Source organism: Piliocolobus tephrosceles, chromosome 1 (assembly GCF_002776525.5).
Source record: "Piliocolobus tephrosceles isolate RC106 chromosome 1, ASM277652v3, whole genome shotgun sequence".
Classification (NCBI taxonomy): Eukaryota; Metazoa; Chordata; class Mammalia; order Primates; family Cercopithecidae; genus Piliocolobus; species Piliocolobus tephrosceles.
The window spans coordinates 62,531,492-62,669,078 of NC_045434.1; the positions used below are offsets into that span (position 1 = coordinate 62,531,492).

At 44.1% G+C, this 137,587-nt stretch overlaps 4 protein-coding genes and 1 non-coding gene across 14 annotated transcripts in view; all 5 read right to left on the reverse strand.

The window, feature by feature from the left end:
• Positions 1–19,905: 19,905 nt before the first annotated feature.
• On the reverse strand, positions 19,906–57,270 carry NUCKS1 (nuclear casein kinase and cyclin dependent kinase substrate 1). 2 transcript variants are annotated; one of them, XM_023187020.1, is made up of 7 exons: positions 57,196–57,270; positions 36,861–36,910; positions 35,012–35,117; positions 30,959–31,014; positions 27,482–27,634; positions 26,221–26,367; positions 19,906–25,184 (listed from the first exon to the last, which is right to left on the reverse strand). In XM_023187020.1, the coding sequence occupies exons 1-7, from the start codon at positions 57,210–57,212 to the stop codon at positions 24,985–24,987; spliced, it is 729 nt and encodes a 242-aa protein (XP_023042788.1). In that variant the 5' UTR covers positions 57,213–57,270; the 3' UTR covers positions 19,906–24,984. The 2 variants fall into 2 exon arrangements, with proteins under 2 accessions (XP_023042788.1, XP_023042787.1); XM_023187019.1 differs by having other exon boundaries at positions 26,221–26,370.
• Positions 38,507–38,638, reverse strand: LOC111522838. Its single transcript, XR_002725350.1, has one exon. It is a non-coding gene; the product is annotated as a small nucleolar RNA SNORA72 (small nucleolar RNA).
• Positions 57,271–75,455: 18,185 nt separating the features above from the next.
• On the reverse strand, positions 75,456–83,657 carry RAB29 (RAB29, member RAS oncogene family). Of its 8 annotated transcripts, none has more exons than XM_023186900.1 (6): positions 83,533–83,657; positions 83,004–83,251; positions 80,620–80,691; positions 79,560–79,741; positions 78,184–78,305; positions 75,456–77,901 (listed from the first exon to the last, which is right to left on the reverse strand). In XM_023186900.1, the coding sequence occupies exons 2-6, from the start codon at positions 83,125–83,127 to the stop codon at positions 77,790–77,792; spliced, it is 612 nt and encodes a 203-aa protein (XP_023042668.1). In that variant the 5' UTR covers positions 83,128–83,251; positions 83,533–83,657; the 3' UTR covers positions 75,456–77,789. The 8 variants fall into 8 exon arrangements, with proteins under 8 accessions (XP_023042668.1, XP_023042670.1, XP_023042671.1 ...); XM_023186902.1 differs by having other exon boundaries at positions 83,004–83,246; positions 83,533–83,641; XM_023186903.1 differs by having other exon boundaries at positions 83,561–83,626.
• Positions 83,658–95,853: 12,196 nt separating this feature from the next.
• On the reverse strand, positions 95,854–120,503 carry SLC41A1 (solute carrier family 41 member 1). Of its 2 annotated transcripts, none has more exons than XM_023186899.2 (11): positions 120,410–120,503; positions 116,789–117,806; positions 107,735–107,842; positions 106,543–106,614; positions 105,741–105,885; positions 105,451–105,597; positions 104,688–104,835; positions 103,708–103,787; positions 102,156–102,290; positions 101,683–101,831; positions 95,854–98,458 (listed from the first exon to the last, which is right to left on the reverse strand). In XM_023186899.2, exons 2-11 carry the CDS (start codon positions 117,158–117,160, stop codon positions 98,273–98,275), a joined length of 1,542 nt encoding a protein of 513 aa, XP_023042667.1. In that variant the 5' UTR covers positions 117,161–117,806; positions 120,410–120,503; the 3' UTR covers positions 95,854–98,272. The 2 variants fall into 2 exon arrangements, with proteins under 2 accessions (XP_023042667.1, XP_023042666.1); XM_023186898.2 differs by lacking the exon at positions 120,410–120,503 and adding an exon at positions 119,525–119,916.
• Positions 120,504–134,690: 14,187 nt separating this feature from the next.
• PM20D1 (peptidase M20 domain containing 1) overlaps positions 134,691–137,587 on the reverse strand; it is an 18,445-nt gene continuing 15,548 nt past the window's right edge. Inside the window, exons 11-12 of the mRNA XM_023186854.1 lie at positions 137,266–137,365; positions 134,691–135,413 (exon numbers count right to left, since the gene is read on the reverse strand). Coding sequence (XP_023042622.1) covers positions 135,290–135,413; positions 137,266–137,365 — 224 coding nt within the window. The 3' untranslated portion in view covers positions 134,691–135,289. The remainder of the gene's footprint in view (positions 135,414–137,265; positions 137,366–137,587) is intronic.

Genomic DNA, 137,587 nt, shown 5'->3' on the forward strand with positions numbered 1-137,587 from the left:
TCAAGCTCTCTCTGGGCTCCAGGAGGCTGGCAGTGCCTCTGCAGCGAGAGGTAAAACAGAATCTTCTGAAGCATGCGGCAGAGAGCCCCAAGAGAAACAGTCCCCTGAGATTGGCCTGTCCTCTCCTTGTCACCACGCGGTCTCTTAGACAAGCTCCTTATTAGAATCTGTAAAGAGTCAGATGGGAAATATTGCAGGGACTATACAGTCTCCGTCACAACTACTCACCTTTGTGCTTGTAGCACAGAGCAGCCATAGATAACACAGAAATGAATGGGTGTTGCTATATTCTAATGAAATTTTATTTATGCACACTGAAATTTGAATTTCATACAATTTTCATGTGTCATGAAATCTTCTTCTTCTTTTGATTTTTTTCAACTACTTAAAAATGTAAAACCATTGATCGCTCAGGGATCATACAAAACCCAGTGGTGTGGCTGGGTACGGTGGCTCATGCCTATAATCCCGGCACTTTGGGAGGCCAAGGCGGGCGGATCATGAGGTCAAGAGATCGAGACCATCCTGGCTAACACGGTGAAACCCTGTCTCTACTAAAAATACAAAAAAATTAGCTGGGTGTGGTGGCGAGCGCTTGTAGTCCTGGCTACTTGGGAGGTTGAGGCAGGAGAATGGCGTGAACCCGGGAGGCGGAGCTTGCAGTGAGCCGAGATTGTGCCACTGCACTCCAGCCTGGGCGACAGAGCGAGATTCTGTCTCAAAAAAAACAAAAAAAATTAGCTGGGCATGGTGGCATGTGCCTGTAGTCCCAGCTACTCAGGAGGCTGAGGCAGGAGAATTGCTGGAACCCAGGAGGCAGAGGTCACAATGAGCCAAGATCATGCCACTGCACTCCAGCAAGACTCCGTCTAAAACAAAACAAAACAAAACAAACAAACAAAAAACAAACAAAACAAAACCCAGCGGTGGTCTGGATTTGGTCTGTGGATGATGGCATTCTGTTTATCCCTCCGTCAGGGTTGCCTAGTCTTGCAGCCTCCTTAAATGAAGAGCATGATACAGTTAATTAAAGGAGTGGAGGTGAGATTAGTGTGTAACGGCAGCCAGACTCTATTTTACTATCTCTGGATAACCACGTGGATTATTTTTAATCCATATCTATTTTGCACTTTCATGTAATTCTCTCATCCTCACTGCAATCTTAGAAGCCAAGCAATAGCATTTCTGTTTTACAGATGGGGAAAATTAAATTCAAAGAAGTAAAGTAACTTGTCTGGGATTACACAGCTAATATATGGCAAACCTAGGATGCAAACCTACACTTATTTGGTTTATTTTGTTCCGATACTTGGTTTTCTAGTCTCTGAGGTCAGCGTTCTGCCCACAAATGGGCCTTCTCCAGTCTCACTGCAACATCAGAGGGATTCATTTATCATCCAATGAAGTATTTGGCTGGGCGCAGTGGCTCACGCCTGTAATCCCAGCACTTTGGGAGGCTGAGGCGGGCAGATCACAAGGTCAGGAGTTCAAGACAAGCCTGACCAACATGGAAAAACCCTGCCTCTACTAAAATACAAAACAAATTAGCCGGGCATGGTGGTGTGCGCCTGTAATCCCAGCTACTCGGGAGGCTGAGGCAGAAGAGTTGCTTGAACCTGGGAGGTGGAGATTATAGTGAGCTGAGATTGTGCCACTGTACTCCAGCCTGGGCGACAGAGTGAGACTGTGTCTCAAAAATAAATAAATAAATAAATAAATAAAAATAAAAATAAGTAAATAAAAGAAAGCCAGAGTAAGAGAGGCAGAAATGGGGTGAGATAAGTGGGCAGAAACCAGACCACATGAATTTCATTCTCACGCAACAGGAAGACATTAAAAGGAGTCAAGCAGAGGAATGACATGATGTAATTGACTTAAAAAATTTTGTTTTTTGAGACAGTGGCTTGCTCTGTTGTCCAGGCTGGAGTGCAGTGGCGCCATCATGGCTTACTGCAGCCTCAACCTCCTGGCTCAAGTAAGTCTCCTGCCTTAGCCTCCCTAAGTGCTGGGACTTATAGGTGGGAGCCACTGCAACTGGCCATAATGTACATTTTTATTTTTATGTTTTATTTATTTATTTTTTGGGACAGAGTCTCTCTCTGTTGCCCAAGCAACAGAGAGAGACTCTGTTGTGCAGGGGCATGATCTCGGCTCACTGCAACCTCTGCCTCCTGGGTTCAAGCAATTCTCCTGCCTCAGCCTCCCGAGTAGCTGGGACTACAGACGCATGCCAACATGCCCGGCTAATCTTTTGTATTTTTAGTAGAAACAGGGTTTCACCATGCTGGCCAGGCTGGTCTCGAACTCCTGACCTCATGACCTGCCTGCCTCAGCCTCCCAAAGTGCTGGGATTACAGGCATGAGCCACCGTGCCCAGTCTACCCATAATGTACTCTTTTTTTTTTTTGAGAGGGAGTCTCACTTTGTCGCCCATCGCCCAGGCTGGAGTGCAGTGGCACGATCTAGGCTCACTGCAGCCTCTGCCTCCTGGGTTCAAGAGATTATCCTGCCTCAGCCTCTCGAGCAGCTGGGATTACAGGCATGCATCACCATACCCAGCTAATTTTTGTTGTTGTTGTATTTTGTTGTTGAGACGGGGTTTTGTCCTGTTGGCCAGGCTGGTCTCGAACTCCTGACCTCAGGGGAATCTGCCCGCCTTGGCCTCCCAAAGTGCAAGGATTACAAGCATGAGCCACCATGCCCAGCCCCATAATGTACATTTTTAAAGGTCATTTGGGAGGTATAAATTTGGCAGGGATCAATAAAACCAGTGAAAAAAGTAATGATTGCCACAAAGAAGTTTGGAATAGAACAGAAAATGTGCTGTGACCACTAGAGTGGGTGGGGGGGAGGGTCTTGAATGAGGTGGGAGGGCTCTTTTAACCTGGCCATATACAAAGCAAACTCTATCTCCATCCTCCTCCTTCTATCTCCCCTACCCCCTGCCCACTTTGGAGGAGGCAAGACCAGAGGCCTAAAGGATGATGGGCGAGAGAATTGGCAGACCATGCATTCAGGAGTACAGTGGCCTGTTGTCCCTGGTCACCACCACCATTGGCTTCAAAGGCCAGGGGCTCTTCCCACCCACATCTCTGGCTCCAGGGGAAAGCAGGAGGAAGTCAGGAGCTGGGAGGTACCAGAGGCGGGAAGAGTAGATGAGAGCAGGAAACAGAGACTCGAGAGCCTGTGATCCCCTTCTCTTCCAAAAGACCCGAAGGGAGGTAACCCATGTTCAAAAGAAACAAGAGTGGGAACAAGGAAAGGAGGGTTCTATTTCCCCCCCATTCCAGTGGCCTAGGGCTGGGGAACAGTCCCACGATGGGATCAAAAGGTCAAGTGTCTTCATGAGATCAAAGGTAGCCCTGGGAGGAGGGCTGGCAGGGCCAGGCACTTTCTGGAAGGCGTTGGAGGGATCAAGGACTTTGGCTGCTTGGGGTTTGGAATCTGAAGAAGGGGTGGTTTAGTGGGTGGTTTGCATGTGCCAGGCTGGAGGAGAGGGGCAGGCGAGCATCTTGTCCAACACACCCTAGTAGCTGCTCCAAAGAGGGATGCCCACTGTCTGTGTCAGGCCTTTAATAAAGCAAGGAGAAGCTCACCTTGAAAGCAGAAAAAACAGAGTGTGGAGTACCCAGCCAAGCAGTAACTGAACTAGTGACTCCTTGGGCCAAACCGTATTTGGGAATCCCTGCTCTGCTTTGAGGCAAACCCTATGCTCCAGAGAGGGGGCCTGTATCTAATTGAGTCTACTGCTGAGTCCGGTCTCCCTACCTGAGTTCAATCTGTCCTCTGTCTTACTCATATGCCCCCTACAAGCTTTCTTTAAACCAAACTCCTTTTCAAAGGTCTTTCCTGACTAGCCAGCCCCAATATCTTTTTCTTTTTCTTTTTCTTTTTTTTGAGATGGAGTCTTGCTCTGTTGCCCAGGCAGGAGTGCAGTGGTGCAATCTTGGCTCACTGCAACCTCTGCCTCCTAAGTTCAAGTGATTCTCCTGCCTCAGCCTCCCCAGTAGCTGGACTACAGGTGCCTGCCACCATGTCTGGCTAATTTTTGTATTTTTAGTAGAAACAGGGTTTCACCATGTTGGCCAGGCTGGTCTCGAACTCCTGACCTCAGGTGATCCGCCCGCTTCGGCCTCCCAAAGTGCTAGGATTACAGGCGTGAGACACCAAGCCTTACTTTTTTTGTTTGTTTGTTTGAGACAGCATCTTGCTCTGTCACCCAGGCTGGAGTGCAGTGGCACAATCAACTCACTGCAGCCTTGAACTCCCAGGCTCAAGTGATCCTCCTGCCTCAGCCTCCTAAACTGCTGGGACTACAGGCATGAGTCACTGCACCCCTAATATCTATTATTTCTTTACTTCCCATTAGGGAGGGGAGGCAGAAAGGAAACTAATATTCATTCAGGGACTACTGTGAGTCAAGAACTTTACGTATCCTATTTTACTCATTCCTCAGGACTCTTATGAGAAAGTTACTATTATATTTTCATTTTACAGATTAGAAAATGTAGTCTCAGAGAGATTAAGTACCTTGCCCAGAACACACAGCTAAAAAGTGGGGGAGGCAGGGTTTAATAAGGTGTTCCCAAAGCCCCTGCTGTCATCACTGTTAGAGCTACTTCGGGATTCCTGTGACCTGCATGTATATCATTTCACTCACTGTCCCATGCCATGTCCACTGTCACTCTCACCCATATATCACCATTTGTTCCCTATATGTAATTTGGCCTCCTGTAGTCCCAACTGCTTAATACTAATGATGACCATGCATCCTTTGATCAATCCTTTCATCAGACTGAGCCTTGATTTTTGGCTCATTGTTCGTGGAAACGACCACCCCCCACCATCATTCTTGCTTTCTTCCCTACTCCCACCTGGACTGCAGTGCTACAGCAGATTGTCCTGAGTCATTTCCAAGGAACGCTGACTGAGGATCTGATGTGTGCCCGGCACGATACTGTCACTGGATAGACAAACACCTAAAAACTTGATGTTCACATAAAAATGAACTGTCACATGAATGTCCATAGCAGCCTTATTTGTATAGCCCCAAATGGAAAACAACTTAAATGTCCTTCGACAGGTGAATGTTCAAACAAACTCTGGTACTAACATACCACAGATTACTGCTAAGCAATAAAAAGGAATGAACTATCTTTTTTTTTTTTTTTTTTTTTTTTTGGGACAGAGTCTCTCTCTGTCGCCTAGGCTGGAGTGCAGTGGTACGATCTCGGCTCACTGCAACCTTTGCCTTCTGGGTTTAAGCAATTCTCATGCCTCAGCCTCCCGAGTGGCTGGGACTACAGGCACACACCACCACGCCCAGCTAATTTTTGTATATTTTGTAGAGATGAGGTTTTGCCGTGTTGCCCAGGCTGGTCTTGAACCCCTGAGCTCAAGCAATCTGCCCACCTGGCCTCCCAAAGTGCTGGGATTACAGGAGTGAACCACCGTGCCCAGCCAGGAATAAACTTTTGATGTATGCAATGACTTAGATGGATCTGTAGGGAATTATGCCAAGAGAAAAGCCAATCCCTAAAAGTCACATGCCATATGATTCCCTTTACAGAACGTTTTCAAAAGACAATTTAGAAATGGAGGACAGAATAGTCGTTGCCAGGAATTAGGTACAGAAAGGAGAATGGGAAGGGAGGAAGTGTGGTTATAAGAGGGCAACATGAGGGACCCCTTCGTGTAGTAACTGTTCAGAATCTGGACTGAGGTGGTGGATACTCACATATGGGTGATGAAATTGTAAAAAACTCAACACACACACGCACACACACAGGTACAAATAAAACAGGAAATCTGAATAAGGTTGTTGGATTATATCAGTGTCAATATGCTGGTTGTGATATTTTACTGTAGTTTTGCAAAGTATCATCAATGGGGGAAACCGGGCAAGTATACAAGGGATTTCTCAGTATTGTTTCTTATAACTGCATGTGAATCTACAATGATCTCAATAAAATGTTTAATTCAAAAAAAGACTTGATGGCCGGGCGCGGTGGCTCAAGCCTGTAATCCCAGCACTTTGGGAGGCCGAGACGGGCGGATCACGAGGTCAGGAGATGGAGACCATCCTGGCTAACACGGTGAAACCCCGTCTCTACTAAAAAATACAAAAAACTAGCCGGGCGAGGTGGCAGCGCCTGTAGTCCCAGCTACTCGGGAGGCTGAGGCAGGAGAATGGTGTGAATCTGGGAGGCGGAGCTTGCAGTGAGCTGAGATCCGGCCACAGCACTCCAGCCTGGGTGACAGAGCAAGACTCTGTCACCAAAAAAAAAAAAAAAACAAAAAAAAGACTTGAGGCCAGGCGCAGTGGCTCATGTCTGTAATCCTAGCACTTTGAGAGGCCGAGGTGGATGGATCACTTAAAGTCAAGAGTTTGAGATCAGCCTGGCCAACATGGTGAAACCCTGTCTCTACTAAAAATAAAAAAATTAGTCTGGTGTGGTGGTGCACACTTGTAATCCCAGCTACTCAGGAGGCTGAGGCAGAATTGCTTGAACTTGGGAGGCAGAGGTTGCAGTGAGCAGAGATCACGCCACTGCACTCCAGCCTGGGCGACAGAGCGAGGCTCCATCTCAAAAACAAAACAAAACAAAAAACAACCAAACACAAAAGACGAAAGGTCTCCTGCCCTCAAAGGGCTTGTACTCTCAACTGTGTTCCTGGTTTCTTTCCTCTGCCTGTTTCTCTTATCTAGCTGAATGCCATCAATGCACAACAAGTGACTGTCCTGATTTTCTTCCGGGAAGACATAGCTAAATGATCGGTGAAGGACCATATATTCAGGTTACTCCTCTTCCCAATTTCCCCAATTCCAGTCTCTTCAACTTTGACATTTTATTTTTTTAAAGGAGAATTGGGAGGTGGAAAGCTCTTAGAAACTTCAGGATAGCCCTGTGTTTCTTGTTTGTGTTTGGCCTGTTCATGTGTATGATAGAGAAATAGAGGCGGAGTATGACATTTTTGCGTATTTGGGAGGGTTGGGGGCTGAAGGAGAAGAGGCCAGAGATTTTCTCTTGTGTAATCCCACATTGCCAGGCTCCCAGCTGACCAGCTTCCATCTCACTGTAGGTATTGAAGAGACCATGGAACTGCTGTGGGTCTCTCTTTCTCTCTCTTTCTCTCCAGTAGTGGAAAGAGGAAAGGTGCCCAGAACCCTCACATCCTGGAATCTGCTCCATGAGTAACCTCTCTAGGGAAACAGCAGCCCAGCTGTTTCCTGGACTGGTAACTTCTCTCCCCAGCCCTCCTCACCTATAGTCCCCAACTGACTGTTTTCTGAAACCACCTCCCAGAGACTGTGCTGACTGAGGGAGGCTCTGGAGGGAGAGGAAGATCTCGCAGCCTCGTCCTGGGACTTCAGCCAATCTCCCCTGCCTCCCCACTGTGTCCCTGCCCCCAACCCCAGCCAAGCTTGGAGCAGCCGGCTCTGTCCCCAGCAGCTGTACACAGCAGGGGTGGGGTACAGTCACACTCCCTCACTCCCAGGCTGCAGCTAAGGGGCTGTGAATAATGAATAAAAAACTTGACTTCCTCAGGGGTCTGGTTGACATCCAGCCTGTATCCACCACCTAATCCCATCCTTTGCTTGGGTTTTCTCAACGTATCCATGTCCTGGCCATGCCCAGTGGCAGGTCTGGAGGCTCCTGCTGGCAGAAGGAAATGGTTCCTGTCTCCAGGTGGGGCCGGGCACCCCTCGAGAGGGTGGGGAAGGCAAGGAGTAGGAGCAGCTGCTTCCTTTCTTGTCCTTCCCAGATACCCATGACGAGGGGGCACCAGGGACTTGGGTTTCCCAGCTCAGCTAAGAAACTATTTCCTTTCATTAAAGAGGCATGTAATTAGCCCGGGGAAATGGGAGGACCCTGGAGAGTGAACACATCCTTTGCTGCATTGACAAGACAGGGGCTCCAGAGAGATGAGAAGCCCCTGTTCCAGTCCCCCACCCTCCCAAACACACAAAAATTCCACACTCTGCCCCTCTATTTCTCTATCATACACATGAAGAGGCTAAACACAAACAAGAAACACTAAGTGTGCCCTAGGGTACATAGAAGCCCCTTAAAATCTTGCTGCATTAGGAGCACTGTGCACAGGAGGCAGGCAGATGCAAGCCTGGCCCCAGCTATAAGTCCTAGTTGTGCGTTCTTAGAGGTGCTGTGCCTCCTTGTGATCCTTTTCTCTCTGCTTCTAGTCCAGGTCTGGGTTGCCAGATGGATTGCAGTGGTCAAGGTGAAAAAGCAGAGCTTTCTTGGGGCTCCTTAAGCCAGGCAGGGCAAGTGGGGCCAAGGGTTGGGCTTCTTCCCCTGAAGCCAGCTTTGATCCTTGCTCTTTGATAAGACCCATAGAATGAAAAACTCAAGACCAAATCACTAGGGAAAAAAAAATGTAGGAAACATTTAGATCAGTAGTTCTCAGTTGGAGGCAATTTTGTTCCCCAGCGGACATGTGGCAGTGTCTGAACACTTTTCTTTTTATTTTTTTAATAACGACTAGGGAGGCCGGGTGCGATGGCTCATGGCTGTAATCCCAGCACTTTGGGAGGCCAAGGCAGGCAGATCACGAGGTCAGGAGTTCGAGACGAGCCTGGCCAACATGGTGAAACCCCATCTCTACTAAAATTACAAAAATTAGTGGGGTGCGGTAGCATGTGCCTGTAATCTCAGCTACTCCAGAGGCTGAGGCAGGAGAATTGCTTGAAACCAGAAGGCAGAGGTTGCAGTGAGCCAAGATCATGCCACTGCACTCCAGCCTGGGCAAAAGAGTGAGACTCCATCTCAAAAAACAAACAGGCCGGGCGCGGTGGCTCAAGCCTGTAATCCCAGCACTTTGGGAGGCCGAGACAGGCGGATCACGAGGTCAGGAGATGGAGACCATCCTGGCTAACACGGTGAAACCCCGTCTCTACTAAAAAAATACAAAAAACTAGCCGGGCGAGGTGGCGGGCGCCTGTAGTCCCAGCTACTCGGGAGGCTGAGGCAGGAGAATGGCATAAACCCTGGAGGCGGAGCTTGCAGTGAGCTGAGATCCGGCCACTGCACTCCAGCCTGGGCGACAGAGCGAGACTCCGTCTCAAAAAAAAAAAACAAAAAAAACAAAAAAAACAAAAAAATGACTAGGGAAGAGAATGCTATTGGCATCTGACAGGTAGAGGCCAAGGTTGCTGCTAAACATCCTACAATGCACAGGACAGCTCCCCAAAACAAAGACTTATCTGTCAATTTGTGCTAAGGTTAGGAAATCCTGATTTAGGCTAGGGGTGGTGGCTCACTCCATTGCACTCCAGCCTTGGTGACAAGAGTGAAATTCCGTCTCAAAAAAAAAAAGGAAATCCTGATTTAGATAATCCAACATTTCTCTGACTCCTTAGGATAAAAATTTCTCCTTCCTCCCCATCCCACAGGAAAAAAAAAAAAAAAAAAACCCACAAAACTGTCCACTTAACAAGGTATCACTTCCTGATCACTTCAGGTCGATTTTTCTTCTCTCAAGAAAAAAAAAAAAAGAAAATGAAAGCAAAGCTCCCCACTAACAAAAAATTTGTCCTCCATTTAGCTGGCAGATCAGTTTTCATCCCCTTCCACAGTGGCACATTTATAAAAAAAATAAAAAAGGAGAACCACAGCCAAATAATAAAACAATATCTCCGTAAGTAAAGAGTACAGCCTTGTTTACCTAGTCGCCACTGTTTATTCTGAAAGCCTACACTAAGCAAATAGTGAGGCTGACAGCTAGGTTGGAGGGAAGAGGTCTCTAGGCCACGAAGGTGCAAAGCCCTCTTTCAGATCACAGCCTCCACCATTTCCCTTCAGCATGGTGGGTGCAAGACCACCCCCAGCCATGAGCAACTTGAGTTCCTAGAGGGAGGTGGTCCTTTTCTTCATGCTTCACACTTCTTGTTCACCTTCTATTCATCATCAGCTGTTCTCTACCTCCCAGCAAGACCAAGAACCCGTAGTTCTACAAAGCTGACAATGAGAGTCTATCCACCTATGTGTGGATGTGAATTCCAGGCCTCTCCACCACACTCTGACTCTGCTAAGCCCCTGTAGGGAGGCGGAGGCGAGCCAAAAGCTGACTGATGGGAAATACCCAGTGTGGCCTGTCTTCCTCTCCAAGGCTCAAATAAACTCAAGTCATGTGCACCAAGGGAGCAAGCGAAAAGGAACAACAGAGCTGTGTGGGGTTCTTCTGCATCTCAACAGCCCACCACCAGCCCCTCCCTCCTTTTTAGGAATCCACTGCAGCACTTGAGAGAGAGGCAAGAGTGAGCTCACAGTACTCCCACCCCACCCCACTGCCCAGCTCTTATTATTATGGTCCCATTTCCTAGGGTGGAGCTTTCACATTCATTGTCTCACAGGGGGTACTAGTTACCTATCATTTCCATCATGCCTTCCACCCATCACCTAACCAGGGAGATCTGACCAGCCAAGAGAATGTTATGAGGCCAGCCTGGTTGGTGCCCTTCTGAAAGTTAGGGCGTTTCAACAGAGACCTCTGTCTGGCTCCATCCGCAAGTATCAGAATGTACATAAGAAGCGTGTTGTTTGCCAGATAGTTAGCAGAACAAGTATAAATAAACAGATAGCGTCTGCAGCAAGGCAGCCAGGGAGGCACAGAGGGAGTCAGGAGCGCTGAGACATGGTGGACCGTAGGATTCCAACCCACCCTCCCTTCCCCTTATTTACCCAGTTTGCACCATCATCCCATCCTTGAGAGAAAACATGGAAAAAGGGAACTTCCCTCGGCAGCAAGAATGAAAGGTACTGTGGCTCAGCAACCAAGGCTCCTCCTTGTTTCTGCTACTGATGTCCATTTAACTTCTTATCTCCCAGGGTGAAGATATTACAGCAAGGCCTTTTGCCGGGCAGTTTCATGTTTGATCCTTATGACAATCCTGAAAAGTAGATGTTACTGACCTGGTTAACAGTCTCAGAAACTGAGACTCAGAGAGATTGTGTTCCCAAAGACCTAGCTGGTTAGTGGAGAGCCAGAACTCAGACCTAGGTCCCTAACTTTCTGTCTAGAGTTTTTCCCACTCTATCTCTCTTTTCATCTATTTTTGGTCAATTCACTGCTCCCTGATGCTTCTGCTGGAGGCTCGATATTCTGGGAAGCAAGTGAAGGGAAGCAAAATACAGCTGATCAGTGCTGACCTTAGTCAACAAAAAGCTTGCAGAGAGTTGTGGTTGTCAGGCTTTGCTGCTTACCCATCTCTAGACCTCTGTTTCTTCCTCTGTAGATTGAGGACAGTAATATTACCTGTAACTCATGGGTCAGTGGTAAAGATTCAATGATAAAAGGCAGGATAAGTGCTCAAGATGATGCCTTGAACATAGTAAGCCCTCAATAAAGGGGAGCTGCGGTTATTACTAAGACAGTGTTGGAGAAAGTACAAGAGCCACAGTTTCTCCAGGGTAAGACGTAGATTATTAAAGGCTGATACTGTATATGTTCTCTTGGCTCCTCTCTTGAACATGAACATCTGTGGTTTCTCAAAGACATTTTCAGGATCCAGTTTTCTTTTCAAAAAAAGGAAGGAAAAAATCCCCAAGGCCTGAATCTATAGGAAGTCCAAATGCACCCAGGATTCTTAAGTCACAAGATAAAAAGTGGAGATGCTTGAAGAGGCATCTGACAGTGGAATCCACCGAAGAGGAAAAGGTCAGCTCTATCTCTGGTGACTCCAACAGAGGAATGAAACCATCCAAGAATGAAGAAATTTTTTTTTTTTTTTTTTTTTTTGAGACGGAGTCTTGCTCTGTCGCTCGGGCTGGAGTGCAGTGGCCGGATCTCAGCTCGCTGCAAGCTCCACCTCCCGGGTTTACGCCATTCTCCTGCCTCAGCCTCCGGAGTAGCTGGGACTACAGGCGCCCGCCACCTCGCCCGGCTAGTTTTTTGTATTTTTAGTAGAGACGGGGTTTCACCGTGTTAGCCAGGATGGTCTCGATCTCCTGACCTTGTGATCCGCCCGTCTCAGCCTCCCAAAGTGCTGGGATTACAGGCTTGAGCCACCGCGCCCGGCCGAATGAAGAAAAGTATTTCCAGGAATGGCAAATGAGGATGGAACCATAGGATTTAGTTATTGTTGTTAAACCAAACCCAGAGGGTGCAATAATGGGTCTGTCTCAATAACATCACTCCGGCCAAGTTACTTTTTCCAAGAAGGAAAGAATAAGGATTTAGTCCAGCTGATCCTTCGGCATGATTTAAACCAGCAGTGGTTGTCAAACCTTAGTGTGCCTCAGAATCAACTGGAGGGCTTGTTAAATCCACCTGCGAAGTCTCATCCCGAGTTTCTGATTTAATGGATTGGGGGTGGGACCCAGGATTTTGCATTTTGAACAAGCTACCAGCTGATGCGGAGACTGCTGGTCCATCCAGGGACCATATTTCGAGAACCACTGATTTAAAGCACGTTTCGATGGGCAATCAAAGAATATCAAGTCGCAGAAATCTTTTTTTTTTTTTTTTTTTTTTTTTTTGAGACAGAGTCTGGCTCTGTCACCCAGGCTGGAGTGCAGTGGTGAGATCTCAGCTGTGTGCTAGCTCCGCCTCCTGGGTTCACGCTATTTTCCCACCTCATCCTCCCGAGTAACTGGGACTACAGGCGCCCGCCACCACGCCTGGCTAATTTTGTTTTTGTGTTTTTAGTAGAGACGGGGTTTCACTGTGTTAGCCAGGATGGTCTCGATCTCCCGACCTCATGATCTGCCCACCTCAGCCTCCCAAAGTGCTAGGATTACAGACGTGAGCCACTGCGCCCAGCCTCAAATTGTAGAATTGTTAATACCTTGATACTCAATATGTATAACAGTTGCATTTACTTATTAGCCTCTCTCCTCTCTTCATTCACATTGATTTGAAAATGTATATGTGTGTTCTTAATTAAGAATCTTACGGTAAAACAGGAAAAATCAAGAGCAAAAAACCCAAAACAAGAAACTTCCTTTGCAAGTCTGATTGACATAACAAGAACTAACTTGGCTTGTCAAGTAGGTAGACACGGGGGCTCCAGAAGCAGAGCTGCTTATTTCTCACTCTACTCCTTCACCACTGAGCGCCTTCAGACTGAGAATCGGCCTTGCGTATGTTTATCTCCAACTAAGTTAGTATTCTGACTCCACAAGAATGTTGTGAAAGCGAAGCCTCGGGAAAAAATGCTATCCCAGTTTTCAGTGAAGTTTTCTTAATACCATACTCTTAAGAGGGAACAAAATCCAGTTCTCACGACCTTAAATGCTGACACTTGTCCAAAAGGCCTAATGTGGGGGAAGCATGCGTCATGCACATTAACAGAACTCAGTGATAGAAATTGTGTTGAGACAAGTGAAAATTTTACCAAAGCCAAATGACTAGTTCTATCTCCTTCAGCAAGATAATACGACAAGAGGAACTTCAGACTTCTGAGAGTTATCTTATCTATCCAAGAAGCACACATGATGATCTTAGCAATCTGGAGGAAGTGGGTATTAAAAGATAACAGGCTCCTGACCCAAATTTCAGTATTTATACAGTCTCTTACTCAACTTACATAAATCAAACATTTAAAAAAGGCCTCTTCACTATGTTGAAATTAGGTCTTCCCCAGAGATTGAAGAGAATTTGCAGGGGATGAGGGCGGTGTCTATCTTATAGCTTGTCCCTGGGGTTCCATTGCCAAAATGTTATCAGTCTATGTAAGGGTGTCATGATAGGGGCCATCCACAAAAAACATTCTAGTGAGGCTTCAGTATTGTGAGAACACAGGATGTCACATTTCATCAGTAAAACAGCCCAGCTGAGCCCCAGGGTTCTGTCCCCAATCATGGCTCCTAGAAGTTTTGTGGCTTCCTTTCTGGTATTGAACTTGAAAGATCAAGGACACAAAAATAGGATGATTTCGTAGACTGAAAATATGCTATTGATAAGTATTTCTAATCAGGTTTCCAGTCCAAAATGAATGTTCTCTCACTTGTAATATATACCCCATAACTAGAAATACAGTTTGAAACCACTGGATAAAATTCTTTTTTTCCTATGAGAAGCTAAAGAAGCATTCAAGATCCAGTCAATAATTCTGTGTATGCACACTGGGAAGAAACAAAACAAAACTTTTACTAGTGCAGGTGACTTGGAAGCTCCTGTCACTCTTCCCTCCCCTCTAAAACCATCCTATACTGTGAGTTGGTTAAAGTTTACCTTTCTGCAAGAGTGTTCTTACTAATAAATAACTCATTTATACTTCACAGACAAAGCTAAAAGGATTTCAGTTCTGCAGGAATGAGGTTTTCAGCCCCCATAAACCTTGCCTGGAGGTACATCGCTGCTTTTGTTTGAGGCTAGTTGGTCTACAATGCCAACAGCAACACATGTGCATAGACAGCCTGTGTTCCAGGCAGTGAGTACCTATGGTCTTACTCATTCTCATAATGTCCCTTTGTTTTTTTTTTTTTTTTTTTTAGACGGAGTCTTGCTCTGTCACCCAGGCTGGAGTGCAATGGCGCAATCTTGGCTCACTGCAAATTCCACCTCCTAGGTTCAAGCAATTCTCATGCCTCAGCCTCCCGAGTAGTTGGGATTACAGGCGCCTGCCACCATGTCCAGCTTTTTTGTATTTTTAGTAGAGACGGGGTTTTACCATCTTGGCCAGGCTGGTCTCGAACTCCTGATCTCAGGTGGTCTGCCCGCCTTAGTCTCCCAAAGTGCTGCAATTACAGGCATGAGCCACAGTGCCCTGCCCCATAATGTCCCTTTGAAGCAGAGGAGAATCAGTCCCTTATAATCCTCATAAAAAGAAGCAGCGAGCAGAGTGGGAGGTAGGCGGGTAAGTTGACTTGCCCAAGATCACCCTGTCGATTGATCTGACTTCATCTGCAACCAGCCACATAGCTTCTCCAAAGCAGGTCATCAGACAAGGAAAAGTGATTGGGGATTCAAATAAAACAAATGACTACTCATGCTATAGTTAGCACTATGTGCTGTTCTGCACTCTGTTGTGGAACACCTGTTGTACTTTTCATACTATTCACATGCATTACCTGGAATACTCCAGTTTTCAACATTGCCTGCTTCAGTTCCTTAAACCTTAGAAATATCCAGACATGCCAATATTATGAGACCAAACTATATCTTAAACTGTTTTTCCTGTTGAGGAGTATGAAAGAACTCTTCACTGTAGCACAGGTCCCAGTTTTTGGTTGGAATATAGTCACCATAATTTTCATTGCCAATAAATACTGCTGGCTAATTCAGAGGTGACCTGTGGATGCAACACGTGCTCTAAGAACTCCTGTTTCCACTGTCTGGCATTATTAGTGTGTCCTTACTTAGACTTAGCTCTTCCAGAGAGAGAGCCATCTGCTTCTCAGTGACTGCGCAATGGTGTTGACTTCTAGAGAAGAGTAGCCCAAGAGCCAAATATTAGAGGTCTTACTGCTTCCCTTAAGTGCATGGCAAGAGAAAGAGGGAAAGCAAGGTGATAAAAGGACTGACTTGCTTTGCCAATGGCCCAGCACTGGTTCATTTTATAAAGTCTAGCACAAAAACCACTCTTTTGAATTAGATACTGTGTATATCCTGTGTACTTCAAGTCATACCAGCATTCCCTACAGTAGAGCTTAGGAATGCTATTTATCTTGTACTCAGGCCAACTGTGTGGCTGTCTACCAAACAGCTGGTTCCCCATCCACCTCTAGGGCTACCTAGTTCATGTATAAACAATATTTTTGCATCAACAACACTAACCCCATGGAAACTAATTGTTCATCTACACACACACACACGCACGCGCACACGCACACATACACACACTCAAGAAGGAAAAGATGGGGCAAATTAGGTCAGAGGCAGGAGGAAAAGACAAAACAGTGGGAGCTTGGGGTTTGTAACTGAGATGTGGCATGCATTAGATTTGAAGTCAGGTTACTGAAGCCCCAGGTTATGTTCCTAGGTCTAAACAGAACGTCCATTGAGTCTTTGATTCCTAAAGACATTTAATGCCTTATAAAAGAGCTTTGCTATATCATTATTCCTAGATACCTCAGAAGTAAAACAATATTTTTAAAGTGTTTAGTATCTGTATACCTCTAGGCTGAATTAGTAAACTACAAGAGACCCAATTTATAGCCACAAAATGAGGATCTAGTGTGGGTCACCGTCTACACACTTTTTAGTAAACACCAGTGTTTCACAATCTATTTTTTGTTAATTATTATTTTGTTAATCTTTTAAGAGACAGGGTCTCATTCTGTCACCCAGGCTGGAGTGCAGTGGTGCGATCATAGCTCACTGCAGCCTTGAGCTCCTGGGTTCAGGTGATTCTTCCTCCTAAGCCTCCCCAGTAGCTGGGATTACAGGTGCATGCCACTATACCCAGCTAATTTGTTTATTTTGTTTTTGTAGAGATGGGATCTCACTGTTTTCCAGGCTGGTCTGAACTCCTGGCCTCAAGCGATCCTCCTGCCTCAGCTTCTGAAAATGTTGGGATTACAGGTGTGAGCCATTGCACCTTATTTTTTGTTAATTATATTACTACATATGTTCAGTTCATTATAGATGAGACACTTCTTACCGGATATCCAACCAGGTAGGGTTACCAAATTGGTAGTTATCATATCCTAAAATTTAGGCCATCATTTTTCTTGGATCAATGACTTTCTATCTCCTTCAGAGCCTTACTTTATCCATCTACCCAATCTCTTATAATCAGGAGAGCTCTGACTACATATAGACTATGTATTTGTGTTTCTACCCAAGATGGAAAAAGTGTAACTATTAGACACATTGCATTGTACATCAGCCAAGGAGGTATAGTCTTACACATTCTAATAAAAGGGTTTGTGTAGTCAACTTAATAGTGAAAACATTACCAATAATAATATATATGTGTACTCTTCCTTGATCAACCTATTCCTTAATGTTAGATTTTTAAACAAATCCCTTCTGGGTGCCAGCTTACTGCTAAATCAAGGCAAACAATTATTTCCAACATTTTGTTATCATGTTTTAAAGCAATTATTTGCTTTATTAGGATGGGAACTCTGGCTGTACCCTCTCACTCCCTGACCCCAGAATTAACACAGCATTTATTTCACAATATTTGTGCAGGGCTTTATTGAACCAGGGGACACACCCATGAGTAACACTGATTTCTCGTGGTGGCGACCCAGCCGGAGCATGTCAAAATGAGTACCTATCTATTCTATTAAGATAATGGAGGAAAAGAGAAGCATGCCATCAAGATAAAGGAACACAAACTACCACATTACCTTGAAAACAAATCTGAGTATTTGTTATGTGTGAACACATATCAGTGCTGCTTGTGCAAGAAACAAGGCTTTTGAGCTGGAAGGCAATTTCAAAAGACAACACCTGTTTCAAAATAGGGCAAAGAGTTCACAGCTGCATTTTGAAATTTCAGTGTTCACTTTTATTTTGGGATGTTATCCACATAGGCTTAGGAGATGTAAAGACGGAAGAACACAAGAGGACAGATGTGCGTGAATCAAGAAATTCTATTTCCTATTTAAAATTCAGAAAAGATTGCTGCTACATACACTAGGTTGTTAACTGGGTACACTGATCACAGAGCTTCGATAACCCAAGTAAGTGGCAAGGTGTTGATACACTTGCAGAGTATCAACTGAGCCTAGCCGACAGTATCTAAATATGTCCTGAGCCTAGCCCATAGTACCTAAAATTGAGATGGGAAGAGCAGGCATTCCACTATCTATGGAGGACAAACACTGCCCTCTACTGGCAGACTGTAACTGCTATATAGTCAATATGATGAACATTTTCCTCAAGTCACTATCATGAGACATAATCAGAAAACAAAAGCTTTTAAATAATTTGAGGTTTTGTATCTAGGGGTTACCAGGATTTTCAAGCAAACTGAAATATTCAATGAGAAATCTCCTTACTCAATGGTTTCCGATTTTTCCCATTAAATCTTTGATGTAACTCATTGGACTGGTTCAAGTATCACTGTTACTGGGAGATGTGAGAGAACAGCAAAATGCTCAAAAGCTCAATACCAGGAAGAAGTTTTAACGGACCCATTCATACCAAATGGACTGGCTTTAGAACAAACAACTGTGATAACTTAAAGCACACAGAACTGATTCAAACCCTTGTTGTACTACATACTAGCTACATCAGGTGCCACATCAAACCTCAAACTGAACCAGATTATTTTTTACAATATTGGAAGAACAAACACTTGCTGATCTCACACTGTTGGAAAAACTAAATGTAATATGTGTTGCACAACTACAGTGTAGTACTCTATACCAATGTTCGTGGATAGGAGTCTAGGTAGCTCCCAAGTTGTGTTTTACCTCTCTTTATCTGTTTATCCACTTGTTGATTTTTGAAATCCTTTAAATCAGACTGCATTTCTTCAGCACTGTCCTGAAACAGAAAATTGTCTATGTCATCCATAAAATACCTAAGGATTATGAGGAAAAGTAGATGGTTAATGTTCATCCAAAGTCAACTTTAACCTCAGACAACTCATTATATTAAGAAACAAATGTATGTGGGTAGGGTGCTTGCATCTGTAATCTCAGCTACTCATAATCTGAGCTATTGGGGAAGCTGAAGCAGGAGGATACCTTGAGCCCAGGAATTTGAGACCAGCCCAGACAACATAGCAAGACTCTCATATCTCTAAAAAAGAAAAAAATGGCTGGGAGGGGTGGCTAACGCCTATAATCCTAGAACTTTGGGAGGCTGAGGTAGGCAGATCACTTGAGGTCAGGAGTTCGAGAGCAGCCTGGCCAACATAGTGAAACCCCGTCTCTACCAAAAGTACAAAAATTAGCCAGGTGTGGTGGTATATGCCTGTAATCCCAGCTACTTGGGAGGCTGAGGCAGGAAAATTGCTTGAACGTGGGAGGTAGAGTGCGCAGTGAGCTGAGATTGCGCCATTGCACTCTAGCCTGGGTGACAGAGTGAGACTCCATTTCAAAAAAATATAAAAAATGAAAAATAAGGCCAGGTGCAGTGGCTCACATCTGTAATCCCAGCACTTTGGGAGGCCAGGAGTTAGAGACCAGCCTGGCCAACATGGTGAAATCCCATCTCTACTAAACATACAAGAATTAGCCAGGTGTGGTGGCGGGTGCCTGATCTCAGATACTCGGGAGGCTGAGGCAGAAGAATCGCTTGAACCCGGGAGGCAGAGGTTGCAGTGAGCTGAGATCATGCCATTGCACTCCAGCCTGGGCGACAAGAGCAAGACTCCGTCTCAAAAAAAAAAAAAAAAAAAAAAAGTAAAGTTAGCTAGTCACTGATGGGTAACAGGATGCACAAAGCATTTAATTTCAAAGCCAAATTTCCATTTAAATTACAGTATCTAGCTGAAAGGCAAGTATGTAAACAAGAGGAAAAGTTGAAAAGAAAAAAGCCCTAATAGCTACAATATCAGCCCAGTTCTAAAGAGGGATCTTGTACCACATTCTCCACCTAAGGAATAATCTTTAATTCAAAATTCAGTGTAGTTCTTATGGGTATTTGGAATTGAATCCAAGTGTGTTTTTGAGTATAAACATTATCTTTTATTATACATGATTGTGAAACTTTGCTTTCCACAACACTTCATAACCTTGAATGTAAACATGAGAAAAAACGCTAATTAAGAATCCTTATGCACCCAGTCCAGTACTCCCTTAATCAATCAGAAACTGGTAAGTCCACTGCTTCTTGATTCCATCCTGAGGTATTGACTTTTGAACCAAGACATGCTTATCTTTTACCAACAACAGGGATGGTCACTGTTAAAGTTTCTAAATAATTTATTAGGGAAATAAGTTCCCCCAAAGTCAGGCTGGACTGGGAGCTGATTATCAAAGCTGTGTAAGTTAGTGTGTTTACTTTAAAGTATTACAAGAAGTACACAGAGCACACATCTGGGTTATAAAAGCCCTTTTATAAAGCCATTTTTAAACAAAACAAAAAAAAAAGTTTACAAAAGAAAAAAGATACAGAAAAAGAATAACTTGCTTCGTATGTCCCAAAAAGAGAAAAAAATAAAGGGGACTATGCCAACATGCTCAACAATAAAGGGTTCTTTTTCTTATTTTTTTAATACAAAATACAAGCAAAGGATACACATACTTAAAACAGAGCTCAGGAGCAGACACGCAGTCCTGGAAACCCTTCAATAAAAGCAAAGCAGGAGTTTGTTTTTTCTTTGTCTATGCAGATACATACAGAGACTGGGATATGTAAAAATTAAGGATCACAAAAGACCATCACACGATTCTACCAATGCATGTTGCATCTATAATTCACGAACATGGTCAACAAAATCATGTTCACTTCAACCTCATTTCATTTAAATTAAAGAAAAAAACCCTTTAAATAAAGTGGTTACATTCAAACTTTAACTTCCTTAGTACCATGCTGCAGATTTCAGCACTGTTAAGGTATTGCAAGAACGCCCAACCCTCTGGTATCTGATCATGTATCCAGCAACATTGCAGTATGAAGAAAAGAGATGCCCCGGTCTCAGCCCATGGACTAGTTAAAACAGTGAAGCAGGTTCCTGTCTTTTACCCTTCCTGCTCAGAACATAAAAGATTAAGGACTAAAATCAAGCAACTGGGAGTTTTAGAGCTGGCAAAATGAAGTCTAAAAGATAAATCAAGGCAAACAATTACTGAGAACTTGGCTGTTCCTTAACCTGGCAAGTCTAAAAGTCTTTCTTTAATCTTGTAGGAATTAGATGCATAAGGTTTGCTGCAACATGTTCATGGTAAACAAACTAAGTAGAGCTCTTATTTACAAATCTTGTAACAAATACTTCTGGAGGAAAAAGAGAAAAGAATTCACTAAGTTCCAGAAGACAAAGCTTTAATTGCCAGACGTATACAAACACACACTCACACATACACACCCACACAATACTTCAGGGGTTTTTATACATGTTATTTTAGGGCATAAGCTGAGTACTATACCCCCACACCCCATCAAAAAAGGAACAACAAAAAATCCCAATTTTACCCTCCCCCAATAATCTAGAAAACCCTCCCTTCACCCCTGATGTACAAAGTGTATGCACAACGGTGGCATTCTACCAGCCACACAAAGCATGCTCAAACAGATGTCACCAGTTCAGTCACTCCATTGGCATGGCAACAGGCAGGTTTACGGGATTTTTCCCAATAGTGGTTATTACACAGTCAGCACCACTGTGAATTCTGTGAATTTGAAGAAAAAAAAAGAAAAGTATAATTTACGAATTCAGGATTCAAAAAGAATAATTTGTATCAAATTTATCTCAGACAAAGGGAAAACTGGTTGCAACTGAAACTTGGCTATAGCTTGATGTCCCAATATTCAAACAATAAACCAACTCTCCATTTTCAAGTAAATCCAGCTTCATCCACAGAGAAACAGACAATTTTCTAACCTCAAGAGCAACCAGCTTGTTACATTTTCCCTACCCTGTGGCAGGAAATGCGTATTACTTCTGTTCTGTTTAAGTATCTCATTCTAAATGCCATGAAGACCAGAGCCCAGGTTTCTTCCCTTTCAAATTCTTAAGGTGAAAGTTTTTTCTTTTCAGTGCAGCTACCAATGATGCAGGCAAAGATCTGTTCAAATCAGCACAAAGCCGCAACAATGGCCACCATGATCTTTTATAAAGCTTTCCCCGTTGCTCCTGATATTTATTTCTGCTTTTGCCTAACACTCAAAGCATCTCGTAAAAGTTTAAAGAAAAGCACGACTGCCTTCCCCAACCAGTACTTGGAAATCCACTTATTTGAATGTTCACAGATAAAAAAACCATTAAAAAAAAAAGTCAAGTTTAGTCTAGCTGACCATATTCACAAGTGTTAAAAACTTTACTGGTGTATAACCTCAAATTTCACTCTTGATTTGTTATCTACAAGAAAATGCTATTTGAGCCAGTACCAAATTAAGTATTAAACTGAGGATTGAACTGGGGCAAACAGGTTATTGTGAAAACAGTTAGTATGTAAGCTCCTTCAAGAGAAATCAACTACTATTCCTCAAGATTAAAAGATGTCCACACTCATTACATTACCTCCCTACAGGAGGAAACACCCTTTAATTTTCCCGTATGGAATCAACATGGAGTGGAAATATGAAATGGGGAGATGTTTTAGAAAGCAGGACAAATCTACCTACCATTACTGGAATTAAAATGTATCCTCTGGGCCCACTCTATTGATTCCGATCTGAGGTGAGGAGGACGAAAAGCAGCAGCAGGTTACAGAAAGATTGAATAAGGTGTAAGTATGCTACGTATGTCTAGCTGGGGAAGGGGGGATCTGGAAAAAAAATCTTAAGAACTAGAATGTAGTGTCAGTCAGCATAGCTGCCGAAATCTACGTTGTAGAGGTAAACCTAGCAGAGCTAATACAAACAAGCACCTTCAAAGTTAACGTCCCACTTCCTGAGCACTGCAAAATACGACAGTGAATGCTATTGCCATTTCACCATAGGCACACTAGAGAAAAAGAGGAAGGTTAGTCAAGGGTGGTGCCAATGGCCAGTCAGTATCGGCTTACAGCTTGTAATGCATTCTGACATCACTATCAAGCCTGACTATTGAGCACCTGTATCCAGTTGAGTCACCACCACTGTCCTCCTATTTGCATGCATGATTTGAGGGGAAGACTTTTAAAGTGTTTTAAATCATCAATAAAAAGTGGAGAAAACAAAGGTTATTCAGAGCCTGTCTCACTTGGGGACACCGATCCTTCTGTCCAGTCTATCAGAAATATAGAGTACATTTTTTAATCTAATGAATTAATTTTAAAAGGGACTCTAAACAAGAAGCACAATCAAATGCACAAAAGTAACCTAGAAGACATGATTACCTCTAAAATATGTGCATATATCACAGAGATGTTAGTGCAGATTAATATATTAAACAGACTGTTACACAAACAATTGAGGCTGAAGTTTTAAAAGCGCCCTCCCCCCGAATCTTCACGAAACATAACCTAAGAAAAGCCCACATGTTACTAGGAATGTAAGACTTAAAATTATAAACTCCTAAAAAATAGAAGTGCATGGTGGAAACACTGATCGGTCTTTTACTATATGAACATAAACCTCTTTGTTAAAAATGGATACCTGAACAAACCCATTTAGGCAAATAGATTAATCTTTAACACCCTCATTACAAAGTTCACAACTCTGAATTTAACCATCATGAAAGAGAATGATCCAACTGCTATTTATGTTCAAGTCCTGTATTTTTGGCCATGTACTGAAAACTCCTTATTCATTCTTTAACACACAGTGCAATAGCAAAATGACTTTGCCACTGTGTGTTTTTTAAAAAAAAATCAGAGTAAGCATGTTCCTAGTAAACCACAAAGCAGGATATTGAGGAAGCAAATCTAGATTAAAAGGCAGGAAAAAAAAAAGGCAGAAGTTAAATTTCACTAATTTTTCAATTTATTAGCATACCAGGACCCTTTAAACCTTGTTCCCATTAGCGCCTGGTATCAGATGTGAAGGATCAAACCTATGGATCTATGTCCTGACTGCTTTTATAAGGCATGCAAAAAGTCTGTTATCAACTGCACACAGGCCTGCTAAAATGCCTGGTTTATCTAGTCCCTCCGCTTTAAGCAGCATAAGCAGTAAAGCAGGGGTTGGACCAACTAAAAAGACAAGAGCTAACTGAATTGTATGGGAGCAGCATTTAACATATTCCTAGTCAAGGACAGGATGGGAAGTAAGTGAAGAATAGGGCCAGGAAAATAGTGTCCTATAGCAGAGGTGGTCGGCACTCAGGGCAGAGTGTGCAGTGGTGCCCTACGAAGCAGCAAGATCACAGGGATGTACTTCTTATCACATTTCTATGAAGAAATGGGAAGATCGGGGTATGAAAAAGAAAATGTTCTAGCCCCAAATAAAAGCAGAACATGGTGAATGGGACCTGAATGCACATTTATAGCACAAAAGAATGTCAATTCTATCTCATAAAGGAAAAATCTCAACTCTTTGTGACTGAGTTTCACATTAACTGGAACTTTATTTGCTTAAAACCCATTGTCAGTTTGAAAAGAAATCCACTGTGACGTGTAGACTGATCTTGTTGATTAAATTCTAGAGTGTTTTTTTTTTTTTTTGATTCTTGGTAAAATTTTATCCAAAAAACAGGATACATATATATTTAGAGAAGGAAATATGAAATCAAGAGTGATTTCAGTTTTGGCGGCCCTTGCTTATTTATTTATTTATTTAGCTCCCTAAAGACTGTAGCAGGATAAAAGGATCACTGGCTCCAAGTCTCTTTGAGATAACAAGTGATGAAATAAAAAAGAAAGCCCACACCCTCAAATAAAGTCAGGTAACCCCATTGCCCACCCTCCCCACAAGGTAAAAAAATGAGTACTTTTAGTAACAGTTCAGAATTCATCTTTATCTCCTACCTGCCTCATCAGTGGAAGTTTAAGGTCATGATTTTTTTTAGATATTGATACCTGTGTCTATAGACAAATAAACTCTATTAGATGACAATTGATTTTTTAAAAGTCCAGGCAGAGAAAGGAGCAATCATTTTGAACTAAAATCTATGTTTTTTGATTACTATTCAACTTGCTATTTTTTAGCAAAAAGCAAAGTTTCAATAATGTTCATCTCAAATCTTATTGCTTTACAACTGTGGTACACCTTTCATTAAAAACAAAAAAATGAAGCAGTCAATTCAGTGATTAATTTGACATGGCTTTCATTGGGAAAGGGGAGGGCTGGCAAAGAGACCAATAGACAAAAAGGTGACTTAAACACTTAAACATACAATGGTTTGCTTTAAAAAAAAAAAAAAGAGAGAGAGAGAAATGTTACTTTCAACAAATGGAAAAAAGCACTGAAAGCCCATGAGTCAAGCCATAGCCAAAACCATGTTCTATCTTAAGTAGGTTCTTTTTTTTCCTCCCTCTTTTTTCTTTTTTTTTTTTCTTTTTTTTAATAAAATCTCTCCCCAGACCATCATCACTTCTAATCCTCCCCAGACGGGGCTTCATCTTCAGACCCTTCATCCCCAGATTTCTCGGGTGGGGGGCTTGTAGATGTTTTCTTTTCTGGCGGGCTTTCTGGTTCCTCATCTTCTTCTTTGGGAGAAGGAGTCTTTTCCTTTGATGCCTTTGAAGCTGTGGGGCGACCCACTTTCCCTTTGCCTTTCACTGGACTTGGCGTCACTGAAAATAGAAAAATAATTTGCGGAAGGGAAGAGAAAAAAATGTCTTTAATACAAGTCAGCTACAAAATAAAACAATCTGTAAGAATAAAATCTATAAAGACAATACGCAACTTACTAAAAATCAAGGTGGGCACGAGGGAGTGCATATATCCCTAAGTAAATCTAGCTCAATTTCTAAACTGTTCATAAGTTACTATACTATGTTGCAGTATTTCCCATCAGTTTTTACCAACACTCTATGATGTTAACAGTAATCCCTGTAATGAAGAAGCACGTGCACAACATCCTTAATTCCTTGGTAAACTAACAGTTGTTTATGCTAAAAGTTGTTTATAAAAAGCAGGTCAAAAAGAGGGAAGGAAAAGAATTAATCTGATCAGAAACTAAAGCTATCAAATAACGCTTGATAGTTCCATCATTCTTAACAGTAGGAAGTGATAAACAGAAGTTTAACAATGAGTAGTTCTACCTAACAGAATAAAACCACCTACACAAAAAGCAAATTGATTTCTGATTTAGTTAACAAATTAGTTCCAACTAGGAGAACCCATTAGGGCGCAGAAAAAAATTAACTAATGTCATCAAGTGTGGTTTTATTCTGATAGCACAGAGGATGGGGTAGAGTTCAGAACATGGAACTTAAATGTATTACTCTAGATTTGTGCATTTTCATAATTAAGTCTTTGCTGGCTGCTGAGACTGTGATACCAGTGAGGAAAAAAGAGCAGTAACAGGTATGATGATACAGCATTTCTACCACTGTGTCTGAAACAAATAGATCATTCTCTGAAATCTCGCTCAAGTACTGGCAATAGTTGAAGAACATGGCTAAGCCCACTAGACTCTTAAACAGGCTAGTGTCTTTATTAATAAGAGATACTTCCAGTTGCAGAATACAAGACCCTTTTAGATTTCTTGTATTCCTGCTAAACATCAGGTCAATGCCAAATCCTAATGAAGAATTTCTGTATTGAAAATAATGTTTCTCAAAATTTTTAAAGCAGTACATTTAATTTCACTTCTGCAGAACTTACCTGTAGCCTTTAGCCTGGGTTTGGGCATTTTCTTTTCTTTTCTTTCAGGTTTGGACTTCTTAACCATCTTTTTGTTTTTCTTTTTTGAACTGCCATAGTCACTATCATCATCATCTTCCATTAGGAAATCTTCATCGCTGCCGGAATCTTCTGAGAAGAAAGAAGAATTTCAACGTCTAACTTAATGTACGTATCCTTCCAAGTGAAAAAGGAAGAGAGTATAAGAATGACTAGAGGATGGGATGGGAGTCAAACACCCTTGTATTCTATTTGGAGCTGTAGCACCAATTTGACTGGAGTCATCACTGGCCTCAGTTGTCAAATGGATTTTGCATGCACCTTACATGAGAGAGTTACATGAGTGATGTGTTTGAATAGACTGAAAACAGGAAGAGTAAGAGCTAATCTGAATCAAAACTGAAACTATCAAATAACTTTTGGTAGTTCCATCACTTTCATGTAGTACTGGTTGAGACCAGGGAAACAAAACTGAAATAACAGGGCCTTTTTGGTCCAATTATGAATAAGTGAAACAAAAAAACCAAACATGAAACAAAAATACACAGAATTAATTAATCTGGGCTGGGCGCCGTGGCTCATGCCTGTAATCCCAGCACTTTGGGAGGCCGAGGCAGGCGGATCACGAGGTCAGGAGACCACAATGAAATCCCTCTCTACTAAAAATACAAAAAAATTAGCCAGCGTGGTGGCGGGCACCTGTAGTCCCAGCTACTCGGGAGGCTGAGGCAGGAGAATGGCGTGAACCTGGGAGGCGGAGCTTGCAGTGAGCCAAGATAGCACCACTGCACTCCAGCCTGGGCGACAGAGCGAGACTCTGTCTCAAAAGAAAAAAAAAAAAAATGAACTAATATGACTAACCTGTGAAACACCTAACTTTTGTTATGAACATTTTTTTTTTTCTGTGAAAAGAGGTCTACAACCTCCTCCACCAGGGCAAAATACAAATCTCTATCACAGTGCCTAATGTGACTGTTACTTAAGCAACTGTACATTCAGTGTTTGAACACAAACATCATTAAATAAAGAGTGCAACCATTACAAATGGTGGGCAATCATGAGAATCTCTGAACCTTTAAAATATTAACAGGAACCAACACAGTCATCTCTTTTAACAGGGAGTAGCTATCCAATTTAAGGGACTGGTTATAACATTTAGCATCCTAGAAAATGCCAAAGTAACCAAGGTCACAAACTACAATTATGACCAAACGACCAAAGTACACAAAACAACTTCACATACTCTCTTGGAACGGTGCCTCATCCTCCTCTTCTTGTTCTTCCTCACTGCCCACATCTTCCATGAGCATCTCCCTCTGTTTAGAAGCTGCTTTAGACGCCGCCTGCCGTTGCTGGCGCACATTTTTATGATCTTCTTTTTCATCTTCACTATCCTCTGCAATATCAGAATTACCATGACATAATGATTAAAGAATTTTGTATTTGACAAGATAGTGCAAAAGATTAATAATTGACTGAAAATTTAACTGACTGAAAAAGCCAACATAGAGGCCAATATAGGATATAATCTGCAGCTTTATTTCATTGTAAAAGGGCAAATTCTATCCTTCAACATTTCTGCAAAATGATGGAATCAACTCAAATGCCCATCAATGATAGACTGGATAAATAAAATGTGGTACATACACACCATGGAATACTATGCAGTCATAAAAAGGGAAGGAGATCATGTCCTTTGCAGGGACATGGATGGAGCTGGAGGCCATCATCCTCAGCAAACTAATGCAGGCACAAAAGACCAAACACTGCATGTTCTCACTTATAAGTGAGAGCTGAACAATGAGAACATATGGACACAGGGAGGGGAACAACACACACTGGAGCCTGTGGCGAGGGAGGGGGCAGGGTAGGGGGATGGAGAGGGAGAGCACTAAAAAATAGCTACTGCATGCTGGGCTTAATACCTAGGTGATGGGTTGATGGGTGCAGCAAATCACCATTGCACACATTTACCTATATAACAAACCTGCACATCCTGCACATATATCCCAGAACATGAAATAAAAATTAAAAAAAAATTCTACAAAATGTATAAAGGAGGACCTAAATTCACAAAGAATGAGCTTGGACAAGACTATGTACCCACTATTACATATAAAGTAACAAAGACATGTAATTTTAAGCAGTAGCTAAGCTGAATTAAAGCGTGAACACATAACTCCTATACTTTAAAGTTACATCATTGCTTTGCTCTAAAATTCTCAATTACATTCAAATCTACGTTCACTGTTTTTAAAAGCTAAAGTTAGAAAAATATCTTAACATAGTATGAGAGGGAAAGAATGTCTTCCAATAATCTTTATTCTAAGACATAAAACATGAAAACCCTAAAATAATGTCAAACTGTTATCCTTTATAATGAATGGCTTGTGACCATTTCAATTTAGAGGGGACTGAGGAAAATCTTTTTTTTTTTGAGACAGAGTTTTGCTCTTGTTGCCAAGGCTGGAGCGCAATGGCGCAATCTTGCCTCACCGCAACCTCCACCTCCTGGGTTCAAGCGATTCTCCTGCCTCAGCCTTCCGAGTAACTGGGATTACAGGTGCGTGCCACCATGCTCGGCTGATTTTGTATTTTTAGTAGAGACGGGGTTTCACCATGTTGGTCAGGCTGGTCTCAAACTCCTGACCTCAGGTAATCCATGCTCCTTGGCCTCCCAAAGAGCTAGGATTACAGGCGTGAGCTACTGTACCCGGCTGGAAAATCTTTAAAATACATATTTAGATCAATTAGTGAAAGATGTTTGGAGAAGCCTATAAAAAATTTACTTTCACATATTCTTAGAGTCTATTAATTAAAAATAATTTTTTAAAAAAATTTGGAGTCACTCTGTCGCCCAGATTGGAGTGCAGTGGCACAATCTTGGCTCACTGCAGCCTGTGCCTCCTGGGTTCAAGCTATTCTCCTGTCTCAGCCTCCCGAGTAGCTGGGACTACAGGCACCTGCTGCCATGCCCGGCTAATTTCTTGCTGTTATTGTTGTTTGTTTGTTTGTTTAAGATGGAGTTTCGCTCTTCTTGCTTAGGCTGGAGTGCAATGGCGGGATCTTGGCTCACTGTAACCTCTGCCTCCCAGGTTCAAGTGATTCTCCTGCCTCAGCCTCCTGAGTAACTGGGATTACAGGCACCCGCCACCACGCCTGGCTAATTTAAAAAATTTTTAGTATAGAAGGAGTTTTGCCATGTTGGCCAGGCTGGTCTCGAACTCCTGACCTCAGGTGACCCACCAGCCTTGGCCTCCCAAAGTGCTGGGATTACAGACACGAGCCACTGGACTCAGCCATATTTTTGTATTTTTGATAGAGACAAGAGTTTTGCCATGTTGGCCAGGCTGGTCTTGAACCCTTGACCTCAGGTGATCCACCCGCCTTGGCCTCCCAAAATGCTGGGATGGCGAGCATGAGTCACCATGCTCAGCCTAAAAAAAACTTTTTTAACACACAGTTGTGTTTGTGAATAAATTTGGTTAAAGGGTAGGCTGCCAGCCTATTGCCTCTAGAGTAAACCATATTTGCATTAGTCTCTACCTACAGCCCTTCTCCTCAAGTTTTAGGCTCCCTTATTCTGTCAAGGTTAAGTGGTCACTCTTTTGAAAACACTTCTAGTCCTATGAGCCTTGCCATGGTCAGTGTTCAAGTCATCTCTTTCACTTTTAAAAATCTCATCTAGAGACAAACAGAATAAAGCTGACACGGCAGACCCAAAACTAAACCCACTTGGTAGAAGCTTAGCTTAATACTAGTACAGAGTTATTTATCCAGAAGTGCTCAATGAACTAGCAAGTGTAAGAGATTCAAATTAGGATTTACAAGGCAGATGAGTGAAAGCATGTACTGTATTATCACAGGATCACCAGATAATGCAAAATTGATTAATACAGTTTCTTTTCAACTTAGGTAGCCAGATAGCATACTTGAACAGACAGGAAAGCAAAATAGCTAAGCAGAGTGAATTTAGCCGAACTTTGTCTCTCCCCTTTGTATTAGTTAAACAGCAGTCTCATTTAAAGGGAGATCCAGGGAGACAATAGCAAGGGAATGTAAGTCAAAACTAACATGGATGGAAGTAATATGGATTAAAAATCTCAATTCTTACAAGATTAAATTTAAAAATAAATACCAACAGCAAGTAGAATCATCAGGACTGAACATTTTATTTGGCCATGGAAACTCCCTATTAATTCATATTAATTCTTTTAAGTTAAAATTTTTACAAAAAAAGCTTTCTCTATGGCTACTGTTTCAAAAGACTATGTCTCCACTAAAAACAGTGGAATGAAACTTTCATTTGCTTTTCCACCCAGAGTCCACCACTCCCCCTTTTTAATGCCTCTATTTTACCAAGTTTTATATTTATATATTATTGTATTTAACTTGATGTCTTTTGTTTATGTAAATGATTTCTAATATTGACCATGCATAATAATGTGTAGATACTTAAAGAAAACCAAGCCCCAACATCCCGAGATCTATTGAATTGGAAATTTTGGGACAGGACCCAGAATATGCACTTTTAAAAAGATTCACAGATGACTGTAATAAGCCACCAGGACTGAGAATCATTAGGAGCTCTTGGAAGATGGAAACGTCTTTGTAATCCCAGATTTGCAACAGTACCTGGCATACAAATCGCTTATTAAAACATCTAATAAAATAATATATAAATAGAATTATACCTCTTACATTTAAAATAGTTTACTACCTGCTGAGTGAGAATCATCCTTCTTGGTCTTCACATCTTTGTCTTCTGAGTCCTCACTATAAAGGGAGGCAAAAAAGCAAATGCATGTAAGTCTTAGCTCAAAATCTAAGTGAACACAGATCTCTGATTTCTGACTTGAGAAGAAGTGAAAAATACCTCTTCTATATAAAATGTTCAAACAAATGCTAAGGAGTACTTTATTTCCTTACTTTACAGGGATGCTGGTGAATAAGCACAATTTTATCTACATTACAAAATACTGCTTCCAAAGACTCAAAGGAAAAAAAGAAGGTGTCTCAACACAGGCTGGAATTTTTTCACCTACGGACAAAGCTTGGTTCACAAGAATATTTAATAAGAAAAATATTCTTGAATAGAGGCAGAGTATAAAATAGTAAAATACTAAAAGATCACTAACTATACATGTGAAAAACTGCTAAAACATCTACAATTATTAAAAGGAATTGTAGTCCGGGCGTGGTGGCTCATGCCTGTAATCTCAGCAGTTTGGGTGGCTGAGGTAGGCAGATCGCTTGAGGCCACGAGTTCAAGACCAGCCTGGGCAACATGGTGAAACCTTGTCTCTACTAAAAATACAAATATTAGCTGGGTGTGGTGGTACATGGTTGTAATCTCAGCTACTCAGGAGGCTGAGGGAGGAGAATCACTTGAACTCGGAAGGTGGAGGTTGCAGTGAGCTGAGATCACACCATTGCACTCCAGTCTGGGCAACAGAGCAAGACTCCATCTCAAAAAAAAAACAAAAAAACAAAAAACAGGAATTGTAGTTCAGTTATCTAACTTACAATAAGCCTAAAAATTTACCTAAAACAAAATGGAAAATAAATTGATTGAATTATCCCTTATTAATATTTCCTTCCAATATTTCTTTGTATCAGAAATATCAACATATAGTCCTGCCTGGTGGTACCATAGAGAAAATAAAAGTGAGCTCAAAATCACTCTGCAAAGTAAAATAAGATGTTAAGGAGCTTCAAAGCTCAATGGGAAGTTTTTAAAAACAATTTTTAGTCACAACCAACACATTATGTCTTCATAAGTCTTAACTCCAGAATCTGGATTCTAGTATCCTATCTCTCTTTGTTAATTTACATATTTTTAAAAATAGAGATGGGGTTTCACCATGTTGCCCAGGCTGGTGTCAAACTGCTGAGCTCAAGTGATCCACCTGTCCTGGCCTCCCAAAGTGCTGGGATTATAAGCGTGAGCCACCATACCCAGCCCCTAGTAGTCTATCTCTTTGTCATTAGTTAGTTGTATGATCTTAGGCAAATCACTTGGTATTCTTCAATGCTACAATTTTACGATTCCATGCAAAATTTTGAAGAACAAAAACCAAAAACTCGCACATAAAAACTGCCTTCAAAGTTTTCCTTTCTCAAATAGCAGGTCTTATAAATCACTTTTGGTATTCCCCATAATCTAGACCACACTCAAATGAGAAAATACTGAATCCATGATTCCTAAGCAAAGAGAATGACCAAACATATTCTTTTACTAAGCAACTTGAATCCAAGACACTTTATAATTCTGAAATCTGTGACTGTTCTGTATAAATGTTTTTTATGCAAAATAAGCACCAAATTCATAATTCTAACACAATGATGAATTATATTATTTTTTCTACCTCTTTGACTGACTTTATAGACTACATTAATCTTTGAGCACCACTACAGCAAAGTTAAGTGAAGGCTGAACTTTGAAAACAAAAATCAACAGAGCACTGGTCTGAGAATAAATACACAAGGCATACAGATAGGAATAAAACCTATATTTATTTCAATCCTTCCAGCACTTAGAATAATAAAATCAAATGACTGCAACAAGAAAAACTGTAAACTAGAAGTTAATTATGTAAATGAGACATTATAACATGCCACAAAGCAGGTCTTTCCTAGGAGAAATAAGATAATGAACATAATGAAAAATAGTTGTGAGTTGGGCTGCCATATAAAACTGTTTGGCCAGGTGAGGTGGCTCATGCCTGGAATCCAGCACTTTGGGAGGCTGAGGTGGGCACATCATGAGGTCCGGAGTTCAAGACCAGCCTGGCCAACACTGTGAAACCTCGTCTCTACTAAAAATACAAAAATTAGCTGGGTGTGGTGGCAGACGCCTGTAATCCCAGCTACTCAGGAGGCTGAGGCAGGAGAATCACTTGAACCCGGGAGGCGGTGGTTGCAGTGAGCCGAGACCATACCACTGCACTCCAGCCTGGGTGACAGAGTGAGACTGTCTCAAAAAACAAACAAACAAAAAACTGTTCTAGGCTAGGCATGGTGGCTCACACTTGTAATCCTTGCACTTTGGGACGCTGAGATGGGAGCATCGCTTGAGCCCAGGAGTTTGAGACCAGCCTGGGCAACATGGCCAGAGCCTATCTCTATTAAAAACAAACAACAACTATGTTAGACATATACCAAGAAGCTCTAGATGGCTTGTTCCCCAACAGTATAATTCTGTATTATTTTTCCTTAAAAGCACATTTCTGAAAAGTTCCAGCAAAAAAAAATATTAGAGGTTGTCAACATAAATAAAACTACTAAGTAAATATATGAATTTAATAATGATTTTGGTGCTCCAAGATTCTTAGGAGAACTAGTGAGAAATATTTCATTTATTTGAACTGCTCATTTGTAATAGTATTATTTGGAAGCGGTATAGAGCTCTAATGGTTAAAAAATGTACTTTGGAGTCCAACAGACATGGTTTCAAAACCTGTTTGTCCATTTGCTGGATAACTTTGGTTAAATCACAGAACCCCTCTAAGTTAATATTTACCCAAATAGAGATGTTGTGAGAATTAAATGATAGTGTATGTAAAACACATAATAGAGACTGTCACATAATAATCATAAACAGTAGCCATCATCATCACTATAATCACCATTATCACCAAGAAGGTCTTAAAGTTACGTTATACTGAGTGTGACAGTGTGTATACCTTTAATAAGAGGGCAGAAATTACAATATCCTGTTTTTTTTTTTTTCCCCCAAGACAGTCTTGGCTCTGTCACCTGGGCTGGAGTGCAGTGGTGCAATCATAGCTCACTGCAGCCTTGAACTCCTGGGCTCAAAGGATCCTCCTGCCTCAGACTCCTGAGTAGCTGGGGCTACAGGCAAATGCCACCATTCCCGGCCAAATTTTATATTTTTGTGTAGAGACGTGGTCTCCTTATATTGCCCAGGCTAGTCTCAAACTCCTGGCCTCAAGTGATCCTGCTACCTAGGCCTTCCAAAGTCCTGGGATTACAAGCATGAGCCACCGTGTCCTCCTAATATCCTGGTCTTATGAGGCAAACTTATTGTTAAAATCACAACTCATTTGTAAAACGAAGGGAAAAGAAACTCTCCAAAATGGTTAAATTATTTAAACAAAGGAGAATTGATTATGAGACAGCAAAATGCAGCAGGCTATACAACTTAAGATTCTACAAGCTGGCCGGGCGCGGTGGCTCAAGCCTGTAATCCCAGCACTTTGGGAGGCCGGCGCAGGTGGATCAAGAGGTCAGGAGATCGAGACCATCCTGGCTAACACGGTGAAACCCCGTCTCTACTAAAAAATACAAAAAACTAGCCGGGTGATGTGGCGGGTGCCTGTAGTCCCAGCTACATGGGAGGCTGAGGCAGGAGAATGGCGTAAAACCCGGGAGGCAGAGTTTGTAGTGAGCTGAGATCCGGCCACTGCACTCCAGGCTGGGCGGCAGAGCGAGACTCCGTCTCAAAAAAAAAAAAAAAAAAAGAAAAAAAAGATTCTACAAGCTTTAGTTATAATTGTGCCAGTGATTTGTGATTGAACAGGATATATCACTTATTTTTTGTTATCACTACAATGAAAGTGTCAATATTAACCTTAGATAACAAATTATATACTCAAGCACAGCCTGAGATAATATGAAATATGCAAAATATTAAGTGGACAGTAAGTACTTTTCAAAAGTATATGAGATTCCAACAATTTAGAGATCAGAGACTACTCTCATCTCAGAGTGGTGACAATGTAAGTGGGAACAGAAAAACAATGCCTCTTACCTATCTTCCTGTGAATTCTTTCCAGATCGCCTCTTATTTTTAGCTTCTCGGGGAGATGATCGAATTTTCTTAGTGGGAGGGCCCGAATCTCTTCCATAATCTTCATCTAAACAGTGTTTTTCAAACTTAATTAACTATGATTTTTGCATGTTAAAATCACCACTATATTTACTGACATAATTATCTCTCATGCTGTTTAAATGGTGAGAAGAGCAGGATTTCCCAAATAGTTTCTTTCAGTTTTAAAAAACTAAATTATTTCCAAACCCAGTCCTATCACCTTAACTTCATTTTTGCATATTACCCTCTAGTCCTTATGATATATATTTCATCTATTTTTAGCTAAGCCTCTCTTATCATTTGATACCCTCCCCTTTTGAGTTCAACACGTTCACACTTATTTGAAAATTATCGTAATATGGTTATATTACCAACATTTCAGGAAGTAAACACAATTATTATTAATAAGCAAATTACTTTTAAACTAAAGTATTAAATACAACATAATCTTGCATTTGAAGAAAATATTTCCAATTTCAAAAGCCCTATAAAACTAACGAAAATGACTCTACCTTAAAAGGAAATTATTTCCAAAACCGTTTACTGCACCATTTACACTCACACACACACGATGGCGAGATGCTGGAAGTAGTCCGGAGCATCAGCAATTATTAAGTGGTCAGAAACATTATAAATTCCATTATGGGATATTATATAACCATTGATAGGAATTTTCCAAATACCTTTTAATAACATAAAATACTCAAAATAAAAATAATAGTATATCACATATTAACAGGATTATTCTAAGTAAATATGAAATACAAACATTTGAAACAATTCCTGACATGTAGCAAGCATTTAATAAATATTAGTGCTACACATTACATTTTTTACTCTTCTTTGTATCTTTCAGTATTTTCGAAGTCTTCCCAAAGGGCACATATTATCTTTATAAATAAAATTTAGAATAAGAAGAAAGAAAAAAGAATAGTAAACATATCTGGAAAGTAGTGAGATTAAGGAGACAACTCTGAAAAAACCTCTTACGGCTAAGACTTAGTTACAACACTCATTCTGTGATGAATTAGTTCACAAATCAAAGCTGTTTCACAAAACAGACTCTCATCTTAGTTGCTTTATTATGGAAAAACATAATACAAAGGCACAAGTTTTATTGTAATAACAGCAGGAGCTTTTTTCCCCCCTGCAAAGTACTGGGATTATAGGCGTGAGTCACTGTGCCTGGCTTGTAGAATAATTTTTTTTTTTTCCCAGACTGGGTCTCTCTGTTGCCCAGGCTTGAGTGCAGTGGTGCCATCTCCTCTCACTGCAACCTCTGCCTCCTGAGTTCAAGCGATTCTCCTGCCTCAGCCTCCAGAGTAGCTGGGATTACAGGCGCATGCCACCACTCCCGGCTAATTTCTATATTTTTAGCAGAGATGGAGTTTCACCATGTTGGCCAGGATGGTCTGGAACTCCTGACCTCAACTGGTCCGCCCACCTTGGCCTCCCAAAGTGCTGGGATTACAGGCGTGAGCCATGGCGCCTGGCTGACAGCAGGAGATATTTTAAGTAATGAACACTATATCAGAATTACTGGACATTTAAACTTTGGACTCCAAAACCAAGAAAAAAATTGTTTAATGTTTATTATAAATGATTTACCATGGAAAAGTTAAAATCCATGTAAGTTCAACTTTTGCTTTGGTTGACACAGATCATGACATAGTTTCGGTAAATACTTTAAAATAAAAAAGTAAAATTTATTTCAAAAGCATAATAAAAGTATATAAGCTGGTAACCTCCACTGGTCCAACTTACAATTTGTTGAAACCATAAAACTTACCTGCATCATCAGATTCCTGAAACTGTGAGTAATCAACAACCTTCCTATTTCTGTAGAAAGAAGAGACTCCAATTAAAATCATAAAACTGTAGGATTTTTCTAAGACATCAGAACACACATTTCTCTTTCATAAACAGAACTGAAGTAGCTCTTTGAAAACTATTTAATTGCCAGGCATGGTGGCTCACACCTGTAATCCCAGCACTTTGGGAGGCCAAGGTGGGCGAATCACCTGAGGTCGGGAGTTCGAAATGAGCCTGATGAACACAGAGAAACCTCGTCTCTACTAAAAACACAAAATTAGCCAAGCGTGGTGGCACATGCCTGTAATGCCAGCTACTTGGGAGGCTGAGGCAGGAGAATCGCTTGAACCCAGGGGACGGAGGTTGTGGTGAGCTGAGATAGCTCCACTGCACTCCAGCCTGAGCAACAAGAGTGAAACTCCGTCTCAAAAAAAAAAAAAAAAGAAAAGAAAAGAAAATTATTTAATTAATTTTTTGAGACAGGGTGTCACTCTGTTGCCTAGGCTGGAGAGCAGTGGCACAATCATGGCTCACGGCAGCCTTGACCTACTGGGCCCAAGTAATCCGCCTGCCTCAGCCTCCTGAGTAGCTGGGACTACAGACGTGTGCTGGCTAATTTTTTTCATTTTCTGTAGACAGGGTCTCCCTGCATTGCCCAGGCTGGTCTCAAACTCCTAAGCTCAGGCAGTCATCCTGCCTCAGCTCCCAAAGTGCTGGGATTACAGGCACGAGCCACTGCACCCAGGCAAAAAGTATTTTTTAAGGGCCCCCACTTCTCAAGCCAAAATACTTAACATTCTGTTACAAGAAAGCATAGTGTAAACCACAAGTATGTCAAGCTACAATTCTCATACTGCTCATCTCAGTGATAATTCCAATACCATTCTTTTCTTCTTTTTTTTTTTTTTTGAGATGAAGTCTTGCCCTGTCGCACAGCCTGGAGTGCAATGGCGAGATCTCAGCTCATGGCAACCTCCGCCTCCCAAGTTCAAGCGATTCTCCTGTCTCAGTCTCCCGAGTAGCTGAGATTACAGTTAACCGCCACCACGCCCGGCTAATTTTTTGTATCTTTAGTAGAGATAGGGTTTCACCATGTTGGCCAGGCTGGTCTCGAACCCGATCTCATGATCTGCCCGCGTTGGCCTCCCAAAGTGCTGGGATTACAGGCATGAGCCATCGCGCCTGGCCTCAAATACCATTCTTTTCTACAAAACAATCTCCCATCTCTCCAAACAAATATACATAAAACAGCAAAATGAACCAAATCACCATGTACCTATATATTCATTATATACAAAGATACTATATTTATAAGCTAACATTGTAAATGATATCTTACTCTTACTGCTACACACACATATATGTATACTTGATAAACAAGGTTATTACTAAGCTTTTCAAGGCAAAGGCAATTTTTAGGTATAGTACAGTTACATTATAATGTACAAAAATTATGGTAATGTTAAGCCTTATACAGAAGGGGAAGGCAACAAATTAATTGGTCCAATCAAAAGATGCTTTATTTAAAAAACTATGAAAGCCTCACAAATTTATGTATATTTGTATTTGACTTTATTGTTTTGTTTCTAAACTTTTTTCTCCTTTTCCAATTTTACAGACCTGGTTTATCAGCAGCATTTATAAAACTAGACCTAGGGAAAGAACTAGTTCTGGGGATATATGCATGGTCTTAATAAAGCAAATGGTTAGCCTGTCCTGACTATTATAAAATCAAAACAGTGAGAATATTTGCACAATCTATTTGACTCTAAATGATTTTAAGTACTCCCTAGCAAGTAAGGTACCTTTAACATCTCAAACAAAGCTTCATTTCTATTTTTGTACTTTGCATTCTAAATCTAAAAGTTTAATACTCCCTCTCTAGAGAGAGAGATATATGCTTCCATATTAGTACCCAAACAGCCTACCTGGCAAAAGAGCCTTAGATTTAAAAATGCACTTTTACTGTAGGCCTAAATCGATCAAGTGAACTTAAAAAATTAAGAGAAATATATGCTACCACCTATACTTAAACCTGAACAGAGGGATAATCTTGGTTGTATAGATTAAGATATCGTTTAAATTCAAAGACAGGATGGTCAGAATGCAAACACTGGTCCACCTTCTAGTATAGTATGTGGAGATGATATGGGTGGAGGTGAATTCTGGAAAAAAAGGCTTGGGCTTATATGTAGAGGAAGATACAGTTACGTACTCAGCATTAGAAAGAGAAAAAAACGCGGCTGGGCGCGGTGGCTCAAGCCTGTAATCCCAGCACTTTGGGAGGCCGAGATGGGCGGATCACGAGGTCAGGAGATCGAGACCATCCTGGCTAACACGGTGAAACTCCGTCTCTACTAAAAAAAAAACTAGCTGGGCGAGGTGGCGGGCGCTTGTGGTCCCAGCTGCTCGGGAGGCTGAGGCAGGAGAATGGCGTGAACCCGGGAGGCGGAGCTTGCAGTGAGCTGAGATCCGGCCAATGCACTCTAGCCTGGGCGACAGAGCAAGACTCCGTCTCAAAAAAAAAAAAAAAAAAAAAAATAGAAAGAGAAAAAAACAAGGCTCTTACGGAGTTCCACCTTCTGTTTTTCTTTAGTTTATTGCAACCATTAAATATACTCCAACTATATATTTTATTGTAAGAAGCTGAGCTTTTATTACCAAAGATACCATATTATTAGGGAAGCTAACTTTAAATATGATCATTAATTCCATATACATGAGGGACCTAGAGTAGATGAATTCACAGAGACACAAAGTAGAGTGGTGGTTGCCAGAGGCTAGAAGAGTGGGGATGAGGAGCTATCGTTTAGTGGGTTTAGTTTCAGTTTTGCATAAGCGTTCTTTACAACAATGTCAAATACTTAACAGTACCGAACTATACACTTAAAAACGGTTAAGATGGGCCAGGCGCGGTGGCTCGTGCCTGTAATCCCAGCACTTTGGGAGGCCAAGGTAGGCGGACCACAAGGTCAAAAGATTGAGACCATCCTGGCCAACATGGTGAAAATCCGTCTCTACTAAAAATACAAAAATTAGCTGGGTGTGGTGGTGCGTGCCTGTAGTGCCATCTACTCGGGAGCCTGATGCAGGAGAATTGCTTGAATCCGGGAGGCAGAGGTTGCAGTGAGCAGGGATCGCGTCACTGCACTCCAGTCTGGCAATAGAGCGAGACTCTGTCTCAAAAAAAAAAAAAAAAAAAAAAAAAGGTTAAGATGGCAAATTTTCTGCTAAGCATATTTTATCACAATAAAAATATATTTTCATTCTTAAAAATATGACAATGAAAAAATCTAATATTTTTGGGCTAATATGGAAATGCCTGCCATGTTCTGGCAAAACAGTGATTTTTAATGACAAATGCCATGAAAAATAGCATGATGATAATGCAAACACAACCATTTTCTGTATTATTTAGGATTAAAAAAAAAGGAGGGTCATGGAACCAGAGGAAGGAAGGTATCTAGAAGAGGAACTCTTACATCTTATCCTCTAATAATTAAAATACAGGTTCTGAACTTGTAGGTATAATTCTAGCTTATCCGGTGCTTGTGGGGTGGCAACTAACATTATCACCCAGTTTCCGGGTATGACGTAGCAATGGATATATCCTATGAAACTATATAAGAATGGACCATCAGAATGGTAAATGATATATGAAGAACAAATGAATAAACTGAGAATATTTAACTTGTAAAATGGGAAAACATGTTAGCTACCTTAGGGCTTTGATGTGAAAGGAGTAGTAGAGGTACAGTTGAGCTTCAGCAATCCACATTAAGTGTAGGTTCGACATAAAGAGCTTTAACTGTTTGCTAACAATGGATACTTCCTTACTCTATCACTAGAAACACTCAAGAAAGGTACAGAATCTTTGTACTAGGAATCCTGGGTTCTGGTTCTAGAATGTCAAGAACATCATGTAATTCCTCTGGGCCTTACTTAGTTCTTCCTCTGTTGGAACTGATAACCTAAGTTGCTTGACAAATTTAAAATATATTCTATACAATTAAATCAATTTAAATAAATTAAATAATAAATATTAAATTAATAAATATAATGGCTGGCATTATATTAAAATATAATACAGAAAATGGTCATTGCAAATGATCATATTGCACTATGATCACAATACTGTTTCTCATAGTATCTGTCATTAAAAATTAACTGCCCTTCACAACAGAAAACTTAATCTCCTCTATCTATCTATCTATCTATCTATCTATCTATCTATCTATCTATCTATCTATCTATCTAGACAGACCTACCTACCTATCTTCCATCCATCCATCCAGACAGGGTCTTGTTCTGTCACCCAGGCTGGAGTGCAGTGGCACAATCATAGCTCACTGTAGCCTCCAACTCCTGAGCTCAAGTGATCCTCCTACCTCAGCTTCTGGAACTACAGAAAGGCACACAGCCACCATGCCTGGCTAATTTAAAAACAATTTTTTTTTGTAGAGACGGGGCCTTTCTATGTTTCCCAGGCTGGTCTCAAACTCCTGGCCTCAAGCAATCATCTCGCCTTAATCTCCCAAAATGCTGGGATTACAGCTGTGAGGCCTGGCCTGTAACTTGTTACTTTAAACCTAAGACATTAAAAAGGATACTTTTTATTTAGTACATTTTTTTCTATCCTACTTTTCAACAAACAGAACTACAGAAATGCCATGTAGACTATATTGGCATTATATAAAAAATTAAATTTCAAAATTAAATTGAAAGACTATCCCCCTTCCATTGAAATACAAAATATTTTAACTTTCAATGATCTGAAAACAGCCAGAATTATCTCATACAATGCCATTTATCACAAAAACCATAAAATCAGTGTAAAGCAAATTATGAATATAGAAGCAATTCTGCCTTATTAAGGACAAATATAGTCATCCATAAATGCTAAAGAGGGAAAAGATAAAATAACTTAAATAAATAAAAGATCTGTGATAACAAGGGCCATTCATGATGACTCATAATGACTCATAATAATTTGGTTCAGGCCGGGCTTGGTGGCTCATGCCTGTAATCCCAGCACTTTGGGAGGCCGAGGCGGGTGGATCACCTGAGGTCAGGAGTTCAAGACCAGCCTGACTAACATGGAGAAACCCCATCTCTACTAAAAATACAAAAAATTAGCCAGGTGTGGTGGCGGTCGCCTGTAATCCCAGCTACTTGGGAAGCTGAGGCACGAGAATCGCTTGAACCTGGGAGGTGGAGGTTACAGTGTGCCAAGATTGTGCCACTGCACTTCAGCCTGGGTGATAGAGTGAGACTCCATCTCAAAAACAAAAAACAACAACAATAAAAAGTTTCATTTCCCAAACAATGTCCTGTCTTCTAAAAATGCTTATTCAAAATAATATAAATAACATATTATTTCCACCATTTAGAGGCTTGCTTTGTCTAGGGTTGAAATGTATTTTTGATGAATTTTTTCCTAATGAGAGGATAGGACAGAAATCCAGCACTTAAGAATTTCATAAGTCCCGGGGCATGAGAGGTTCTATTTCTAGGTGAAAACAAAGAAACATTCTAATTTCTTCAATACAATCATGTGCTGCATGACATTATGGTGAACTGCATACATGACAACAGTCTCATAAGATTATTATTCCATATTTTTACTGTACTTTTTCTATGTTTAGATATATAAATACCTACCACTGTGTTACAATTGCCTACAGTATTCAGTACAGTAACATGCTATACACGTTTATAGTCTAGGAGCAGTAGGCTATACCATACAGCCTAGATGTGCAGGAGACTATACAATTTGGTTTTGTGGAAATACATGCAAATCGCCTAAAAATGCAGTTCTCAGAATGTATCCCTGGTGCTATATGACACATGATTGTATTAAGTTAAATGTATTAAGTTAAATGTCAAGCTAAACTAACTCTTCAATGTAAAATGAGTATCAATAACTAGAACTGGAGGATAGCATAAAATTTCAATATAGCATAGAGGTTAAAAACACAGATTCTTGAATTTATGTCCTGACTCTTACTAGTTGTATATCCTCAAGCAAGTTACTTCCCCTCACTGAACTTCAGTCTCCTCATCTATAAAACAGGAATAACAATACCTGTTATAGGAATAACAAGAGTGTTGAGAACATTTCAGAACATTTATGCAAGGTATATAAATATCAATAATAGCTATTATTACTTGTAAGTATTAACTCATTCCACCCAGAATACCACTGTAATTTTGGACACATAACTAACTCTTATTTGGATATGATGATGAATCACTTTGTTGAAAAATATGTAAGTTTTAAAAGTATCGGTTCTAGTATCATTCAGAAAGATTGTCTTTGTTTTCCTGTTCATTTCACTAAAATGTAATACCAAAATATCCTTTTTTTTTTTTTTTGGAGACAGGGTCTGCTCTGTCATCCAGGCTGAAGTGCATGAAGTGCAGTGGTGTGATCATAGCTCACGACAGCTTCAAACTCCTGGATTCAAGCAATTCTCCCAAATCAGCCTCCTGGGGAGTTGAGATTACAGGTGTGTGTCACAACGGCCAGTTAATTAAAAAAATTTTTTTGTAGAGACCAAGTTTTGCTGTTTCCCAGGCTGGTGGTCTTAAACTCCTGGCCTCAAGTGATCCTCCCTCCTTGGCCTCTCAAAGTGCTAGGATTACAAGCATGAGCCACCACATCCAGCCTTCTCTATTTCTATTTCTGACTTCACGGCAAAGTTCAGGTTACCATTTAGACTAAAAATTTTTAAATCATTTTTTAAGTGTAAAGCATTCATAAAGCCTATCAAAGCTTGATGGTAATGGGGTGGGAGACATGGTGGTGCCGAGAGTATTATATGTAGTAGAGCTCCTGGACAATCTAATTCAACCTTTAGCTTGTATCCTGTTAACAAATATCCCTAGAAGGGAATGACTGAGAACCTCTCATGATCTCCAAGGCAGCCTATGCTAAGAAAATTCCAATAATTGCCAGGCATAGTGGCTCACCCCTGTAATCCCAGCACTTTGGGAGGTCGAGGTGTGTGGATCACCTGAGGTCGGGAGTTCAAGACCAGCCTGGCCAACATGAGGAAACTCCATCTCTACTAAAAAAAAAAAAGTTAAAAAATTAGCCAGGCGTGCTTGTGGGCACCTGTAATCCCAAGTACTTGGGAGACTGAGGCATGAGAATAGCTTGAACCCAGGGCACAGAGGTTGCACCACTGCACTCCAGCCTGGGCGACAGAGCAAAACTCTTGTCTCAAAAAAAAGAAAGAAAATTCCAATAATTAAATAGTTCTTTACAATGAGATGAGTCTGCCTCTAGTGTCCACTCACTGGTTCTATCTAGTTCCACCTCCTGGGATTAGCATGGTCTAAATCTAACCCCTCTTCTTCAGAGCATTCCTTAAATTTATATGACTATTCTCACGTTTTCTTTGAAGCTAAATACTAGGGTTCCTTTTTAACACTTCCTCATATTTCAAGTACTCTCTTCATGCTCTAGCTGCTTTCCTCCATACCACCTTGGATTTAGTAAATATTAAAGCAGTGCCCAGGATGAAACATAATACGTTTATAAAAAGATGGGGAATGGGGAGCAGATCAGGATTATGACCCTCCTCCTCCTATTCTACTCTATACTTAAATGCAATCCAAGATTTCAGTTCCCTTTTGGACTGTTCCATCATTCAGTGGACTACATATTGTAATTCCAATGACTAAAACTTCCTTTTCCATAATCTAAGACCATTTGATATCCTGATCCTGCTATTTCAGCATATTATTTATCTTCCCCAACTTCTTATCAACTGCAAATTTAATCAGCACACCATCAGTGTCCTCATCCATATCATTAATTATAAGCTATGCCAAGAATAGAACCCTTTCAGGCATCAGTGGAAACAGTCTTCCAGGGTAACTATTTATTTGCCAGCCCTCTCTGGGTAAGGCTGCTCAGGCAAAGTCCCTCACACTGAACTATCATCCTGCCTATATTTCTCCATCTTACAAGGACCTTATGTGAAGCTGTCAAAATCTTTGTTGAAATAAAACCACGGTATTTTCACAGAATTCTTTTGCTCTAATAAATTTTTTAAAAAGGAAATTAGTTCATTTAAATCAGTGACAGTTAAACTTTTGAGCAGTAAACACTCTTTGTTCGAACAAAATCTTCCCAGGAATCATAAAATCGAACACAGCTAATCAAAAGTATTTTAAAAGTATACATTTGTCTTATAGTATCATATTTGAAAAATTATCTCATTACAGAATTGCCCAACCTGTGTTCTGCCAGAATAGGTTTTCTAAGAATTTACTGGTAATTATCAATTGGATATTATCAATATTACCTCCCCAATAAACATTCAAAATGAATTTTAATGTGAAAAACTTTGAAAGTTCCACATTAAAGAAAACTGCTAAACTTTACTTCCAAAATTGTATTTATCTATTTTTTTTTATTTTTTGAGACGGAGTGATCTCGGCTCACTGCAACCTCCGCCTCCCAGGTTCAAGCAATTCTCCTGCCTCAGCCTCCCCAGTAGCTGAGATTACTGGCGCCCGCCATCATGCCTGGCTAACTTTTTTGTATTTTCAGTAAAAAACAGGGTTCCCTCATGTTGGCCAGGCTGGTTTCAAACTCCTGACCTGAAGTGATCCGCCTGCCTCGGCCTCCCAAAGTGCTAGGATTACAAGCATGAGCCACCATGCCCAGCCTATTTATTTTTAAAAGACAGGCTTTTACTGTCACCCAGGCTGGACTGTTGTGGCTCACTGTAGCCTCCAGAGTACCTAGGACTACAGGTGGACACTACCATGCCCAGCTAATTTTTTTGTAGAGACAGGTTGCCCAGGCTGGTCTTCAACTCCTGGGCTTACACAATCCTCCCACCATGCTGAGATTACAGGCGGGAACCACTACGCCTGGCCCAAAATTATACTTAAAATTTGAGCCAGGCGTGCTCACTTCGGTAGCACATATTCTAAAATTTGAGCCAGGTGTGGTGGTCCCCAGCCCACACCTGTAATCCCAGCACTGTGGGAGGCTGAGGTGGGTGGATTGCTTCAGCCCGTAAATTCAAGATCAGAGATCAGCCTAGTTATCATGAAGAAACTTCATCTCTACAAAAATAAATAAAAATAAATTAGCTGGGTATGGTGGCATGCACCTGTGAAGTCCCAGCCATTCCAGGGGCTGAGGTGGCAGAATAGCTTGAGCCCGGGAGGCTGGAGGTTGCAGTGTGAGCTCAGATCACCACACTGCACTCTGGCCTGGGTGACAGAGGGAGAACCTGTCTCAAATAAACAACTACATAAAATTTGAATCAAATGTTTAAGATACCTCCAAAAGCAAACATTATGAAGACTACTGATCTATAAAATATTCTTTTTGTGTGTGAATCCATGGTGACTTTTAGTAATAATTATAACAGCAGTTACTTCAGATATTTGAAATATACTAGTTACTTTGCCTAAATTCTCATTTAATTCTCACCCTAATGTCACAAGAGGAGCTAATTAACTGAGAAAACTAATGCTCAAAGGGCCAAGTAACTTTACTGCAAGCTATTAAGTGGTAAAAGCAATTTTCCAACCCAAGTCCTTCCAAACCTGTAATCCACACATGCCACTGTTGATGCAGCTTCTTAACCCTTCCTTTCCTAAGTCTTTGCAAATCTAACTCTTCCAAATAACTGATGCAATTAAAGTTGCTGCACACCAAGTACTGCTGCCTTCCCTTTAAAATTTGGAACATTTACCTCTTTCCACTCTTCCCACCTCAAAGATGATTAAGAAATCTCACATGCAAGATTTTCTCAGCATGTAAAAACATGAGGGCAGAATGCCTGAACACAACTCAAACATTTTTTTTTTTTTTTTTGAGACAGGGTCTCACTCTGCAATGACAGCTAACAGCAGCCTGGACCTCCTGGGCTCAAGGGATCTTCCCACCTCACCCCCTACTCCAGTAGCTGGGACTACAAACACTGGTTAATTTTTTTGTAGAGATGGAGTTTCCGCATATTGCCCAGGTTAGTCTCAAACTCGTGAGCTCAAGCAATCCTTCTGCCTCAGCATCTTAAGTAGCTGGGACTACAGTTGTGCAACGCCATGTCTGGCTGATTTTGTTTTTGTTTTTGAGACGGAGTCTCGCTCTGTCGCCCGGGCTGGAGTGCAGTGGCGGGATCTCAGCTCACTGCAAGCTCCGCCTCCCGGGTTTACGCCATTCTCCTGCCTCAGCCTCCCAAGTAGCTGGGACTACAGGTGCCAGCCACCTGGCCCGGCTTTTTTTGTATTTTTTAGTAGAGACGGGGTTTCACCGTGTTAGCCAGGATGGTCTCGAACTCCTGACCTCGTGATCCGCCCGTCTCGGCCTCCCAAAGTGCTGGGATTACAGGCTTGAGCCACCGCGCCCGGCCTTGATTTTGTTTATTTATTTATTTTTTTTGGAGAGATGAGGTCTCCCTACTGCTCAGGTTGGTCTCGAATTCCTTGACTCAAGCGATCTGCCCTCCTTGGCCTCCCAAAGTGTTGGGATTATAGGTGTGAGCCACTGCACTGGCCACCTCCAGGTAATTTCTTACAACAGCTTCACTTATCTTGACCTTCAAGTTCCTTTTGGCCTAAAATACATTGTTTTGACTGTATTTTACATCATCCTATTATTTCCTTTAGGTTTTTTTTTTTTTTTTTTTTTTTTTGAGAGTGTCTCCCTCTGTTGTCCAGGCTGGATGCAGTGCAGTGGCATGATGATGGCTCATTGCAACCTCTGCCTCCCAAGTAGCTGGGATTACAGTTGTGCACCACCACAGACGACTAATTTTTTTTTTTTTTTTTTATGTTTAGTAGAGACGGGGTTTCACCATGTTGGCCAGGCTGCCCTCAAACTCCAGGACTCAAGCAATCAACCCACCTCGGCCTCCCAAAGTGCTGGGATTATAGGCGTAAACCACCACACCTGGCCCATCCTATTCACAATTTAAAACATCAAATTCCCTCCGGTTGTGGTAGCTCACACCTGTAATCCCAGCACTCTGGGAGGCGGACACGGCAGGATTGCTCAAGTACCAGGAGTTCGAGACCAGCCTGAACCACATGGCAATACCCTGTCTTTTCTTAAAAAAAAAAAAAAAATCAGCCAGTCGTGATGGCACGCGCCTGTAGTCCCAGCTACTTGGGAGACTGAGGTGGGAGGATCGCTTGAGCCCAGGAAGCTGATGTTGCAATGAGATCAGGCCACCGCACTCCAGTCCGAGCGACCGACTGAGACCCCGTCTCAAAAAAATAAATAAAACAAATATAAAATTCACAACAAAGCCACAAGATATGAGAAAGCAAAAATAAAAACAAAATCCCCAATAGTATTATAGAAAAGAGTTCCTAATGTTTTCAAATCGGATGTTTCTAATTTCTGCAGAAAACGGAGGTGGGTAAAGGTGTTCTGAATGACTAAGCCAGACACATTTACTAGATCACAATTTCCTAGTAAGTATATATATATATTTTACCAACTTGTTAATGGGTTAGCCCTATGAATAAGTATTAACTCTTATAAGGCACTCCTTATTCCCAAGACTCCAGTTACTTTATTTCACAATTTACCATGTTCAGTTTCACCATATAGGAAAATGTTTTCTTCTAAAGTCACACACCGCTGGGCGCGGTGGCTCACGCCTGTAATCCTGCCTTCGGAGGCCGAGGCGGGCAGATCACTTGAGGTCAGGAGATCGAGACCATCCTGGCTAACACGGTGAAACCCTGTCTCTACTAAAAATACAAAAAATTAGCCGGGCATGGTGGCGGGCACCTGTAGTCCCAGCTACTCGGCAGGTTGAGGCAGGAGAATGGCGTGAACCTGTGAAGTGAGCCGGCAGTGAGCCAAGATCGCGCCACTGCACTTCAGCCTGGGTGACAGAGCGAGACTCGTCTCAAAAAAAAAAAAAAAAAAAGTCACACACAAATTTCAATAAGCATAAGATAAAGTATTTGATAAATAAAGTCAGCTAGGTTAGATTTTTCCTAATGGAAGTTTACTGTAAAACCTATGCAACTGGAGACAGAGAAACCTCCAATGTGTGAGACTGAAGGGGTCTCAGATGTGCAATTACTGAGTACAGTCCCATCATCTTGGAAACCTCGGTGGTATCTTCCGAACTGTCTAACTCAAACGCTAGGGACAAACCTGTAGCCTGACAAAGTTAGGTTTATTGACTGAATACAATGAAGGACAAGCACATCAGAGAAGTGTGGAGCATCTCACATAACAGAAAAAGTTACAGAATTTTGGAGAAGTGTAGAACTAAGATAAATGAAGCAGTATCTTGATAGACTATAAGCACAGAACTGTGTTAAAGGGATCAATATCAGGTCTGAGAACTAAGATAAATGAAGCAGTATCTTGATAGACTATAAGCACAGAACTGTGTTAAAGGGATCAATATCAGGTCTGGACTGCAGAGTGGAACTAGGGTCCTATTTCCTGGGAAAGAAGTTAGGGTAGATGCAGAATGTTATCCAAAGCTCTGAAGTTGTAAATCAAAGCTAGTTCTCTGTGTCAAAATGACTTAGATCTTCCTAAGTGTGATGTTTCATTTTTACTGATATAATTCCAAACAGTAAAGTTTCTGATAGTCTCTGATTTCACAGAACCAAGTTTCTCTGTAAGAAAGCAGTAGTCACTCAAGGAAGAGGGGTTGTTATGAATCTCTAGACCTGCAGCAAGTCCTTGGAAGACAAGCAGCTGTATGTTATCCCAGCGTAAGCGATAGCAGGACCGACTTTTACTCTTTCAGTGGAGCTAATATTTAGTTTCTTCAGTAGTTCATTTCCTAAGTTGTTTTGTTGTGACCTAGAACACTCCAACCAAAGGTAGCTGGAAAGGAAATCTCCCTGAAGATCGCCTTGCTTAGCACAGAACTGAACAGATACACAATTCAAATAATAGATAATACCTAAGAAGCACCTGAAAACTGCAATACCTAGTTGAAACACTCTTAAGCAGCCTGTGACCTCTTCATCTAAAGTGATTCAAAGACCTATAATTAAGACCATTTAGTTATTTTACAACATGGCAGTATACCTGTATAACGATTAGTTTCACTTCCTAGAATCTAGACAGCAATAATTTTTTCCCAACAAAACAAAGGGATGCCCAGTTTGACCAAAGTGGTCTTGTGCTAAAAAATAAAAGGTTTCCTCCTGGGGCCGGGCGTGGTGGCTCAGCCTGTAATTCCAGCACTTTGGGAGGCCGAGGTGGGCAGATCACGAGGTCAGGAGATCGAGACCATCCTGGCTAACATGGTGAAACCCCATCTCTACTAAAAATACAAAAAAATTAGCTGGGCGTAGTGGTGGGCACCTGTAGTTCCAGCTACTCAGGAGGCTGAGGCTGGAGAATGGCGTGAACCCGGGAGGCGGAGCTTACAGTGAGCTGAGATCGCACCACTGCACTCCAGCCTGGGCGACAGAGCAAGACTCCGTCTCAAAAAATAAAATAAAATAAAAAATAAACAAATAAATCAAGGTTTCCTCCTATTGTCCACAACACGCGAGTCTCCTAGGTGCAGTCTCCAGTCTCAACAATTCAAATAGCTACTTCTGAATTTAGAGTAATATAGTCACTTTCCTTTTACAGCTAGGAATTGTTTTAAAAATGCAAATTAAAGACTTTTCAGCATGCTCAATACTTAAGTTCAAAGTTTCCAAAGTAACCCATTTGGCTATGCAGATTGTAAATCATACAACTCTAGAGGGACAACATTCACGTAGATTATAACAGGCGCAGTATCCCAGAGTGACACAGTATGGTGACTATTACATTTTTTGGGGAAAATAGGCCAAAAAACCCCCCAAAGCAAAAATCTTTATTCAAAATTAGCTTTATTTAACTAATGCTGTTTTTTGGGCTAGAAGAAATCAGTGAGAAAAAGCTTTGAAAATTGTAAAATGCTTTATAACTGCAAAATACTATTACTCCAATGGAGTTCAACATCCCCATTTGCATTGTTTTACAATAGGCATTACACCTTTTTCAAATGCAATGGTTTTTCCTTTAGTCTTTCAATATGTTGACTCACAGAAACAGATTGTTTTTTCTTGGGACAAACCCTACTTGATCACATATATTTTTAATACAGTTAAGTTCTCACTTAATGTCACTGACAGGCTCTTGGAAACTGGGGCCTTAAGCGAAATGTTGCACAAGACCGTTCTTTCTCATCAACCTTGTAACAAAACATTATTCAAGAACCTGCCTACTGTATATTGTTTTGCTTAAAGTTAGAAGTTTCCAAGAGCCTACTGATGACAGTGAGTTACTGTACTCATTGGTTTCAGTTAGCTAATAGTCTGTTTAGCATTTTTGCATCCATATTTTTATGTAAAATGATTCCCTCATTTCCTTTTTGTCCTTTAGGTGGCTTTGGAATCACCTAGTCAAGGGGAAATGCCCTCATCTTTTGAAATGTATAAACTTCAAACAATGCTACCTAACATTTTCTCGGCAAAGGCTCACACTAAACATTCCACTGGTTTTTCCTCCTGTCAGGTGTATCTCTCGTTAATCTCTTCACATTTTCTCCTCTTCCTCCCTAGAAAATTAGGCCTCTCCACAAAAGTTCTATTATGAACTGTAACTTGCTCCAAAGAAGACAAAATGTGCTAACACCGTGACAAAGTGTACCCTGTGACAATGTCACACTGTAAAGATCACGAACTAGCTTTGAGTTGTTCACAGTAGGATTCAAATTCCTGCTTCATCTCTTAATAGTTAGGTGAACTGTGTCAGTTACTTTATTTATCCTAGCCTCAGGCCTAACATATGAAATGAGGATAACATATGCCTTGAAGAGTTGTGCATGATTTTGAAATATGTATAAAGTATCTAGTGGAATTATTTGGCACCTAAGAGTTGCTCAGTAATTGACAATTCTATTAAGTGAGGAAGTGATTTTTTTTCAGCTCATGCTGTTAAATGTCCTCAATCACCAACCCACAATTTTGAAATCCAAAAAGTTCTGAAAATTAAGTATTTTCATAACTTACATGGTGGCAAAACATGAAGACCTAAATGTGAGGCCTTTCATATCTGTGTGAAAATTCCTAAATTCACTAGTTTTTTTGTTTTTTTGAGATGGAGCTCTCGTGGCCCAGGCTCCAGTGCAATGGTGCGATCTCCGCTCACTGCAACCTCCGCCTCCCAGGTTCAAGCGATTTTCCTGCCTCAGCCTCCCAAGTAGCTGGGATTACAGGCGCCCGCCACCACGCCCGACTCATTTTGGATTTTTAGTAGAGACAGGGTTTCTCCACGTTGGTCAGGCTGGTCTCAGACTCCTCAGGGGATCCGCCCGCCTCGGCCTCCCAAAGTTTTGGAATTACAGGCGTGAGCCACTGCGCCCGGCCCTCACTAGAAATATTAATGTGATTGTTTATAGGAGTACTATTCTAAACTAGTGATGGTACATTACTATACAGTACACGCATCCTATTACCTTTTGGGAATTCCAAATTTTTCAATAATTTAAAACCACATATGGCCCCAATGGTTTCAAACTAGGAATGTGGACTTCTAATACATTCTCTGTAAAATCAAATACTGTAAATACAAAGAGTAAAAAGGAGATTTATGCCATCTAAATCTGGCCTATTATCTCTACACTAACTCCTTGGGTTCAAAGTCATCACTAGTAAACTGAAGGAACTGGACTTAAGTTCTTTCTAGCTTATTTATTTTTTTAATTTAGTACTTTTAATTCTCTCTCTCAGCCTGGGCAACATGATGAAACCCTGTCTACAAAAAACTAGCCAGGCATAGTGGGCCACACCTATAGTCCCAGCTACCGGAAAGTCTGAGGTGGGAGGATGCAGTGAGCCTGTGATCACACCACAGCACTACTGCCTGGGCGACAGTGAGACCCTGCCTCAAAAAAAAAAAAAAAAAAAAAGTATCTCTGAAAATTATTTTAAATATTGAGTTGAGCAAAAATGCTCATGTTAAACATTTTGGCTGTTTTTCCTAAAATGTTTTATACAGAGAGCTAAAAATCAATGTATATAGAATGTATTCACCATTGAGGAGATACTAAATAAAAAAACTTGACCATCTTCACACTGAATACTAGGCAAGAAAGATTAGTACCATGGAAAAAAATGCCAGTTTTGTATTCGGATCTGGGCTCAAACCTTAGCTCTGCTATTATAGCTCTATAACTGTAACATATTCTTTAAGCTTGTTTTGTCATGTTACATGGTGATAAAGAAAAATACTTGTTACAGGGTTGTAGTAAGGATAAAACAAAGTGAAAACCTCTAGCACAGTTCCTGACTCTGCACTTTTTCTCAATGTTTGTTAAGTTACTCTGAAAACATTTTAAACATTGTAATTTTCAGATAATTAATTACATGTATGTTGAGCAAAAGTGAATACTTTTCTTATAAAATTAACTTCCCGGCTGGGCCGGTGCTGTAGCTCACACCTATAATCCCAGCACTTTGGGAGGCTGAGGTGGGTGGATCACTTGAGGTCAGGAGTTCGAGACCAGCCTGGCCAACATGGTGAAACCCCATCTCTCCTAAAAATAACAAAAATTAACTGAGTGTGGTAGTGGGTGCCTGTAATCCCAGCTACTCTGTAGGCTGAGGCAGGAGAATCACTTGAATCTGGGAGATGGAGGTTGCAGGGAGCCGAGATCACACCATTACAGTCCAGCCTGGGCAACAAGAGGGAAATCTCATCTCAAATAAATAACTCCCCCATTATTCAGGTGTTGTAAATTATGTAAGGTATCTTTGATGGCGTGTCTTTGAAGGAATTATGTCTTTTTAGAGGAAAAGTGACATGTAATTTTAAAAAGTATAGATCCAAGGTTAATAAACTCACACTTCACACACACACACACGAACTACAGAAGAGAATGAGCCAGTCTCATCTACAACCATATTAAACTTGTGTCTTCGTGTGCACATTTGATAACACATTTTGAATTACCTTGAATTTTCAAGTTTCTAGTTTTTCTCTTTAGCTGAGGACTTCTTGAAACTAACTGTTTTGGGGGACAGAATATTAATTTTTAGAATCCAGGCATGGCCCAAACAATTCTCTCTAAATAGAAAGTGAACTGGAATCCTGGCAAAGCAGTTAATTCTCAACATTACTTGTAAACATGACAAACAATAAAATAAATTTTATAACAACTTGTAAGAGCTTATGTTTTCATATCTAAATTTTCAATGGTAAGGTTCCTTACAATCTCAAGTGTTAAAAGACAAGGTATCAAGCACACTTAGGTTACAAGGAGAAGCAAAAAGATTGATTTGAGCAACCTGGATCACTTTCAATAAGGGAGGAGGATCTCTGGAGAATGTAACAAAGCTGAATTTCAAGAAATCTGGTTTCTAGTTTGGGCAAGTCAGTACATCTGAGCTTTCTTTCTTACCCCTTACAAGTAACGGCATTTTCCTTCCTTCCTCACAAAGCTGACTCATGAAAGTACTTTAAAGTTAAAAATGTTATATACTATGTTCTTTAATCAGCACTAATAACATTAATATTGATCGGGCAGAAGGTACAGTGATCATGCAGGTGGGGACCAGCAGAACTGGGAGTTGGGAAATCTAGGTTCTCGGCCCAACATTTGCACCTGCTAGTTCGTGATGCAAGACACCTCACTTATCCAGGTCCCCATTAAACTAGGTTTAATAAAGTGACTTTGCCTAAACTCTTCCTAGCTCCAAGACGAATTTTAAGGTATTAATTTGAATCCAAGGTCTAAAATATTTTAGCTCTCATTTAGAAGTCAGCCACTGCAAAGGGTAAAGACAGCAATCTTGTATGAACAAAGTTAAACATAACGTGCTAGACAGAGGTCTATGCTAAGCCATGCAGTAGCCAATAGGTCCACCATACCACCCTTCATTTGGAAACTGATGTTAAGGTGCCACTGGTACATTTTCAAATGCTCTTAAAATGTCTAGGTTCTTATTAAAATAAAAATGGATATTGTAAAAGGAGAACCAGAAAAGCTCCAAAATTATACACAGTCCTAAGGGCAGAAATACCCCAAAAGACTACACAGTGACAATATTTTCCAACTTTTGCTTTTTTGTTTTTAAAACAAAGCTGATGATTCTGAAATCAGGTCAAGTCTATCACTTTTTTTGTTAATGTTAAATGCACTAATACAGATTCTTCAATTATACTTTGAAACAACAGCATTTCCCTAAGTCAGGACTTTTTTATTGCAAAATTTAACAAACCACCAAACTCAAGTTTAATTATTTCTGCTTTATTATTGGTCATGAATAAAGACTTCTTTTAAAAAATAATTACAAAGAGAATTTATGACTAAAATATACTCGGTAACCAACGTGCTCTAAAATTAATAATTTGAAAATGGCAAAAAAAAAAAAAAAGCCCACACATATTAACTTCACTTTTCAATCAGGGGCAATAAACAAGGTCAAAATTGGTTTAAACAACATACTGAGTAAGAAAAAAGTTGTGAAGTCCCAATGCCTCCAAAAAACTGATACAATGTGCTTAATATATGTATCCCCACATGGTAACATAAAAAATCCAAGTTTTCCAGTAAAAATGTTCTGTTCATGTTCCAATACCTAAATCTGGGAAAACAAATTCAGGCAGATGAGATAAGAATGTCACCACAATAAAATAAAGTCATCAAAACTTAGTGAACTAAAGTTTAAAAGGTAGAGAAAAATAACCTAATTTGACCACACAGTAATTACTTCCAGAAGACAAAGATTCAATCCAGGTAAAATAAATCTTTATTTTATTGTATATTTTACCGGATCCTAAAGAAAATATTCTACGTGAGTTGATGAGATACATCGGTCAAGTTTTATGCCAAAAAATTATGCATACTATAACTCTGAAAGAGCTATCTAGACTCCTTACCAAAAGGCCAGCATAACTTTCAGAGTACAGATCGTGAGTTACCACAGATGCTGATTGAAACAGCGCTAACAGCAGCTCTTTCTCCTCATTCCCACCCCGTGTGTAGGAGTATGCAGTCCCATGCCACCACCAGTTGGAGGATGATTTAGTCTGGAGACAGAACGGTGTAGAACAAAACCCTTTCCGCGGTCCCAAACCTCTCTTTAGAACTCTAATTAAAGATACTTCCATTTCTCACACAACTTGGAATGAAGAGGAAGCAACAACTGTTAAAAAATTTAAAAACTAAGCCTTTATCTATTTATTTAGAAAACACACTATGCAAAGAAGCCGATTCCTTACATTAAAAATATTTATTTGCAACAGCTCTCCTTTTCAAGGCCTCAACAGATTGGACTAAACCACACCCCTCCAAAAATGGCACATTCCATACAATAGCCTGGAGGATGGCATAGGACGATTCCACCAACCGCTGGGGGAATAGCAAACTTGTTGAAATTCCGAGAATGAAGTCTGATGGTTACCCGAACCTAGCCCTTTTATTACTAAAGTCACTCGGGGACAAGAGGGTTACAAAAATATCCCGAGACGCGTACGCGGGTGAGAGTGGAACGAGAACCACACGGGATTTGGGCTGTGCTGTTAACCCGCACCTCCCTGAGTACGGACATTTCCCAGAGGAAGGACATTTCTAGTCGGAGAGAAAGAGCGAACTTTGGGGTTAACTCTCTCAAAACTCCGAGGTGGGGAGAGAGGCAGCAGCCCATTATTTTCCAGGATCCAGTCCCGAACTCTCACTTTTGCCCGGGGGGAAAAAAACGGGTTCCGCCCACGCTCGGCCCGATCCGGGAGGCGGGGCCTGCAGCGACCCCGAAGGACAGACGCGGGGCCGGTTGGGTGTGCTGCCCCTCCCCCTTTGCCTGGAACACCCCCGTCCGCTAGAGAAAAAGGGCTCAGGGCCCCCACCCCCGAGCCAGTCGCGGGGGGAAGGGGCAATACGGATGCCTCCGCCCATCCTCGCTGAAAGTGGGGAGTGGAGCTCGAGTCCGCCCGCCTCCCAGCGCTGGCTCCAAGGGGACGGCCCCGAGGAGGTGGGGCCTCTTGGGGGCGCTGACTTCACACCCCTCCCCCTCCGGCCGCTGGCGGTTCAGGGACACCCCGCCCGCTCCAGTGCGGTGGGTGGGGGAGGCAGCTGAGCAGACCGGAGCCCTGCAGCGGCGCGAGGCGGGGAGGGGCGCGCGCACAGGCGCGCAGCCGCCACCCCCGCGCGCCAGCAGGACCCCCCACGCGCAAGGGTGCGCGCAGGCCCCGAAAGGGAGAAGGCCGCGCGTGGCACCCGGGATGACCGACTCTAGCCTTCTGTCCCCCACTCTTTTCACCACTCGCCCCCAGCCCCCTCCAACCCGCTCCAGGCCTCAGACTCCGCACTGACCTGACAGGCCGCGACATGTTCGCTGTCGAAACAGGACCGAGTCGAGAAGCCAAAGACCAGGACCCCCCCCCCCCCCCCCCCCCCGGCCCCCCCCCCCCCCCCCCCCCCCCCCCCCCGGCCCCCCCCCCCCCCGCGCGCTCGGCGCCCCCCCCCCCCCGAACTTCAGCCGATGGAACCGCTGCTGCCGAACCCCGAGCTGCTGGCTCCTCAAACTCCGCTCCTCTTTGGTTCAGGGCTCCTGGAACAGACGAGCCCCCCGCTACCCCGTCTCTTCAAAATGGATGAATCAAACCAGCCGAAAATGCGCCAAAGCCGCCGTGCAACCAAACCCACTAGGGTTTGTGCGCTCCTCCCCAACACGCCTGCTCATTGGAGACTTCTGCCAGATGCGCCCAGATCATTAGTCCGTTTGAATCATCACGTCTTCCAGGCCCCGCCCTGCTCTCTGACAGGCTCCACCTTCACCGTGGGGTCCTGTTAGTCAAGATGCTCTGAGAGCGCACGGCCGCAAAACAAAAATGGTCGCTGCTTAGCCCGCCCCCTGGCTTCCACTCCAGAGTTGCAGATTCGTCTGGGGTCGTATCTTAGAAAGACTAGAAAAAAAGATTTGTATAGAGTTCAGCGTTGCTCAGTGTTAGTTTAATGGTGTTTCATCTCGTCTGCCTTGATAACCTAGAAAATCCTCTAATAGCAAAACCTGTGGGATAGGTAGCAGATTCGTCACTAAGGGGCTGCTACAGAATTGGAGGGAAATTCCTTAGGTTCAAAAAACTTGACCTTAAACCTGCAAGCCCCTTACCCTGGCTTCAGCATTAGCCCTCAGGGACCTAATCAAAGGACCTAATCCCTCAGGACCTGGAGTAAAGAGGCAGGATCATAATCAAGGAATATCTTCACCCCCAATTTCCATTCTCCATTCTGGACCTTGAGATCCACTTCAGGGTCATTAAAGTCCCAGTCTGGTACATTACTATTTTAAGAAAAGAGTCAGGTGTACAATAACTAAAAGCATGAGCTCAGGGGCTACAAGGTATTTCAGTTGGAATCTCAGGTCCATTACTTAATAGTGGTATAACTTTCCTTCTCTGTGCCTCAGTTTCCTCATCTGTAAAATGGGAAACAAGGGTACCTAACCGCATAGGCTTATTAGTATTAAATGAGTTGACATATCTATCAAAAGCCTTTAGGATAGTCTCTGGCTCACAGTAAGTGCTATGTAACTGTTAAATTCAAGTTTTAAAAGATGATTCCATCCCTGGGTAGAGATGGGTGGAGCCGGCCCAAGACCCTTTCAGTTCTATTGATTTACCCTTGTACTTTGAAAAGCAAAACAAAACAAAGACTCTTCGAAGTCATACAACTGAAAGTAACGCACATCATTTCACTTAAATCCGTGAGCATTTGTTGGATGCCTAACACTCTCAAAGGCAGAGCTCAGGATTCCTATGTGAATGGCTAAGACTGAGTCTGCCATCGAAAATAGACGTCAATCCCTGCCACAGTCAAACCTACCATTTTTGTTTTGTGACCATGCGCTCTCAGAGCTTCTTGACTAACAGGACCCCCACGGTGAAGGTGGAGCCTATCAGAGAGCAGGGCGGGGCCTGGAAGACGTGATGATTCAAACGGACTGATCTGGGCACATCTAGCAGAAGTCTCCAATGAGTAGTCAGTTAATAACCATCTGAAGATACACTTTCCAAACAACAAAAAAACACACCACATCTGCCTCCTGAAAGTCTCCCTTTGTAAAATCTGGCTTCTCAAAAAGAAGAGAATAGCACAGTCCACTAGTGAAGTATTAAGTTAATATCTTTTGTCTCTTCCATGTCATTCCACCCTCTGTCCCCCATAAATTATATATATATATATTTTTTGAGATGGAGTGTCACTCACTGTGCTTCCCAGGCGGGATTGCAGTGGCACAATCTCTGCACACTGAAACTTCCACTTCCCGGGCTCAAGCGATTCTCCTGCCGCAGCCTCCCAATTAGCTGCAATTACAGGTGTGTGCCACGATGCCCAGCTAATTTTTGTATTTTTTTGTGAAGACGGGATTTCACCATGTTGGCCAGGCTGGTCTCGAACTCTTGACCTTGAGTGATCTGCCTGCCTCAGCCTCCCAAAGTGCTGGGATTTACAGGCGTGAGCCACCGCACCCGTCCCTCACATTTTTTTTTTTTTAATTGTGGTAAAAAAAAAAAATACATAATACATAACATAAATGTGCCATTTTAACTGTCTCTAAGTGTACAGTTAAGTGGCATTAAGTACATTCACATTGTTATGCAACCATCACCACGATTCAACACCAGAACTTTCTCATTTTCCCAGACTGAAACTCTGTACCCATTAAACACTAACTCCCCACTTTCCCCCTTCCCCACGACCCCTGGCAGCCACCATTTTACTTGCTGTATGTATGAACCTGACTGCTCTTGCAATCTCATGTTAGTGTAATCATACAGTATTGGTCCTATTGTGATTGGCATATTTCACTTAGCATAATGGCATCCAGGTTTATCCATGTTGTAGCAAGCGTCAAAATTTCCTTTCTCTTAAAGGTCAAATAATATTCTATTGTATGTATATACCACATTTTGGTTATCCTTTCATGCATCAATGGACACTTGGGTTGCTTCCACCTTGTGGCTATTGTGAATGATGCTGCTGGGCAAGTGGGGGTACAGGTATGTTTGAGTACCTGCTTTCCTTTCTGGATGTATACCCAGAAAGGGAATTGCTAGATCATACGGTGATTCTGTTTAATTTTAAAGAACTGCCATATGGATTCCCTATCAGCTGTATCATTTTACACACCTACCAGCAATGCACAAGTGTTCCAATTTCCCCATGTCCTTGTCAACATTATTATAGCCATCCTAATGAGTGTCCATATATGGTTTTTGTTTTTGTTTTTTTAGACAGAGTCTAGCTCTCTCACCCAGTCTGAGTGGCACGATCTTGGCTCACTGCAGCCTCCACCCCCTGGGTTCAAGCAATTCTCCTGCCTTAGCCTCCAGAGTAGTTGGGATTACAGGCATGCGCCACCACACCTGGCTTTTTGTATTTTTAGTAGAGATGGAGTTTCACTATGTTTGCCAGGCTGGTCTTGAACTCCTGACCTCAAGTGATCCACCCACCTCAGCCTCCCAAAGTGCTGGGATTACAGGCGTGAGCCACCGTGCCCAGCTCCATATATGTTTTGACTAAGTGTATTATCATCCCTACTATTGTCAGAATGCCAGGGCAGAAACTTGGGTGACAGAGTGATCACCAAGTGGCTTTGTTGGAGGCTCTTTTATTAGGCCAAATTGTTATTATTTTAGTAAACACCATTATTTGGTATTGTGAGATGGGGCAGAATAATTCTTGTTACTCATTTATTAGGTAGTGGACAGAAATGACCATAGTCAACATTTGCAGGCAGGTGGAACGTTCGGAATAGGTCTTCAGGGTGTTGGCCTGACAGTGTAGTGCAAGGCCAATATACAAATGGCCACTGAATGAAGACTCTCCCCCTTCCAAGGTCAGGCTCATATCCTACCTTTCTCTTCACTGCAGCTTCAGCTAACATCTTCCTTCCATTTGCTCATGTATTCACTTAGTATTTCAATCAACATCGTCTCTCAGGGAGGAAATAAGACTTGAATTTCGAGTTTACTTTTTAGTGGACAAGTACAGAACTATGGCCAGTAGTGCCAAAAGAATGTGGAATGCAGTCTCCAAGGTCATTTCCCTCTAACCTGTACCCTAGTGATCCGCCCTGTGTACCTGTCTTAACCATCACCACTTTGCTGGAAACTGAAGAAGGACGCTGATCATAGGATAGGTCAGGTTTTAGAAGCACTATCTGATAACCCCGAAGGGATAATACATGTAAAAACTAGGAGAAACTATGAAAACAGAAAAGCCTCAGGAGACAGAAAAGGCAGAGTTACTCCTTTTCCCTGGAAATGAAATCTCATGGCCTTTTAAACACAGTGCTTAATTTCCCCCTATGATTTTAGTTGTTTTGAGAAGTACCATTTTCCTTCTCCTTCACATATGTTAGACAGTAAGAACTGGCAGTGCTGGGATGGTAAGACTGATGAGTTTTCCACATACCCAGCAAAACCCCATTTCCATCAAGGGCTACACTCTAGCAGCTGAGAGCTTCATAAAAATTTTTCAGCATTGTGTGCTGGGCATTTCCAGTTCTGTGAACTCATGAAAGTCAACCAACCAGGTCTAAAGACAGACACTGCTTCCACTGAGCACAGGACCACAGAAGGATACCACTCTTTGGAGATGCTGCCAGGAAGTTAAAGAAAGCTTCTCCAAGTCTTACTTTTTTAAAATTTTTTATTTTTAAATCTTCTACCTCCAACCTGCTGGCTCAACCACTCTAGAAGACAGGATGGGATAGAAGAACTGTGTGTATTAGGTCAGTTTCTCTACAACCCCAGAGGCTGAGTAGCCTGCTTAGAGATAGATCCATGATTAAAGAGGAAATTTTCCCTTGTCTTCATTTTCTCAAGTGTATATTTCTTTGCTCCAGATTCCCATCTTCCTCTCTACTTTGAATATTAAGAGCTAAGCTTAGGTGAATTTGTACTACTAAAACAATAAAGATATACAACTAGATGTCCAGTTTAAATTGAAGAAAAATACCACAAGAATAACTTACTGTTTTACTGGACACAAATAAAATCCATAGAAAACTGGCCATTGTAACACTGAGGGAGAGACAGCTTTATCTATGTGAACCACTGACAAATATTCTGAGGTGAACACTGCTGAAAAGGAAGGCCTCAATGTAGAACAAAAACAGCACTGAACTTGTAATCACGATTATCTGTCTCCGAGCTCTATAATTTACTACCTATGACCTTTAGCAAATTTCAAACTCCCTGTGCCTCAGCTCCTTCATTTGTGAAATGGGGATAATTATACTAGCCCTTACCTACTTCACAAGGTTAGCATGATAACAAGAAAAAAAAAATGGGATCACTTGTGAAAGTAGTTTGTAGACTGTGAAGCACTGTGAGAGGTAGAGTGGGATCACCTCTTCACCAAAGGAAAGCCCCAAATTCCAACAGCTGACTTATTCCTTCAGCAGCATACAACCATCCCTGAATACTGGTAACAGTTAAAAACTGCTCAGCAGGGCGCAGTGGTTCATCCCTGTAATCCCAGCACTTTGGGAGACCAAGGTGGGCGGATCACGAGGTCAGGAGTTCCAGACCAGCCTGGCTAACGTGGTGAAATCCCGTCTCTACTAAAAATATAAAAATTAGCTGAGTGTGGTGGTGCACACCTGTAATCCCAGCTACTGGGGAGGCTGAGGCAGGAGAATGACGTGAACCCAGGAGGTGGAGGTTGCAGTGAGCCAAGATGGTGCTACTGTACTCCAGGCTGGGTGTCAGAGCAAGACTCCATCTCAAAAAAAACAAAAGCAAAAACAAAACTGCTCACAGCTTCCAGATGAGATGAAGAAAAGGTGCAGTAATGAGCAGTGACGACCATCAGCTTGCAGCACTGCAATGCACTAGCTGTTTCATACAGAGAGACAATGACATTCTCTACCTCCTAACTATTCCTAGGAGAATTAATCTGCTCCAACCATGACCATATAGGCATTATTTCACCAACTAGTGCCAGCCTTTCTACCCTGTATGGGTTCCAGCTCGGTATCCCTAACTGCCTAACAGGTATTTCCACTTGGATGTCCACAAGCTCAACTTATTTATGTCAAAAAAAAAATCATCTTTCCCACCCATGTTATTTTCCTGATTCCATTCCTGTCCTCTGTATCATTTTCCCCTGTCAGTTTTATTGAGGTATAATTGACAAATAAAAATTGTATATATTTAAGTTGTACATTGTGATGTTTTGATACATTATGAAATGATTACCACAATCAAGCTAATTAACATGTCCATGGCCTCAGTTATCTTTTTTTTGGTGTAGTGAGAATACTTAAGATCTACTCTCCTAGCAAATTTCAAGTATATAAAATATTAACTGTAGTCACCATGCTGTACATTAGGTCTCCTTGTTCATCTTATAACTGTTCATCTTATAACTGCAAGTTTGTGCCCTTTGATGAAAGGGGCACAAGTTTGATGAAAACTTGTTCATCTTATAACTGCAAGTTTGTGCCCTTTGACCATCATCTCCCCATTCTCCCCACCCTCTGACCCCTGGTACCCATCCTCTACTCTCTTTTTCTATGAGATCCACTTTTCTGATATTCCACACACTGGATAAACGAGATCATGCAGTATTTGTCTTTCTATGCCTGGCTTATTTCACTTAGTGTAATGTCTTCCAGGTTCATCCATGTTGTTGCAAATAGCAGAATTTCCTTTAAGGCTGAATAATATTCTGTCGTGTGTATGTGTATGTATATAAACACACATATCACATTTTCTTTATACATTCATCCACTGACAATCTCCATATCGTGGCTATTGCAAATAATGCTGTGATGAACATGGGCATGCAGATACCTCTTTGAGGTATTTCATTTTCTTTGGATATGTATCCAGAAGTGGGACTGCTGGATCATATGGTAGTTCTACTTTTAAACTTTTTGAGGAATCTCTATACTGTTCTCCACAATGGCTGTACCAATTTATATTCCCACTAACAATGGATAAGGGTTCCCTTTTTTCCACCTCCTCACCTACACTTGTTACATTTGACTTTTTGAGAATAGCCATCCTACCAGGCGTGAGGTGGTATCTCATTGTGGTTTTTTCTTTCTGTTTTTGTTTTTTTTTGAGACGGAGTCTTGCTGTGTCGCCCAGGCTGGAGTGCAGTGGCGCGATCTCGGCTCACTACAAACTCCACCTCCCGGGTTCATGCCATTCTCCTGCCTCAGCCTCCGAGTAGCTGGGACTACAGGCGCCCGCCACCACGCCCGGCTAATTTTTCGTATTTTTAGTAGAGACAGGGTTTCACCGTGTTAGCCAGGATGGTCTCGATCTCCTGTCCTCGTGATCCGCCCACCTCGGCCTCCCAAAGTGCTGGGATTACAGGCTTGAGCCAAGGCGCCCGGCCTGTTTGTTTGTTTTTTGAGGTGGAGTTTCGCTCTTGTGCCTCAGGCTAGAGTGCAATGGTGCAATCTCAGCTCACTGCAACCTCCATCTCCCAGGTTCAAGCAATTCTCCTGCCTCAGCCTCCCGAGTAGCTGAGATTACAGGTGCACACCACCACATCTGACTAATTTTTGTATTTTTAGTAGAGACGGGTTTCATTACATTGACCAGGCTGGTCTCAAACTCCTGACCTCAGGTGATTCACCCACCTTGGCTTCCCAAAGTGCTGGGATTACAGGCATGAGCCCAGCTCATTGTGGTTTTGATTTGCATTTCCCTAATGACTGTGATGTTGAGCACCTTTTCATACACCTGCTGGGTGTTTGTTGGGTGTTTGTATGTCTTCTTTGGAAAAATGTCTATTTAGGTCCTTTGTCCATTTTTTAATGGGTTATTTGGTTTTGTGTGTGTGTGTGTTGGGGGGGGTTTGTGCTATTGAGTTGTATGTGTTCCTTATATATTTTGCATATTAATGCCTTACTGAAAATATGGTTTGCAAATATTTTCTCCCATTCTGTAGGCTGCCTTTTCATTTTGTAGACTGTTTTCTTTGCTGTACATTATCACCTTCCTCTTAGCTATCTGTGTTCAAATCTTGGTACTACTGACTCCGTCTTATGCCTCACTATTAGTCTTCAATGTGGAAACTTCTTGATTCCTTCTTCATTGCATTTCTCAAATTCATTTTTCACTTGCCATCTATACTGTCACCATTCATGCTTAAACTACTAGAACAGTCTTTCTTCTCTCCTTTTTCTGTAATCTGTAGTAGATATAACAGGCAATACTACCTTCCTAAACCACAGTACTCATATCATTCTCATACTTAATTTTTCAATAAGTCCATACAGCTTCCACAATAAAGGCTAAGCTGTACTAGCATTTAAGCTACCACCAGAGAGATTTCTCAAGCCCAAATCTAATATTACTCTACTTAAAATACCTCCACGGGCCAGGCACAATGGCTCACGCCTGTAATCCCAGCACTTTGGGAGGCTGAGGCAAGCAGATTACTTGAGATCAGGAGTTTGAGACCAGCCTGACCAACAGGGTGAAACCCCGTCTCTACTAAAAATACAAAAAAAAAAAAAAAAAAAAAATTAGCTGGGCATGGTGGTGTGCGCCTGTAATCCCAGCTACTGTGGAGGCTGAGGCATGAGAATCAAATCACTTGAACCCTGGAGGTGGAGGCTGCAGTGAGCTGAGATGGCACCACTGCACTCCAGCCTGTGAGACAGAGTGAGACTCTGTTTCAATAAAAAATAAATAAAATCCCTCCATGAACTGGGGAAAATATTTGCAATATGTGTGACAAAAGGTTAATGTTCACAATATAAAAAGAGCTTTTTCAAAGTCACAAGACAAAATGAAAACAGACATAGGACACAAATAGGTGACTCATACAATAAAAATGACTAATACATTTAAAAATATGATCACTTGTAACAAAAAATGAATTAAAAATTTTTTCTAGCATGCACACTGCAGGATTAGAAAAGGTACATTATTTTAAGAAAATTTTGAAAGTATTTCATTTCTTAGATTGGTAAAGGTTGAAAACTGTCTTATTAAGTATATGGGGAAACTGGCCTCTCAGACCCTACTGGTGGGAGTTTATATCAAAGTGCGTATACTCTGACCATTTCTAGGAGTTCCTAAAGAAGTTTCACATAAATTTATAAATATGTAATTATATTAGTTTGTAGCACCCTTTATAATAGCGGAAAAAGGAATACCTCAAATATCCATCAATATATAATCAGCAAAGGCCAGGCCCGGTGGCTCACGCCTGTAATCCCAGCACTTTAGGAGGCCGAGGTGCGTGGATCACCTGCAGGAGTTCGAGACCAGCCTGACCAACATAGTGAAACCCCATCTCTACTAAAAATACAAAAAATTAGCCGGGCTCCTGGTGGCAAGTGCCTGTAATCCCAGCTACTGCAGAGGCTGAGGCAGAATTGCTTAAACCCGGAAGGAGGAAGTTGCAGTGAGCTGAGATCATGCCACTGTACTCCAAGCTGAGCAACAGAGTGAGACTCTGTCTCAAAAAAAAAAAAAAAAAAAAAGATAACTGGCAACATAAGTTATTAATATATCCATATAGTCCTGTGCAACAATGAAAAGGAATGAGCTAGAACTGTATGTTCTTACATGGGAACATAGCCAAGATACATTAAAAAGAAAAAAGCAAACTATAGAAAGCCAAATATGAGCCTATTTATTCTTTTTCTTTTTTTTAAGGGGACTGGTTTGCAACTAGTACTGTACATGTAGAGAAAAACCTGAAAGGATACTCAAACTCTTAATTGAGTTATCTTTCAGTGATGAAATACGAGGAAATTTCTCTCTCTTTCTTATCTATCTATTTGTTTGTTTGTTTGTTTGGAGATAGAGTCTTGCTTTGTTGCCCATGCTGGAGGGCAGTAGCCCGATCTTGGCTCACTGCAACATCTACCTTCTGGGTTCAAGCAATTCTCCAGCCTCAGTCTCCCCAGTAGCTGGGACTATAGGCGTGCGCCACCAAGCCCAGCTAATTTTTGTATTTTTAGTAGAGACAGGGTTTCACCATGTTGGCCGGGATGGTCTTGATCTCTTGACCTCGTGATCCACCCGCCTTGGCCTCCCAAAGTGCTGGGGTTATAGGCGTGAGCCACCGCACCTGGCTTACTTTTTATTTTTATTTTTTGAGAGAGAGTCTTGCTCTGTTGCCCAGGCTGGAGTGCTGTGGCACGATCTTGGCTCACTGCAACCTCCACCTCCTGGGTTCAAGCAATTCTCTTGCCTCAGCCTCCCTAGTAGCTGGGATTACAGGCATGCACTGCCAAGCCTGGCTAATTTTTGTGTTTTTAGTAGAGATGGGGTTTCGCCATGTTGGCCTGGCTGGTCTTGAACTCCTGACCTCAAGTGATCCACCCGCCTCGACCTCCCAAAGTTCTGGGATTACAGGTGTGAGTCACTGTGCCTGGTTCCTTTTTAAAAATGTCTATAATTTGAATTTTAAAAAACAGTGCTTATTCTTGGCCCTACTACCAACTAGCTGTGTGACCTCGGGCAAGTTCCTTAACCCTTCTACTACTCGGTTTTCCCATCTTTGGTAGGCACAATAATGACTACCCCAAAATGTCCATGTCCTAATTCCTGGAATCCGTGAATATGTGAGCAGGGAGTAACGTTGCTAATCAGCTGATCTTGAGGTGGAATAATTAACCTTGATTATCGCAGTGGGCCCAATGTAATCACAAGGGTCCTTAAAAGTGGAAGAGGAATTAGGCATGGTGGCTCATGCCTGTGATCTTAGCACTGCGGGAGGCTGAGGCGGGTGGATTGCTTGAGGCCAGATGTTTGAGACCAGCCTGGCCAAATGGCAAAACTCTATCTACTAAAAACACAAAAATTAGCTGGGTGTGGTGACGCATGCCTGTAATCCCAGCTACTCAGGAGGCTGAGGTGTGAGAATTCCTTGAACCCGGGAGGCGGAGATTGCAGTAGGCCAAGTAGTGCCACTGCACTCCAAACTGGGTGATAGAACAAGGCTATTTCCCGCACCGCCCCTTGCCAAAACAAAACAAAACAACAATAACAAAAAAAAAAAAAAAAAAAACGAAAGTGGAAGAGGAACAGACCGACATGATGGCTCATGCCTATAATTCCAGCATTTTGGGAGGCTAAGGCAGGAGGATAGTTTGGGCCCAGGAGTTTGAGACCCACCTGGGTAACATAGCATCCTCTGCCTTGGCCCCCCAAAGTGCCTATCTCTACAAAATTTAGGAAAAAATAAATTAGCCATGTGTGTTGGTGTGGGCCTGTGATCCTAGCTACTAAGGACGCTGAAGTGGGAGGATTGCTTGAGCTTGGGAAGTCCAGGCTGCAGTGAACTGTGGTCGTGCCACTGCATTCCATCCTGAGCAACAGACTAAGACCCTGTCTCAAAAGCAAAATAAAACCAACGAACAAGTGGAAGTGGGAGGCAGAAAAGGTCAGAGTGATGAGATATGGGAAAGGTTTCATCAGCTATAGCTGGCTTTTGAAGATGAAGAAAGGGAGCCATGAGCCAAGGAATGTGGGCAGCCTCTAGAAGCCAGAAAAAGCAAGAAAAATGATTCTTCCCTAAAATAGCTGCTAGAGAGGAATGCAGCCCTGCCAACACCAATTTTACCCCAGAGAGACCCATTTTGGACTTTTGACCTCTAGAGCTGTAAGATACATTAATTTGTGTTGTTTTAAGCCACTTATAAAAGAAGTAATGTTTATGTTTTTCAATAAGAAAAAAAAAAAAGATTAAAAATGCCCTTTCAATAGTTCTCTGCTACAGGTGAAATCCAGGCCAGATGTGGTGGCTCACATTTGTAATCCCAGCACTTTGGGAGGCCAAGGTTAGAGGATAGCTTGAAGCCAGGAGTTCGAGGCTGCACTGAGCTATGACCACATTACTACACCCTAGCCTGGGTAACAGAGCGAGACTCTGACTTTTAAGAAAAAAAAAAAAAAAAAAAAAAAGATGAAGCCTAAACACTTCAGCATGGCATACAAACTATCATTAATTTGACCCAAACTCCAATCTCATTTTCTCACCTCTGCCTTTGCTATGGTCTGTATGTTTTGTGTCCTTCCAAAATTCATTTCTGTTTTTGGGGCAGGGTCTTGCTCTGTTGCCCAGGCTGGAGTGTAGTGGTCCAATCATAGCGTACTGCAGCCTCAAACTCCTAGACTCAAGCCATCTTCTGTCTTGTCTTCCTAAAGTGCTGGGATTACAGGCATGAGCCACCGCATCTGGCCTCATTTTTGTATTTTTTTGTAGAGATAGGGTCTCACTTTGTTGCCCAGGCTGGTCTCAAACTCCTAGCTTCAGCCAGTCCTCCTACCTCTGCCACCCAGGGTGCTGGGATTAGAAATGTGAGTCATTATGCCCAGCCTAAAAATTCATATGTTAAAATCTATTTCCCAGCCAAGCACGGTGGCTCACGCATGTAATCCCAGCACTTTGGGAGGCCAAGGTGGGTGGATCACTTGAAGTCAGGCATTCAAGACCAGCCTAGCCAACACAGTGAAACCCCATCTCTCTGAAAAATACAAAAATTAGCCAGCCATGGTGGCGTGTGCCTGTAATCCCAGCTACTCGGGAGACTGAGGCAGGAGAATCGCTTGAACCTCCCGGGGGAGGCGGAGGTTGCAATGAACCAAGATTGCACCACTACACTCCAGCCTGCGCAGTAAGAGCGAAACTCTATTTCAAAAAAACAAAAACCAAAAACCAAAACCCATCTATTTCCCAGTGTGTTGGTAGTAGGAGATGGGGCCTTTGGGAGGTGACTAGGTCATGAAGGTGGAAGGCTCCTGAGTGGGATTACTGCCTTAGGAAAGAGGGCACAGGGAACTTGTTTGCCCCTTCTGCCATGTGAGGAAGCAGCAAGAAGGTGCCACCTATGAACAGGAGTGCCCTCCCCAGACACAAAATCTGCTGGCACATTGATCTTGGACTTCCAGCCTCCAGAATTGTAAGCAATATATTTCTGTTGTTTATAGATTACCCAAATCTAAGGCATTTTGTTATAGCAGCCTAAACAAAGAGAACGCTACAGTCCTCCTGCCAGCTCCAACTATAATGAATATCCACTATTCTCCGGATTTCCTGTAGTCTTCCATTTGGCAACCTCTTACCCAGCTTGAGCACCCTTTCTTTTACAAGGCTTTCCTTGACCTCATCCTTGCCCTCCATCACTACAAGAAGTAAAGACTTGGTGCTCTCTGCACTGAGACACAATTCTTTATACATGTCCATCTGCTTTCTGGACTGCCCTTCCTAGATAGGAACCTTCTTTTCCCCAGCCCTGCATCCTACATATCCAGTGAAGTACCTGGCACATGGTAGGTACACCATTATTGCTTAAATTAATGACCTAAACAATCTGCCAATAATCTAAGCTTATTTCCCACTGCTGTAAACATAAATGCTGGGTTCTACTGGCTACTTCCCAAACCTGCATAAGAATTCTAAACTTTTGTCCCAAACTGAAATCCTATCTCACCTCTTGATTTTTATCCATCTTAAATGCTACTTCAAAAACTCTTTCTTGACCTCCTTCTTCTTTGGACTTCAATAGCATGGGCCTTTATATCCCCTATAACTCCTCCCATAATCATGGACACATAAAAGGTGTGTAATAAAAAATATTTTGTTTAGGCTAGGCGCAGTGGCTCATGTCTGTAATCCCAACATTTTGGGATGCGGAGGTGAAAGGATTGTTTGAGGCTAGGAGCTTGAGACTGGCCTGGGCAACATAGCAAGCCTCTGTCTCTACCAAAAAAAAAAAAAGTTTTGTTTAAATATGAATGCAATTATGTGAAAAAATATTTGCATAAAAGTTGATTGAAAGCAAATTTATTGAAATGGAAATAGAGGTTCTGTTTGGGTTGCTGGGCCCTAGGAGGTTTGGATTTTCTTTTTTTTTTGAGATGGAGTTTCACTCTCGTTGCCCGGGCTGGTGTGCCATGGCGCAATCCAACTCATTGCAACCTCTGCCTCCCGGGTTCAAGCAATTCTCCTGCCTCAGCCTCCCGAGTAGCTGGGATTACAGGCCTGTGCCACCACGCCCGACTAATTTTGTATTTTTAGTAGAGATGGGGTTTCTCCATGTTGGTCGGGCTGATCTCGAACTCCTGACCTCAGGTAATCCGCCCGCCTTGGCCTCCCAAAGTGCTGGAATTACAGGCATGAGCCACCGTGCCTGGCCTATTTTCTTTAATGAGTAGGTTTTTCATATTTCATTACAAAAGTATTGGAAAAATTATATACCCCTTTAATACCTTATGGTTTCCACCATATTGAACACTTGTTAAATGGAAAAACTTCAAGGAAGCAGTGTAGTACAGTACAGGGCCCAGTTTCTGGAGCAACACCACTTAAGGTTAAAAAAAAAAAATCACAGTTTTGCCACTTGTTGGCTGTTTAATCTTTGAGCAAAGTCTAAATTTTTTGTTCCCCAGTTTCCTTACATATTTATCTCATAGGGTCATTGTGAAAATAAAAATAATCCATGTGAAGTACTTAGGTGAGAACTTGGTTTATACCAAACACTCGGATGAACATGGCCGCAACAGTTGAAGCTGGAATGGTTGTCAAAATCTCTGCACTTGCAAACAAAAAGGGGATATTCAAAATTAAATGACAGTCACTGAGGTGACATATCTTAGTAAGTGGAACTTGTCAATTAAACAGCTTGGGATATGTCTGCACTGCATGCTATTCTAACTGCACCTAATTTGGCCCCAAATTTAATTACATGCATGTATCTATTTTACACATAAGCATGTTCTCAAAAGATATCTAACAAAAACCAAGAGTTTCAAACCCCAAAGGGCTCAGTTCTGTTTCTCTAAATGTCTGGGCTTATTTTCTAAAATAGGTTTTTCAGGCCAAATGTTTCCCAGAAACCTACATGACAGAATGGAGACAGAGAATGAGAAGACTTGCAGTTATGCCTTGGCTGTATTACAAATTCAACCAGCTGCCTTTCAGTCAAATTTCAAGACATTTGTTCCCTGAAACACAGAATGGGAGGAATTGCTTACTTTCTTATTTCAAAGATAGTGTAAGAGGCATATACAACTCACAGATCTGAGGGAAGAATTCTATATGAAATAAATCATAAAATATCTTTCCTCTTCCTGTCTGCTTTTTTCCCATTAACATATAATTCGTTCTTAATCAGATGAACTTTAACTTGATTGCAAATTAAATTAGACTATAAAAAAGGAATCAAAACAGTACCTATCATGATGTGATGGTTAATTTTATGTGTCAACTTGACTGGACCACAGGGTGCCCAAATACTTGGCCAGACATTATTTTGGGTATTTCTGTGAGGGTGTTTTGGACGAGATTAACATTTAAATTGGCAGACAGAGTAAAGCAGATTGCTCTTCTCAATGTAGGTGGGCCTCATCCAATCAGTTGAAGGTCTAGAGTAGAACACTACCTTCCCCCAAGTAAAAGAGAATTCTCCTTCCTGACAGGCTTTGAACTGGATCATTGGCTCTTCCAGCCCGCTGAACATCAGCTCTGCAGATGTTTTTTTTTTGAGATAGTGTCTTACTTTGTCACCCAGACTGGAGTGCAGTGGCATGATTTTGGCTCACTGCAACCTCCGCCTCCCATGTTCGAGCGATTCTCCTGCCTCAGCCTCCCGAATAGCTGGGACAACAGGTGTCCACCACCATGCCTGGCTAATTTTTGTATTTTCTAGTAGAGACGGGGTTTCATCATGTTGGCCAGGGTTATCTTGAACTCCCAACCCCAAAGGATCCGCTCACCTCAGTCTCCCAAAGTGTTGGGACTACAGACGTGAGCCACTGCCCCCAGCCAATCTGCAGATTTTGGATTTGCCAGCCTCCATAATTGTGTAAGCCAACTCCTTGTAATAAACACATATAAATTTAGATATCTATATCTCTCTATATGTTTATTTCTATATATCTTTTACTTATAATATTTACCAATCTCTCTTATTGGTTCTGTTTCCCTGGAGAACTCTAATATAGAACAATAAATACCATTATACCAAAACTACAGCTAAAACTTCAGAGAATTCAGGTCATGCTGGACAACTAAAGGCAGGCAGGGGTTTTCTAACAACAAAGGTCATTGGCCGGGTGCGGTGGCTCAAGCCTGTAATCCCAGCACTTTGGGAGGCCCAGACGGATGGATCACGAGGTCAGGAGATCGAGACCATCCTGGCTAACACGGTGAAACCCCGTCTCTACGAAAAAATACAAAAAACTAGCCAGGTGAGGTGGCGGGCGCCTGTAGTCCCAGCTACTCGGGAGGCTGAGGCAGGAGAATGGCATAAACCCAGGAGGCGGAGCTTGCAGTGAACTGAGATCCGGCCACTGCACTCCAGCCTTGGTGACAGAACAAGGCTCCATCTCAAAAAAAAAAAAACATCAAAAAAAAAAAAGGTCATATATTCTGACCATATCCTGAAGTCTCTGGTATGTATGGCAGAATAGAAAAAATATGTAGAAATATGGCAAAACCCTGTCTCTACAAAAAATACAAAAATGAGCTGGGTGCAGGGGCATGAGCCTGTAGTCTTAATTACTCATGAGGCCGAGGTGGGGAGGTTGGAGGATTGCTTGAGTCCAGGAGGTTGAGGCTGTAGCAAGCCAAGATCGCACCACTACACTCCAGCCAGGGTGACAGAGTGAGACCCTATCTCAAAAAAAAAAAGACATACTGCGAGGCTGGGTGTGGGATGGCTCGTTTCCTATAATCTCAGCACTGTGGGAGGCAGAGGCAGGAAGATCACCTGAGTTCAGGAGTTCAAGACTAGCCTGGGCAAAATAGTGAAACGCTGTCTTTACAAAAATACAAAAATTGGCCAGGTATGGTGGCATGCTGGGACGTATAGTCCCAGCTACTCGAGGTTGAGGTGGGAGGATGGCTTGCATCCAGGAGGTCAAGGCTGCAGTAAGCTGAGATTGTGCCACTGCACTCCAGCTTCAGTGACAGAGTGAGACCCTGTCTCAAAACAAACAAAAAAAGCCCAACTATATATATATATATATATATATATATCATATATATAATTACATATAGAGTTCTTTCCAGAATACCTCATTTTCTAGTGACTTCCTGCCTATTCTAACCTGCAGCTTTGGGGGTTATTTGGCTTTAACAGATGAGTCACTTACACAGCTGAGGAAATCTTCCTATACACAGTGAACCAAGAAGGGTGGAGGGGAAAAGTGCATTGAGTTTTGTTTCCTTGAGCAATCTGGTTACTAGATTTTACAGAATTCTATGGAAATTTTTACATCCTCTAACCACGGCCTTAGCCACTGCGTACAAAAGTATCAGGCTCAAGAAAGGCCTCATGTTAGATGAGATAGTATCCTGAGGACCGAAGAGAGACCACCTACAGAAAAAGTTAAATCTGGAGATAATAGGAAACAGTGAGGGACCCCAGCTGGAGAAAGTGAATCAGGGAAACATCGTGGGGGTAATTCTGGCTCAATAGCAGTGATAAAGCAGCAAACCATTCTTTACCGCTGAAGGGCCTTCCCTGACCTACAATCTCCTCTGCCCCGCTTATGTGGTCACTCAGCTAAGTGACCAAATTTCTTCTATTCAAAGAAGAAAGCCAGGGCAGACACTACCCCACAGCTGTGTTCTCAGCCCTCCCTTAGGGTTTCTGAGAACACTCTTGGGGAACTGTTTTCTTTTTGGCCAAAAGCCACCTGAGTGGTTGGAGAAGCATCTTGTCTCAAATATAGGTCCGTCTCTAGGGAGGGGCTACAATATCTATGTTCCAAACAATTTTGGACGCTACCCCTTTTGAATGCACCAACGAGGTAGCATCTGAATGATAAGACCTAATTATTTTTAGTAGCATCACATTTCCATTCATGTAAATATTTTACTTTCCTAATCATAATTGCTTTTCTTTTATGGGTAGGGGCATGAAGAAGAATTAGTTATATTTCAGTTCCTTCTTTAATTAGTTTCAGGCCTGTAATGTTCACCAGTTGGGAGAGAATATCCAGAAGGGCTGGCTGGCTGGCCAGCCTCTAGCAATGCTTGAAAAGGCAGCTAAATCCTGAGTCAGCAAATGGGAAAAGAAAGCACATTCAGTTTTTCAACAAGGTCACATTTTCAAGCAGTATTTGGCATGTTACATCAAGTACTGAATTGGTACTAGGCAGATGGATCTAAGCAATTGGTATTAGTAAGTTAACAGGTAAACAGAATAATATTTACCTTCATTTTAAAAGAAGGTATTTAACTGCATTTCTCACTTGTAAGTGGGAGGTAAACATTGGACACACACATAAAGATGAGAACAACAGACACTGGGGACTCCCAAAAGTGGGGAGAGAGAACTCCCAAAAGAATTGAAAAACTGCCTACTGGATGCTATGTTCACTACTTGGGAGACAGGCTAAGCAGAAACCCAAGCTTTAGCATCACACAATATATCCATGTAACAAACTTGCACACGTATCCTTTGAATCGAAAATTTAAAAAATAAAATTTAAAAATTTTATTTGAATGAAAAGGTATTTAAAAAATAAACAGGTATTTAAAAAATAAAGTCTCCATTTCCGCAATCCTCTTGAGCTATCAGTATAAAACAGCACTTTGACAAACTCACATTAAAGGCCAATAACTACCATGAATACAAGACTTAGTTCTCATTTATTTGTGATTTTGCAGGTGTTCAAACCAATGAATGAAAATCAATGATCTCTTCATATCAATGAAATTTGCTACTCCACTATTATCTTCAGAATCATAGTAATCATAATGCTACCTGAAAATGGTAATACAAAAGAGAACTATTAATACAAGGTTTCAGAAGACTGTGCAAATTAAAATAATTGGCATTCAAAAAACACACAACAAACCACCAAAGGGTTTGGCCCCTTTTCTCTCTCTGATATGTGGCCTCTGATCTCTTAGGGCAGTGGTTTTCAACGTCTGTGTAGCAGAATCACCCAAAAAGCTAACAGAACATATAGAAACCCAGGATTTGTATTTAAATGTAAATACAAAAGGCCTGGGTCTCTGCATCTTTACCAAGTTCTCCAGGAATGGTTTTCAAACCAGGCTAATCACAATCACCAGGGAAGCTTTGAAAACAACACATTCCTAGGCTTCATCCCTAGAAATTCTGATTCAGTAGGTTTGAGGTTGGGACCCAAAAATCTTTTTTTTTTTTTTTTTTGAGATGGAGTTTCACTCTTGTTGCCCAGGCTGGAGTGTAATGGTGCGATCTCAGCTCACTGCAACCTCTACCTCCCGGGTTCAAGCAATTCTCCTGCCTCAGCCACCCAAGTAGCTGGGATTACAGGCGCCCGCCACCATGCCCAGCTAATTTTTTGTATTTTTAGTAGAGACGGGGTTTCAGTATGTTGGCCAGGTTGGTCTTGAAATCCTGACCTCAGGCAATCCACCTGCCTCAGCCTCCCAGAGTGCTGGGATTACAGGCGTGAGTCGCTACATGCGGCTCAGGACCCAAAAATCTTAAAATATTTAAAAAATTTTTAACAAACTTCCCAGGTATTCCTGATCAGCCAGATTTGGGAACTACTGACTTAGCAAACTTATTTCAGGTCTATCAAAGAACTTCAGGCCTCTGAATTTACTAAGAATATCGATAACTTTGGTTAGGTTATAAATCACCATCCTAGAGAGAATTTAACAAATTAAACGGTCTAGTAGTGATTTGATACTAAAAAGCCCTGTCCAATTTAGTACTTAAATTACCTAATGATTTTCTGTCTATCCACTTTCCTCCCTCAGGCTAGGGCCTGCATGTAATATGTTTTCTATGACTAAGTGCCTATGTGCTCACAAAGTTGCCCCAGTGGAGGCTGTTAACTTCTCCCTTTTCTTCTTCCATTTAGATTCTCAAAGCTGTGAGGAGCAGACCAATTTTGAAGCATCACAGCCAACTGATGTCACTTGCAGTATTATGCATTAAGACATCAACCCAGAAACCTGCAAATTGGAGACACTAGACAACCCTATCATGAGGATTAAGCTCTTTGTGGAAGAAATGCTCTCATTGCATGAAATAGGTAGTTTAAAAACGACGTTTTGTTTTTTTTTTTTTGAGATGGAGTCTTGCTCTGTCACCTAGGCTGAAGTGCAGTGGCATGATCTCAGTTCGCTGCAACCTCTGTCTCCCAGTCTCAAACGATTCCCCCACCTCAGTCTCCAGAGTAGCTACAGGGATTACAGACACGTGCCATCACGCCCAGCTAATTTTTGTACTTTTAGTAGAGATGGGGTTTTGCCATGCTGGCCAGGTTGGTCTCAAACTCCTGGCGTCAAGTGATCTGTCTGTCTTGGCCTCCCCAAATGCTGGGATTACAGGCATGAGTCACCATGCCCGGCCAAAAAACTTGACTATTCTTGATGCCAAGACAAGAGAAACTTAATTATGACTTTAGAAGTTTCAAAAATACAGTGACTTCTGGGTCACTTCTAATAGCCAAAAATCCATAGATGTCCAGACCCCCTCCTTCTGCATTCCAGAATCAGATGTTTACATTCCAAGACAGAAAGAATCTGAAACAATGGCCTACAAGAAATTTGGGGAATGACATTTGATCTCATTTTCCTCTCAATTGGAGGTCATGATATCAATGAATATCAAATGGAAAAATAAGCTCAAAAGTAGGTGAGAATCATGATCTCTAAAACGCAGGTGCTGATTTATAATCCTTCTCACAAAATTCTGAATCACAAATCGAGGGCTGATGAGATGATCTTACACAGAAGGCACTAACTGGCACTAACATGAGCCAGCAACACGTCAAAGGCTAATCCAGGAGATGCAGAAATGCACACAGGTCCCCGGTGTCTTTTCTAAGTGACAATGGGCCTCCTTACTGGACAGTAGTCAGGAGACAATTCAAATGTACTTAAAACTGTCAGGTGGGCAACCAAAGGGAAGAGACTTAAAAGACCTCCCAGAACTGGGATGGAAAACAAGCCAAACACTACTAGCAGCAGGACCAGCTGGAGGACTTGGTTTGTAGATTGATGTAGTCCCCTTGGGTGGACAAAGACATGACATCTTCTCTGGAATTTCTCATCATCTTTTCAATGAGGACTCTAAAAAACAAAAAATAAGCCTGAGAAGCTTATTTTGGAGGAAAAGCAGAAATGGCAGATGTAGTTTGGTTTATCATCAGAGACTATTTGGTAAAGCCAGAAAGTTTAAATGCCCCTTTGTCCCCAGTTATCTCAGGAGAGAAGACAGTATCCCTGACCTTTAGGGACTGGCATTCCAGTGGCTCAGTCTGTCACTGTCGGCTCAGAAACAAGAAAAGAGGGTCCATAGGGCCACGGTGGAAGATGGATACCTCTGCATGCCTATGAGCATGAGCTACTTACCTCATAGCCTCATTAATATTTTTGTTCTCCTTGACTGATGTTTCTGTCCAACCTGTGAAACCATTCTCTTTACTGAAACGGTCAATCTGGTCCCGGCTCACTGCCCAAGGGGACAGATCACACTGGTAAAGAGAAAAAAATAAAAGGCAATATCATAAACTTCCTGGGAACAAGAATATGGCTCAGATACTGTGGATTTTAAATATTTTTCCACCAATGGATAAGAACACCAGCATTGGAAATTTACAGTTGACATTCTTCCCAAAGAAAGTCTCACCCTTGGCCGGGCGCGGTGGCTCATGCCTGTAATCCCAGCACTTTGGGAGGCCGAGGCGGGCAGATCATGAGGTCAGGAGATCGAGACCATCCTGGCTAACACGATGAAACCCCGTCTCTACCAAAAATACAAAAAATTAGCCAGATGTAGTGGCGGGCACCTGTAGTCCCAGCTATTCAGGTGGCTGAGGCAGAAGAATGGCATGAACCCAGGAGGCAGAGCTTGCAGTGAGCCGAGATCGCGCCACTGCACTCCAGCCTGGGCAACAGAGCGAGACTCCGACTCGGGGGGGAAAAAAAAAGGAAAGTCTCACCCTTAACATCCTTTGAAAGGAGGTAGAGATGATTCTGCCAACTTAAGAAGGGGAAATGGATGCCCAGAATCAGAGATTTTACTTCCTTTCTAACCACAGATAGAGGCTAGGGATCATTTTCTTTTTTTTTTTTTTTTTTTTTTTTTTTTGAGACGGAGTCTCGCTCTGTCGCCCAGGCTGGAGTGCAGTGGCCGGATCTCAGCTCACTGCAAGCTCCGCCTTTCGGGTTTACGCCATTCTCCTGCCTCAGCCTCCTAAGTAGCTGGGACTACAGGCGCCCGCCACCTCGCCCGGCTAGTTTTTTGTATTTTTTATAGTAGAGACGGGATTTCACCGTGTTAGCCAGGATGGTCTCGATCTCCTGACCTCGTGATCCGCCCGTCTCGGCCTCCCAAAGTGCTGGGATTACAGGCTTGAGCCACCGCGCCCGGCCAAGGGATCATTTTCTTTCTTTCTTTTTTTCTTTTTTTTGAGACAGAGTCTCACACTGTCACCCAGGCTGGAGTGCAGTGGCACGATCTTGGCTCAGTGCAAGCTCCGCCTCCCAGTTTCATGCGATTCTCCTGCCTCGGCCTCCCAAGTAGCTGGGACTACAGGTGCCCGCCACAACGCCCAGCTAAATTTTTGTATTTTTAGTAGAGATGGGGTTTCACCATGTTAGCCAGGATAGTCTCGATCTCCTGACCTTGCGGTCTGCCCGCCTCGGCCTCCCAAAATGCTAGGATTACAGGCGTGAGCCACGGCGCCCGGCAGGCTAGGGACCATTGTCTGAGATTGGCCACATACCTTGTTGGCCAAGAGCAGGCAGGGTACCGGCTCTCCATTGGGTAGTGTGAGCTTGCTGTCTAGGTCCTGTTTCCACCTCTGGCTGTTGCTGAAGGTAGTGGCATTGGTGACATCAAACATAATAACACAGGCAGAGGCATCCCGATAATACAGTCGTGTCATAGAGGTGAAGCGCTCCTGCCCTGGGGAGAAAAGGGAGAGTTCTCAAGAAGGTGACCCAAGAGCCAGCCTCCACATCCTCTCTAACACCTCAGCCTCTCCCCATTTCTTGTGGAGGGGGTAGTAAGCATATGTGGCAGAGGGAGTCACTCACTTTCCCCCTCTGACTCTTGGTTTTCTATCTATCCCGTAAAGGGATAATGAAGCCTGATTATTTCCAAGGCAGATTCCGCACCCTGATTGCTCCAGTCCATATCCCTGCTCTGCTGCATACTATTGACTTCAGGCAAATTAAGCTCTCAGTGCTTCAGATTTCTCATTTGTAAAGTAAAGATAAAAGCAGTAGCTTTTTTCTTTTCTTTTTTTTTTTTAAAGAGTTTCACTCCTGTTGCCCAGACTGGAGTGCAATGGTGCCATCTAGGCTCACTGCAACCTCCGCCTCCCAGGTTCAAGTGATTCTCCAAAAGCAGTAGCTTTTATGATAGGGTTGGTGTGAGGATTAATGAGTCAGTGAATTTAAAATGCTTAGAAGAATGCTTGGCACATAATAAGGATTCACTGTTTTTACTGTATCTATTTTCTGGGGATCTTGTTTTTCACTAAGGTCAGCCTTAAACCTAGAAAAAGTACCCTCCCCTGCTGTGGGAGTGTGCACTATAGTCTGGACAATCCACCACCTTGCCAGCCCCTCCATCCACATAGAGACTGCTCTAGATCTATTCAGGGCAAAACATCTACAAAAGCTCTGCACCTATTCAGCTCGTGTGTCCTCAGAGCAGCTCAATCATTTCAGCTTCAGAAAAACAATTTCTGGCTTTGCTGCCCCATTTTTTTTTTTTCTCAGAGTTTCCTGGTTAAATCAAAATTTCTCCCCTCATTCCTATCCAGCCCTCCCATTTACCTGCAATATCCCACAGCTGAAGTCGCACTATCTCGGAGTCAGACCACTGGAGAACCTTCAGAGCAAAATCCACTGAAAATATATGTACATTATACCTTAATAAAATTTCACTGTAAAAAATGAATAGGGATAAACTCAAATCAAATAGGCAGTGACAACCCGATGGACACACAACTCGAATCCCATGTTTATCTTTAAGCCCTCAATTCACTGAGATGAGTCCACACGTGTGTATTAAGTGTGAGATGGATGGTTCATACTCACTCTCCAAAGGAGTTTCCAGCTTTTACTCTCCTGTCAAGCTCATTTGTTTGCTACTACTTGTCTCCAAGACTGGGGGTGGGAGTAACTATGAAAACAACTCTCATTCTCAGGTTAAAGAGTTTCTGGGAGATTTAGGGGGTTTTCTCAGGGAAGGGGTGATGGGGGAGAAGGGGGAAATGAGACAAATGTGGTTGTTTTTGTATCTTCCACATTCAATTTCACTGCTGGTTTCTAATCAAATTGTATTATGAAAACAACACACCCTGGGGAACTCTACATCCACCATAAGGTTGCAGGTATTATCTTGGGCAAGAATGGAATAAACGGAAAAGGTCCCAGAGGAGTCCCAAGAAGACACCGCGTGGATGTTGCTGAAGAGTCCTGCTGGAATCTACCACAAAGTCTGCAGATGCTGAGACTCCTTAAGGCTAAGTATTCCATGGGGAAAAGCTTTTGGCTAAGGAGAGAAACACAGTAATTTCTGAGGTTTGGAAATAGTATCATTCACATGTGTAACAGGATTCACAGCTAAGGGAAATTTAGACGAAACCCTGAAAAAAAATATTAGCCAGAGTCAATTATATTCTTTGCTAAAGGAAAACTAGAGCAATTGTTAAAAATTAACTATTAATAGCAGGCCAATTTTAACCCAAATCCGTGAAATAGGGACCCTTATATTATTTAGGAGAGGAAGGGCCGAGAGGTCAGGATAGTGTGTCTGAAACTTTGAACCTTTAATTTTGCCAGACTTAAATTTTTGGTTCCTTTGTTTTTGAGACAGGGTCTCACTCTGTTGCCCAGGCTACAGTGCAGTGAGTGGTGTGAACGGGGCTTACTGAAGCCTCGACTTCCCGAGTTCAAGCAATCCTCTAGTCTGAGTTTCCGGAGTAGCCGGAACCACGGCTACTTTTTTCTTTAGTTTTTGTAGAGGTGGGGTCTTGCCATGTTTCCCATGGCTGCTCTCGAACTCCTGGGCTCAAGCAATCCTCTTGCCTCAGCCTCCTAAAGTGCTGGGATTGCAAGTATGAACCACTGCACTGGGCCCTACTGGGGGTTCTTAAGGAAAATGTTTTCATTGCAATGTAAATGCTTAATTTCTTTTTAAACTTCCATATGAACAGGAGCACACATTTTCACTTTTTCCACTGGACGTTTTTCTCCCCTTAAAACAAGTTCTTTTAAGAGAGAAAATTTTAAGTTACTCTCCCCCATCACCAGCTCTTCCTAAATACCTTCTAATTAACAATAAGGCATTTCTACCTCTGAAAAAATAACAAGTTGAGTCCAGAGGCCACACCCGGGAAAGAAATGAATGAACTCAGTGTTCCCTTCCTCCCTACCTTCTTCAGTTTGAGGAAAAAAGTGGTGGGAAGATAGGTCAGAGAAGTGGTATATTTCACATTCTTCGAAGAATTCCTAGGTTACCTTTATTTAAGCAATCAACGGACAAAAACACAGCTCATCAGCCCTCGTGCGCATCTGACTGCGTAGCCAAGGGGCTCGTTTGGGGATTTTGTGTTTTCCATCCCACCCACAGCCCCACAACAAAGCTAGAGTCCTTCAGACCAGTTCCGCTTCCTGCGTTCTCCCACTGAAGCCAGGTTAAACACCTTGCGGGTCCTTCCTCAACAGAGGGGCAGAACTACAGCCCCAGCCGGCACCTAACCAGGAGGCCCCCAGAGGATCTCAGCTGCTTCTGCTGATTGGAGAGATGCCAGACAGCTGAAAGGCTGGAGACTTGAGGTCACAGTGCGCCTGCAATAAACAGCAATTGCTTATCCTCATCCTCCCTTCCCTATTTCTCATCTTCACGCCTTTGCTCTTACCTTTCTCCTGGCAGTGGGGTCAGGTTGGGAAAAATCTAACTGGGGAAACTCAAGAGAGGCGTGTAAACGAAACACCCGGCAATTACACCATCTAGGTTCCCAGACAGTACTTCCTGACCCGAAGACGGACCCAACAATCGACAGCAAATCCCGATCCCACTCGGGTTCCCAGACAGTACTTCCTGACCCGAAGAAGGACCCAACAACCGACAGCAAATCCGGATCCCACTTGGGTCCCCAGCTCGAGTCCGCGGTCGAGGCCTCCTCCTCCCCGTTCCCCGAGAGACGTCTCACCTCCCACCGTGGACTTGTAGTGTTTGCTGAAGCTGTCCTGGGAATATCGCTGCACCAGCGACGTCTTGCCCACTGCGGCGTCCCCCACCACCAGAACTTTGAACAGGTGGTCGCGGCTGCCCATGGCTAGCGGGGTGTGCGTTTTAGGGAGGCGGGAAGTGGGGGAGTCGCTTGTTTTAACCCCTTTGGCTCCGGACCCTCTTCAAACTGAAGTGAGGCATTCCCACCCACCGCCTGTGTGGGCTGCTCTGACGAGAAAACAAAAAAGGAAACTTTGCACTCAACCTATACGTGCTTCCTCCCAGGGCGGCCGCAACCTGGGTGGGGCGCAGGGCGCAAGCTCCGAGCCCCCGGCTGTTCGCACCTTCCCCACCCCCTCCTGGCCTGACTGCCGAGAAACGGGACCAGGCGCCTCGGAACCTCCCCACCAGGACTTTCCCGGAGCTGCTCCGAGTCAGTGACTGAATCCCAGTCAGCTCATTACACCACTGGGGCCAGATGATGAGGACCCTCCCCTTGCAGCACATACCAAATTGTGAGGAAGGAGCAGCCGGTACCTTTCTATTCCCTAGGCGCCGTCCCGCGCCTCTCTCTCGCCCTCCTCCGCCAGCGTCACGTGCAGGGTTGCCTGGAGCACTACATTTCCCAGCTTTCCTCACGGTAAAGAGAACCAGCCGAGTGCGGAGGCTCACCCGCGAAGCCTCCTGGGAAATGTAGTGTATTCTTTTTTTCGTTTTAAGCCAACCTACACAAAGTTTCAAGGCTTCAAAACTCCTTCAACAGTTCGGAATCTTATTTTGAAACAATTCTGGGTCAGTAAAGATCCCTTAAGAGGAGATTTGTGCAACGTGATCTCACTGGCCTGAATCCATCCCCAGATAGTCTTCCCCTGTCTTTAAAGGTTTAACGGAGTTAAGACTAAAACTTATTTCGTTAGCAAAAGTCCAAGCCTCATCCATAATGCTCCAAGTGAAGTCCGTTTCCTATTCCTTCAAATAGATAGACAAGCCCAGGACTTTGTGAAATGACTCATATTTTCTGTATGAACTTGCCCAATACCAGGCAAGTTCAGGAAAACTTGACCCAAGAGACCATTCTTTGGAAAAAAACATATGCCAAAAGTTACAGCATTTAATATCCAGCAATAAAAATAAAGATAGACAGGAAACAGGAGACAGTTCCCCATTCATACTTCTACAATGCCTATTCTAACCATACTACTCATGTATCACTTGAGGTAGAGGCTAACTGAAACATACTGGGAATCCTTCTCGATTCGTAGTGGCTGTTGTTAATAGATAATCATAAAACTAGTGTTTGGCAAATAATTTTAATTTCTCAGCCTGAAACTTTACTGACTTGCCTGCCACTTAGGTAGGCGTTGGCAGGACATGAGCTCAATGGCAAGCAAAGAGAGCTGCATTTTCTAGACTTTTTCTAGAAACAGAGGAAGAGAACCAGCAGGGCCATGGGAAAACAGCCCAGGACCAGACACTGTGAAATCTTGCCTGGGTCTCTTGATAGAGAGGCTGTCACTTATGTTTTGTGGGGAAAGAACATCAGCGTGATTCACAATATATTTTGCCCAGAATGTTTGTTACTCAGGTAGAGGAGGTTAGGCCAGGCTACTCATCTTTAAGGATCCAATTTTCTCTGTTCCTATTCGTTTTGACATAGTTGACCACTCCTTGACATTTGTTTCCCTTATGCCTTCTATGACACTGCTCTTTCTTTGTCATCCCCCTACTTCTCTGATGATTATCGTTTTCTTTCAGGTTTCTCTCCATCCCATTTCCCTCTAAGTATTTCATAAGGCTCGATTCTTGGTCTTTGAGTCAATCATTCTATAAACTCTTCAATGAATTGTCCTTGGTGTCAAAGATCTGTCTTCACTTTATTTGTTCTTTATCTCTGATCAGTGATATTCAGCTGCCCAAAAGGTGCCTCCATTTGGATGTCCTGCCACATCCTTCCTCTTACTACATTGCCACAAAAATAGCTCCTTTTCTCAGCTTCCCTATTTCTGTCACTGGTCTCATTATTTCTTCCCTCCATGTAGACTTCAGATTCTGAGAATTATTATTTCCTTTACACATGTCCCTTTATACCTATTTATTTATTTGTTTATTTATTTATTGAGATGAAGTCTCACTCTGTTGCCCAGTCTGGAGTGCAATGGCATTATCTTGGCTCACTGCAACCTCTGCTTCCTGGGCTCAAGTGATTCTTGTGCCTCAGCCTCCTGCGTAGCTGGGACTACAGGTACATGCCACCAAGCCTGGCTGATTTTTGTATTTTTTGTAGAGACAGGGTTTTATCATGTTGGCCAGGCTGGTCTTGAACTCCTGACCTCAAGTGATCTGCCCGCCTCAGCCTCCCAAAGTGCTGGGATTATAGACGTGAGCCACCGCACCTGGCCTATACCCTTTAAAAAAAAAAGTCAGTTACCATATCTGATTGATTGTTTCTTCAGTAAGTGGTTTCTCCCACTCATCCTCTCTGCTTCATATCCAGTAACACTTTCTTTTTTTTTTTTTCCTCTAACTTTTATTTTAGGTTCAAGGGGTACATATGCAGGTTTGTTACACGAGTAAACTGCATGTTGCGCGAGTTTGGTGTACAGATAATTTTCTCACCCAGGTAATCAACAAATAACACTTTCCTAGTTAAGGCTTTCACCATCTCACATCTGCATTACCACAGTAACCTGTTCATTGGTTTCCCTGAGTTTATTTTCTTTTTAAGTCACCCTCTACAACTGCACAGGATGGTTTTCCTAAAACACCATTGTTTGTTCTTCCTTATCTACCAACTATCTTTCAACAAAAAGGCCAACCTCCCTGAAGCTGGTGTCCAAAGCTTTCTATGCACCTGCCCCAGCCTACCTAACCAATTTTATCTCACCCGACTTCAAATGGGAGTTTCCTCCCTCCAACAAGGTGAGGTTCCTTATGCTCTTTTAAAGCCCAATGTCATTTTTGGTTTTCTATTTTTGTCCAGGATGCATCACCTTTCAGAATACTCTTCAGGTTTCTAAATCTTACTTAAATATCTTCTAATACACCTTTCGGCTGGGCGCTGTGGCTCATGCCTGTGATCCCAGCACTTTGGGAGGCTAAGGCAGGGGGATCACTTGAAGTCAGGAGTTCAAGACCAACCTGGCCAACATGGTAAAACCCCATCTCTACTAAAAATACAAAAAAAAAAAAAAAATAGCTAAATCTTACTTAAATATTATTAAGAAAATCAAAAGGAAGAGAAACTATATTATTCACTACGTGAGAGTAGATTGTCATAAAGGTCACTGTAAGTTCTAAAATTTTAGTGTTCATAAGAATCATCTACCTGGGGTACTAGTTAAATACATTTTGATTCTGTAGGGCTAGGGGAGGACCCAGGTGAATCTGCTTTTTTAACAAGTACCTATGTGATTGCTAGGCCAGATTCTATTTTGAGAAATGGTACTTTGAGAAATGGTGCTTCAAGGCCTGACTTAAATATCTACTTATTTATAAACATTTCCCTTATTATTACAGCCTTTATTGGTCACCTGTAGCATTTATATTCTTTTTTTTTTTTTTTTTAGATGGAGTCTTGCTCTTGTCACCCAGGCTGGAGTGCAATGGTGTGATTTTGGTTCACCGTGACTTCTGCCTCCCGTGTTCAAGTGATTCTCCTGCCTCAGCCTCCCAAGTAACTGGGATTACAGGCATGTGCCACTACACCTGGCTAAGTTTTGTATTTTTAGTAGAGACAGGGTTTCACCGTGTTGGCCAGACTGGTCTCAAACTCCTGATCTTGTGATCCACCCGCCTTGGCCTCCCAAAGTGCTGGGATTATAGGTGTGAGCCACCGCACCTGGCCTGTAGCATTTATATTATATTTGCACTTTGGTCACTTAACTATGTGACCAATTTATAATTATTTAACTTATATAAGCAACCAGCATGTCTAGCCTAGAAGAAAACAGAAAAAAAGTAAATTTTTCCTTCAAAATTTTGCCTTTGCTCCTGATCATCTGTGAAAGGAACTACTCTTAGCTTCCAAAATCAGAAAGGTGGGGAGTTAAGATTTAAGAGGGAAGATTAGCAAATCCCTGAAAGTCACAGTTCTCAAAGTAGTAATCATTTCTTTGATGGGAATGAGAGGAGTATTTCTTTTTTTTCCCTTCCTTTCTTTTCTTTTCTTCTCTTCTCTTCTGATTTTTTTGAGACACAGTTTCGCTCTGCTGCCCAGGCTGGAGTTCAGTGGCGCAATCTTGGCTCACTGCAACCTCCACTTCCTGGGTTTAAGCGATTCTCCTGCCTCAGCCTCCCGAGTAGGTTGGATTACAGGTGGCTGCCACCATGCCCAGCTAATTTTTTTTGTATTTTTAGTAGAGATGGGGTTTCACCATGTTGGCCAGGCTGGTCTTGACTTTAAGTGATCCCTCTGCCTTAGCCTCCCAAAGTGCTGGGATTACAGGCATGAGCCACAGTGCCCAGCCGAAAGGTGTATTTCTTCAACACTAAATTGTAGTTCTGATTGCAGTTTTAAAGACAGATGGTTATAAGAGAAAGAGAACATATATTCAAGGTGCCAAACAATTGATTTGCACATATGGTAGGCCCTTGAACCACTCAGGGGTTACGAGCGCCTACCTACCCTCCAGTCAAAAATTCGTATGTCACTTTTCACTCCCCGAGAACTTAACTACTAATAGCCTACTGTTGACTGGGAGTCTTACCAATAACATAAACAGCCGATTAACACATATTTTATATGTTATATGTATCATATACTATATTCTTACAATAAAGTAAGTTAGAGAAAAGAAAATGTGTTAAGAAAATCATAAGGAAGAGAAAATATATTTACTATTCATTAAGTGGAAGCGGTTCATCATAAAGGTCTTTACCCTTGGCATTTTCATGTTGAATAGACCAAGGAGGAGGGGAAGAAAGGGGAGGGTTTGGTCTTGCTGTCTCAGGGGTGGCAGAAGAGGAAGAAAAGCCCTGTGTAAGCAGATCTGTGCAGTTCCAACCCGTGTTGTTCAAGGGTCAACTGGTATATGTTTGGAACATATAGTTTAGAAGCTGGGGAAAGGGATCAGCCTTGCTCTATTACTATCACACTTCCTGTATGTGTCTGCCTCTCTCTTTTGTACTTTTTACTTTCCACTTTTTATTTTGAAAAATTTCAAACCCATAGAAAAGTTAAGAGTACAATGCATACTAATATGTCCTTAATCAAGATTTACCAGTTACTAACATTTTGCCATATCTGCTTTGTCTCTTTGTGTGTGTGTTGAACTGTTTGAAAGTAAGTAGCAGATACTTCAAAGACACTTCAAGCTTAAATACTTCAACATACAGCTCCTAATAACAAAATTATCCTACGAAGCCAAAATACCAATTTTTTTTTTTTTTTTTTTTGACAGAGTCTCATTCTGACATCCAGGCTGGAGTGCAGTGGCACCATTTTGGCTCACTGCAACCTCTGCCTCCCGGGTTCAAGTGATTCTTCTGCCTCAGTCTCCCAAGCAGCTGGGACTACAGGTGCACTCTACCTCACGGAGCTAATTTTTTGTATTTTTAATAGAGATAGAGTTTGCCATGTTGGCCAGGCTCGTCTCACATTCCTGGCCTCAAGTGATTTGCCTGCCTCGGTCTCACAAAGTGCTGGGATTACAGGAGTGAGCCACCTTGCCCAGCCCAAAATACCATTGTCACACCTACGAAAATTAACCTTAATCCAATAATATCATCTAATAAACAGTTTACATTTACATCTCTCTATAGTTCCCCAATATTTTTTTTCTCATTTTCTCCTCACCTCTCATCCAGAATACAATGAAGTTTCATGCATGGAATTTGGTTATTCTATTTCTTTAGTCTCTTTCAATCTTAGGAGCATGCTGTGTCCAATACAAGAGCCAGTAGCCATGTGTGGTTATTTACATTTAAATTATACAAAATTAGCTGGGCTTGGTGGCTCCTGCCTGCAATCTCAGCTACTCAGGAGGCTGAGGCAGGAGGATGGCTTGAGGTTAGGAGTTTGAGACCAGTCTGGGCAACATAGCAAGATCTCATCTCTAAAAAAAAATTTTTAGGTAATTAATTAAAATAAATAAATTTAGAGACCTAATCTCTGTTAGGATTCCTGACTTTCCAGGTACTTTCTGATCATCTGCCTTCCCATGTGGCTTGCTTCCAGGAGTGAATGTGCTGGTCAGGCTGACGTGTCCATCCAGTCCACTGACCAGCTGGCATCTGGTCTTATGCATAGGCCTCTGGGACTGTGTGGGTCTATCAGCCTTCTTGAGTGGGATGATGTCTGAATGGGACATCATCAGTTGCCTAGTCACACTTCAAGTGCTTAGTAGCCATATTTGGCAAGCAGTTACTATATTGAACAACACAGACATAAACTAGTTCCATCATCACAGAAAGGCCTATTGGACAGTACTGTCTATAATAATCCCTTGCCTTCTTTTTTTTAAACTTTCTATAACATTGACTTTCTTTTTAGAGTCCATGCCAGTTGCCTTATAGAAAGTCTCATATCCTGGATTGTCTGTTTGTTTCCTCAAGATTAGATTTAAGAAACATTTTGGGAAGAGCCCCACACAGAGGACATGGTGAGCATCTTAGAATGTTGCTGATGTCAGGTAGCTATTGGTGATGCCTACACTATGAATTCAATGAACACTTGTTGAAGAAATGATCTAGTGCCAGGCAATGTCCTAAGGACTTTGGAGCTTGACTTCAAATACGAGAGAAACAGCTTATATAATCTCCAGAGCCTCCACCATTGTCCTAGGAGCAGAGTGGAAAAATGCTTTGTAACATGAAAGGAAGACTGCAGTGTCACAGCAAATGGCCCAGCAGCAGCATGGAGGAGAGGGCAGACCCAGAGAAGGGTGAGGCCAAGAGGTTACAGCTGTTCCTCAGCCCCAACCTCCAGACTCACTTCGATGATCATAACTTTTTGGCGATTGCTTTGGGGAGGGGCAGGCAGCTTGGTGAAATGCCTGTGACCCAGCTAAGCATTCAGCCGGAAGACTTTGCAGCAAGGTGCCCAAGGAAACCCTTGGGACAGAAAGGCTGGCAAGTTCAAAGGGCAGCCTGCCAATCATTCCTCTGCTTGCCCGTGCCAAGGGTCTAGGCCAGTTTTGGGCCTGGGAGTATATAGGGAAAACATCAAAATATAGTTTTCACTGCCTTGGTTGCCACATTTACCTCGTTCTGTGGCTACCCTCCTTTCACCCCAAATAAAGGCCAAGGAAAGAAGACAGGAAAAAAGTGAAAACTAAAGAGAAAATTTTGCTTTAAAGAACTGATTGTGTGGTTCCCAACTGTCAGTATGGCATAGGAAAGTATCATCTGTGAAACAGAATAAAGTTCCCTTCCAACACGGACATGACTGTTCTAATTTCCTATGTTATTTCAACTCTCTAGGAGGTGAGGAAAGCAGAAATTATTGCACCCATAGGCCATCCTTAGTTACCCACTGATAACCTGCCTTTCCTTGCCAAGAACTTGAAAGTAGCGCCGGGCGCGGTGGCTCAAGCCTGTAATCCCAGCACTTTGGGAGGCCGAGACGGGCGGATCACGAGGTCAGGAGATCGAGACCATCCTGGCTAACACGGTGAAACTCCGTCTCTACTAAAAATACAAAAAAAAAACTAGCCGGGCGAGGTGGCGGGCGCCTGTAGTCCCAGCTACTCCGGAGGCTGAGGCAGGAGAATGGCATAAACCCGGGAGGCAGAGCTTGCAGTGAGCTGAGATCCGGCCACTGCACTCCAGTCCGGGCGACAGAGCGAGACTCCGCCTCAAAAAAAAAAAAAAAAAAAAGTAGCATTGTCCTCCCACCCCTCTCAGAGATAAACTGTGAAATCCACATGTAATGAGAGGTGCCCAGGCAGGAGGTGACACTGACAGAAGGTATAAACACACCTAAAGAAGGAATGCACTGATCCAGAGAAAGGTCTCAGAGGCAAAGAAAGGAGACTCTGCAAGAATTCTGGCTTCACTTCTTTGGGCTGTCTGGCAGAGGGACCAGAGTCTTACGAGAATATCTGGCCCTCTGTCAGGTATCCCTATTGTGCAGACTCATGCAGCCAAATACAACAAGGCCTGGTGCCTGCTGGACTTTTGAGTTTTAAAACTAACTTCTCTATTAGGATTCCTGACTTTCCAGGTACTTTCTGATCATCTGCCTTCCCATGTGGCTGGCTTCCAGGAGTGAATGTGCTGGTCAGGCTGATGTGTCTGTCCAGTCCACTGACCACTTGGCATCTGGTCTTATGCATGGGCCTCTGGGGCTGTGTGGGGTCTGTCAGCCTTCCTGAGTGGGATGATGTCTGAATGGGACTCGGTTTCTGAGCCTCTGAGGTTGAGGCTGGGCTCAGGGTCACAGTTGGCTTAGCTTAGCTGGGTCATAGCCAGTGGAAACCTAGCTGTGAAACGGGCTGGTCCTCCTCACTGCTCAGCGTTGTCCAGCTTCAGCTGCACCCATGTCACAGATGGATAAAACCCAGCATTGGCTGGGCGTGGTGGCTCACACCTGTAATCCCAACACTTTGGGAGGCCGAGGCAGGCAGATCGCCTGAGGTCGGGAGTTCGAGACCAACGTGACCAACATGGAGAAACCCTGTCTCTACTAAAAATACAAAAAAATTAGCCAGGCGTGGTGGCGCATGCCTGTAATCCCAGCTACTCAGGAGGCTGAGGCAGGAGAATAGCTTGAACTTGGAAGGTGGAGGTTGCGGTAAGCTGAGATCACGCCATTGCACTCCAGCCTGGGTGACAGAGCAAGACTCCATCTCAAAAAACAAAAACAAAAACAAAAACAAAAACAAAAACAAAAACACCCATAAAAAAACCCAGCATCACTCCAGAGCTATCCACTTCTTCATTCACCAGTTCCTTCATATTATCACTACTACTAATTCAACCCGTGTTATCATCATCATCATAAAAGCTTCTGTTTATCGAATCTTCTGTGTGCCTAGCAACCCCACAGAGATGGCATTATTGTTCCATTTTGGGGACCAAAAGAGGCTAATTATGGCTGCAAGCTGAGAGAACTGGGATCCAAATCTATTACTATGTCTGTCTACCTCTCATTACAACTATGTTAAAAAATTAAGCTGGGTGTGGGGACGAGGGAGCCTTCCCAGAAGAGTACAGCATCCTCAGTGTGTTTTCTGAGTTTCCTCATTCCTAAAGGTGGAAAACAGGACCCCTACTTATTGAAGGAAAAAAAAAAGAAAAAAAGAATCTGCCCTGATTGACGAAGGCAGCCTGGCAATTGTGTCTGGTTGGAGAAGCAGGAGAAATTCTAGGTAAGCCCTGGGTCATCCCAGAGGATTCTGGCAGCCAGCTTTGACCCTGCTACAGAAAAAGATAACCTAGATGTTAAGCTAAGCGAGAGATATAGAATGTAGAAGCATGAGTAGAAGCATCAGTGGGTACATGATGGACTATTCTGGCTCCACAGGATGAGAGTTATGAGGGTGAGAGATCAGTGGTCTTGTTTTTGGCTTGGAAGTGAGTCCCCCAAGAGTACTTCTGGCCATGGTGACATCTTCCCCCGCTACCTTCTTGAGCCTGTATTGAAGGGTGGTTTGGTGTGTGGTCTGCCAATCAGGAGACTGTAGTTAATATTCCATCTTTGACACCTGGGGCAGGTCTTAAAGTTAACCTCTTAAAGCTTTAGTCTCTGTTTCCATGGATTTCGAATTCCTAAAAACCACATACTTTATTTCTGAGTAATTTGTGAAGTAGTTAACAATTTAGGTAATATGATTGAAAGTTATATGCATGACAGTCTGTGGCAGAGCAAAAGACAGATAAACATGTGGGTATCCCAAGAAGGCTGCAATTTGGGGCTCTTCTAACGTAATGTTCTCTATACAATTGTTCAACATTTCTTTCATTTAATATTTGAATATAATAAAAAATATGTCAAAACAAGGACTGTATATCATATAAATATGACTGAATAGGACATAACATTTAAACTTATTTGGACATGTTTTTCATTTAACTTAAAAAAATCACCAATGACTAGATATTAGTCATTCATACTTAACTGAATGTAAATATGGCCGTAAAGTCTTTGAAATTATGTTTAAACATTCTTTTTTGGTTGGCCAAGCTGTCTTCACTTTTCTGCAATTTCTTTTTTTTTCTTGAGTTATTGAGATTTTTGGTTTTTTGAAATGAGAGTCTCACCAAATTGCCCAGGTTGGACTTGAACTCCTGAGCTCAACTGATCCTCCTGCCTCAGCCTCCTGGGTAGCTGGGACTATAGACTCATACCACCATGCCTGGCTCTAGAATTTGTTTTTTTTGTTTTTAATCATTCAAGCCGGACATTTTCATGGGTGCCATATTAAAATATTTCATTTTTAGATAATGTAATAAAAATACAGTACAGTAAACAGCATTATACTAGGCATTATTTGGTTTCTGAAGTTTAGCTAAAGGAGACAACTAAGTTCAGGAGACTGTCAGCTGACTGACCTCTGAATTGGTAGTGTTGCCTGTAATTATGTTACAAAAATACCATCAGAGATAGGCTGGTGCCTGGGAGGCATGACTTTAAATGTCCATTGGAAGATACTATTTCGGTAAAAAATTAACATTTTGCAGTCATGTATAGTGTCTTATATGCAAAACTGAGGTAATAGGCACCCATTTTTCTGATCGTTTTAGCGATGTTTTATGTTCCTTATAAAGGGGCACCATGGCTAGTCATTTCATCTGGCTCCAGGCATAGAAGGCAGGCACTGGGCTAAGAAACCTGGGTGTGAATATATGACCTTGGGCAAGACCTTTAACTTTTCTCTGAGCCTCAGTTTTTCTCTTGTAAAATTGCAATAATATCTATCTCATAGCGTTATTAGAGATAATATTGTTACAAATGAGTCTATCATTTAAAAGTATATATATAGTATATTATACAGTGAAACACTATATAAATAATAATTAACAAGCAATTATCCTCCTTCCATTAACCTTTAATAGCCTTATTAACATTGCTTTGAAGAGTTAGTACTGGAGCACAGGCTGTGATAAAAGGCAGATTTTTGAGACTGGCAAATGTTGTACACCCAGTATCTGCTCAATACTTTTGTGACATATCCCACGGGGGCATGTCCTGGGTGGGCAGTGGTTCCTGGCACAGGCTTTGTAGTCCGAGACCTCAGTGGGGCTGTGCTCTGACTCTGCCTTTCTGTATCTGCCATCTCAGAAAAACTGCTTTGTCACAAATACGTGCGTCTCATAAGGTTGTGCTATCAACATCCGCTCTCCCAACTCCAGTCATACAGAGCTATTTGCAGTTCCCAAAGGCATCAGGCTCACTTCCTTGCTCAGCTTCTTGTTCCCTCTGCAGGACGGCTCTTTCTCCTATTTTCTGCTAGGCTAACTCCTATTCCTCTCAACTTCCTCCAAGATGTCCCTGACTCCCAAGACTTGATCAGGTGCCCTTTTCATTGGCCCGCTCCCTTATCCACCCTGAATTTATCCCATGGCCAGCGTACTGACAAGACCTAGTCACTGGCCTTCATCCCTCCCCCACTGTAGTGTTGATTAGGATTTTTGGTTTAGCACATACAGGGCACGGAGCTTAGTGCTTTATGTTTATTATCTCACTGAGGTCTCATAACTATCCTATGAAATAAGTATTAGTACTGATGAGGAAACTGAAGCTCAGAGAGGGTGAATGATTTGCCTAGGGTTATACAAATACGGGCAGAAGAGCTGGGATTTGAACCCAGGCCCATCTGACTCCAAACCCTTTGCAGTCAGTCAATTTTAAGTTTCTAAGGGCTTACAAGGTGCACGGTGAAGGCACACAGGAAATACTCAATAATAGCTGTCATTATTTTGACCCAGATTGTAAGTCTCTGTAGGGAGAGAATCTTAACCCATAAATGCTTGCACCCATAGCACAATCCCCCAACACAGGCTAAGTTGACACGCTGAGACCAGAATACAACCTCCTTGAGAGCAAGGACCCTGCATCTAGCGTCTTGAGTGTGTTCCCATGCACCAATTTCTCAATAAATGACTTTTTTTTTTTTTTTTTTTTTGAGGCGGAGTTTTGCACTTGTCACCCAGGCTGGAGTGCAATGGCATGATCTCGGCTCACTGCAACCTCCACCTCCTGGGTTCAAGCGATTCTCCTGCCTCAGCCTCCCAGGTAGCTGGGATTACAGGCGCCCACCACCATGCCCAGCTGATTTTTGTATTTTTAGTAGAGATGGGGTTTCACCATGTTGGCCAGGGTGGCTGTGAACTCCTGATCTCAGGTGATCCTCCCAAAGTGCTGGGATTACAGGCATGAGACACAGTGTCTGGCAATGCTGTGTTTTCTATCACACAATCTCTGCATTTTAGAGATATTTATTTATTTATTTATTTATTTATTTATTTATTTAATTTTTGAGATGGAGTCTTGCTCTGTCGCCAGGCTGGAGTGCAGTGGCATGATCTTGGCTCACTGCAACCTCCACCTCCCGGGCTCAAGTGGTTCTCCTGCCTCAGCCTCCTGGGTAGCTGGGACTACAGGTACCTGCCACCATGCTTGGCTAATGTTTGTATTTTTAGTAGAACCGTGGTTTCATTATGTTGGCCAGGACGGTCTGGATCTCTTGAGCTTGTGATCCGCCCGCCTCGGCCTCCCAAAGTACTGGGATTACAAGTGTGAGCCACTGCACCCGGCCGAGATGTTTCATTTCTTGTCACACTTTGGCCCCTTTCTACTCCTACGTGAGGAGAGGGTAAGGCCTATAGAGGGGCCAAAGACAACAGCTGAAGCTGCTTTTTGATGAGACGAACAGGAAACACCAACCATCTAAATAAACGTCCTCTTTATTTTACCAAATATAATTTATCAGTTAAGTTGACATTTGTCAATTCAGTTATAGTAACTATAAATAATTCTCTTAAGACACAGTTCTGTAACTTTTTAAGGATACGAGAGTAAACCAATATTGCTCCTTGCAGCCAGGCCAAAAATACATGCAGTTGGTACAATCGGGGAAAATAAATGAATCTTCCATGAAAGTCACCTTCATTTTCTTTCCCTCTCACCCTCCAGTCCTCCTCTGCTCACACACTCAGGGCCTGGGGCATGCCTATCCGTCTGCTTTTTAAGCAAAGGAGGTCACTCCAGAGTCTTCTGGGACTACCTGGCCAAATTCCAGAGACGAGGAAGGGGCGAGTGACTGGGGCAGGGGTGGCTGGAGATCACAGGGACACAGCCTGAGGGGCAGAGGAGCTGGTTTCGGTGCCTGTACAAGAAGAATCTGTGTGCAAGTGTTTTTTGAGGTGGAGGAAAAGATGAAAAAAGTCCAGAGGGAGGAGGAAAAACAAGCCCAGGCTGGTGTTAATGAACTGTTGGATACAACTCCAACTAGATAACCTCTAAAATTCCTTCCAATTCTATGGTTCTATGATTCCAGAAGGAGGCCTGGAGGTCTGGGTAGAAATGGAGGGAGAGAAAATATGGTCTCTGGAGGTCTAGGGCAAGTTCCTGGGATAAAGTGTGGTGTTGGTAGAAACAGGATCATTGCCTAAGCCTTCCCTTGGAGGTGGGCCCTTTAGGCTACAGATGGAAGGTTTCTGTGGAAGTTTCTGAGAGAGAAGTTAGAAAAAGCCTACATCCAAATCCCCAGATCTGTACATGTGTGACTGCAGATGGAGGCTCCAGTTTTCTCCCAATTTTGTGCTAGGCAGAGAAAAGTAGAAACAACCAGTTGATGTTCACCCTGCTAGTTCTAAATCCTCTTTTGGGTGCTTGGTGAGGAGAGATGGAGGGAAGGGAATGTGAGGAAGGGTCGTTTAGGGAAATAAACACTGGTTGAGCAATGGGGCTGGTGGCTCTAGCTGTGGTCAGCATTGCACAGAGTTGGGGTCTAGTAAGGAGAAAGAGGCAGAAGAATCTGGCTTGAAGTAGATGCAAATACTTACGAGGAAACTTTCTCTGCCAGATTGAAAGGGGGCACATGGCCTTTGTAACCTGGAGAATGAGGTGAGGTTAGAGCTGTGTTTCCCTTACCACTGGCTTGTCAGTGCCTGGTACAGTACCTAACACATAGTAGGCACTCAATAAATACTGCTCAAAGAATGTTTCAGACCATGCTTGCCTGCAGGAGAGCTCATCTTGCAGAGGCTGTATATTTGCTGAATGAGCGAATGAACGATTGGTGAATGTTTGTGGGCAGAAGCCAAGAAAGAGGAAAACTGACCTCTATGGCATGACAGAATGAGTAATTTTAGGAAGTGACAGGGTCCAAGGTGATCAAGTGATTATGTTCTCAGGAGAAACGGCAGCAATGAGACACCCGTGGTTGTTCTCAACCTCCAAACCATTCTCCACATACCCATGACCTGTCCCTAATCTCAAAACCCAACCTGGCAAGCTCTGGGGAAGGTAGTGCTTAGAGACAATTTGAGATGAAGGTTGAAGAGAGACAAAGAATCGGTCCTCTGGGCCCAGGGAGAATGTGGATTTTGGGGAACCTATAGGTGGACATGGGTCAACAGAGAGAAGAGTCCACTGTTCCATTTTTTCCTGAATATGACAATCAACTGGAAATGATCAGAGGGAGGGGTTGTTGATGTTGATCAGGCAAATGAACAAGAGGCATGTGCACACATTGAAAAGTCAGTCCACCTTACTCTTTCTGAGTGGGAGGGCTTAGGTCCAGAGGGCAAGAGAATAGAACTGGGATCACAGGGGCCTGGAGCAGCTGTCTCCTGTCCAGAGCTTTGAAGTTGGTCCACTTCTACAAAAGTATGTCTGTGTTTGGGAGTGTTACTTATTCTTCTGTCCCTCTGTTCAACCAAAACCAAAAATAAAACAAAACAGATAAAAAGAAAACAAAACCAAAAACCCGGAGCCCACTCACAAAGGGTTTCTCATTAGGGCCAAGACAGGTTGCTAAAGCCAAATCCCATGTCCCCAGATTCCAGACAAAATTCCCTTGCCCCAGTCCACATCACCTGGAGGCACCCACCATGAAATTGCACTTGGTGATTGTCTCAAAAACCTACTTGTACTGCTTATCTCAGGCCGTCTGTCTTTCCTGGATTCTTGCTATACAAACTTGGCTCAATGTATAAAAATTCCCATTGAAAATAATGAGAATTTGGTATCAAAGTGAAGTCCTAGAAAGAGGTGGGAGTGTAGGGTGGAGTAGGGACAGGGGAACAAAAGAAAAATTTCAAATAGAAAGTGCAGAGGGATGGGGAAAAGGTTGAGTGACCAAGCTAGTCCCCGACATCCGTGTCTCGGTCCCCTATGAGCCAGAGGACATGGAAGCTGAGTGCTAGGAGCCCAGTGCCAAGCAGGTCCCCCAGAGCAGTCAAGTATGGGATGGAGAAGTTGTCCGGGTCCAGGCCCCGGCCCCACATCCAGTGCACCATCCAGTCTGCGATGTACAGGAGAATCAGCACCTGGGGAGACAAAAAGGGCCCAGCCTATAGCCATCCCCTCTCTCCAGGGGGAGCCAGAGGCCACTCGATCAGACCCATTTAGTGCCTCACAAGGCTTGGCTGGCCACAGTCCTTACTTTTCATCTTCCTCTCTCCACTCCAGCAACCTCTCTGTGTTCCTCCACCCAACAATTACCACCTTGAGCAGACAACAGGCACAATGAGAGTTCTTTAGAAAGGAAGATGCTGCTACGGCCCAGGGTCACCCACATCAGCGTTATCTTCTGCTTCCAAGTTTACCAAACAAGGAGCTTCCTGACCTAGATCCTATTTGTTGCAGGAACTCAGCCCTCTTGCCTCTAACTCTGGGTCACCTTATTCTGCGGTCACTCCAATTCCTGCCATGTTGGCCTTTCCAGGAGCCTGGCATGGGGCTGGCTGTTGGAGTCAGCTTTTCCTAAAGGGATGCCTTCTCTGGGCAGAGTGGTATAAGGACAGTGTTTGAAGCTGCTGCTGGCAGTTGTCTAAGTAACAGACGATCATCCCAAGCTGGCTTCCTCCTGACCCTTTTCATTCTGTTGTTGTGGCTTTCCATTCCATTTCCTTTCCATTCTTTGGGCTCAAAGAATGCAAGTTTATTTTAACATTAGCCCTAATAAAGGTGAATTGTGAATAAGTCACCTCAATGTTAATATAAAGCAGACAATGCATACCAATTCAAAACATATTTGACATGATCTGCGGCTTTGATTTGTATCTGTGCTCTTGCTTACCTTCTATTCATACAGATAATTAAGAATGACTCAGACCAGAATCTTGCTAGTGGGCCCAGGACCAGCAGCATCAACAACAGCTGGGCGCTTGTTAGAAATGCAGAATCTTTGGACCTCCTGAGTCAGAGTCTGCATTTAACAAGATTCACACGTGCTTTTAAGTTGGCAATGCCCTTGATCTAGAATACCATGGTGGGGCAGGCCTGAATCTCCTAGAATCTGCACAGTGCCTGACATTTGGGCTCCCTAAATGACTGCATCTGCGTGAGAATGAAACAGTTTCTGATGGTTAAGCTCCAATACAGTCAGTCATCTGGGAGGTTTTACCCTTGACTAGACTGTGTAAATACTGTGGTATGAAAATTCTGCCCTAAGGGATCCAGATGCGGGAACCACAGCCCTTAAGGGATCTGGAAGCCAGAAGTGATACCTATCTTTAGGCAATCTCGGTTGCTCTCCTGTCCTCTCTCTTTTTAAAAAATTTTAGGCTCTGCCTGAGAGAATCCTGCCCTCTCTCCAAGGAAGCCAGAGGTGACTCTTCACATTCTCGCCTGCCCTGCACACAGCTGTCTTGTGATACCACGGCCTTGGCTCCCCTGCCCTCCGTAACTTCACACCCTTTCCAGCAGCTGCAGAAGGGTCCCAAATAAAGGCCTTTGGGACGTGCCCTAGGAAGGGAATGGTAGCAGCTGTCCTCACATTCCAGCCTCGCGAGCAGGCCCCAGGACACACGGCTGGGAGGAGGTGGCAAAGGGATCAATAAGAGCCTTTACAGGGGATCAAGTGTCACGCTCTGGCCCTCCACAGATCTAGAGAGGAGAGCAGAGGCAAGAGTGTCTCCCAGGGTATTCATCATGAGTGATGGCACCGAGGCGCATCCTTTCCAATCCAGGCCAAGAGATGAGCTGAAAACCTCCACCACAGACCCTTGGTATATCCACCCCCACCTTCTCACCATGCGCTGCACTGGAACCCAGTAGCAACGGAATGCCACGGCTTGGCTAACTGCTGCAGGGCAACAGCATATGGCTGATTCTCAGCCCCGCCCCTGCCAAGATGTCCGAACACAACCTTTCTAAAGCTGGGGGTGAGGGGGCTGGAGGGACAGGTGTTAATCAATACACTGGCAAAATAAAATTATGGTCTGTGTATCATAGAATATGATGGAGCTGTAAGAAAATCAGGGTGTTGTTCTCTTTATGTACTGATATGCAATGATCTCAAAGATAAACTTAAGTGAAAAATGCAGGGTGCAGACAGTGTGTGCAGTATACCACATGTGTGTAAAAAAGAGGAGGGAAATAAGAAAACTATACGTTTACTTTTATAAATACAGAATAGGTTTGAAGGACACACAAGAAAGGGATAATACTGATGGTTTGTGAAGGAGAAAAACAGATGGCTGTGAAGAGGACAGAAAAGAAGACTTTTCACTGAGGTTTCACATGAACCTTAAAACATTTTTGAACTATGTGACTGTTCAAAAATCAAATTTATAAAAATTTAAAAGGTAATAATAAGGGTGGACCTAGCTGTAAAGGGATAGCATAAGGGAGCCTTGTGGTGATGAAACAGTTTTCTGTGTTTTGGTTATAGTGGTGGCCACACAAATCTCCATTTGTGATAAAAACTGCATAAAACACACACACACATACACACACACGAGTGCATGTAAAACTGGTGCGATCTGAATAAGCACTGTGGATCGTATCAATGCTAATTTCCTGATTTTGATACTGTCCTAAAGTTACTCAAAATGTTATTTTCCCATGGAGAGAAACTGGGTAATGGTATATGGGATTTCTGAACCTTTGTTTGAGAACTTCTTACACATCTGTAATGATTTCAAAATAAAAAGCTTTTACAATGTAATAATACAAGAAGGGAGAAAGTGTCATGGTATGATGGAATGGCAATTGTCACGGTATCATGGAATGGCAGTTGTCACGGTATCATGGAATGGCAACTGTCATGGTATCATGGAATGGCAACTGTCATGGTATCATGGAATGGCAAGGCTAGACAGGATCCGACAGATTATCTAGTACAGTACTTTTGACAGTTTTTCAAGCTATGGGACCCTTTATGCAAATGAATTTCTCGAAAAAGACCAGCATGCAAAACAGAGCCACGTGGAACTCTGTGGCCAGTCAGGGTAGCATGCAAATCGCACATGCTCAGCATCCTACAACCACCTGCATGAAAACTACCACCCCCGGTCCATTCCTCTCAATTTACAAAGGTATCGCTGAGGATCAGAGAACTAAAAGAACAGGGTCAAAGTCACACAGCATGTTGGTGACTCTACTGGAACTACCATCTGCTCTCCTGCACCTTTGTCCAGTGTTTATCAGCTGCCCCGACACAGAGAAAGAGGAGGTTGAGTGTCTAAGAGACCAAGTCTGGCCTCCTCTCCCACCCCTGCAGGGCATCCTGGTTCCATCCCATGCCCCTGCTCTTGCCACTTTGTACCTGGAGCAGTGCAGCTGTCATATAGAAGATGATGAAGATGAGTGTGAGGGTGGTGTGCCCGCCCTGCATACAGCTGATGGTGTAGAGGAACACCAGGTGTCCTGGGACCACGAGGAGGAAGAGGACCCGGGCTGAGCGAGAATTCACATCTGGAATTGGAGAAAAGAGGGTGTAAAGAGGAGGGGAGGAGAAGACCTGGCCCCAGAAGGTCTTTCAAAGTCAGGAGGGATTGTACCATACCCCAGGGCAACAGACAGATGAATATCTCTACTTCTCCATCCTGTAGTCTCCAACCCCTAGGGTGCTCTAGGAAAAGACAGCCCTCCTGCCTGGGCTCTGCCCTTCAGAACAGCTGGCACAGCCCAGCAGAGAAGGAGAACCTGTGGATCTGGGCCCCAGCTGTCTCTTAAATGAAGCTCATCAATAGTAGGCCCACTCCCCCCAGGGCTGGGAGCCTGGGAATCTGCCGTTACCAGGGCTGAAGAAGGTGGTACAAGGACTGGGACAGCGGCGAGGAGCTTGCTCAGAGTTCTCTCCTGGCATTCCATTCATGTGCAGGAAGGTGGAGATGCGGCTGGCCTGCACTGCCACCAGATTGCCCCCAACACCTGCAGAAACAGATACAGGCTTAGACACAGATAGGGGTTAGGGGAGGAGTGGGAACAAAATGATCTTCTCATTCTTTGTCTTTAATCTATAGAGGCACTGTCCTCTGTCTCAATTTAGGGTCTATATGGGCACCACCCATTCACCAGTCCCCAAAAGAACAGTAAGACACTAAGAAGGCAGACAAAGATCCCTGCTTCCGGCCTCCCTCATCCTCCTCTCTAAGGAGATGCAGCAGTTCCATGTTCCCCTGGCAAAGCTGTGACAGTGCTGGAAAGGATATGTGCAGATCTGCAGACTCAAGAGAGCCTGACTTCTCCACCAATGCAGCATGGGCACCTGCCTTCCTACACAGCTGGGGGGATGAAGCCCTGCCTTGCCTCACCCCCTCTCCAATGCTCTGAGCAGACCCAGGCACCCTATGGTCATATGGTGGCTCTGGTAACCAGTTTCAAGGATCAGGTTTGAGCTCCAAACTCTGGAAACTGGTATCTCCGCCAGGACCTGTGCTGATTTCTCTGTTGCCCTCACATCCCAACCTGGTCCCTGCTCTTCTCGGAGCTCTGAGCTCTGGGAGACTGGTCTCCATGGACTGCATCACCCAGTCTTCCTTGCTGGCTGCTTCCACTGTGTTTGTTCAGTGGGAGGCAACAGCAGGCAACCAGAGGGCAGGTGGAGAGAGAGATCAGGTATTTCTTTCCCAGTCCCTCCCTGCTTTTCAGCATTGGCTTCCCCACGTTGGGGGCAAAGACAGAGCTTTCACTGGGCTCCTGGAATGCTCTTCCCTCCTTACTATGGTTTGAATATAGTTTGTCCCCATCAAAACTCATGTTGAGGCTTGGTCCCCAAATGTGGTGGTGGGAGGTGGTGCCTTTAAGATTGAATAGGTTAGTAAGATGGATTAATGTCTTTCTTGGGAAAGGTATAGTTCCCATGAGAGTGGGTTGTCATAAAGCAAGGTTTGCTTCTCTTGTTTTGCCCATTTTGCACATGCTCAGTTTTCCTTCTGTTTCTCCATTTGGATGTTTGGATGCAGCATGAGGCCCTCACTAGAGGCAGCTGCCCAATCTTGACCTTCCCAGCTTCCAGAACTGGAAGCTAAATAAACCTCTTTTCTTTATAAACTAGCCAGTTTCAAGTATTGTGTTCTAGCAACAGATAATGGACTAAGATACTCCCCTTGACCCTTTAGGACTAGAGGCTTCCCATTGCTGCTAATCTCTGGGTGCCTCAACATCCCTTATCTGTCCTTTTACTCTGCTCCCACCTCTGTAAGCAATCCCTTCATTAAGGCCTTGAGCGAGATTCTCATGTCTACTGGAACCCTGACTGATACAGAAACCAACCCCTTAAGTCCTCTTCTCCTGTCCCTTTCCTTTCCCCAGCCCTGCCCTCTGACAGCTGATACCCAGACCTCACCATTAATCACAGGCGTGAAGACAGCCATTCCTGCAAAGTTGGGGTCTGAGACAGTCTTGTCCAAGATGAGGCCTCCCACACTATAGAGACATAAAGACAAAATGATGCAAAGACCACTGAAGGGTTCTGCCTTAGTCTCTGGGATGAGAGGTCCAGGCCCACCTATCATTGGAGATGAAGGGAAGCACTGTGGCTCTCAGGAGTTCCTCATCATCCAGTCCTTGCCTCCCTTGACAGGATTAGGTGCTGCTCATAACATTCTGACTGGGCAGTGACTCCAGAACAAGCTGGTGGTACTGGGTCAGGCAACCACCTCCTGTACCTGCCCTCTAAGTTGGCTGGAGGAGCAGCCTGCGGGACTATCTGCCGCTGAGGACCTCTGTTGTTCTGCTCACTCAGCATTTACTTCCCTTTCTGGTGATAGCACTGGGCTCCTCCTCAGGGAACCACCTCTCTCAAGCTCAGTGACTGTGACTCAGGTGACAATGCCTCAATGATGGCTAGGCTCCAGGTCCATCCAATCAGAGGATCACAGCCCCGAGGCCACACTGACTGGTCTGGAGATAATCATGTCACCAGATGAGAAGCAGTGGAACTCTATACTGGGACTTTGTGGCATTGGTGGGAGAAAGAATCTCTCTTCCCACTGGAATTGGTAGGAATAAGAAAAGCATAAACCTGGGCTGCAGGCCATGACAGAGAAGAGCAGAGTGGAGAGTCACAGAGTACTGGGGCCCTGATCTTAGGTATGTCCATGAAATTCAGCTGTGCCTTTTTGGTTCTCCAGGCCAATACATTCTGCCTTGGAATGAAACCCAGTTCAGATGGTTTCTGTCATTTTCAACAGAAGGACATGTGACTGATACACTAATGAACACATTTCTAGGGTCTGACCCCCACCCCCTCTCTCCAGGGTTTAAAAAGAAGTCTGTGGCAGGGTGGGAGTGGGGTAGGAGTGGATACTCAGGGCTCCAGCCTACCTGCTGATGGCCATGGCAATGATAACAGGCTCCCAGCCTGAGTACAACACCTCCCTCGTGGCTGGGCTTCGTCGGGCCAGCACCACCCAGACAGGCAGCAGGGCCACAAAGAAAGCACATACCAGTGGGTAAATGTATCGCCAGTGATCTGAGAGGGCACAGGTGAGAGGGAGATAAGCACTGTGGTTCCCTACTCCAAGTTTCTCCCTGGCTCAGTCTGAAAATGTCCCAACAGATCAACAGCAAGACTATACTAAATGCCAGTAAACACATGACCCCATTTGATCTTCACTGGCAGCTCAGGAGGTAGGTGGTACCAGCCTTTTTCATTTTATGGATGAGGAAACCAAGGTAGAGAGCTAGCCAGGCACTGAACCAATTAGGGACAGAGACCAGAGGACAGAGACTCTGGGTCTCTTGATTAGATCCCAGAAATCACCATCTCCCACCCGTTTCTTCATTTTGCAAGCAGATCCCAGCCTCTGGTTCCTTTCCTTTACTCTTTCCACCTCATCCCTCCAAGAGAAGTAAGAATATGCATGACCAAACAGTAATATACTTCTGACACTTTTCCCCTGACCCTGATGCCTGCTTGAATTTGAGATCAGTACTTAGCTTCACATCTCTAAGATCAGGAATTATTACAACCTGTGTTCAAACCAAATAGTTTAAGAACACAGAAGAAACTCTTGCACATTTCCAAACTACCATCTCTCTCAACCCCACCCAGGACTCCACCCGAGCCACCCTCTTGGTGGCTCACTCAGTTCCAGGTAGAGTCCCCAGCTGATGCCTGAGAGCAGCGCCAAGGTGATGAGGTCGCCCAGGCTGGCAGCAATGGGTGTGGCCACGTTGTCTGGGTTGATCCCAATCTTGCGAGAGCCGATGATGACTCCAATCATGATCATACCTGGTGAGGAAGTGGGAGGAGGGGCAGGCAGGGTGAGAAGAGATAAAGGAGTCTCAACAAACAAAAAGACAGAGTGGAGTGCCAGGTGCAGCCAACACCTCTGGCGTGGCACTCCTTACTCCTCTACGCCCTCCCTTCCTTACCCAGTACCAGGGAGGCAATGAAGGCTGTGGCCACGCTGCTAGCACAGAGCAGGAAGGCGTGCGGAATACTGAAGTGGCCATCAGGGATCCAGCCAAAGACGACAGCTGCAATGGACGCCAGGAAGCCCACCACCGTGGCCTGCACCTGGGGACAGGAGTGGTAACTTGGAAAGCCCTGAGAGCAGTGGGTTTCCTAAGCTGAGGTCATGAGCATCTGGGCAGACCTCTTCCTGGCTGGCAGTAGCCCCAGGAGGCAGGCTGGACTGCACTGTCCAGTTCTCCCAGGCTGGAAGGATGTCTTTATTTATTTAGGTTCACACCAGACACTAGTACTGGGCAGTGCACTCTGCAGGAGCCCAGAACATGTTATTGGCTGAAGGAGTGTGCCTCTGGGGATGGGAGTGAGGTTCAACAGAGTTGGAGCCTTCCACCCAGAGTCAAGACCTGGGCCTCAAGGGGGAAGGCTCCCGGTCTGAACCTGTGTGGTCTCATGGGGAGATGGAACAGCAGTGGCACAGGATATCTCGGCACTCCTGAGTCTGCTCATATTGCCAGGATCTGCTGGGACTCAAAGGCACCTGCACCACCAGAAACTGAGAACTAGAATGGGTGATGCTGGGCTCTCCTCATTTTGGGTGTTTTCTTGGGTAACCTAGTTACCTCCTAGAGCTACTCTGGGGGAAGCCAGCTCAGTGGGATACTGGAGATTTACTCAGGAGCCTGCTGGGGCTGACCTAAGCCTTTCAGAGATTCCTGACTAAGGGGAGGCTTAGCCCACCCTCTCTGGTCCCTGCCTTCTTACCTGGATGAGGGCCATGTTCCCAGTGATCATCCGCCAGAGCTCCTTGGGTGTGTCCATGTGTCCGATGTTGGCCTGGGAGAGGGAGGGCAAGGAGCTGGAGCTCCAGGCTGGAAAAGGCCTGAAGTTCCATCCATTAGGTTCCTGCCTAGATCATGAGGCAGTACATGTGGCCTAAGACTCTGAGAGCAGGACCTGACAGTCCTGGAAAGGTGAAGCGGGATCAGAGAAACTGAGGTGAGAGGGAAGGAGCTAAAACTGAGCTCCTGCAGCTGGGTGGGGGATGGGAGGAGGGTCCCCTAGGCAGTCGCTTCTCTTCCTCTCAGGACACCAGCTGAGCAGAGGCAAATTCCATTCTTTACCCTGCTTATCTGGGCAGCCCATTGCTGCATGGGTCAGAACAACCCAGTCCCTGACTCTGAAGCCAGCCTGCTATCCCAAGGAAAGAAAGGTCAGCTGCTGGTGCAGGACTGAGGCTCCAAGAGTATTCGGGAAGGAGAGGGGGGCATGGGCCAGAAGTTGGGTAGGGCAAGTCAGGGTGGGTTAAGTTGGATGCCACTTCTCTCTGTCACCTTCTCTAGACTCTTGGCTGTGCAGGGACATCCCAGGCCCCCTGAGTTTTATCATCTCCCACCTCCAACCCAGGGCCCTGTATCTATTCAGGCCTGGAATGTCATGGCTCAAGACTGTGGGAGGTAGGAGTGACGAGCAGTTCCTCTCTGTCTGTTCCCTTAAAGAAGAGCAAGCTGCCATGGGTAAAGGGAATGGGAGGGCCGGGGGACTGGGGGTGCTGGGAGGGCCTGGCTCTGCTCCTGCCCAGCTGCAAAGCAGGGCTGGAGATCAGAGGAGGCCCCCATCTGTGCGGGTGGAGGAACCAGCATGATGCCTGCCTGTCAAAGCTGCACAAACAGTCACGAGGTGGTTGAGAGGTAGGGGGTGGGGCAGGAGTCCAGGGGCGGCTGGGACATCCAGAAACCAAGCCTGGGAACCACTTTGGGCAGGGAGCCCCTGCCCAGGAGCAGGACACCCAGCCTGGGATCTCCCTACACCTGCCCAGCCAGGCCCTCCCTTCCCACCCCAGTCCCACACTCCAGGCCTGGGTAGTGGAGAAGGGCCCATAGCCCTCTCCCAGTCTCTGGCTCGGTGCTGCCCAGAGTCCTCTCTGTGCCCCGCTCCTCCCAGCCAGGACACTCACTGCAGTGGAAAGCCTTGATGCCAGGGTCATTTCCAGGTTCCCTTTGAGCCCCAGTAGCGCAGGCACTAGGATGAAGACCTCTGTCACCTTCTGGAAGACTTCCCAGTGCTACAAGGTGAAAACAGAACCCAGGAATTTCAGTGCCCCAAAGGGTGGGCATTGAGGTTCAACAGGTAGTCTGAGATCAGGAGTTCGAGGAGGAAATAGAATCAGCAGGGAGTGAGCACGCTAGCCACCTTTCCTCCAAGAACCCTGGAACGAAACCAAGCTCATGGTTCTTCAAACAACACAACCCCCCTTCCTGCTACCCAGAACCAGGAAGATGGAGAGGGTCTCCGCCGGTTGGGAGACTCTCAGTCTGGCACTACCTCCTCTGTCTGCTTTCCTGGAGGTGGGTGGGGAAGGGTAATGGGGACCCACACAGCTGAGCTGCCCTGGGCTGCCTGACACCCTAGAAATCCTTTGCAATCCCCCCTCAAATTGCAATCCCTGGCCCCTTTGCTTTCAGTCCAGTTTCTCTGTTGTCTCAGCTGTGGAGAGTTGGGCTCCACGGGGCTGGGGCCGAGGCTGGGGAGATTAGAGAGTTTGTTTGGTTTCTATCTCCAAGGGCTTTGGGCCTCAGCCACAGCAACTCTCCTTCTGAACAGGCTCTGAATTAAGTTGTGGCCCCCAAACCTCTGAATGCTGGCCTGTAAGAGGCTTTTCATTCCTCTGTGCACTGCCTTACCCCACATACCTTCCTCAGTCTCTCAGTTAGGAGAAGCAAGTGTACTCCTGTAGGAAGTGCCCTGGACTGGGAGTCAGGAGACCTGAGTTCTAGTCCCAAGACCATCAATCCTGGCTCTCCTACCAATGTCTTCGGTTAACATCTATTAAGGACTGATTATGTGCTAGGCTAAGTGATCTCCATGTATTTCTCTTTTAATCATCTTAACAACCCAATAAGGTAGGGGCTATTTTATTCTTATTTTGTGAATGAGGAAACTGGGGTCCAGAGTGTATTCTACTAGTTAGTGCTAAGAAGATTGCAGGAGCCCGGACTGGCTATTTGAAAGCTACTTTACTTGCAACTGAAACTGAGGACTTGCAAAAAAGGTTAGGATTGTGTCTCCCTTCCTGGCCCTAACTGGGTAGGTGGTTTCCTTTATTTGTTTTAAGAATGGAAAGCCTCCAGGTTTGGAGAGGGAGGAGGAGGCAGGCCAGGCGGATATATATGGGTTGGTCTGGGTGTCATGGCTGGGAGGCCAAGGACTATGTTGGGCAAGGGCACTGGACTGAGAGCCTTGGGTCTACGACAGGAGACAGCAGGGACGGGCCTCCTGCTTATCTCCCCAATATGCCTCCTCACGTAGACCAGCTGGACACCTTAGACAAGTTACAAGGGCCTCAAGCTCTTGAAAAATGTTCAATTCAGGGACCAGTCAGATGGTCTCTCAAGGCATTTCCAACACCCACACTCTGTCGTGAAAGATGAGCAGTGGCCAGGTGCGGTGGCTCATGCCTGTAATCCCAGCACTTTGGGAGGCCGAGGCGGGCGGATCACCTGAGACCAGGAGTTCGAGACTAGCCTGACCAACATGGAGAAACCCCGTTTCTACTAAAAATATAAAACTAGCTGGGCGTGGTGGCACATGCCTGTAGTCCCAGCTACTCGGGAGGCTGAGACAGGAGAATTGCTTGAACCCAAGAGGTGGAGGTTGCAGTGAGCCAAGATTGTACCACTGCACTCCAGCCTGGGCAACAAGAGTGAAACTCTATCTCAAAAATAAAATAAAATAAAATAAAATAACATAACATAAAATAAAATAAAATAAAGATGAGCAATACTGTAGATTAGTAAGAGATCACCTCATGCCCATTAGGAATGGTTACTAGTTAAAAACCCAGAAAATAATCAGTGTTAGCAATATGTAGAGATTGGGCTGGGCGTAGTGGCTCATGCCTGTAATCCCAGCACCTTGGGAGGCCAAGGCGAGTGGATCACTTGAGGTCAGGAGTTGGAGACCAGCCTGGCAAACATGGTGAAACCCTGTTTCTACTAAAAATACAAAAATTAGCTGAGAGTGGTGCGCACACCTATAATCCCAGCTACTGGAAAGGCTGAGGCAGGGATCGCTTGAACCTGGGAGGCAGAGTTTGCAGTGAGCCGAGACTGTGCCACTGCACTCCAGCCTGGGTGACAGAGCAAGACTCTGTCTCAAGAGAAAAAAAAAGCATGTGGAGATTGGAACCCTTGTACACGCTTGGTGGGACTATAAAATGGTGCAACTGCTATGAAAAACAATATGGTGGTTCCTCAAAAAATTAAAAATAAAACTACCACATGATTCAGCAATCCTACTTCTGGATAATTATCCAGAAGAATAGAAAGCAAGGTCTTGAAGATATACTAGTGTGCCCATGTTCATTGTAGCACTATATGCAATATATGCAATAACCAAGAGGTGGAAGCAACCCAAATGTCCATCAGGGAATGAACGGATAAACAAAATATGCAAAGTGTGGTACATACATACCATGGAATATTTCTCAGCCTTAAAAAGGAAGGAAATCCTGTCATATGCCATAACATGGATGAACCTTGAGGACATTACTCTAGTCATAAAAAACACTGTATGATTCCACTTATCTGAGGTATCCAAAGTAGTCAACTTCTTCTTTTTTTTGAGACACAGTCTCACTCTGTGGCCCAGGCTGGAGTGCAATGGCGTAATCATGGCTTCAGGCTCCAGCCATCCTCCCATCTCAGTCTCTTGGGTAGCTGGGACTACAGGTATGCACCACCACACCTGGCTAATTTTTATATTTTTTGTAGAGACAGGGGTTTCACTATATTGCCCAGGCTGGTCTCGAACTCCTGGGCTCAAAGGATCCTCTCTCCTAGACCTCCAAAGTGTTGGGACTATAGGTATGAGGCACCATGCCCAGCCTAAGTAGTCAAATTCATAGAGGCAGAAAGAAGAATGGTGGAAACAAGCGGCTGGGATAGCAGGGAAAAGAGTGAGTGTTTAATAGGTACAGAGCTTCAGCTGGGGAAAATGAGAAGTTCTGGAGATCTGTTGTACAAGGAGGAGAATATACTTAGTACTATTGAACAGCACACTTAAAAAGGGTTAAGATGGTAAATTTTATGTTACATATTTTTTACCACAATAACCAAAAAGCAAGGCTATCAGAGGGGGTGGGGCTAGGGCTTGAGACCAGGAGAGGCTGGGTACTGGGTGGCCCTATAAGGCAAGAACCTCTCTTTTCTTGTCAGAGCTCTCTCTGTGTGGATGGGGTGGGAGGCCTCACAAGACCCTGGGGAAGGGCTCATTTCAATGGGGCTGGAGCATACGCTTGCCTGCGCTCCTGGTCTGGCCAAGACCTGGGACTCTCCTTAGGGAAGCCCCACCGAAAGGACTAACAATGGGGAGGAGACAGCCCCCCCATCTCAACAACAGTTACTGGGCTTCCAGGCAGTCACAGGATGAGCCAGCCCCCTCCAAACACTGAAGGGAGGTAAATCCCTTCCCACCCTCAGACCCCCCAGAGTGAAGGCAGCCCCAGTGAGCCCCATCTGCCCTGGAGCAACTTGGGGACTGTTACTCTTGAACACGGCTGGTACATACCACTGAGGCTCCAGCTCCCTGCAGTCCGGCCTTGCTCTGCTTTGCCTCCTGCTTCCTCCCAAACCAGCTCCAGAGAGGGGAAAAATCCCCCTCTTCTCCCCTTCCTTGTGGGCTTTCAAAGCTCCTCTCAGAGCACAGCCTCAGATCTCATCTTCACTCCAAAACACCGGCTCCACCCTGCTGCCAAGCTGCCAGCTCCATGAAAATCTCACTTCTGCAGGTAGGTATATTTTTTAATGTATATGTACTTGTAGAAAGAAAAAACCCAGAAGACGATTCCACATGTATGCAAGCAATGTTTTCTGAGCTGTTTGTAACTAATATTGCTTGCTTTTATTATTATTTAACAAAAAATGTATAAAGCTCAGCTAAGTTCCTCTGGTTGCTACCATAAGCACCCCCAAATCTCTCCACCTCCCAGCACAATGCACCCTCTCCTTATAGCTACAGGAGGACCTACAAAGTACGGAGTTTTAGGAGCATGGGATGAGAGACAGACAGGCAAGGAGAGGGAGCAGTCACAGTAAGAGGCCCTGTGCACACGTCTTCCCGACTCTTACAGAATATAGCCTGGAACCTCACACTACCTGACCCTGGGCCAGCAAAGCCCCGAGTTGGCACTTGGGTCAGAGAAGCCAATTCCTACACACATACTTTCTTCACCCACAAACCCTCTCAAAGCTGCAGCTCAGGCAGAAAGCCTCTGACACATGGGCACGCATAGGACTCTGGGAAGAGATGCTGGAGGCTGGAGATGTGGAACTAGCCCAGGAATCAGGGTGGCCCTGAGGTTAGGAGTAGGCAGGATGTGGCAGGGGCAGACAGTAAGCAGCTCTTCTTCCTCCTTTGGCCAAATTCAGCCCCATCCTGTTCATCCAGGCTGGGAGTATCTGCCCCTGAAGTCACACCCGTCCGCCAAGCAGCCACCCACGCCTTCCTGCTCTGACGGGGATGAAAAAGGGCACGTTCCGGGAAGTGCTGCCCTGCTTGGGGGTGAGGGGAACATCTAAATTTTAACTGCTTCTCAGAAATGCAGCCCCTCATCTCTTTCCTTCTCTAACCTTGGGGTGGGGGGCTCATGGATCCCTGGTATTCTGGAGGTGAGGGAAGAGACTGCTTCCCTCATAGCCAAAACGAATCCTGAGGCACAGCAATCCCAAGTCTCAATCCTCGGTGGTCCTGCCAGTACCTCTTCCTTGCCCTTCCAATGCGCTTCTTCCATCCCTCACCTACTTCAAGCTCATACACTGACCCCGAACTGCTTTCAAAGGTTCTGGCCTAAACCACCTCAGGAGAGTAGCAGCAGGGAAGAAAGTCAGAGCCAGGAATCAAGACCTTAAGAAGACTTAAATTCCCAGATACAAGCTTTAGGCTCCAGGCTATGGGAGAATCGGCTCCTGTGGGAGAAGCTGGGCTGGAGCTGATCTTTTAGGGTAAGGACTGGGTCAGAAAAGATTGCAGTAACCCCAGGCTTCACCTGTCTGAGGCTTTTCCAAGAGGCATCCTCTAGGTGTCCAGGAAAGGGCTTTAGGGCAACACCTGGATATACGGTGCAGTACAAAGCAGGAGCAAAGCAAATGGGTCCCTGACAGCAGGCAGGGGACAGAGATGGGAAAAGCAGAAGGGGTGGTCAAGTGAGGCAGATATGATAGTGTCCCGCCTAGGGATGCTGTGACCACAGGAGCAGGCCAGGCCCAGGAGGAATACTTCCTTCCCACCCTACTTCCCCAAGGCCACGCTTGCCATCCACTTTCATTGCTGTAGACTTCTGTATACACAGCAGGGTCTGCTTTGTTCGAGATCCTTAGCAGGTGAGTAGTGAGCTAAAATAAGGACCCATCTTAATCGAGCTGGGAATTAAAGTGCAGATGGGCACACTACTTCCTGCCACCCCATCTCTCACAAAGGCTGACAGATAAAGGGAGTGAGACATCCGGAGCAGCCTAGGACCAAACTGGGCAGATGGGCACAAGGCTCCTGCAGTGAGGAGGCTCCCATATCCCAACCCCCTTCAGAAGCCAACACCAGGCCCCACCCTGCTTCCCTTCCAGATGCTGCAGGAACTTTCAGCCATGGTTGGGAAGTTAGAGCAGATGGACGTCCATTTATTCTTTTCCTACTTTGGGCCAGCACCAGCCCCTTATTTCACTGCAGATGCTGCTGTGCACATTTACCAGAGGGCAGATAAGAGGAGGCAGAAATGAGCCTTCTAGGAAGAGAGTCGGTTTTCTTTTTCTTTTAAATTAAAATTACAATTTAATTTTTTTTTTTGGCATCGCGTTGGTGAAAAAGAAAGCAAGTTTTCTATAGCAGCAAGGAAAGATGGGGGCCCTGGACCAAGGAGACATCTGAACCATGGCCAACACGGACTCCTGCTCAGTTGCTCCAAGACACTGGGGACACTCCATAGCCAGCTTCTCCAGGTGGCCCCAGGGTCTTGGGGCACTTTCAGACTCTGTCTTACTGAAGGCCATCTTAGCTTATGAAGGGGTAATATAGGTGTGAATCCTTAGAAACCGTCCTGCTCTTCCCGAATCTGAGATTGTCAGTCCTGCTTTCACTCCCGTGGATGTGGAATAAGAATCTCTCTGTGGTCCCATGTCTCGGTCCCTCTGCACTCACCCCCTCCTGCCATCTCACTGTTGCCATCTGCAGGGCCTGCTCCAGCCAGAGCTGTAGCAGGAAGACTGGGGGAGGAGGACATGGACAAACCTGCCATTGTCATCCACACCAAGTGCACCCTAGCTCTGGGGTGAGCCGAGGTGCCACACTGACAGCAGCTCCAAAGGTTCCCTACCTAGGCCTCTCAATGTCTCCAGCTCATGGGCCTGGAGTGGGGGTGGGGCAACACATCAGAAGCTTTGGAATCTAAGTGTGTGGGATAGGTAGGGGTGGGGTGTGTATGTGGGGGTCCCTCCCTACGCCATCTAAGAACTTGTATTCTTGCTCACTTCAGAAGATAACTAATTAATCCAGATTCTAGTCCACCTAGTTCTTCAAGAAAAGACAAAGAAAATAGGCTCCTCCTAGAGTCTTTTTTTTTTTTTTTGAGACAGGGTTTGGCTCTGTCGCTGAGGCTGGAGTGCAGTGGTACGATCATAGCTTATTGCAACTTCAAACTTCTGGGCTCAAGTGATCATTCCTACCTCAGCCTCTCAAAGTGCTGGAATTATAAGAGAATGCCAACATGTCTGACTAATTTTTGTTTTTAGGTCTCACTTTGTTGCCCAGGCTGGTCTTGAACTCCTGGCTTCAAGTGATCCTCTGGCCTCAGCCTCCAAAAGTGCTGGAATTATAAGCATAAGCCACCATGCCCAGCCAGAGTTTTTTTTTTTTTTTTTTTGAGTGGAGTCTTGCTCTGTCATCCAGGCTGGAGTGCAGTGGCGTGATCTTGGCTCACTGCAGCCTCCACGTCTTGGGCTCAAAAGATTCTCTTGCCTCAGCTTCCGAGTAGCTGGGACTACAGGTGCCCGCCACCATGCCCAGCTAATTTTTTGTATTTTTAGTAGAGATGAGGTTTCACCATATTGGCCAGGCTGGTCTCAAACTCCTGACCTCAGGCGATCTGCCTGCCTTGGCCTCCCAAAGTGCTGGGATTACAGGCATGAGCCACTGCGCTTGGCCCCTTCTCCAAGTTTTTAACCAACTGGTGAACCATGGCCATGGTGAAGGCCACAGGGGTTAGTGGTGTGGGCTCTAGGGTCAGATGACCAGGGACAAGTTACCTAATCCCTCTAAGCTACAGGTTCCCTACCTACAAAATGGAGATGATTATGGATGATTATGGACCCTCATGGGTCTTCAGAAGAGCCCCCAAATGCTTCCCCACTACCATTATTATTATCCAGAAAATAAGACAACACTCTTCAGTTCACCTCTGGATGCTGGTTCTGCACCCCTTTGTAGGTATCCAACCAGAATGCAAAAACTTCAAGAATAAGAACTGAGGCCACAGGAAAGGAATAGAAGAGGTGGAGGAAAATGTTACCCTAGTCTCTTTCTCCTCCTCCTACTGTCCCAGTCACTGCCCTAGGGGGAGGAGCAGCCGCTAGGGAGAGGAACCCAAAGCTCCAGCCTGGCTTCCCAACCTCCATGTAGGAATAATCTTCAAGGTAACAGGTTTGGGGAAAGGGGAGGCAGTGCAAAGCACTTCGGCATGACTTAAACATCATTCTCATGAGCAATCAAAGGTTCAGGGTTCCCCTGAAGGGCTCAAGTCAAAGTACTCTACGTGCACACACTATCAAGAACCAACCATCTTCAGTCTCCCGGGACACAGGCATGGCGAGACCTACCAGCAGGACTCTATATCACTGTGGTCTGTAGGGTTGGCTTGGCACAGGGAAGGTGACGCTAAGCTTCGTGTCCTCTGGGAGATATCATAGTCAAGGAACACTGGGGGTCCCAAAAAGCAAAAGCCAGATCTCCTCCTGCCTCAGTATTAATATTTCTCTGAGTACCTAGGACAGAGGCCAGCATTCAGCAGGAATTTGATACACATTGCTGAATTACTTAGATAAACCCAGCACCTTCAAAAAGTTTGGTGTGCCACACTGTGCCTAAAAGACTTTCATCTAAAAACAAAACTTTATCTCTTGGACCTGGAGGTTCTTTATAAGTCCTGACTCACAATAAATTAACATAGCACGTCTCTGGCTCTTAGCTTCCAGGTCCCTCCGACTCTCACCCTTCATTCTACCCAATGTCTTCAAAAAGAACCCTCTTTGCCCAGGGCAGGTTCAGAATGACAGGTGAGAAGCAAAGAGGAGAGACAGTTCTGCCCAGGCCTAGTTACATTTTGTCCCCATTTACAGCAGATAATTAGTGCTTTTGGGTCTTGTTACACCAAATCTCCAAATCATGCATCAGACAGCAAGTGTCCACCCCCACCCCCCCAAGGGGATTATGCCAAGGTTACAGGAAGATAAGCAATGCAAAATGCCTTCAAGAGCCTTCCCACTTAATTTGAGACCCTCTTGGCAGCTGAACAAATTCCTGCCCAGTAGGGGGATGGAGGAGAGGCTTGAAACTGAGCTTTCTATTATGGGTATCCTTGAAACCACAAATGCAGGGGAGAAAAGGCATAAAGAGGAGACCCTTGTAAATGTCTCCTACTGAGCTGGGCTCGGCAGGAATGCTTGGGAGAGATGGCAAGCAACGACCCTGTTCCATCTGTCCTCTCCCAAGTCTGAGCTCTGGAGCCAATTCTGTTTCTATTTAGCAATACTGCCCTGACTGCCTCCCCGGGGCTACTCGGCTTCCTTGAGGCTTCTGTAGGAAGGAACTAGACCAAGAAGAAACCAAGGACATGATCCAAAGGGAAACAGTATTCTAGGAAGCAGCAGCCACTTCTGACAGGGAGGTAGAGAGGAAGTTCCAAGTTTCCCAGCAGGCAAAGGTGGCCCTGGGCTCACAGTCAAGAGCTGCCCTACTCAGGTCCTACCTGCACGATGTCCAACACCATGCCGGCAGCCACAGTCCCAAAGCCTGCCAGAAGGAATGGAAACAGCACTTGCAGCCCGATGGAAAAGGAGGTCTCCTTGAGCGGGGAGGGTGGCGCAGGGCCACGGTCTGTGCTGACGTCGTCACTTTCGTTGCTCTGGCTCCCGTTCTCCAGCAGGGCGTCCTCCTCCCGAACCCCCTTGGCGTTGGCCCGAGACTCAATCACCACCTCTACCCCAGCCCCATCAGGCCCCAGGAACTCTGAGGTCCCAGCCAAGGGCTCTCTCCCTGGGCCATCTGAAGAGCAGGGAGAGGCAGAAGGGCCAGTCCCATTCAGTTGGTGGACGTCCTTCGGCTCTGGCTTAGAGGACATGACAGGCAGGGAGGAGGGGAAGGGAGAACTTTCTTCTCTTCTTTTTGCTTTCTCTCTCCTTCTCTAACTTGGGAAAGAACTTAGTCTTGGGGTGAACCCAGGCTTGGGCGCCGCGGGACCTCTTCCCACGGCTCTCCACTCCTACCAGGCACTGCAAAAACTGATCCACCAACAGGCAGCCCCATCAAGCACTGAAGCCGCAAGCTGGGCAGAAACAAGAAACTCCTCACCAGACAGCCACTAGGGGTGCAGATGCCTGACTCCAACCCACCAGCTCTGTGCTCGAAGAAAATGTATCTGTTCTCTTATCTTCTTTGGTTCTCAGCGGCAGGCTCCTCGGAGTAGGGGGCATCCAGAGTAGAAGAGCTCAACCAAAGTCTGGGGTGGCCTCTGAAATGGCCCCTCCTCCTTCAAAAGCAGCTTGAGTTCAAATCTTTCAGAACACAGTGCCGGCCTGGGGCTGTGGCTTCTTCCCACTGCTTTGGCTGGGCTCCGTCAGCTTCCCACAGCTCCTCAGGCTCTGCTGGTCCCAGTGCAGCGTCTGCTGTCTTTCCCTTCTCTTCCAGAAACTTCCTCTCTTCCTGGGAAGAGCTAATACCTCTTCAAATCCCTGGTCCTTAAAGTCACGAGAATCAGTATGGAACACCTTATGTGGGAAGGAGAAAGAAAAGAAAAAGAACATTACCTTATAGCAAAGGACAGCTCCTACTGGGAGAATTTCCCCCCAAGGCAGTTAGGAGTTCGTCATATAGTTAAAGAGTTTGCTATTTGCCTCCCTTTTTCCACAAAAATTACTTAGTCCTGCACTGCTCCATCTGGAGGCTCAGCAGGCGTTATCCCTGCCATCCTCCCCACTAGCAACCCTCCTGGGGAATCACCACCATGGTCACCAGCAACGAGATGTGACCAGCCTGGGATTGGGAAGATGCCATGCAGGTGCCCTCTGCATTGTTTCCTCAGCAACTGGGGGTGGGTAGGTATGTCCTCAGCAAGACCCCTTCTTGAATGCCCCTCCATTATTTAAGTGGGGTTCAGTTACAAATTCAGTCACAAACTCCCTGCCACATAGCCACCCCTGTATAAAGTGACCGCTTATCATCACAAGACATCAACAGAAAGACAGTCACACAGGGCAAAGAAACAGGGAGGAACTGATTGCCGCGTGAAGTCCCCCAGACCCCAGAACGCTCTAGCTTCTGAGAAAACAAAACAAAGCTAGGAGGACTCCCTGGGCAGTGGGGCAAGCCTGCCAGACCAAGGCCAAGAGCCAGAGAACTACCCACTCCTGCCCTTGAGAGTCAACAGTGTTACAAAGAGCTCAGACAGCTGACTCGGATCCAGGCCTCTGTCTCTCCCCCTCTCCCCCTGCTCTTGGCCCTGTGAGCTTGTCAGATAGGACAACGGAGTTATCTCAGTTAGAAGGGACAGAGCATAAAATGATTGCTTATTATCCATGCATTTCAGTTAATTAGGCTCCTCCTGTTCCCCAGGGTTACTGAGAGTTGGATATAGTGGAATTCTTAGAAACAAAAACAAAAAAACAAAAGTAGCAATAAAAAAAAAAAACCCCAAACAAAAACCAAAGCACCGTAAGCCAATATGCACTTGCTCCAAATGCATCTCTTTAGCTGTAATGGCTCCACTTCTCTTTGCCTAAAGGAATCCCCAGGCTTCCTAATTCCTCATGGACTCTCATCCTATTCCATTTCACCAGAAGAACTCTTATTCGTAAAAAATAAATTTAAAGAGAGTTCCACCAGGTTAAGAGGAACAGGTCCTTAAGTATTCCAAACACACACAATTAGTCAACTTCAGTTTAGGAAAGGCGGTATCAAACCCCAGGAACTGGCCCAGGAGAACTGTTTCCTCTATCAATTCAGTCACCTACCAGGGCTCCCTTTTTCAATCTCCTTAAACACAGTACTGTGGTTCTTTCAAACTCCCTCACCAGAGATCCAGGAGGAAACCTCTGAGTCCTAGGGCCCCTATGCCAGAAAAGTTTCTGAGTCCGCTAAAAGCTGACACCCCCGCCTCCCTCCTATGTTCCTGGCAGGCCACTGAACCTGAGCGGGGAATCGCAGGAGGGGAAGCCAGTCCTCCCTCACCACTCCCCCAGTAAAGAGACTTCAGACCGGCCTAAGGCCTTGGGACGAAAGAAGCAAAAGTGAACCAGGGCGCCCTATCCCCTCCTCCCAGGCGGGGACAAAAAAGACCCATTTTAGTATCCCCAACCCCGAGGAGGGAGAGAAAGTAACTGGGTGGCCTCCTCGGTCTCTCCACCACTCAGATTCAGCAAATGCGCTGCGCGCCAGGACTCCCGCCCTCCACCACCCCCTCCCCGCCCCAGGACCCTACAGGACTGACCTGCCTCTCGCTTGGGAGGAAGGGGGGCGCCTGGCGAGTGGCAACGGGGCCCGTGGTCTCGGGGGGTGCAGGGTACCCCCTCTTCTCATCACTCCTCCTCGGCAGTCCTCCTTGGCCCCCGGCGTGCCCCCCCCCACACCCCCAGCCAAGGCAAGCGTCCAGCCGCGACACCCGGCTGGCTACATTTCGCTTCTGCGTTACAGCGAGGCCGCCGCTCCGCTTCCACGCGTGGGAGGTGACCGGGGAGAGCAGGATATACCGCTTCAGGCCCGGCGGGGGGGCACCCGGACGGGGGACCGGGGGGCCGAGCTCACTCGCCCCCAATCGCTTCTTGCCCGCGGACTTGGGCCCAACTGGTTGGCTGCCGGGGGCAAACGTGATCTGGGGCAGACTGGGTGGCAACCCCCCTCCATCAAAAATAGATTCTCGGATGGACAACAGCAGCAGCCAATCAGGGACTGGGGAGGGGGCGGGATCACCCTCGGCCCGGCCCCTTTCCTTCGCTTGGTGCCCAGGAGGCGGGGCGCCGGGGAAACGCAGTGCGAGTAGTGACGGGAACTGGGAGCCGGCTCTACGCGCCTGGAGCGGGCGGGTCCCAGCGCCCATCGGCGCGGGGTCCGGGGGACCCGCTGCCCGAGCTCACTGCGTGGTGCTACCGCCCCCGGGTCCGCTGCGCCGCGCCGGAGCCCCAGCGGCCTTTGAGAAGCGTGTGCGACAGTGCGCGTCCTGTCCTGCCGCTGGATGTTTCCTTGGAGCCTCTGGGCTTCGGGAAGACCGGCAAATGTCCCTGTGGAGCCAGCCAGCCAGCCACCTCTGACCCTGGGCTCAAGCAGCCATCCGCGTGCTCCCTCCTCCCGCTTGGTACCCGGACAGAACAGTCCCTACCTTGCTCTTGGACACAGCTTCTCTCCCACCAGCTCGTCATTCAGCTCCCTCCAGATTCCGCGTTCCTTGAGCAAATGGCTCACCCCTGACGAATCCGGCCTTAAAAAAGTCCCAGCCTTGAAAGGGGTGGAGACTGGTGGGCGGGAGAGAAAGGAGGTCAGACTCACGGCTGGGGTCGCACACGCATCACCTGAGGTAAGAGCGGAGGGGAGCCTCACTTCCTCTGACCCACTGAGCCTGGTGGCAGCGTGCGGAGAGATGTCTCCATCCCGCGCTAAATGAAATCCAACTTTCCCTGACGCACCTTGTGGGATCAAAGAGGGTTGTTCCCCTGCTCACCTTTCGCCACTTCCTCCCTGGGGTATCTCCACCTCTCCAACACAAACTCAATGCCAGTTCTCTTTGGGATGTTTTTGTGCAGGGGGTGTGACCTCCCCCATAAAGGAACTCCCACCCGCAAGTTTTCCCCTCTTGTCAGTGGAACCTGTGACCAACGGTTCCTTCCTGTCCTTTTCCTCCCTGAAAGTGGCCCGGGGGCATTCGAACATGGCTCTACACCTCTGAATAGGGTTTGGAACAAAGATGTGCCTGGGGAGAGGAGAACGCAGTGCTGTGTATGAAACTTTGGGCACGTGCACACAAGAGCACACACAGCAACCTGAGCAGGTTATTCCTTTTGATAAGGATGACAAATACACATACCAAACCCTGTTCCCCTCACCCACCCCAAACCAGTACCCCCAGGATGATTCCGGATCAGCTCTGGAGTGTTTGCATCAAGGGCCTGTAGACTCACAGGACCTACTAGAGCAAAATATCAGTGTCTCAGACCCCAGTTTTGGCCTCAAATACTGGGTTTCTCTGCCTGGAGAAGTAGCTGCTAGTCTGGGAAATGCTGGGCCTTGTCCAGAAAGATGAAGTTTGCGAATACGGGGTGTGCGGCTGGATGGGGAATTAAGGCTGATATATCTGGAGAAACTTCAGTTGGGCTGGAGGCAACTTCTGCCCTGTTTTATTCAACAGTTCCCTCCCCTCCACTACCCCATTTAATCTTGCCACAGCTCAGCTACCGGTGTATAAATCCTTGATCTCTCTCCTATTTCCTTTCTACCTTCCATTTTTTTACTTACTTGAAAACAATTTCCCTCTCCTGTATTTTTTTTTTTAATTCAAATATACCAGGCATTTAGGAAAGGAACACGAAACCTAAGTGTACAGGTCAACAGATGATGACACAGTGAACGTCCCCCTATGACCACCATCCAGATCTAGAATGAGATCATTATTGGCATCCCAGATACCCTCCTATCTGGTGACTATGCCACACTCCTTCTCAAAAGTAACGTTTACTAACACTACAGGTTGGTTTTGCTTGCTTCTGAACTTTATATAAATGGAACCATTCAGTAGGTCTTATTTTGTGTCTGACTTCTCTCACTAAATACTATGTTTGTGAAACTCATCAAAAACATTGTGGTAGCAGTAGCTTATTTGTTTTCATTGCCGTACGGTGTGCCATTAAATAAATATACCACAATTTATCTGTTATTCTGTTGATGGACATTTGGGTTGTTCCTACTTTGGGGTTATTATGAATAAGGCTGCGATAATGTTTTTGTTCATGTCCTTTGGTACACTTATGTTCATATTTATACTAGATATACACCTAGGAGTAGAATTACTGGGTCATAAAAGGATAGGCATATTTTTAACTTTAGCAAATGCGACTAAACAATTTTTCCAAAGTGCTCATATTAATTTACACTCCTGCCAGCAGCGTCTTAGTGTTCCAGTTGCTCTATATTCTCATTAACACTTGATATTGTCAATCTAGAAAAATTAAAAAATTTAGCCATTCTGGTGGGTGTATAGTGGTATTGCAATTTACTTTGTCCTGATAACCAATGAAGTTGACTACCTTTCCATACATTTATTTGACCCTTGGATATCTGTTCAAGTATTATGTCCATTTTCTATTATTCTGTTCCTTCTGTCCTACTACATTTTTTTTTTTTTTTTTTTTGAGATGGCATCTCGCTCTGTCGCCCAGGCTGGAACCTCTAGGGTTCAAGTGATTCTCCTGCCTCAGTTTCCCGAGTAGCTGGGACTACAGGCACATGCCATCATGACTGGCTAATTTTTGTATTTTTGATAGAGACAGGGTTTCTCCATGTTGGCCAGGCTGGTCTCTAACCCCTGACCTCAAGTGATCCGCCTGCCTTGGCCTCCCAAAGTGCTGGGATTACAGGTGTGAAGCACTGAGCCTGGCCGTGTCTTATTACTTTGTAGGAGTTCTTCATGAATATCAGATATGAGTCCTTTGTTGGTTATAGGTATTGCAAATATTTCTATAGTAAATAAATATAAAAGCCCTTGGTTTTGGTGTCTTCTGAAGTGTCAGGGCCACTGGAACAAGAATATAATCTCTATATCTATTTTGATCACTAGTGTAAACCCAGCTCCTGGCACATAGTAGGTACTTAATAAATACTTTGAATGAATGATGGATGAGGTGGATAAGACTGATGTAGGTACTTTGCTCTATGTTGTGCTGATCCCTAGAGTCAAACACCAAGAGGACCTGGGGGAAGCCGATTTCCTCTGGCTTAGCCAGCTGTGACCTTGGGAAGAGGAAGACATCCTGGCCCTTCTCTACTGAAAGAGCAGAAATAGCTACAGTCTGTGAAATGACGAGCACAGATGTAGGGAGCAGAGGTCACAGATGAAAAGACAGGAACTACCAGCAAGTAGCAGGCCAGCCAGATACTTCAGAAGGAGAGACTCAGTTGGGGGTGTCAAAAAGATAGTGAGGGTCTCTAAGCATCACTGTGGACCTTTGTATGACAGGAACCTCCAAAGGTCGTGTGGACTCTCTCTTGCCTCAAGACATGCCCAATCTTAGAGCTGGTTAGCCAAGTGAGCTCTTCCACACCTAGAAACACATTTCTTTCTCCAAAGGAGGTCCCCTGAAACTTTGGTTGGAGGGTCTTATTCCTATCCCCCATTGGGCAACTCTTTTTGCAAAATCAGCTTAACTTCCTCATGGCCTGTAATGTCCATCCTGAATATGGAAGACCACTGAGTCAGCCTCTTCTCCATGCACTGTTTTCATAGGCCTGTTGCAGTCTATAGCGTTTTTCTCTTGCTGTGTTTCTCTCCAGCATCCTGGGAGACAGAAATTTCCCCTTGCAGCACCCTAACAAACTCACAGCATCCCCTCCTCATGTCTTTCAGAAAATAATGTGGCATTTACCTAGAAGCTAGTAGTAGCACCCCAAATTTTTATATAAACTGAGCTTGGGGACGCCATCTAGTTGGAGAGAGGCTGGGTGACTTGTCATGAAACAGCATTTGTATAACAAGCACAGTGATTTCACTTAGAATATGAGCATATGTTGGGTGTGGGGTGGGAAAGTGGGTTGTGGCAAAAGGAACTGTTGATCACTGGCAGGGGCCTGTGAAGGGGCCTGTGTGGGAAGGTCCTCTGTGGGGCAGCATTCTTCAGTCTTGCTTGGCACTTGTCCTAATATGTGGGTAATTTAGCCTCTATCCTGAGGTTCTCTTAGCCCCATGGCCTTCCTTCTGGGCCAAGTACTGTCTACCAATGGCTTCTCCATAGACTACCTGAACACTCATCTTGAGACATAAAATTCCAGAGCCCCATAGATCCTGGACCCCCTAACCAGCATGGCTAGTCATAAGACTAGCCTGACATGGCTGGAAACTTTTCTGTTTTGTTCTGTGGGGGAGGGTGCCCCCTCCCATTTTTCCCCTTGCTGTGACCCCTCTGCTGCTCCCTCCCTCCCAGAGGTCAACTTCTTTCCTGCTGCCCAGAGCTGAGGTGACATCCCCTTCCGGCTTCATTCAGTTTTAGGAGGATGTAGTGATGGGGGTGGGATAGGGAAGTGTGGCCATCTGTGCTCAGCACTGTCATCATTCCCTTTGCTTCTCTAAAACTGAGCTCCCCTTCCCCAAAGCCCCCTGGATACCCACGCTGGGATTCCCGTAGGCAAGATGGTTCCAGGTGTTTTGGAGCTGCAGCTCTGAATTTACTGAGTATAGCTGGGAAGACTTGACAGCAAACAAAATGGTCTGGTGAACTATAACTGGGGATAGAAATGCAATCTTTGAGAGGCAGTGCTGCAGAGTGGAATATGTCAAAGCTTTGTAATCACATGGATTTGAATCCATGAATGGCTCAGCTATTCATTAGGTACGTGACCTTGGGCCATGTCTATCAAATGGAGACATAATTCCCTTTCTGCAACATATATTCCATGGTGAGCAGTTCTGTGCAAACCTACCCCCAAAGTCTGAGAAAGCTGAGAGGCCAAAGAGGCTGACAAATGTTGTTTCTTAGAAAGAAGCATTTAATAGGGACTTGTGAACAGAAGCCCTGTTTATATCTCGGAGAGCAGTGAGACCAGGGCTTGTATATCTTGTAAGGAAGGAATACCTATACCTTACAGGGAAGGAATGTGTAGAGAAAGGCGAGAATGCTATGTGAAGCTCCCTAAGGGCAGGATTTATGGTGAATTGCTTTAACCTAAGAGCAGGATTTATGGTAAGTACATGGTCTAACCAAGGAATAGTAGATAAAATAGAAATCTTAGAGGCATTTCCGGAACTGGGGTTAATCAGAAGTCAACATGGTGGATTAGCATCCAAGATGGGGTTGCATTAGCCTTCACAGATGATGAGAGGATTAGGATAATATGGCATTTGGAACATTCCCTGCACACAGTAGGACTGTTAAGATTTCACCAAAGAGAAAGAGCCATAAACAGGGATTAGGCATTTGGAACGGGCAGCTCAGGCTCTCTCTGGGCCTCATGTGAAATTTTAGACTTCCCAGAGTGTGAGGGCACGCCTACCTGGAAAGGGTCAATGATGGACAGTCTCTTACATAGATGCAGGTGGGAGCTAATAGGGGCAGCATCCCCACAGTGGATCACAAGCCAAAGATGATCAAACTTTATCTTGCAAGAGCCAGGAGGCAAAAAGACTGTATCCTTGTAATCCAGATTACCTAGTTTCAAACTGCCCTCTGTGTTTACTGCCTACTGCTCTACGATTATCCTCTAGACCAGAGGTTCCTAAACTGGCCTGGTCATAGGAATCACCTGTTGGGAACTTCTTTTAAAATATAGATTTCCAGGCCTCTTTCCTGGAAATTCTGTTTCCAAACGTCTGGTGCTGGGCCAGGAAACCTACTCTTTTAAATAAGTGCCCCAGGTGACTCCCATGATCCTACCGGGTTGGGAAACATTGCCCCAGTCTGGTGGTTCTCAGTCTTGGCTGCATATTAGAATCTCCTGGGGAGCTTTAACAAAAATATACCTTTGTCACAGGAGGAAACACTGTGACAAAGGTATATTTTGTCATAGGAAGGCAAGGCTTAGGAAGTCTTCAAAGACATGGAGGTGCTTTGATTGACTCTGATTGTGTGGGTTTATATGCGAACTCATTTAATCCTAATAATTACCCTAGGCGGTAGGCTGTTGCAATATATCAGGTGGAAAATGAGGTCAGTGGGTTGGAGAATGGTAAATAGATTAAAAAGTTATTTAAGTTACTTGTTAGAGAATTGCAAATCAAAACCACAGTGAGATACCCCTTCACATCCAGTAGGTTGGCCATAAAAATAAAAAAAAAGAGAAAATAACAGAAAACGACAAGTGTTGGTGAGAGTGTGGAGAAATTGGAACCTTGTCTATTTGCTGGTGAGAATATAATGTGGTTCAGCTGCTATAGGAAACAGTTTGATGTTTCTTCAGAAGGTTAAACACAGAATTACCATATCACTGAGCAATTTCACTCCTAAGTATATGCCTAAAAGAATTGGAAATGGGAAAGAATTATTCCCGTTAGAGAGAACAGAATGAAATGGCAGGCAGGCAAGGGAGAATTTGGCATTTTCAAGGAACAGCAGGTTCTTCAACATGTGGTTGATGCATGTAGGGACGTGTAAAATGAAAGATGAAATGATAGGCTTTGGTGGTATGTTACACAGCTGAAGGCTTCTTTAATATGAACTTATTGTTTTATGCTTGATCACAAAGTCCTTGAACACAGAGACTTTATATTTTAAAATTTATATTAATTTCGAAATGCCTTATATTTAAAAATTTCTGTGATGTTTGCTGACACCTTGTAATTTATACATCTGGGCCTTCTTTCTGTCAGACCCTTACATATGGAGTCTCATTCACTTGTATAGTGTCCATTTATGGTGCTCTGTTGATGACGCCCAAATAGCTTTGTCTTAGACTTCTCTTCTGAGCTCTGAACTTGGATGTCTCAGCACTTCCAACTTGTGATATCCAAAATGTGCTAGTTATCTTCCAGATGTATATTTCTTACTCTGTCTTCTCCATCCCAAAAAAGAGGATTCCCCCTCTCATTTGTTTGTCAGCCATCTGGGAGTCATTCTTGACTCCTTCCTCTACTTCCCTGCCTCCTCGCCCACCACCCATCAGTCACCACTTGCCGTGCATCGACTCTACCTCCTAAATAACTTTTTTTGGATTTATTTATTTTTTGAGGTAAAATTCACATAACATAAATTTAAAATGTGCAATTCATTGGTGTTTGTTATATTCACAGTGTTGGACAACCATCACCTCTGCCTAGTTTTAAGACATTTTCATCACCCCAAAAAGAAATCCTGTATCCATTAGCAGTCAGTACCCACTCTCCCCTTCCTTCCCCTCCCCTCCCTGATTAGTCAACCACTAGTCACTTTTCATCTCTATAGATTTCCCTATTTTGGATATGTCATATAAATGGAACCATGCAATATGTAACTTTCTGTGAATGGGTTTTTTACTTAACATAATTATGTTGTTGTTGTTGTTTTATTTTTTGCCCTCAAATATTCTATCCAAATGTTTTCAAGGTTCAACCACATTGTAGCATGGGTCAATACTTCATTCTTTTTTATGGATAAATAATATTCCACTGTATGGATACAACATATTTGTTTATCCATTCATCCATGGATGGACATTTGGGTTGTTTTCACCTTTTTTGATTGTGAATGGTCCTCTGTGAACATTCATATATAAGTTTCATTTGAATATCTTTTGTTTTAATTTCTTTTGACTATATACCATTGCTGGGTGATATGGCAATTCTGTTTAACATTTTATTTTATTTTATTTTATTTTATTTTATTTTATTTTAGAGACAGAGTTTCACTCTTGTTGCCCAAGCTGGGGTGCAATGGTATGATCTCAGCTCACTGCAACCTCTGCTTCCTGGGTTCAAGTAATTCTCCTGCCTCAGCCTCCTGAGTAGCTAGGATTACAGGCACGCACCACCATGCCTGGCTAATTTTTTGTATTTTTAGTGGAGACAGGGTTTCACCATGTTAGCTAGGCTGACCTCCAACTCCTGACCTCAGGTGATCTGCCTGCCTTGGCCTCCCAAAGTGCTGGTATTACAGGTGTGAGCCACTGTGCCTGGCCTTTTTTTTTTTTTTTCCCTACCTAGGTTGGATTTGAACTCTTGAGCTCCAGCCATCCTCCTGCCTCAGCCTCTCAAGTAGCCCAGACGACAGGTACACACCACCGTGCCCAGCCTATGTTTAACTTTTTGAAGAAACACTAAACTGCTTTCGATAGCTGCTGCACCATTTTACATTCCCACCAGCAAGGTACAAGGGTTCCAGTTTCTCCACATCCTCACCAACATTTATTATTTTGCATTTTTGGATTATGGCCAACCTAGTGGATATGAAGTGGTATCCCGTTGTGATTTTGATTTGCATTTCCCAAATGACTAACCTAAGTAACCTTCTAATTTGCCTACTTCATAGGGTAATATTAGGATTAAATGATTATATATATGTACATATAACTTAGAACAGTGCCTGGCATATAATAAATAATGTATAAGTATTAAAAAGAAAGTAGAAAAAGGAACAAAAGAACAGAAGGAAAGACGGACCTCTTAGCTATACTTCCTTTCCTATTGTCCTAAGTCAGAGCCCACAATTCCACTCCTAATTTACAAGGCCCCAACTGGACTCCTTTCTTTTATTTTCTTTTCTTTTTTGGAGCCAGAGTTTTGCTCTTGTTGCCCAGGCTGGAGTGCAGTGGCGCAATCTCGGCTCATCGCAACCTCCGTCTCCTGGGTAAAAGTGATCCTCCTGCCTCAGCCTCCAGAGTAGCTGGGATTACAGGCATGCGCCACCATGACCGGTTAATTTTGTATGTTTAGTAGAGATGGGGTTTTTCCACGTTGTTCAGGCTGGTCATGAACTCCTGACCTCAGGTGATCCCCCGCCTTGTCCTCCCAAAGTGCTGGGATTACAGGCTTGAGCCACCGTGGCTGGCCAACTCCTTTCATTTCATGAAGGTTTCAGGTTCTCATTTGCCTTACTATTTTACTTTTGCTTACAACTTTGCCTACTCTATTTCCTGTCTGGCACAATTCTCTCCCTTGCCCCCTCAACTCTTTGCCTAGCTAACTCACTGTTTTTTAGTTTGTTTTGTTTTTAAATTTAAGAGCTTTTTTGAGGTATAATATGCAATAAACAGCACAGATTTAAGGTGTACAATTTGATGTTTTGACATATGTATACATCAGTGAAACATCACTACAATCAAGATAAAGAGTATATCCATAACCCCTTGCATTTCTTCCTGCTTCTTTTCATCTTTCTCTCTCAACCCATGCCTTGGGCCACCTGCCGTCTGTCACTACAGATGTTTTTCATTTCTAGAATTTCATATAAATGGAATCATGTAGTAGATATCTTTTTTTTTGTCTGATTTCTCTCACTCAGCATACTTATTCTGAGATTTATCCATGTTATGTGTATCAACAGGTTGTTCCTTTCTGCTGTTGAGTAGTATTCCGTCATATAGATGCACCTGTTTGCTTATTCATTCATCTGTTGATGGACATTTCAGTAGTTTCCAGTTTGGGGCTATGACAAAGAAGGCTGCTATATGCAATGTGTGCAAGCCTTTTTAGGGGTATATATTTTCATTTCTTTTTGTTTTTCAACTTTTGTTTTAGATTCAGGGGGTACCTGTGCAGGTTTGTTACCTGGGTATATTGTGTGATGCTGACGTTTGAGGTATGAATGATCTTGTTACCCAGGTACTGAGCATAGTATTCAATAGTTAGTTTGTCAACCTCGTCCCCTTTTCCTTGCTCCCCCACAACAGTCCCCAGTGTCTATTGTTGCCATCTTTACGTCTGTGAGTACCCAAACTTATAAGTGAGCACATACGCTATTTAGTTTTCTGTTCCTGTGTTAACTTGCTTAAGACAATAGCCTCTGGCTGCATCCATGTTGCTATAAAGGACACGATTTTGTTCTTTTTTATGGCTGTATAGTATTACATGGTGTATATGTACATTTTCTTTATCCAAACCACCATTGATGGGCACCTAGGTTAATTCCATGTCTTTGCTATTGTGAATAGTGCTGTTACGAACATGTGAGTGTATGTGTCTTTTTGGCAGAATGATTTGTTTTCTTTTGGATGTATATCCAGTAGTGGGATTGCTGGGTCAAATGGTAGTTCTGTTTTAAGTTCTTTGATAAATCTCCAAACTGATTTCCACAGTGGCTGAACTAATTTACATTCCCACCAAGAATGTGTAAGTGTTCCCTTCTCTGCAGCCTTGTCAACATCTGTTGTTTTTTGACTTTTTAATAACTTCCATTCTGATTGGTATGAGATGGTATCACACTGTGGTTTTGATCTGCATTTCTCTGATGATTAGTGATGTGGAGCATTTTTTTCATAAGTTTGTTGACTGCTTGTATATCCTGTTTTGAGGAGTGTCCATGTCTTTTGCCCATTTTTAATGGGGTTATTTGTTTTTTGCTTATTCAATTGTTTCAGTTCCTTATAGATTCTGAATATTAGACTTTTGTTGGATGCAAAGTTTGCAAATATTTTTTCCCTTCTGTGCTTTGCCTAGCTAACTCTTTCTCAACCTTGAAGTCTCAGCTTCAATCATGACTTCCTTACCAGAGGCCTTCCTGATTTTCCAGACCAGGCACCATGTGGTATGTAAAATAACACCTTATCTCACAGACCCAGGCAAGAAAGCCCCCTGCCCCAAACTTAATGCTTTAGAAGGCATCATATAATATAACCACAAAGGAAATAAATCCATTAAAAACACAGAGATGCCTCTGTCCCTTGGGATTCTGTGCTCAGCACTGGCACAGAACAACCAGTAACACTGAACACGCATTACTGAGTCTAATACAGTTCAGACCCCGGGGGTCAATTCTTTATATATCTTGCTGTCTTATTCATTTAAGTTGATAGATAAACATTGTATGTATTTATTGTGTACTTGACATTTTGAAATATGTATACATTAAAAATATGGAGTGCTTCACATATTTTTGTGCTAGCCTTGTGTGGTTGTGTTGTTTTAATTGGAAATTTGTATTGTTCCAGTTTTAGTATATGTGCTACCTAAGCAAACACACTCTATGTCTTTAAAAAAAGAAAGGTAACTGTGTCTGGATGCCCTGAAGGTTTGTGGGTTGTATCAGTGTGAACTTTGGAGGCCACTGTGGTTTGGGAGTGTAGGCAGGAATTGAGCTGTCCAAGTGCTTAGCTAAGAGAAAAGAAAATTAACTTGTCAAATCCTTCCTCTTAAATAGCATGGCTGTAGTGGATTCCTTTTTTCTGAGACAGTCTTGCTCTATTGCCCAGCCTGGGGTGCAGTGGTGTGATCTCAGCACACTGCACACTGCTTGAACCTCTGCCTCCCCGGTTCAAGCAATTCTCGTGCCTCAGCCTCCTGAGTAGCTGGGATTACAGGCGCATGCCACCACACCCAGCTGATTTTTGTAGTTTTATTAGAGATGGGGTTTCACCATGTTGGTCAGGCTGGTCTCAAACTCCTCACTTCAAGTGATTCACCCGCCTCAACCTCCCAAAGTGCTGGGATTACAAACATGAGTCACTGCGCCCTGCCTGTAGTGGATTTTTTTTTCTTTTTTTTCTGAGACAGAGTCTTGCTCTGTTGCCCAGTCTGGAGTACAGTGGTCATCTCGGCTCACTGCAACCTCTCCCTCCTGGGTTCAAGCGATTCTCCTGCCTCAGCCTCCCAAGTAGCTGGAATTAAAGGCGCCTGCTACCACGCCCAGCTAATTTTTGTATTTTTAATAGAGACAGGGTCTTGCCATGTTGGTGAGGCTGGTCTCAAACTCTGACCTCAGGTCAGATCCACCTGCCTTGGCCTCCCAAAGTGCTGGGATTACAGGCATAAGCCACCGCGCTTGGCTGTGTAGTGAATTATCACATGACATATTATCTACCAGTGGTGCTGAGTGTCCATTTTCTTGCTCTGTTTTATGTTCCAATTTCTGGTTCTGGAGGTACCCATGCATTAGTGTAGTGTTTGCAACATTGCACGTTGGTGCTAAGAAACATTTTGTAGTAATAAACAATTCATATTATTCTTAAATTTTTATATTTGTACCTCTGGATACAACATGTTAAACATGATACTGATTCTTTTTATTGACATTAGATGAACACTGAATGTTAGAATTGCAAGTAGGTTTGTTTTTATAAAATATTTAATTAGGCCAGGTGCAGTGGCTAAACTTGTAATCCCAGCACTTTGGAAGGCCTGAAGTAGGATGATCGCTTGAGCCCAGGAGTTTGAGACCAGTCTCAGCAACACAGTGAGACCCTATCTCTACAAAAAAATGGAAAAAAAAAAAAGCCAGGTGTGGTGACACGCACCAGTGGTCCTAGCTATTCAGGAGGCTGAAGTGGGAGGATCTCTTAAGCCTGGGAAGTTGAGGCTGCAGTGAGTCATGATCTTGCCACTGCACTCCATCCTGGGTGATAGAGCAAGACCCCTCTGAAGAAACAACAACAACAACAACAAAAACCAACCCTCTTTGATTAGATCTGAATTTTCAAAAAAAAAAATTAATGAGATGTTCAGCTCTCAAGTTAAGAACTTTGTCTCCTATTATTTCCCTTGGATAAAAGGAATACCGGGTTTAGGATGGCCATGTTTTTAGCAACCCAGATTCACAATCAAAGGATTCCAGTCAAACTTTCTTTTCCCATTCTCTTTGCATATGAATATTTTGTCTTCCTTCTCACCTCAGGCAGTGAGGTGTAAAAAGCTTGAGCTAAGTCCTTGATAAGGGTGTAGGATGTACCTATGATTATCTGTTGGAGCTCTTTCATTGCGGGATTTGGAAAGTGGTAGATGGATGGGGATGGGGTGGTGGAAAGTCACCGATTTGTTGCCTTATTCCATCCAGAGTCTTTTCATTTGTTTTTTGAGCTGGTGGTCTCACCCTATCACTCAGGCTAGTCTTGAACTCCGGCCCTCAAGTGATCCTCTTGCCTCCACCTCCTAAAGTGCTGGGATTATAGGCGAGAGCTACTGCGCCAAGCCCCAGCCAGTCTCGAGGCTGCTGTTGTTCCAGCCAGGCTGGCGACTTTGAACTGCTCTCTTGAGAAGCCTTCAGGGACCACTGGGCTGTAATGCATGCGTTCGCAGAGCCAGGATTTGTAGCAGTTCCCTCTCATGGGCTTCCTACCCGCTCTGGGGCTTTTTTTTCTACAGCTGGAAGAGGGTAGTGAGACTAGAGGAGGGGAGGGTCTGCTGTTCACTCTTCTCCCAGTTGCTGTATGATCATTAGAGACCTGGTTGTTCCCAAACTCAGAGAAAAGGGAAAAGAGCTGAACCCAGAAGCTGGGGGTGGGGCTGGTAAGAAATGCTGGCAGACAGCGGGAGAGGTGTGAATAGGGAGAGTTCAGCCAGAGGAATACAGAGAGCTAGAGCTAAGAACCAAGTCCAACAGTAGAATAGCCTTTGTCCTTGACATCTCTCTGGGTCAGAATGAATGAGCCACATACCACAGGTTCTTGAGGCAGGCAGCACGGTGCAATTGAAGAAGTACTGGACTTGGGATTTTTGACCCGCATTTCAATTCTGGGGCTGCCCCATAAGAACGCTGTCGAATGACTTCTCTGAGTCTCAGTTTCGGTACTTTTAGCACAGGCTTTGGATTCAGATGGACTCAGCTCCTCGTACCTGCATGACCTTGGACAAGTTCTTTAACCTAAGAGTCTCAGTGGCCTCATCTGTAAAATGAATAGTAACACCTTAGAGTTGTTGCGATGAGTAAATAAGATAATTTTTGGGAAGTAGATTCTATTGGTTACGTAGGATTGCAGAATAACAGTGAGTTTGGAGCCAGGTGACATAGACTTGAGCCAACTGCCTGCAGCTAGATGCGTCGCCTCTCTGAGAACCAATTCCTCCTCCCTGTAAGGAGTAACAATGCCTTCTTCGCAGGGTTCTTGTGGGGCTCTGCTGAGATAAGATGTATGAAAGCACTCTGTACAGCTCTGTACAAATGTGAAGGATTATTTTTGTTCTTCAGCTCGCCCTCTAACAAAGGCTGAATAAGTACTAAATTGGCCAAAAAAGGGAGGGCAAAGGAAGGAATGTGAATCTTAGGGGGAGTAGCAAAAAAGCTGGAATAATCCCCACACTGTGTTTCCAACACTTTTCATGAAGCCCGAGCTCCAAGGAACAGTACACATCCAGGGAGGGAGGTGAGAAACTGGGGGCTCGAGGGGGAAGGGGGTTATGAGGAGAGGGAGAAGGAGCCCACTGCTGTCAAAGCCCAGGAGGACATGGAAGGTCCTTGCCTGGTGAGGAAAAGAAGAGGGTGTCCCTCGAGTCCCAGCTCCTGCTGTGTCTTCCTCTCAAGAGGATCACAGACTCTCTTGTGATCCAGAAAGCACAGCTTCCAGCTTTGAGCCAAGAAATGCTGCCTTCCAATGCCCCCCACCTGGCAGCTACTGAGCAGATTCAAACATGCTCAGGGTTGGAGCCCAGAGAAAAAAGACAGGAATTCTGCTGTACCTCCTCATACCCTACCAGACAGCGCAGAGACCCTCAAGCCAGCCTCCCCCTCCTCCTCCACCCTAATGCCCTCCACTTTCCCTTGATCTGCTTGAACCAGGACATGATGCCAGGGCCACGGCCCTGCTGGTCCTTAGCTCCGAGCGCCCTTCCCTTGGGAGCTTAGCCCATCGGATGTGCCAGGGAAATGTTTCCACAGATTAGTGCCTCCTGGGGTGAGACAGTAGCAGCAGGTGGCAGGAACAGGGCAGGGAGGGAACAAAGCCCAGGGAGCCCTTGGGAGGAGCCCAAGGACAGAGGCTTCCTTTTCCAGTCTCTGTCCTCCAGAACCAGGAGGTTTGGGGTTTCTCCAAAGCCCCTGCCTCAGTTTCACCCCTCAGTAACCAGCTGGTGATGGACAGATCACTTTATTTGACTGATTGTGGTGACAATTATGGTAGTATCACAGTTTGGGTAAGTCCAGGTCCAGAAGTAGAATAAATTGGAGAGTAAGGGGAGAGATGCAGGGGAGAGAGGAGAGATGAAGATACAGCTCACAAGTCCAAGAAGAGAGGGGAATAAAAGGGGAAAGAAAGTTCTAGCAAGAAGAAATATATAAGCTCTGGAGAAAGCATCCCAGCAACAGTGCCCTAAATTAAAGACTCCTATCAGGTAACACCTGGTTGAGATTTCTCAAATCTACATTTGCTAAGCCAAGCCTGGAGGGTGAAGCAGTGAAATAACCAGCATAAGACAGATAAGGGACAAGAAGGCAGCAAATGCCAGTGGATCAAGGGATGCAAATATCAGGAGGAAGGGAGAAGCCAGATTTCTGCTGACTTTACCTTACCCCTGGCCTTGTTCGTGGGTGAGTTTAAGAGTGAGCAAGACAGATGGGCAATGTTTTACAATGTGGTTTTGATCAAAAGTTTCATCAACACTGGCTTTCCCCCTTGGGTTAGACCTGGCCCGGGGTTGGGCATGCCTAACCCAGCAGGCCCCTTGACCTCACAGTTTGTGCAGGTGAGAAACTGGTTCCTGGTCTGTGTCAGCATTCTGAATCAACTCAAAGATGAATTTCACTTGGTTCTCATAGCCTTGGACTGAGATTTTCTCGTTGACTCCATGGAAGCTGAGGAAAGTAAGGTGCATTTAGGGAAGGAGGGGAGGGCCAAGTGCCACAGCACAAGTGTTATTACAGAGCACTTTCCTTACTCCCCTCACCAACCCGGAAACTACTGGCCCTCCAGGGCTAGGAAAGGGAGGGGCAAGGGAGGGGGCATCTGAGATTTCATATGACACATTGGTTGTTTCTCAGGGATCCATCCATGCTCATGACAAAGAACAGTGTGGAATAAACTCTTGGGGAGTCCAAAATAATCTCCTGCTGTGAAATCCACTCAATAATTTGTTCTCCAGGAGAATTATCTTTTTTTTTTTGAGACAGGTTCTCACTCTGTAGCCCAGGCTAGAGTGCAGTGGTACAATCACAGCCCACTGCAGCCTCAACCTCCTGGGTTCCAGTGATCCTCCCACCTCAGCTCCTGAGTAGCTGGGACCACAGGTATGTGGCTAATTTTTTTATTTTTTAAATTTTTTTGAAGAGATGGAGTCTTGTTATGTTGACCAGGCTGGTCTCAAACTTCTGGGCTCAAGTGATCCTCCTGCCTCAGCCTCCCAAAGTATTGGAATTATAGGTGTGAGTCACCACACTTGACTGAGAACTATCTTTCCAATTCTCTTTCTCTTAGAGCAGAGTACCTAGCTAGACTATCTCTAAGCCAGTCCCCTACTCTCCCACTAGAGGGTAGAGAAGGCAACTGCCCAGGGTACGTACCCAGTTTTCTGTGGCACCTAGGAACTTTACTATCAGACCTTACATCCACCAACCTGCCTCCCCACAGTGAAACAAAACAGAGCAAAACAAAACAAACAACAACCAAACTACATATGTAATCTCAAAGATGAAAGGAAACAGTACCCATCCATCTCCCATTTAAAAAACAAAAAAAGAGGCCGGGCGCGGTGGCTCAAGCCTGTAATCCCAGCACTTTGGGAGGCCGAGACGGGCGGATCACGAGGTCAGGAGATCGAGACCATCCTGGCTAACACGGTGAAACCCTGTCTCTACTAAAAATACAAAAAACTAGCTGGGCGAGGTGGCAGGCTTCTGTAGTCCCAGCTACTCGGGAGGCTGAGGCAGGAGAATGGCGTAAACCCGGGAGGCGGAGCTTGCAGTGAGCTGAGGTCTGGCCACTGCACTCCAGCCCGGGCGACAGAGCGAGACTCCGTCTCAAAAAAAAAGTAATAATAATAAAAAAAAATAAAAAACAAAAAAAGAAAGCTGTTCTTAAGCTCCTATTCAAATATTTTCACTCTGTCTACAGAGGACTTAAGATGGGGAGATCAGGTCTGGACATGATAAGTAGCAGAGCGGTAAATGGAAATCGTCCTCCCATACCCCAGGATTAAAAATATGCTGAAGAACCCACAAAAATAGTAATTCATACAGAGCGGTTAAAATTGGTGCTCACATCTTGGATTTCCATAGTGTTTTCTTCTGAGAAATCAAAACATGCACCTACCTTTGACCTCATGTGTGGTCTGCATTTCACAAAATGCTGAGGAGTCTTCCCATTTTGTAAGTGGAGAAAACGGGTCCAGAGGATAAGCCCTCTCCCAAAGACAGGAAGAGCTGGGATTAGCACCCAAGGGTACTGACTCCACCAGCTTCTCCCCAGTCACCCAATTATCTCCATCTTTATAAAAGAGGGACCAATTTCCATAAATTCTAGGGGGTGACAATGAGACTCTGGCAATAAGGACGGTAGATGGGTTAGGTTCTACAATGTCTCCATTTCATTTTGCCAAATCCCAGCTTCCCCCGCCCCGATTCTGTGGACTGTCAGGAGCACGGGGTGGGAAAGAAACACGTCAAGTGTGTTTCTTTTCTCCCACCTGCTGCTCAAACCTGTTCCACTCACCTTTTTAAGTCTTCAGGCTGTACATAGTAGGGGTTGAACCTGTAGATGCCAGTGGTGAGGTTTGTAAAGAATCGGCTGTCTGTGTTGCCGAGACAAGTACCTAGAGAGGGAAGATCAACAGGAAAGGGGCTTTACATGAGCAACCAAACCAACGAAGTGGCTGGGGTGTGGCCTGGCTGGAAAATTAGGATTACTGGGTCGCTACAGAGCAATGCCTGGGCTCTCTTGAAAGCCTATAGCTATCCTTACAAAACGCACCATTTCAGCCAGGAACATGGAATCTCCTTCCAAGGGCATTGGTGAGACATCCCTTGGATGGACC

What these genes read in the sequence shown, in the direction of transcription:
- SLC41A1 (XM_023186899.2), bottom strand. Translation starts at nt 117,160, where the DNA reads ATGTCCTCTAAGCCAGAGCCGAAGGACGTCCACCAACTGAATGGGACT. An exon ending in GGAACATGGCCCTCATCCAG is followed by an intron (nt 105,886 to 106,542) that starts GTAAGAAGGCAG and finishes TCCTGTCCCCAG; the next exon opens with GTGCAGGCCACGGTGGTGGG. An exon ending in TACCACCTTCTTCAGCCCTG is followed by an intron (nt 101,832 to 102,155) that starts GTAACGGCAGAT and finishes CTCCAATTCCAG; the next exon opens with ATGTGAATTCTCGCTCAGCC.
- RAB29 (XM_023186900.1), bottom strand. Translation starts at nt 83,127, where the DNA reads ATGGGCAGCCGCGACCACCTGTTCAAAGTTCTGGTGGTGGGGGACGCC. An exon ending in TCAGCTGTGGGATATTGCAG is followed by an intron (nt 79,742 to 80,619) that starts GTAAATGGGAGG and finishes TTTTCTCCCCAG; the next exon opens with GGCAGGAGCGCTTCACCTCT. An exon ending in AATATTAATGAGGCTATGAG is followed by an intron (nt 77,902 to 78,183) that starts GTAAGTAGCTCA and finishes TTTGTTTTTTAG; the next exon opens with AGTCCTCATTGAAAAGATGA.
- NUCKS1 (XM_023187019.1), bottom strand. An exon ending in GGATGATTCTCACTCAGCAG is followed by an intron (nt 27,635 to 30,958) that starts GTAGTAAACTAT and finishes CTGATATTGCAG; the next exon opens with AGGATAGTGAAGATGAAAAA. An exon ending in ACCCAGGCTAAAGGCTACAG is followed by an intron (nt 25,185 to 26,220) that starts GTAAGTTCTGCA and finishes TTCTATTTTCAG; the next exon opens with TGACGCCAAGTCCAGTGAAA.